At 45.7% G+C, this 131596-nt stretch overlaps 1 protein-coding gene and 1 non-coding gene across 4 annotated transcripts; both read right to left on the minus strand.

Annotated features, from left to right (window-relative positions):
• Nucleotides 1-28810: 28810 nt before the first annotated feature.
• Nucleotides 28811-89651, minus strand: TSC22D3 (TSC22 domain family member 3). 3 transcript variants are annotated; one of them, XM_045537919.1, is made up of 4 exons: nt 89559-89651; nt 88540-88965; nt 31471-31522; nt 28811-30320 (listed from the first exon to the last, which is right to left on the minus strand). In XM_045537919.1, exons 2-4 carry the CDS (start codon nt 88857-88859, stop codon nt 30090-30092), a joined length of 603 nt encoding a protein of 200 aa, XP_045393875.1. In that variant the 5' UTR covers nt 88860-88965; nt 89559-89651; the 3' UTR covers nt 28811-30089. The 3 variants fall into 3 exon arrangements, with proteins under 3 accessions (XP_045393875.1, XP_045393874.1, XP_045393876.1); XM_045537918.1 differs by lacking the exon at nt 89559-89651 and adding an exon at nt 89225-89418; XM_045537920.1 differs by lacking the exons at nt 88540-88965; nt 89559-89651 and adding an exon at nt 32249-32635.
• Nucleotides 89652-102774: 13123 nt separating this feature from the next.
• LOC123629001 lies at nt 102775-102875 on the minus strand. Its single transcript, XR_006731874.1, has one exon. It is a non-coding gene; the product is annotated as a small nucleolar RNA U13 (small nucleolar RNA).
• Nucleotides 102876-131596: the final 28721 nt, after the last annotated feature.

The raw sequence follows: 131596 nt of genomic DNA on the forward strand, positions 1-131596 counted from the left end.
CTGCGGGCCACGGGCGGGGGGGGGCACAGGCCAATGATGCGGCGCAGCATGGGCTTGGTCGCCGCCTAAGAACCAACCACGGTGACTTCTCAGAGTGGGACGAGGAGGACGGGGAGGGGAAGAAAGGGGGCGGCGGCGGGGGCGGAAAGCTCGGCCCGGGGCCTCCTGGGTAATTTAGCATTGCGTGAGAGCGCCTTAGAGCCGCAGCCCTGCTCAAGGTCCAGCCATGGCAAGTCATTCCAAGGGAAAAGAGGTTATAACCACAGAAAGACAGAACATTTCGTTCTGAGTGGGAGGGAGACAGCTGGGCAAGGCCAATGGAAAGGCACCCCCCCCAGCCAGCGGTGCTTTTAAAGGACTGATACCATTTCCCAGATGTTTTAAGCACAACATCTCTATTCCCCTCCCCCCCAACTACCTATTTTCTCTGTGACGTCGGCTTGAGTGCAGCTGTTTGTGTCCTCTTTTTCTCAAGGGCTTGCTTTCCCTTTTGCCTAGAGATTGGAAAAGAGTTAACGAGACTCTACCTAGAAGGTGCAGTAAAAGCTGGGAAATGAAGGTGGTGTTAAATCAAGGGCTTGATTGCTAAGGCGATCCTAATTGATTTAGCACCAGGGACATTTTCACAGTTGCTCTTGATAATTCCTCTGAGGTGCAGGGGCAAGTAAGTGGCTTTGGAGACCTGGTGTGCAGTTTGGAGAGCAAACAAATGCCTGGTGGCAGGTCACCCTCACCTTTTCAAGACTAGCTTTGTCCCTTGAGTTTTCAGTGCGTGGTGGGAGTCAGGACACACGGGCGCCTGCCAGAGAGCGATCGAGGTTGGCAGGGACAGGCTGAACTGAGGGGGCGCCTGCCAGAGAGCGATCGAGGTTGGCAGGGACAGGCTGAACTGAGGAGGCGCCTGCCAGAGAGTGATCGAGGTTGGCAGGGACAGGCTGAACTGAGGCGGCTGTGGAGAGGGCTACGTGGGAAGGGATCTTCTGAGCCCTTTGAACTTCTTGTTCCTTCCTTCCACCCAAGAGATCAGAAAGCCTGCTGAGGAGGGGGCTGTGGCCCAGGGGCAGCCCAGCTTTGCACAAGATCGGGGTTGGACATTCACAGAAAGCCCAGTCCCGTGGTGGCTGCCTTCCCACATGGAAAAAGTGCTGACAGGACAGACTCTCAGCATCTCCTCTGCCCTGCCTGGCCTAGTGGCCTTGCTCTCTGGCCCTGCCCTTTGCCCTATGTCTCTGGCTCCTTCTCCAACAATGACACTAGAGAGAAAAGGAAAAGGCTGAGGCATAGAGGGCAAGTGGCTCTGAATCAGGATGAGAGGCCCTGGGAGAACCGCCATCTGTGGAGCAAGGACTGAGATCCCCCGAGAAGGATCCATGGACAGGGCTCTGTGCCCAGGCAACGGTGGCCTGAAGGGATGGTCCTGAGCTGTGTGACCTTGGGAAAAAGAATCTGATGAGGGATGAGGAAAACCAAGAATGAGGGGCATGAAATCAAAGGGGGATAATTGTAGCAGCTAACATTTATTGAATGCTCACTAAGCGCCAGCCACAGGGCTAAATGCTTATTACCTTTCAAGTACATTTATTATCACCATTTTACACTTTGGTAGTAGAAATTCTGGCTCAGAGAGGCTGAGTAACTTGTCCAAGGTCTACAGCTAGTGAGAGGAGAGTGAGGCCTAGAACTCAGATCCATCTGAGTATAGAGCCACTGTCCTTAACCACTGTACTAGGCACCTGCCCCACTGACTGCTTAATGGCCTCAGAGGTTACCAAGGAAGGTTCTGGCAACTCCATCACAGGCCCTGAGGGACCACTGTGTCCCACAGATCCTAGACAAAGACAGCAGGGATCATGGGAACAATCTAACCCCGCCTTTGCAGCCTATGGGGAAGAGTCCTTCCCTGCTATCAGCCTCCTGTCCCTGCCCAGGCCATGTGAAGACCCACGTGCAAGCACAAGGATCACAGACCAGGGCGGGACTGGAGCTTAGCCCCAGCATCTGGGCTACGGTGGAGCAAATCATGCAGAAGCAGGTTCTGCCTTCTTGGCTCTTGCATTCCCAAGGAGTCCTAGGCTTGAGCTAGGAGAATGTTCTAGATACTCCTGGCCAGCAGGGCTGAGATGGGACATCTCTTTTACCCCAGAAAAGGCCAGCATTGTTTTGGCACCTGTTGTTTCTCCCATGTGAACCTTTTTGTAAGAGTGTGCACAGGAGGCCCGTTGGCACATTCTTTGGGGTTGCCTGGTTTCTGCCCTGGCAGGCAGGTCGTTCTGGCCAGGGACAGTGATTCACCCAGCCCAGAATGCTTGCATCTGCTTGGGAGAACACTGTGTGCTCTGGACCTGTGCCGGGACCCCAGGGAAAGGGAAGTGTACAGGACTGACTGGCGGGGCAGAAGCCTGGGAGGGGTTTCGGCCATGGCAGATGCTCAGGCTCAGGGCCTTCCCTTGCACAGCAGGAGGTAGTGAGGGAAATCACAGCTCGCTGGCCCAGCCCCTACCTGGAGGCTGCTCCTCCTGCAGGCAACATCCCCATGCCTTACTCCCCCAACCCACACTTGTCACTAAGGTAGCATCCTCTGATTTGAGCTGAGTTGCTTCTGCATCCACCCTTTTCTCTATGCCCACCTCCTCTGCCATGGCTTCTGCCCTGATCCTCTGTCCCCTGAGTCACTGTCACAACCAGCAGACTTATTCCTTACAGCAACCCATTCTCCTTGCCGCTACCCGAGCCATCTTTCTTTTTCTTTCTTTCCTTTCTTTCTTCCTTCCTCCCTCCCTCCCTCCCTCCCTTCCTTCTTTCCTTTTTTGAGACAGGATCTCACTCTGTCACCCAAGCTGAAGTGCAGTGGCCCCATCACAGCTCACTGCAGCCTCAAACTCCTGGGCTCAAGTGATCCTCACATGTCAGCCTCCTGAGTAGCTGGGACTACAGGTGGGCGCCACCATGTCTGGCTAATATTTTGTAGAGATGGGGTCTCACTGTGTTGCCCAGGCTTGAGCCATCTTTCTAAAAGACATTTCTGATCCTGTCAGTCCTCGAGTTAAAGCCCTTCACTGGCTTCTCATTAACCCCAGGGCACAGGGTTGGCACTGTACTGTGGCATTCAAGACTTTCCCGGTTTGGCCCAACCTTGCTCTCCACCAGTGTAGGGATGTCAGATAAAACGCAGGGATGCCCAGTTAAATTTGAATTTTAGAAACACAACAAATAGTTTTTTCGTTTAAGTATATCCCTTGTGTCCTTTGCATTGTGTCCTGTATTTTTATTTGCTACATCTGGAAATCCTACTCCAGCTGCATAACCTTTCATACTGATAGAGCTTTAATTCAGGTCTGATCACTCTTTTGGATGAAGTCACTACCCTCTGCCAAACTGATTTCTTGGCCCCCCAGCTCTCTATCTTCCAAACTATTCTTCCTATGTCCCAAGATGTTGCTCAGGCCACTGTCTCACTGCCGTCTAGGAACGCTCTGTATATTTCACACTCCTGTCCAAATCCTCTGGCCCTCCCACCCTCAGGTTCCTTCTCCATGATGCTTTCTCCAAGGGTCCCAACAGTGGTAACTTTCCCCTTTTCCTGAACTCTTGCTACACCCCACTATTCCACCTAACATTTGACTATGTAATGTGTGCTGTTGCAGCCTGTTCATCTGTGGCGAGTGTATCTTCTCCACTCGATTGTAAGCTCCAAGAGGGCAGGCATCATGCCTTGTCTTTTTCACTCTGTCCTTTCTCCCACCATCGCACAGTGGGGCCTCCGTAAATGTAGCTTGGCTGATGCATGGATTATTTTCTCCCTCATGAAACTGTGAGCTCCTCGAGGGCAGTTTCTGGACTGAGTCTTATGAAGTTCTGTTTGGTTTAACAAACATGTATGGCGCCAGGATCTGTTGCCAATGTGGGGTCACAGAGATGAAAAGCATGGAGTCTCTGCCCTCAAGGAGCTCACGGTCTAGCTAGGAAACCTGTGCGTGTGGCTACTTAGAAGCAATGTGAGATGATGATGAACAAAGCATATACAAGGTGCAAAGTGCTTGCAGCTATGGAAGTGGCGAGCAGAATTTGGGGAATGGGATGTTGAAGACATAGCAGAGGTAATGCCTGCTTAAGGGCGGCATAAGGACATGCTAGTCAGGGGAGCCACAGGCCCAAGGGCATGGAGGCCAGAATGAGTGCGTGGTGTGTGTTAGGGAACCATAAAGGTTCAAGAGCAGGGTCGGGCATTGGACCTTCATGAAGGACCTTGAACAGCAATGTGATGTGTTTGAAGGGGAATGATGGGAAATCATTCAAGAATTTTAACCGAGCAGACTTCTGTATTGAGAGGCAATCAAAGCCAAACACAAAAGACCCCATATCGTATGATTCCATTTATATGAAATGCCCAGAAAAGGCAACTCCAGGGAGACAGAGGCACATTAGTAGTTGTCTGAGATTAGCGGTGGGAATGGAGAGTGACTTCTAATGGGCATGAGGGATCTTTTTGGGGTGATGGAAATGTTCTAAAATTGAATTGTGGCGATGGTTACACAACTCTGTGAATATACTCAAAAATCATTGCATTGTACACTTAAAATGTATGAATTGTATGGTATGTAAACTGTACCTCAATAAAGCTGTTTAAAAATAAGAGACCATCAAATCAGTCTGGCTGCAGTGTGGGAAATGGATTGGAGGGAGGTTAGCCTGGGTGTGGAGAGAGCAGTGAAGAAACTTCTGCAATGGTCCAGGCAAAAGTTAGTGAGCTCTGACGCTAAGGCAGTGGCAGAGGGGTTGGGTGGGAGAGTCAGAAGACATTTAGGAGATTGAATCAATGAGAGTTGATAACTGGATTGATGAGAGAGGATAAGTAAGACAGATGGAAGAGTCTAGGATGCCACTCTGGCTTCTGGCTTTGACAGGTGGGCAGATGGTGGTACAGTGTCTGGCCCTTAGCACAAGTTTGTGAAATGAACACACCATTGAATGAACGAATGAACTGCATTCACATCTCCTCCTCCCTCCCTACTGCTCCCTTTCACCCATAGGCTAGACCTTTGAACCTACCTGTTTCCAGCACTGCTTGTTTGGAGGCAATGGAGCGGCCTGGAGATTCTGTTGTTCCTGGACTAACCCCCTGGACACCCTCATCTTGTTTCTTCTTCCCTTGTGGTCCAGAAACCACCTGGGCACCCAAGAGATCCTTGGCCTGGCAGGGTGGGACTTGGTTACAGAGGCCACCAAGGCCCTGAGGACTCGTCATGGGTTCAGGACTCCTCTCTTATACCATATAAGGTATACCTCTCTTATACCTCTTATACCTCTCTTAACCCCACCCTCACCCAGACTGTGCCACTTACCCACAAACCCCCTCCTCCTACCCAGCCACGCCTCCCACCAATCAGTGATGCTACTGAAGTTCTGAGGACCCACTGTGGGCCTAGGCTTCCACTGGGGTTCCCACTCATGTCAGCTACTGGCCAATCCACTGCAATGGTGGTCCTCCCGGTGTTCCCTTTCGACCACCTGCCTCAGAACCAGGTGGAGGGAGATTTATTAAATGTGCAGATGGTCACAGCCACGCCTGTCCCACTAAATCAGAGTCTATAGGGCTGAGTAGGAGGAAGGCCTGGGTTCTGCACATTTCACAGGTTCCCTGGATGGTCCCAACACCCAATATTGCAAGAGCTGCTGTGGTGGAGAGTGTGAGTGTCGATTAGGGATGCTTGTGCTCCTGCCACCCCCACATGCAGCCCCTGGTGGCCACTGGATGGACAGACAGCCCTTCCCAAAACGCTCACCCGCCTCGTGCTTCCCTGATGTTCATCTTTCCATCAGGAAACGCACTCCTGCTCTGCCACTAATCGGATTACCCTCTTGCACAATCTTCTGCCCCTCCTCCTTCCCCCACCAAATTTCCACAGGACAATCAGTACTCAATTGCTCTTTCTCCTGTCCTCCCAGGCACTTGTCAGGGTCTGACTCGTATGAGAACTGCTTGTTTACATACGAGCTCTTGAATAGCCCAGGCCACCTGGGAAGACTAATGCCTTTAGACTGGCAGGATCTAGGGCAGGGCCAGGCATACAGTAGGTGCCCAATAGATACTTAAGGAATTGAATCACTCATGACAAGACCAAGAGGCCCAAATAACATAAACCAAAGTCTTTTGCATTTGGCTTTAGGAGTGACCACATTCTGAGTCTTTTCCAAGGATGTATTTGTCCTCCCGGCTTGCCTGACAGTGAGGTTAATAGGTCAACACCGATACTTTATAGCCCCAGAGAGGCACGGACACAGTGACCTGTCCTGGCTGTAGCAGGCTAAGGAGCTGTGATGCTGGCACTGTGGGCTGGCTGCCCAAGGTGTTAGGGAGCTTCATTCATTCAACTACTTTTTTTTAGTAAGCTCCTCCTATATGACAGGCATGACACAGGTACAAAAGATAAACTGGTGAACAAGACAGACAAGGTTCCTGCCCTCACAGAGCGTACAGTTTAGCAGGGGAGTTGGACGTTAAGTAATTGCACAGAGAATTGTGGTTGGGATAAGTACTATAAAGGAAAAGAACAATGTCCAGTGAAAATGCATGTAACAGGAGGACTTGACTTAACCTGGCGGGAGGGGAGTAGGGCTGTTCATGGAGGGTTTTCCCAAGGAAGTGACCTTGAACTGAGATCACAAGCATGACCAAGCGTTAAATAGGCAAAAACCTGGGGAGAGAGTATTCCATGCAGAGGGTACAGCTATGTGAGGACTCAAGGCAGTCACAAGCATGGTACTGTGTGTGGAACATGCAAGAAGGCTGGTGTGGCTGGAACAGAAGGAGTGAGGGGGTGAGAGGTAGGAGGTGAGACTAGGCAGCTAGCTAGGGGCCAGTTCACGTAGGGCCTTGCAGGCCATAGTAAAGAGCGTGCATTTTCTTGTTTGTTTTTGTTTTTTGGTTCTGTTTTGTTTTCTGTTTTTTGAGATAGGGTCTTGCTCTATTGCCCAGGCTGGAATGCAGTGGCATGATCATAGCTCACTGCAACCTCAAATTCCTGAGCTTAGGTGATCCTCCTGCCTCAGCCTCCCAAGTAGCTGGGACTACAGGAGTGCACCACCACACCCTGCTAATTTTTCATTTTTTTTTCTGTAGAGACAGGGTCTTGCTATGTTGCCCAGGCTGGTCTTGAACTCCTGGCTTCAAGCAATCCTCCCACCTCGACCTCCCAAAGTGCTGAGATTACAGGCGTGAGCCACTGCACCCAGCTGAAGAGCTTGCATTTCACTTAAAGTGGAATGGAGGGTTTTAAGCTGGGGAGTGGTGAAATTTAATTTGTGTTTGAAATAGTGTCCCCTGGCTGCTGTGTAGGTCGTGGATTGAGTGGGGACAAGAGTGGAAGCAGAGAGAAAAGTCAGGAGGTTATGATATGACTTGGCCTAGGTAGGCTAGTGGCTGTGGAGACCTCCTGTAGGAGTTCACACATTTTACAGATAGGGAAACTGAGGCCCAGAGAAGGGGAGTGACTTGTCCAAAGTCATCCTGCTTCCTGGTCTTATGCTCCCATAAGAGGGAACTTAACAGACAACCAAACAGAGAAGGCTAAGTGGATTCTGGTAGGATAAATTTATTGGTACATCGTGGCAAATTTGGGGTTCTGAAAGCTGATGCAGATGCTCAGAGTTGGGAAGGAAATGAAGCAACTCCGGTATTCATTATTTTGTTTTGTTTTATGTTGTTGTTTGTTGAGACAGGGTCACCCTTTGTCACCCAGGCTAGAGTGCCATGGCTTCAGCCTAGCTCACAGCAACCTCCAACTCCTGGACTCAAGCCATCCTTCTGCCTCAGCCTTCTGAGTAGCTGGGACTACAGGCACATGCCACCTTGCCTGGTTAATTTTTCTGCTTTTTGTAGAGACAGGGTCTCTCTGTGTTGCTCAGGCTCGTCTCAAACTGCTGACCTCAAGCGATCCTCCTGCTTCAGCTTCTCAAAGTTTTAGGATTACAGGCATGAGCCACTGCGCCAAGCCTGGTTTCCATTATTTGGGGTGCTCTGTTGTTCCAGTGCCTGGGGGTGCAGCGAAGCCAGCATCAGTCCTTAGTTACATATCCCCACCCTGTTTAGTCTGGCTGTTGCTCAGACAGGAGCTAAGTACTTACGGGCCAGTTCCTTCCTGCCTCCATAGCATAAGGAAGTGCTGAGCTGGGCAGGACTCCCAGTGCTCCCTGGTCTCAGAGCAGAAACCTCATGCAGGGCCACGTGAGGTCAGGAGGGCGGGCTTGAATGCCTGAGCTTGGATGAGATTGGCTGCTGTTTGACACACCACTTCTGTGGATGGCCAATCACTAGAGCCACAGCATCCTTGCTCCCTCCTCCACCCCCTTCACTTGTCCTTGCAAAAGCCACAGAACTTCCCTCCACAAAGCAAACGGGGAGAGAAGTTCCTTCCCTCCTCCACCCCACGGCTGGTCCAAAAGGCCTTGGGGAGTGGCGTCTTGCTCACAGCCAAAGGAGGAGGAATGCTCTGCTTCCCAAAGCTTGGTGCAAAGTACTTGCTCTTTGTGGGGACTAGGTTGAGCACCAAATTAGGGAGAAATGACACCAAATGGATTTTCAACCCAGACTTTGCTGAAATGCCTAGGGTGTAGATAAGCATGAACATAATCCTAGACAGAAAAATTCCTCATCTCACAAGTCCTCACTTTCTCATCAGCACTCGTGCCCACTTACACTGCACCAGCCAAACCGGCACTTGCCGTCTCCCCAGCCTGGCCTCCGGCAGGTCAGGACTCCATTCACTTCCTACCCATCTGCTTTGGACAAGAGAAACACCATGGTGGCTTGAAAAGGGTCAGGAAACCTTTTTGAATCCTGGTTCTTTTGTTAATGCGTTGAATAGCCCCCCTCTAGGCCCATTCCCCCATCTAGAAACTGAGGGCATCCAAACAAATGCTCTCCATGGTCACTTCTAGTTGTGAGTTGCTAAGAGTCAAATAGCTGCTATGCACTGGATGCCAGGCTAAGCATTTTACATTTCTCATTTCACTTAATCCCCACAACAGCTCCTGTGAGGTAGACACTAGGATGTCCTCACCTCACACATACACTTTACAGATGAGGAAATTGTGGCTCAGAGGCTAAGTGACTTACCCCAAAACACAGAGCTAGCAAAGGGCAGAGCCGGGATCGGGATTCAGGTCTGCCGGAACCCGATCCCACACCCCACACTCACGATTGCTTCCCTAAGCAGCAACTGGACAGGCTCAATGCCATCCGAATTGCCCCTGAAGCCCTGACAAGCGGGAGCTGCTAAAGAGAGAAAATGGCCCTGCCTCTCTGCTTTCGACTTTCAGGCTCTGCTGAAATACTGGAAGAAGCAGGGGGACACTTTGATGCCTTGAGCTGAATTAACAAGAGAAGGCCTCTTTCAGTGATCCCCTGGCAATGATCCGCTGCCATGCTGGGGGGTCCTGGGCACCCCGGGAGAAGCAGGAGGGCACTGCCAGCTGGGGACGTTGGCAGGAAGAATGCCTCATAATCCCTCCCTGATGTTCTGGGATGTCGGACAAATCCTGGCTCGGTCCTCAATACTATACTCTAATATTAATGAGGGCAGGGGAGCCTAGTGAAAATTTAATAGACAAGTATAAAAAGTTTCACAGACTCTGTCTGCAGAAATTCTTTTGAAGGTCCACACAAAGCCACAGAGCTGCTTGGAACTCTCCGTCCGAGGAAATTATTAAACCTTCCTTATTTCTGGAGGACGATGCCATCTGTTTATTAAATGCCTAAATTAAAGGGCAAGGATACACTGCAGTTGGGGGTTTTCCACCATCATTCATCTGAGGCTCTCGGTCAGGGAAATTTGAGCCTGGGGCCCACTCAGCTTCCTGACCACTTCCTGCTCCCAAGGCTTCCTCCAGCCCTGTGCCTCTAATAAGTTCAGGTTGTTTAGAGTTCAGCTCTAGTTAACCCTTTGAAGTATGGGTGGATAAATCACAGTTCAAGCCCATGAACCACTTAATATACACCAAAGATTGGCCAATGAAGCAATTGTTCCAGCGTGGATGCTTCTATTGTTAGGATCAAATGAGATAATGTATGTGTGTGAAAGCACTGTGTGATCTTTGAAGCACAGTAAATTACTTTTATTATTATTTTTCTCAATACGATGGCTTATTTATTTATGAGATGGATGTCTGTTCTCATTAGGGGCCTTCAAGCAAACCAAATTGGTACTTGTTGAGTCTGGAAAAGTACTACACTTTCCTTGTACTTCCTCCTGTGTTCCTCAAGCTAGTTGACCCTCGTTTAAGTTACTTTTGATTAGCCTTGCGCACTTGGAGCCAGTGTAAACAATTTGTTTATTGTTTCTTTTCGATAAAGAGTGTGAAAGGCAGAAGATACAGGAGCATATTCAGCAACAGAGGGTTTTGTCCATTGTCCCCCGTCTCCTGCTACATATGTGAGTGCTCATGGGGCACGGTTGTGTGCTGAGTGCCCGAGGGGCCTTCATGTGCACTCGGATGAGTCAGTCACAGACAAAGACAGGTCAGTTAGGAAATGGAGCTAGTTAATGTTCTGAGAAAACCCTCTTCCAAAAATGCCTTAGGTCACCCTCATACACTGCTGGTGGAAAAGAAAATTGATACAACCCTTTGGAGGTGAATTTGATAATCTCTCACAAAATTATATATGCATTTATCTTTTGACTCGCCAATCCCATTTCTAGGAATTTACCTGGAAGATGCACCTCCAACAATATGGAAATGCATATGCCTTAGGTTAATTCATTGCAGTGTTGTTTGTGATTGCAAAATATTAGAAACTGCCTATATGTCCGTTTATAAGAGAGTGGTTGAATAGACTATGGCATGGCCACAGAGCGAAGTATTATGCAGCTGTTAAAAAGAATGAGGATGCTTCCCATGCACTGATAGAGAGTGACTTTCAGGATATATTTTTAAGTAAAAAAAAAAAAGCCAAGTGCAAAAAAAACATGTCTATATTGTGCTTACTTTTGTGTAAGAAAGAAGGGGAGGTAAAAAATACATATATATATACATATAAGTGCATCTGCTCATTTTGTATAAAAAGAAACACAAGAAACTAATAGAATTGGTTACCTACAGGAGTGGGTAGAAACAGTACATAACAGGTACTTAATAGGCATTTCCTGGTGATGAATAATAGGACACAGCAGAGGCAATGATCGATTCAGCCTGGGAGTATCAGGAAAGGTTTCTATTGCTGTCTTGAAAGATGAGTCTGTGGTCACCAGGTTGCCTGACCATAATGGGGAGATTATTTCAGGCAGAGGGAACAGTTATGAGCAAAGGGCCAGATGGGGGAAATAGCTTGGTATGGAAAGTGGCTGGAACATGGAGTGGGAGGGGGACTACTGTGAGAGAAGGATAAAGCAGGTGGGAACTAGAATGTGGACTTCCTTGTATGCAGTGATAAGGAGTTTCACTTTTCTTCTAAGTGAGACAAGAAGCCATTGGGATATTTTGAGCATAAGAGTGACATGGGCCACTTGATGCTGCATCTATTCCTCTGGCTGTCAAATGGGGTGTGGTTTGAAGAGGTGACAGTGGAAGCAGTGAGGCCAGTTAGGAGAGAGGATGGTGGCTTGGAGCAGAAAGGTAGTACAGGTTGAGCATCCCAAATCTGAAAATCTGAAATCCAAAATGCTCCCCAATCTGAAACTTTTTGAGTGTCAATATGACTCTCAAGGGAAATACTCACTGGAGCATTTTGGATTTCAGATTTTTGGGTTTGAGATGCTCAACTGGTTAAGTATAATGCATATATTCCACCCCCCCACCTCCAAAAAATCCAAAATCTGAAACACTTCTGTTCTCAAGCATTTCAGATAAGGGATACTCAATGTATAGAAGAGGTGGAAAGAAATGGTCATGTTCTGGATATATTCTGAAGGTAGAGCCAGCAGGTCAAATTGATGGACTGGATGTGGGAAAAGATGGAGGAGAAAAGAGAGTCTGGGCTGATGATTCCTAGATTTCTGGCTTAAGCGATGGGGTGTCTGATGGAGTCATTCAGTGAGAAGGGCAACAGGGAACAAGGAGCAAAATTTGTGGGGAAAGATGAGGAGTTCAGTGTTGGATACGGTAAGTGTGAGATGTCAGTGGGACACCCAGCAGTTGGACGTATGGGGCTGGGGCTCAGGGGAGAGGTCCGAGCTGGGGCCAGAGATGTGGGAACATAGATGGAGGTGAAGGGATGAGACTGGATGGGGCCGAAATGGGAGAGTGTATGTACTGGAGTGAGAAGAGGTCGAGGACAGAGTCCTGGGGACCACTGACACATAAAAGGGACAAAAGAGGATGACTTCATAAAGGTAGCTACAAAGGAATGGTAATAGATGCAGGAGGAAGGCTAGGGAAAGAGAGGCTCCCCAAGGCTGAGGGGAAGGCGGTTTGCAGGGGAGTGTGTTCAGCAGTGCCAGGGCTGAGCACTGCCAAGATAGGAGCTAAAAAGTGGCCATCGAGTCTGGCGTTTACTTTGGGTCTTTGAGCAGATACAGGGGAGTGGCGGGGGCAGAAGCCAGACAGCAGGACTCAGGAGTGAGTGGGAAGTGAGGGAGGCTCTTCTTCAAGGACTCTGTGCTGTGAAGGGAGGGAGTGAGGTAGGGAGAAGAGGGGAGGATGAAAAGTCAGAGGAGAGTCCTTATTATAAGGATAAGACACAAGTAAGCCCATTTTAGCTGCAGAGATAGAGTACCCAGAAGACAAATGAATTAAGCAGTGGAGCCAGATAGGGGGACAGGAGGTGGGGACTTAGATGGCTTGGAGAGCCCAGGGAGAGGGGTTAGTGTTGAGCAGGAGAAGGGAGACCTCTCTTTGAAGGGTTAGTTCTCATGAAATCATTTTCAATGCGAAGGAAGCAGCAAAGATCGAATGATCAATGCATGAATTGGGGCTCTTTGCAAACTTGGATAATGTGGCATAATCATGGGTTAATTCAAATAGAACCCAGGCCTTGGTCCTAGGCATCTAGAGAGGACGATACTGACAGAGTCACTGGTTCCTCCCTGGGAAGCGAAAACAATGCACACTTCAAATGCACTTACTACAGATTCAAACACATTGTAATGTAATGCATGTATGCATGGGAGCCTACATATTAATCAAGGTAAAAAGTCTCCCTTAAAACCAATTATGAGCCTTTACAGTGAATAAATAGGACCTAATGAATGGGTTTGCCGGATTGTTCCATCCTGCCTTGGACTTTGGCCAGGAGTAGGCAGGCTGAAAACAGAACAGGAGAAAGGCCTTAGGCTCCTTTCCTGCTTCTGCCTCTGAGGCCACCCCTGGCTCTGAAGGTTCAGCAGAACTTGGGGCAGAAGTAAGGCTGGGGTTTGGTGACAGTGCTGATCTTTTATGAAGCAAAGAGGCCCACTGATCATAAAGTTTGCCCTCCAAAGGGAGAAGGGCTTAGGGCTAAGTCATTCAGTCCCTCTGCAGACAATGGAGCCTACAAGCTACTTCAGAAGAGCTCATGCAAGTCATTGTCTAACTGATAAACAATGGGCCGACCCTTGCTACATGGCAGGGTGACATATATTGAACAGAGGAGCAAGACATCTGGTTTTGACCTCGGTTCTGCTACAAGCTTGCTGTGTCACTTTTGGCAAGTATCTTCCGCTTGCTGGGCCTAAGCTGCTCCATCTGCCAAGTAAGTGGAGTGGACAGATGATGTCTTGGGTACCTGTGACCCCAACTTTCTATGTTTTTTTCTAATTAATAAACTTTATTCTTTTAGAGCAGTTTTAGGTTGACAGCAAAGTTGAGCAGAAATTACAGAGTCCCCATATACCCCGGTCCCCACATACACATGGCCTCCCCCACTATCCACATCCCCCACCAGAGTGGCACATACATTTGTTACAACTGATGACCCTGCACTGACACATCATTGTCACCCAAAGTCCATAGTTTATATTGAGATGTACGAAACTCTTGGTTTTGTACAGTCTATGGGTTTTTGGATTTTGACAAATGTATAATGACATGTTTCCACCATTACAATATCATACAGAATAGCTTCACTACCCTAAAAATCCCCCATGCTCCACCTACTTGTCCTTCCCCCCCCACTAACCCCTGGCAAGCCAGGGTCTTTTTTTTTTGAATAGAGACAGAGTCTCCTTTTGCTCTGTTGCCCAGGCTGAAACTCTTAGGCTCACGTGATCCTCCTGCCTCAGCCTCCCGAGTAGTTGGGACTACAGGTATGAGCCACCATGCCCAGCCAAGCCCAGATCTTTTTATTTTCTCCACAGTTTTGCTTTTTCTAGATTTCATATAGTTAGAATCATAAAGTATGTAGTGTTTTCAGATTCATTTTCTTTCAGTTAGTAATATGCATTTGAAGTTCCTTCATGTCTTTTCGTGGCTTGATAGCGCATTTCTTTTTAGCACTGCATAATATTCCATTGTCTGGGTGTACCACAGTTTATTTATCTATTCATCTGCTGAAGCACATCTTGGTTGCTTCCAGGTTTGGGCAACTATGAATAAAGCTGCTAGAAACATCCCTGTGCATGTTTTTGTGTAGACATAAGTTTTCAAGTCACTTGGGTAAATACCAAGGAGTGTGAATGCTGGATTGTAAGGGGGGAGGACGTCCAGTTTTGTAAGAAACTACCAAATGGTCTTCCAAAGTGGCTGTACCATTTTGCATTCTCAACAGCAATGAGTGAGTGTTCTTGTTGCTCCACATCCTCACCAGCATTTGGTGTTGCCAGTGTTCTGAATTTTGGCCATTCTAATAGGTGTCTTGTTGTTTTAATTTGCAATTCCCTAATGGCATGATGTTGAGCATTTTTTCATATGCTTATTTTCCATTTGTATATTTTCTCTGTTGGGGTTTCTATTTAGGTCTTTTGTCTATTTTAAAATCGGGTTGTTTTCTTATTGTGAAGTTCTAACAGTTTTTTTTTTCGTATATTTTGGTTAGCAAATCTTTATCAGATGTGTCTTTTGGAAATATTTTCTTCCAGTCTATGACTTGTCTTCTCATTCTCCTAACAGTGTCTTTTGCAGAGCAGAAGTTTTTAATTTTATTCAAGTCTAATTTATCAATTATTTCTTTCATGGATTTGGTGTTGAATCTAAAAAGTCATCATCATACCCAAGGTCATCTAGGTTTTCTCCTATGTTATCTTCTAGGAGTTTTATAGTGTTGCATTCTATGTTTATGTTTGTAATCCATTTTGAGTTAATTTTTGTGAAGGGTGCAAGATCTGTGTCTAGATTCTTTTTTAATGAGCATTTTCATGACAAAAACTCTCCTGAATAGTTTGAATTCGTTAGTTGAATGAATAGGCCTATTCTATTTCTTGTGTGAGTTTTGGCAGATTGTGTCTTTCAAGGAATTAGTCCATTTCATCTGGGTTATCAAATTTGTGTTCATAATATTCCTTTATTATCCTTTTACTAACCATGGGATCTGTAGTAATAGCTCCACTTTCATTTCTGATGTTAGTAATTTGTGTATTCTCTCTTTTCTTTTTAGTTAGCATGGCTAAAGGAGTATTGATTTTATTGACGTTTTCAAAGAACCAGCTTTTGGTTTTGTTGATTTTCTCTATTCATTTCCTATTTTCAATTTCATTGGTTTCTGCTCTAATTTGCATTATTTCTTTTCTTCTGCCTCCATTGGGTTTAATTTGTTCTTCTTTTTCCACTTTCCTAAGATGGAAGCTTAGATTATTGATTGATTTTTAGGTCTTTTCCTTTTCTAATATACGCATTCAGTACTATAAGCTTCCTTCTAAGCACACGGCTTTTGCTGCATCCCACAAATTTTGATAAGTTGCATTTTCATTTTCACTTAGCTGAAAATATTTAAAAGTTTCTCTTGAGATTTCTTCTTTGATCTATGTGTTATTTAGAAATGTATTGTTTACTCTCCAAGTATTTGGGGTTTTTTCAGCTATTTTCTGTTACGGATTTCTAGTTAATTCCATTGTGGTCTGAGAGCAGACATTGTATGATTTCTATTCTTTTAAATTTGTTAAGATGTGTTTTATGTTCCAGAATGTGGTCTATCTTGGTGAATGTTCCTTGTGAGCTTGAGAAAAATGTGTATTCTGCTGTTGTTTGATGAAATAGTCTATGGATGTCAATTATATCCAGTTGATTGATGGTGCTGTTGAGTTCAACTCTGTCCTTACTGATTTTCTGCCTCCTGGATCTGTCTATTTCTGATAGAGTGATAGAGAAGCTTCCAACTATAATAGTGGATTCATCTATTTCTCCTTGCAGTTCTATTGGGTTTTGCCTCACATATTTTGACTCTGTTTTGTTAGATATATACACATTAAGGATTGTTATGTCTTCTTGGAAAACTGAGCCTTTTATCATTATGTAATGTCTCTCTTTATCCCTGATAACTTTCCTTGCTCTAAAGTCTGCTCTGTCTGAAATTAATATAGTTATTCCCACTTTCTTTTAATTAGTGTTAACATGGTATATCTTTCTCTACCCTTTTCTTTTAATCTATATATGCCTTTATATTTAAATTCGGTTTCTTATAGACAACATATAGTTGGGTCTCGGTTTTTTATCTCCTCTGACAATCTCTGTCTTTAATTGGTATATTTAGACTACTGATGTTTAAAGCGATTATTGATATAGTTGGATTAATATTTACCATATTTATTACTGTTTTCTGTTTGTTGCCCTTTTTCTTTGTTCCTGTTTTTGTCTTCCACACTTTTTCTGCCTTTTGTAGTTTCAGTTAAGCATTTTTATGATTCCATTTTCTCTTTCTTGGCATATCAATTATACTTTTTTAAAACTGTTTTTAGTGGTTGCCCTAGAGTTTGCAATGTATGCTTGCAACTAATCCAAGTCCACTTTCAAATAAACTATACCACTTCACAATAGTGCAAGTAGCTTATAACAAAATCATACTCATTCTTCCCTCCTGTACCTTGATTATTGCTATCGTTCATTTAACTTATATATGTTATATATGTGTGTGTCTCTATATAAAATCAAATACATTCTTACTATGAAATACATTCTCAGTATTATTATTTTTAAAAAACTGTTAGATCAATTAAGAATAAGAATAACTTTCACTTATTCTGTAATGTTATTCCTTTATATAGATCTGAGTTTATGAGCTACATCATTTTTCTTTTCTCTGAAGAAATTATTTTAACATTTCTTATAAGGCAGATCTACTGACAACAAATTTTCTTAATTTTTGTTTGTTTGTGAAAGTCTGTATTTCTATCTTACTTTTGAAAAATTATTTCACAGGGTATAGAATTCTAGGTTGTTTTTCTCTTTCTCTCTCTGAACACTTTAAATATTTCACTCCACTTTCTTCTTGCTTGCTTGGTTTCTGAGAAGAAGCCAGATGTAATTCTTATCTTTGCTCCTATATAGGTAAGATGTTTTTTTTCCCCTCTGGCTTCTATCAAGATTTTTTCTTTATCTTTGATTTTATAAGGTTTGAATATGACACTCAGTTTTTAGGGGAAGGCATTTATCCTGCTTGGTGTTCTCTGAGCTTCCTGGATCTGTGGTTTGGTATTTGACATTAATTTGGGGAAATTCTCAGTCATTATTCTTTAAATATTTCTTCTATTCCTTTCTCTCTTTCTTCCCCTGGAATTTCCATTATATGTATGTTACACCTTTTGTAGTTGTTCCCCAATTCTTGCATGCTTGCTGTGTTTTTTATCCAAGTATTTTTCTCTTTCCTTTTCAGTTTTGGAAGTTTCTAATGACATATCCTCAAGTTCAGAGATTCTTTCCTCAGCCATGTCCAGTCTACTAATGAGCCCACCAAAGGCCTTCTTTATTTCTGTTACAGTGTTTTTGACTTCTAGCATTTATTTTTTATTCTTTCTTAGAATTTCCATCTTTCTGCTTACATTATCTATCTATTCTTGCATGTTGTTTCTTTTTCCCATTAAATCTCTTAGCATATTGATCATAGTTTTAAAAAGTTTCTGGTCTGATAGTTCCAACATCCTGCCATATTTGACTCTGATTCTGATGCGTGTTCAGTCTCTTCAAACTGTATATTTTGCCTTTAAGTATGCCTTGCAATTTTTGGTTGAAAGGTGGAAATGATGTATGGGGTAAATAGGCCTTTAGTGATGTGATGGTAAGGTGTGAGGGGAGGGGAAGTACTCTGTAGCTCAATGATTAGATCTCAGTATTTAAGTGAGCCTGTGCCCCAGGGAAGTGAACTTCACCAATGTTTCTCAGTCCCTATCCCCTTGTAAGACAAGATGGCTAGAGTGGGCTGGAGTTGGATATTTCCCTGCCCCCAAATGGAAGGCTAGAGAAAGCTGGGATTGGATATTTCCTTCCCCGAGGGTGAATAGGTTCTGATAAAACCATAGCAATTTAGGCTCTGATAAAATAGTTTTTCCAGAGGGTATGCCTTTTTAAGAAGAACAGAATGCTCTGGTGTATTTCAACATGGTTCTTTTTCCCCTCCCCTCACAGGAAGCACAGGGGATTTTTCTCTGATATTCACCATGAGAACATGATAGAGCTCCTGGAGGTAAAACTCACAAAAGTGTGGGGCCCACATGACTGAGTCCCCCTGGAGTTTTTAACCCTCAGGGTTGTCCACACCGAGCCTCCAGCAATTTGTCGATTACAGCTCAGATTTTCCCACCCGTGCTGGTTCCTGCAGAGGCTTCTGGTCTGGAAAATTGTGACTCTCTGTATCTGCCTGTCTTTCTCTCCAATTTTAGAGGTAGCACTTTGCTCTGTGATCCCACTCCTCTGAGAGATCTAAGAAGGGTTGTTAATTTTTCAGTTCATTCAGCTTTGTACCTGTTATAAGGACAGAGTGGCAACTGTTAACCTCCTTACGTGCCAGACCAGAAACCAGAATTCTCTATGGTTTTTTCCGTGTTTATTCACAGTTTATATTCCAGACTACACTATAAGCTCTGCAAGGACAGGAACCTTGTCTGTCTTATTCATATTATATCCTCATTGTCTAGTGCTATGCCTGGAACGTGGTAGGTGCTCCATATGTGATCAGGGTGATACTGAGAGTCAGAAGACCTAGACTGTGTAATGTCGGGCAAGTCCCTTCCTCTCTTCCAGCCCCAGCTTCCTCACTGTCTGATATTCTTATTTGTTTCTTTTCAGGAAATAGGTTTTCTCCTTTTTTGAGACAGGGTCTTGCTATATTGCCCAGGCTGGACTCAAACTCCTGGGCTCAAGCGATCCTCCCACCTCAGCCTCCTGTGTAGCTGGGACTACAGGCGTGCACCACTGTGCCCGACTTCTTATTTGTTTCTCTATTTTCTGTCTGTCTCCCTCCACTAGAATGTAAGCTCCACAAGATTAGGAACCTCATCTATCAGAAAGCCTGGCAAATAATAGGTCCTCTATAAATATTTGTTGAACTAACAAGTGAATGACTGAATCTACAAAAGGAGGGAGTTGACCTTGATAATTTGATGGCTGGGATTTCTGGTAACTTTCCCCTTCCTTAACCTAATGGGTGCTTGTCTGGGCCAGTTTTAAGTACTCCTCACAGAGCATAATGCCCTTCTAGGAGAGGAACTCAAATAGGTCACATGAGTTAAAAATGACCTGAAGTGTATGGAAAAACAATTTGCCAAACTTTGAACCTCAGCAGCTTCTCTTTGTGTCGTCCAGGAGAACACTGGCTGTGCTCCAACATGTGTGTGATAACAATTTGAAGCTTGATGTTCAGCCCTTTGAAACCACATAGACTTATGTAATGTGACCCAATTCCTTAGTTTTGCAAAGAAGGGGGTGTGCGACTGAGAGAAGAGAATGCAGTTATTTACTACTTTCTTCCTAAGGGCAAAAAACAGAATGTTCAGCATTTGTGGGAGGGGCAGGAGTTGTGTTCTGCCTGAGTAATTCTTGCCCACTGGATGGGCAGGGTCAGGTGACAAACTTCCATAGCTCTGCTTGGCACCAGCGTGGGCCCTGCCAAGAGGCAGGAAAAATGTTTTCTTTAAGTCCTAGCTTTCTCTGCGGTTTGTAACAATGCCCTGGTGTCCCATTTCACAGGCTCAATGTGAGAGATTGAAGGTAATCAAGCTGTAGGACTTTCAAAAGAAACTAGAGGTAGAAGAGTTTAGTTGGAAGCCCCCAAGACCAAAGTTCTAAAGAGCCCCTTGCCTTTTGCTAAAGGCAGAAGAAACACATGCCTCGACCTTCTGCAAGGCAGAAGCTGCCAAGATGATATTGATGCCTTTGGAGGGAGAAGAAGTGACTTGCAGGCAATGAGCTGGCCCTTGGTGACACTCAGCTGTCTGTGTCATTCTCCATAAGGTTAGCAACTGCTCTTCAGCTAGGTTAAAGACTGTTGAAACAGATCCTGTAATCCTAGGTTTGGGGAAATGAGTGTTACTGGGTCATTTTTACCCCCCAAAAATCTTTTAGCTCCTCAGATAGCTATATTCCCATAAAAAATAATCCCCTCAAATTAACATCTTCTCCACATAGCCTGTCTGTCCAGAGTGTGAGGTTGCAGGGTGGAAGACAGTGTGATTGGTGCGAGACTCTCAAGGCCTTTTCCAGCCCTAAGGTTTGAAGATTCTCTGCTGACATGCCTTCTACAGCCACCGAAAAGCAGGAGGATTTTTCTGGAATTTCGACTTTAGATATCAGGGCACCAGATTTTGACCTGGGACTGCCTATTTTAGAGATTACTATCTCCTTTGCCTGCAAAAAGACATTTAACGGCATAGCCTGGGCTCCCAGTTTCTGGAATTTCTCTGATGAGAGGCCTCTTGGGTCACCTCCTGAGCCCCCTTTACCTGGGTCATTCTTGGGAAAGAATTCCGCGGCAGCAGACACCCCTCCACCCCACAGGGATCTGGTTCCCAAAGCATATGGCCACGCCTGCCAGCCAGCTCTGCCCATTGGAGTAGGCATGTCCCCCTATGTGGAAGTCAGTGGTCACAGACTCTTTTATGAAGCTCTTTCCTGTGCTCTCTTCCTCTTTTCTTCTTCTCCCTCCTTCTCATAATATAGCCAAACACCTGAAGAAGGAACTACTGGTTGCCTACTCCAAACTTCGTTCTTCTCTTCCTTAATAATAGAAACTTGAATTTGGGGATAGCAATGTACTCAGGTAAAAAAGGCCTCTCTTTTAGTTAGGAGTGGGCTGCCCTCATTCTGGCTAATGAGATATAAGCAGCATCCCCATCTGAAAATTTCTTCCCCAACCCACCATTACCTGCTGTAACATGTGAAACCCCCGGAAATTTATTTCTTGATCGGCTGTGTCAGGCACTGTGTTCAGCTCCGAGGATATAGCGGTGAGCACAACAGGTATGGGCCCTGCCCTTAGGGAGCTTCCAGAGCCGGGAGGCTGAAGCAAACAAACACAAATATGTGAACAAATTATTACAATCTGGGATAAATGCAACAAAGGAAGGTAATGGGGGAAACTTCTTCAGACAGAGTGGTGGGCAAAGATATCTCAGAGGAGAGGGGAGCCCAAGGACAGGAACAAGCAGCCACACCGACAGTGGGGTGTGGGTGCTGGTGGGAGGTTCTGGGCTGAGGGAACCACACGCACTGAGGTTCTGGGGGGTGTCTGGGAAGTGGAAGAGGTTCAGTGGGGCTGGAGCTTGGGCAATGACACGCGAAAAGGCTGGAGAGGTCGGGGGAGGCCAGATCACGCAGGCATTTGCAGGCCGTGGGATGGAGTTTGGACTTTATTCTCAGTACAATGATAAGCCATTGATAAGCTTAAAGTAAGGGAATGCCGTGATCTGATTTTCCATTAAAAAGGAGGTCACTCTGGCTACTGTGTGGAACTGGACAAGGTCCAGTGTGGAAGCAGGGAGAACAGCGTGTGAGGCTTTTGCCTTCATGAGAGAGATGAGAGGCTTAGATCAGACAGTGGCAATGGGGCTGGAGAGAAGTGGAGGCATTCAAGGTGTGTTTCAGAGGTTGAAGGGACCAGACCGGGCGATGGATGGGATATGGGGGCTGAGGGGGGGAGAGGAATCCAGGTTTCTGGTGTGAGCAGTTGTGTAGACGGTGGCGCTACACACCCAGGTGGCGGACACAGGGGAAGGTGGGAGGCAAGACTTTGATTTTGGTCATGTAGATATTGACATGCTTGTGACACATACAAATGGAGCTGTTGAGGAGACAGTTGAATGTTGGAGTCTGGAGCTCAGGGGAATGCTTAGACTGGAGATATAAATTTGGGAGTCAAGAACATGGCAGTGTACTTAAAACCTGGGGGGTAGATGGAACCAGCCAGGGAGAGTACAGAGAGGGAATTACTGGGCCCAGAGACACTCCAAGTAGAGGACGAGAAGTCAGCAAAGGTGACTGAGCAGGGACCATAGGATTATTTATATATTGCCCATCATCCCCCATAGACTGTTTTGCAGTTTGAGGAGGCTGATAAATAACACCTCTTTTCTTCTGCCTGAAATCAGAATCGATCAAGAGAGACACGTGCATGAGTCAGACAGGAGATAAGAATATCACCTTTATGAATCATAAAGCTGTTTGGAGAAAAAGGATTAGAGTTGCAGTCAAACAGTCCTGCTAATCACACACCTCTCCTGTCCCAGTGGGAGGGACTTAGCCATCCTGTCCCTGCCATAGGTGGACACGCACTGGCCTGCCCTGCAGGGTCTGGGCCCGCCCTGCTAACTGTACTGCAGGGCTGGGAGAGCAGACAGCACGCGCTCTCTGCAGGCCCAAGAGCCCAGAAGGTGGGGGGAGAAAAGGGAGCAACTTCGAGTGTGCCCTGTTCCGCCTTCCAAGCGCCCCGTCTTGTCTCACCTGCTCTCTCCACAGGGAGACGTGAAATGAGCTCCAGGAGCACAGAGGCCATATCTGACCTGGTCACCGCTGCATCCCCGTGCCTCACACAGCAACTGGCACTCAACAGGTGCCACTGTTTGTTGAATGAATGAACGAACAGCTCTGGGGGTCAAAACTGGAACAGTCCTCCCAGATTATCCAGGAATCACCTCTGCCCAGGCCCCAATCCCAGACTCATTTTGTCAACATTTCTGGGGACAACGTTCAGCATTCAGGATTTCTTTAAACTCTCCCCAGGTGATTTCACTGTGCAGCCGCAGTGAGGAACTGTTACTGCTCTGGTCCCACTCCTCACTTTACAGCGAGGTCATCCGAAGAGGGTGTAACACAAGAAGGCTTGTCCTAGCCCTGCTGCCAACTGCAACTGCGAGTGGCTGGGACTAGCCTGTTTCTCTCTTAGCCTCAGTGCCCTCATGTGGGAAGTGAGGGGGTTGGGATAGACTATCGCCAATGGTTTATTACTCTATTTTCTGATCCCAGGTGTGAATTAAGTCACTGTGATATCACTTGTGCCTCAAGATGCCTTCACGCAGTGGTCAGGTGACCCTGACCACTTTTGCACCAGAAATGACTGGATTCTGGATTTCAACGGACAGCCAAGAAGAGTTGTTTGGGGGAGTTCAGGACTTACAGAGTCAGGCTTCGGGGGTGAATTAGTCCTGTTTTTCTCTTAGGTGGTGGCAGCAAGTTTGCCAGTGGAACAGCAGAGAAATAGCAGAGCAGCCCAGCCAAGGAAGCTCCAGTGGGCCGGGGCTGCCCTCTTTGCACACTGGCCTCTTTTAGTTCCTGCCACCCCCTCCCAGTCACCTTTCTCTTTCCTTCCTGAACCCTCCATGGACCTGCAGCAAACACAAGTCTTTCAAAGACAAGCCCATTTCAAAGTTCTGCCTACCCATAGAACCTGCCCACCTCCCTTCCCTTCTAGTTTGGTGCCCCAGAGCTTGGAAGTGTGTTGTCACAACGTTGGTGACCGGAGGTGGCTCCTGAAATGAAAAAGGGGGGAAACAAGGCTGTAGGTGATTCCTTCCTCTACAAAGTTACATGGAGTCTTGTGGGTGCTGGGCTGTGTATGGGTCTCTAAAAGTGGCTATGTCCTCGATGTTCTTTAAACAAGATGACTTGATAGGAACGAATGAGATATGAGGATGAATAGAATGTGAGGGGCTGGGAGGGAAATTGAGGCTTAGAGCAAAGAGGTACCTTATACAAGTCACAGCCAGAGGGCTCTTCCTGGCCCGGTAGCTATTTACTAAGCACCTGGCTTAGAAACAATCCTACTTAACCACTTTCTTTTGCAGATTAGAAAATTGAGGTTTTCTAAGAGATGTCAATGACTTGCCCAAGATCATATAGTTTGCTAGCTCAGGACCCCTGACTGCCTCTTCCTAGAATACTTCCACTGCCTCAGCCTTCCTCAAAGTGACCTTTAGGGACTAGTTTAATTTTGTACAATGAGGGGACTGGTGGTAAGAACTGAAGAGGAAATGTCAAAAGAAATAGACCAAAAGATAAAACGACAGGAGATCACCAAACCTCAGTGTGCCCTCGGGCTTTCCCTGTCCCTTTCTCTGTCGTCTTCCCAGTTGGCTGCCTGTCCTCTTCCTCCCTGGCACGCATGGCCTCCCTGGGGACGGCCTCTGGGCCTTCTGCTCCCTTCCTCTGCAGCCACTTCTCTGGGGCATCTTCAGCTCCTGCCACACACAGACATGCCTGCGTCTGTCTCGCCCTGCAGCCCTTTTACTTCACAGTTCTCTTTCCACAGCTGGTGATGGGCTATTTCCATATGTAAATATGCTTCACTCAGCTGGAAACCAAAATTGGAATTCATCGTCCCTCTGCAAAGCCAAGCCTTTTCCTACCCCTCCCTTTCTTTCAGTGCCTCCACAGTCTCCCAATCAAAACTTGCTCATCACCAGAGGCTGGGGGGAGAAGGAGAAGGGGGGTGGTGCTTAATGGGTACAGAGTGTCAGTTTGGGATGATGACAAAGTTCTGGAGATGGATGGTGGTGATGGTTGCACAGCAATGTGAGTGTGCTTCATGCCATTGAATTGTACACTTAAAGTTGGTAAATTCTATGTTATGTATACTGCAGGACAATAAAAAATCCCAAATCCAAAACTTTCATGTCATCCTCGACTTGTGGCTACTTTGCTGTCTCCTCCCCAACTCACTTTGCCAGCAGGTCGTGCTGATTTTTCACCTAGTGGAGGTTCCTCAAACTATCCCATTCCTGGGATCTACATTTTAAACTTCCCAACAAACCCGGTGCAGGTGGACCACACACTGCACTGGAGAAAGACAACCTTTCAGTGTCTTTTGGCTTTATCCCTTCCTTTCCCTTCCACGACCCCTATCCCTGCCCCGGCTGGCCCTCATCACCTCACACCTGGATTACAGCAACAGCTGGCCTGCCACCAGCCTTTGCCTGTTCCAGCCTCTCCAGCTGCCAGGACCCATCTTCTCCAAATATCTTTTGTATCACATCACTTTCCAGCTCACAAGCCTGCCATGGCTCCCCGAGACCTGTAAGATCCTATCTAAAGTCATGTGGCTGGGAGCCAGCCAAGCCAGCCTCCCGTTCCCCCTTTTCCTCCTTCTCTGTTCACTCCCATCCCTCCCAGGCTCACTAGTCATTTTTTTCTTATGTTAGTCCCTCGTCTAGCTTGGGGTGGTCTCTTTTCTACCCTCCCTTCGCCACCCTCCCTGAACACTTCTGGTGACATAGGAGGAATTATGAAAAGTGTTCAGATTTGCCATCCTGCTTCTCAATGCATCCATCTTGCCTTCCTCCAGTGCGGGCTCTGCCATTCACCAGCTGTGTGACTCTGGGCAAGTTGCTTAACCTCTCTGTGCCTTACTGTTTTCATTTTCTCATCCGTAAAATGGGGATCTCAACAGAGCATACCTCATACATTTGTGGAGAGGATTAAAAGACTCCATAGATGTAAAAAGGTGTAGAACAGTGTCTGGCATGAAGTAAGTGCTATGTAGGTGTTGACTCTTATTATTAATTATTGTGATCATCACCCCTTGCAGGCCTCTCCTCCCTGGAAACCATTTGTGTTTGGAATGGCTGGCTGGTGGCATTCTCTGTCACACCTTGCCTGATCTAGTGGAGGTGGTTAAGTGTTAAGTATTTGGGTTCCAGCGAGCTCCTCTGCATGAGATAACCTGAGGAACTGGGCTGTCTACAAAGCTGTAATTACGTCCATTAATTTCTGACCAACTAGGAGGAGAGGAGGTGAGAGTTGAAAGCAAGATTTTCCAGAATAATTAGGACGATGTTAAGACAACTTCAAAATACTTTAAAGAACAGTGAGTTATGCACCCTCTTTCCTATGGTCTTTCTAGAACCTTCTCCCTACATCCCAGGTCCCAGTGGCCCTGCCTCCTCATCTGCACACTCCCGGCTTCTTTCTCAGAGCCCTCCCAGGGCTGACAGCCTCACACCTTGTGCCCCAAGCAGTCCTTGTCTGTAAATAATCTGTCACCCGCATTTCTGTTCTAGTTTTCTTTTTTTTAAATTGACAGATAAAATTGTATATATTTGTCATGTACATGACGTTTTGAAATATATCTACCTTGTGGAATGGCTAAATCTACCTAATTAAAATATGCATTACCAGTGTTGCTTTCAAGTCCACACCTATGATTTTGTGGCACATACAATCCGTTCCTTTAAAAGCCCACTGAATTCATCATCAGTGTCTGTCATTATGTTCTCTTTCTCAGTGAAGACTAAAAGTGCAACTATTATTGAGTTGGGGGCGGTGTAAGAACATTTTTGACATTTAAAAGCGGTCCTCATTGTCACTAAGGTTGGGAACCGCTGCCCCATGGGATATGCGGGAGCTGAGGGAGTAGCACCAAGCTCTCTGGCTCTCAGTACTCTTGGCTGCCAAGTGGAGGGAAATCATAGCTACGTCTTTTCCTGAGGGCAGGAGACAGAATGTTCACACCCAGGAGGTGGGGCACACAGTGGTGCTCTTGTGATCCTCTTTGCTGGGCTGGGAGGGCTGACATGAGGGTGAGATGAGACAGTAGACAGGACGGCACATGGAGAAGTGGCATAGCCAGGCAGGGAGCGATTCCTGCTGTGGGCCTCACTGTTCTTTTCCTTGTTTTGGGTCCAGCTGGATCAGCTGAGCCCAGAACCCCAAAGCCCATAAAAGTCTTTCCAGGAGCAATATGTTCTTTTGCCTTTCTCCACCCTTAGTTGGTTTTCTGTGGAACAACAACAACAAACAGTTGGGCCTGTATGTGACTAACCAACATCTACAAAGTTCCTCTTATCTAGTCTAGTAACCGCTGTGGCCTCAGGAGTTGCAGTGTTTGTCTCTGTTTAGTCAGGGTTGCCTAGGAAACAGAGTTGCTCTCTCTTCACCACTATGTGACTGTGGGGCCAGTTTTTTCCCCTTTCTTGTAGAGAAAGGCTTGATGACCAGAAAGTTTTGGGGTGTTGCCGGGCTATTCTCTGGGTTCCCTTTTTCATCTGCTTGTTCTTGTTCAGCCCAAAATGGGGCGTGGGAAGTCTGTGGAAGATGACCTGCATAGTCACACAGTCTCTCAGCTTGTCCTGAAAGGGGGAGGGTTTGGGAGTAGGTGGGGATTGGGAGCGCCCCTCTGGGTGGGTGATGGCTGCCTGGGGGCTTTGAATACGCTAGTCCAAAGTTTGTGGCTAGACCAGCAGCTGCAAAATCTGCATGCCATGACCACATCGGCAGGTGTAGACAATGAACTTGGCATCCAGAGAAGCGAGGCTAGCAGCAGGCAGAGAAATTGAGATTTGAGAGGCCAGCAAGCAGGGGTTTGCAATGTTCTGAAGAAGGGTTTTGGTGATTTGAAAAGAACAGACCAACATGTACGACCTTTACAGAGGACACAACATGTCTTTTTGATTACATTTGGGCAGTGATTGGTGCAAGGGAGGGGGCCAAGACATCTTGGTCACATTAAGGTTTGTGGCTCAGGAAAATAAAGGAGTTCTGTTCAATTTCAAGTGGCAGAAGGATAGCCATATATGCTACATGAAGCTGAGAATGAATGGAGCCACTTAAGGAGGGGTGACGGTCTCTCTTGGCAACACAATAGGCTTGTAACACGGCTCAAGGTCCAGAGCGGGTGCAGGTTAGGGTGTGGTAGAAGAGACATAGAATACTCACCAACAACCAATAAGAGAAATGGCAGGACTCCAGATGCTGGGGACATGGGGCTGAGAAAGGGTGATGGGTGACAATGAACCCCAAAGAGGTAGAGGCGGGAAGCTGAAGTCAGGAACCTTAGACTTGGCCCTGCCCATGCAGCTAGCAGGTTTTGTGAGAGAACTTTCAGCGGTGACACTGGAGCAACAGGGATTGAGGGCGTCTTTCTTTGGGCAGGGGTGGGGGAGAGAGCAGAGAAGGAAGTGGTTTTGCCATCTCATACATTCTCCCTCTTTTTCTCACTAAAGCCATCTTAGCTCCTTTGCCAAGGTCAAGGGTACCATGTGGATCGGTATTAAGGAGGATGTGTTAAGTGACCCTGATGATGTTTTCAAAAGAGAGAAGCCCGCTCGTGTTTATTTGGTTCCTCTCTTCTTTCTCTCTCACAGGTATGCTCTGCCCTTGGCTTTTGGGCTTTCTCAGGGGTTATCCTCCCTCTCGAATCATGCCCTCAAGCTAAGGTTGTGTGATAGTAGTCACCTCCCACTCACTCTGAAGCCCTCATGCAAAAGGGGGCACGATGCAGGCATGACTCCCATTTGCATAATAGCCCTTGACTCTGGGCGAGTCACTTAAATTTACTGAGTCTCAGCCTCCTTACAGTGAGACTAAAAAGCATGTCCTTCATGGGAGCATTGTGCGGATCACACAAGATCATGCATGTAGCACAGGCCCGGCACTTAGGGGGTGCTCAGTGAATGTGAGCAGAAAAACAGCAACCCCCCCCCACCTGGTGAAGGACCTCACCCACCCAGTCTGTTTATACTCAATCAGACACCAAATTTATTTTTAGAAAAAAAAAAGAGCAAAGTTTATTGAAATTTCAAGCTACATCTGAAAAATCCAAATCCAAATCCTGGAGACACACAACAGGATAAGGTGTCAGAAAGTGGAAACTGTTCACTATCACAGAACCTCCCCCAGAGACAAGCTCCCTGGGCGCACGTCCCAGGCTCCATCGGATCAAAGCCATTCCCTTGTTCATCCCTCGTCCACGGTAGGACACCATCGTTCTGTTTACTTGAAAGTTTTCAACAAGAATGTAAAAAAAAGTTCTCAAACGACACTGTGAAGTCCAAGCTAATCTTCTCTCAACCCCATTCTATGTAGTCAGCACCAGTGAATGGTGGGTTTGGCATTCAAAAGAGGACTTCATGTGTCTTCAGGGGACAGTGGGGGAAAGGGTTGCAGCAGCAAGGCATCTGTGGCCGCTTCCAGAGGCTGGCCCCCCTCTCTGCCTTTACTCTTGAGTCTTACTTAACCTAAAGGACAAACTGGATCAATCTGGTAAATGAACACAAAGAATTAGCCTTAAGAGATAAGGGGCCAGTCAATACTCCCAAAGCTGGTTAGGCCCTTCAACATGTAGGTGTATGTGTATATGTATACATCACTACACTAAGATACAGATCTAGCCCTATGGGTATATATACGCATTTATGGCTATATAGAAAAACTATGCCAATACTAACCAAACAGAACTTTGAAAGCGGTCATCCCAAAGCTGTAATCCCACACTGGGCTGTGCACAAAGCCATGCATTATACCATATTAACCAACAGAAGGCTGACGTGGCTCAATCCCTCCCATCTGTGCCCCCTGCCTTAGCGAGGTAGGGGAGAAGAGTGAGGTTGCCTCTGCTTAAAACACAAGTGGCTTCTTCATAGGAACAGTCGTTGTCAGGTGAAGCTGTTGAAGATGTCCATGGAAATGAGAAACAGACCCCTTATACTTTCTGGAGCAAGCTGGCTTCACATCTCAAACTACCTTTCTCCTTTGCCAGCTACAGCTAAGTTGCTTAGGCCCTGGGGGCCCCCAGGATGCAGTAGCATTAGAGGCTCACTGGCTTGGGGTCATTAGGCCCCATGCAACTCAGCCTCCAGGGACCTGCTCTTTGTCAGGGGTCTGTCACTGGAGTGGACCCAGGTGGCCATGTCCTTGGGACATCTCTTGGCACCAGCTATGCTAGGTGTAAAGTTCTCCACGTGAGATGACGCTTGGGGAGCCAAAAACAAACTGGAAAGAACTAGGTAGAACAAGTTTAGTGGCTCTGCCCACCCTGAGGACAGAGCCACTTACACCGCAGAACCACCAGGGGCCTCAGGTGCTTGTGGGGCTTCGGGAGCTGGCTCTTCAGGGCTCAGACGGGACTGGAACTTCTCCAGCTGCTCTGGGCTCGCCAGGGTCTTCAGGAGGGTGTTCTCACGCTCCAGCTGGGAGTTCTTCTCCACCAGCTCCCGGATCTGCTCCTTCAGGATCTCCACCTCCTCCCTCACGGCATACATCAGGTGGTTCTTCACCAGATCCTGCCACCAACGAGCCACAACAAAGCCACTCGTTAGCCGTCGAGGCCCCTGGGCAGCATCTTCATCTTGCCATTGGTGTGCCTGTGCTGTCCCTCATGCCACCACCCTCCAGCCTTCCCTCAGCAGGCTGGCCCTGCAGCCTCATCCTCGTGCACTTTCTCTGAAGCACTTAAACCCCCACTCGGGAGAGCTACAGGATTTGGGCCATGCTGGGGTTGGGAGCCCAGCTTGGAACTAGATAGGTTCCCCGCTGAAAATTTGGAATGACTTTCCAAGCTGGCTGCTAGGGGCCTTGGGGGTGAGACTTCTGCTGGTTGCCAGTGGTTTGCTATGTTCCCCTTGCCTCCTAAGACCCTGCTGCTGCTGACTCGGATGTGGGGGTAGGGAAGAACCCGCAATGCACCCACATACCGTTTGTTGGCTTTACAAATCTTCACCAAGAGAACAAAACTGGCTATTTGGGAGTCTCCTCCCCTCCATGTGACCTACTACATTGAGTCACAGCTATCCTGCAGCCTGGCCAGGCAGGACACAGGACACGGGCCCTGGGGAAAGGTACTGGGATTGCTGCATCTTCTCTGAATTTGATGACTGCACTGGGGACAGGGAACATGTCCTTAGGCTCCAGGGCACAGTTAAGCGGCTCTTAACTGCTGGAAGCCCCAAGTCTCTGCAGTCCGTTTGGCTGCTTGTGGGAGTATGACCTCTACCTGGTAAGGAGAGGGAGAAGGGGTGGGGTGCTGTGCTTCCTGTTTCCTCCCAACTCCTGACCCCAGCCCAGGCTCTGCAGAGGCACTGCAGTGCAGTTGCATCCAATGAGCTCTGCCTCCTGCCAGCTGCGGGATGCAGGCAAATTCCAGAGTCTGAGCTCCCAGCCCTGCAGTGGGCCAAGGAGGGAGCCAGAGGCTGCTGCAAAGCCCTGAGATGGAGGAGGAAGGAGGAGAGGAGGGAAGCCAGCAAGGGCAGAGTGGAAACGTCCTAAAGGGTGCTTCTCTAATCGGACTCTACCTAAGGCTTCCAGGGAGGATAGGGAGCAGGCTGTCTACTCCCTCAGGCTTTTAAACACGCACACCCCTCCACCGGTCCTGCCAGGAGTTACATAAGCAGCAGCTAAGTCTAGGGATGGGAATGACGCAGTGATGTCACTTACCATGGCCTGCTCGATCTTGTTGTCTATGGCCACCACGCTGGCTCCGGAGGCACTGCCAAGACAAAAAGCAAAGAGATCCGTTACCCACTTGGTTCCACTCTGAGTACCTGGCAGCTGTGGCCAAAGTCCTCCATCTGGCCCAGGTCTTCCTCTCTCCTGCCTCCCTAGCCCGGAGTTCTGGGCAGTCTGTCCCCAGGTCCCTCCTTGGCCCCTCCAGGAAGCTGCACCTCATGAAGGCTGGCTTCGCACCCCTGCCGCAGCCGCCGCCCAGAGCTCCGAGTAACGGCCGTGGCGCGCGGGTCCCGGGTGCACGCGCCAGGGCCAGCATGGCCTGCTGGAGCGATATGCAAACAATGGGGACGAGCGGCCCAGGGAGTCCCCCGCCGCCAGCCCAGAAGGTCCAGGGCAAACCTACCCAGCTCTGAAGCTAGCTAGGAATTCTTTCGCGGCTGGGAAGCTTCCGGCTTTGTCCTAAGCGGCGCACAGCGCGGCCAACCCCCTGCCCAGCCCTGCCCGCCGCCTCTCTGCCTCCCGCTGCTTCTGCCGCTGCAGCAGCTGGTTCTCACGGCGCAGCGGCCGCAGGGACGCTCCGACGACGGATCCCAGAACCGCGGTGACCCCCCCCTTCCTGCGTCCCCTACCCCCGCCCCTTCCCAGGATGCTGCACCGCGGGGAACGGGGACCGGCGGCGCACGGTTCACTCGGAGATCCGGCTCCGAGCCCAGCCCCCGCCCGCACCCCGGCTGGGCTCGGCGCGGGAGCTGGGGCCAGTGGTTACCTGTTATCCAGCTTAACGGAAACCACATCCCCTCCAAGCAGGGAAGAGAAGAAGGAGATGGAGAAATTGTGCAGCTGATAGACTGCCACCTCCATGGGGGTCTGGTACATTTCGGTGTTCATGGCTCGGGCTGCGCGGGCTGGGCGGCTGCCGGCTGCTGGCGGCTGCACGGGGCTGGGCTCTGCGCTAGGAGAGGGGCGAAGGCTGCCGAACGGACCCGAAGCCAGGCAAGCGCTCCAGCTGGAGTTGAAGGGAAGTGACTCGAGGGGTGTCACCTAGTGTGTCACAAACTCCACAGCCGCCGGTCCAACCCAGACTCGGAGATATTTCGGCTCCTGCTTCTTTATATAGGAGGAGCCGGCTGCGTCACATGGCGTCAGGGGCCATGCAAATGAGTCCTGTACCGGGCTTTGTGGCCCAGTTAAACCACATCCCCTCCCTGAACCTTAGGCTGGGACTGTAAACAGTTCAGCACTTTCTCGTGCCAACTGGCGTCTCCAAAGAGGGCTCTGGAGATTGCTAAAAACCAAACTGGAGCTGATTTCTAGAGAAATAAGAAATACAAATGCCCGAACAGGAGGCAGAAAGCATTTAGTAGAGGATGGCGCTGGTTTTAAAAGCTCTTCTTTAGGTGTCAGACAGCATGCCCCGATGGCTTTGCAATGCTCTAATGCTCTAGTATGTCACACTCTCTGGACACCCTCCCTCACCATCAGGAGCCTCATCTTCTTCCCGGTGACTGCCCTCTGAGACGCTCCCCTACACGCATACTTTGTCACCTGCATATTCACTGTCTCACCAACACAGTTGCTCCCTCACCCAGCCAGCTGTCCCACCGGCCTGCCCCCAAACCTGGCATCCATGCACTCACCTCTTCCTTTTAATGTACAGGTGGGGGAGTACCCGTCTGTGTACTGACACATGCACAGATCTGTGACATGCATGTAACACATGCACAGGTCTGCACTCATCAGTGCATGCACGTCTACGGAGGAGAGGGTGTCCAGGAACTCAGGCGAGTGGGTGAACACGTATGAGGGAGCAGCAAGGTGGGTGACAGAGGAGGTGAGGAGACAGGGTATGGGAGTGAGCACTGGAGTGACCACAACATGCCGGCCCTTTTCTCTTCAATCTCCACATCCTACACTTCAAAGAATACCCATTCAAAATTATCCATGATCTCATGTTCCTATTTCTTAAAAAACAAAAATTTTTCACATTCCTATAAAACAGTGAATGACAACAAAACTCCAGACCAAGGCTATATATAAACCATCTTAGGAAAACACCTGTCCCTGTGATGGGTCCAGCCACACATAGCATTAGAGGATACTTCAGGAAAAAACAGACTCGAAACCACAAAGACGATGAGGTGATTGTTGCCCAACAAGAGTTACACATGTTTCCATCAAAATCTATTTTCATTCTTTTCAGCCTCAAGCTTAAAAAAAGCGAAAAAAAAAAAAAGCGAAAAAAAAAAAGCGAAAAAAAAAAAAAGCCACCAGAGGCTTGAGGTCTTTTTCTTCTGCTCCTTCCTAGGCGACGCCACCTGGTGGACAGAAGCAGAATTGCCGCCAGAAGGAGCAAGAGGAGCAGGGACAGGTGATGCAACCGGGAACATTATTTATACCAACCTAGGACCATGAGAACACCGGGTTCCACCACATGCACAATAGTTTGGATGGAGTTAAGGGCAGTACCCATGAATCAGTGCTCTGCAGGCTGTGGTCCAAAGAAATATCCTAATGCAATCATGCAATTGGAAAAGTACTGGGGCTTCTTATCAGCAAAGAAGGTAATTATTATTTGCTTCAGGATATTTCTCTTAACCAGGTGCCTGGCACCGACACACTGGCCAAGGCCCCAGCCAAGCCCAGTCTGGTCTGAGGCCTTGGTTTCCTCCAGGCTTCCAGTGCAGTTATGCCACCAAACTACCAACATTTTGGGCTATCACATGGGGCTTTACTGGTGCATCTCAGTGGTGGTGGTATGTTCGTAACAGCCATTATATCTGCAAAGGGCTGACCAGTAGAACTATCCAAGCAAACCTACAGCACTAACCCAGGATGGTGTTTTTCTTCACCCCACTTTAGGTGGGAGACCATCCCACTCTCAGGACATTCTGTTAACTTTAGGACACAAACTCTCCGAACACAGTGTTTGCTCTAAGCTGTGTGTAGGAGACAGAACAAAGTGCATATTTATGGGTCATCAAGGACATTAGCTGAGAAAAAGAATTCTTAAACCAGGAGCTTAGTTGACATTGGAATTCCCTGATATATTAATCTGCCTTCTGTGCCACATAGAGCTTTCTTAGTCCAGAAAGTCTCTGAGTTGACCTTTCATTGGACTGTTAATTTTTCCTAAATGATTGCTTCCCACCCCAAGATTCCAAAGGACATGATGAGAAGAAAAGGGGAGAGAGAAAGCTGGGTTGGCAGGGGGAAAACACCGCCAGGAAAACAGGAAACAGGAAAGAAGTATGACAACTCCTTCGAAGGGGACTCCTTTGCATGGAGACAGTCAGAGAAATCCAGGTGGTTTCAGGAGGGAAGGGAAAAGGGGTTAAGTTTGCTAGCAAAGCTGCATTTGAATTGTTCATTAATTATACTTCAGCCAAAAACACCAAGCTGAGTTTGAGACCTACTGACAATAATAGCTACTATTAAAGGAGCATCAGCTATGGGCAGACACCGTGCTGCCTGCACCACCAACTCCAAGGTGTAGGCACTGTCATCATTTTACAGAAGAAACCAAGGGTCTGAGAGGCTGCCTTGCCCAAGGTGGCCGAGCTAATAAATTGCCAAGCAGGGACTCCAGCCCAGGTCTTCCTAACCTAGAGACCAAGTTTGTGCCGACTACACTGACTAGTGGGGCAGGGAGGAGGTTTGTTGAATGTGTGGAGGCTTGAATGAGTGAGTCGAGATAGCTGGAGGATGGGTTGGAGATGCCAGAGAGTAGTAAGGAGGAAGAAGGGTGAGGGCCACAGCATCACCATTGGAGAAGTCCAGAGGCTGCCTCCGAGCTCTGCAAGTGCTGGCTTTGCTGACACTGAAGGCAGGGGAGCACAGCAATGGGCAATCAGAAGAAAATCCAAACTGTCCAAATGAGCTTTATGAGAGAGCCGTGTTCACCCACATCATTCCAAAAGGCAGCCAACCAGTCCTCAAAGAAAGCTATCTCTGTCTAGGAAACAGGAAATATTAATCCAGCCAGGTGGCTTCCAGAATGGAATATGTAGGCTTGGGGTATACAATATTTGGGGGAAAAAAGTATGAAATCTCGAATAATAATCACAGTGCAGTCAAAGCTGAGTTCCTGAGGCCCCACTCACTGGCACCCTTAATTAACTTCTTTTCCCCCTATTCCTGCTGTGCTCAGCTTTTAGGAGAATGAGGTCAACAACAAGAAAACAAGCTCATGTCAGGGATTTAGTTTACAAAAACAACTTCGAAAGGATGTCCCAGGTTCAGCTCACAATCTCTCATTCTCTCTACACCTCTAGTTCTGTCATGGGAGAAGCGATTGCCCTGAGACCTTATGATCCTCCCTTGACAAGGAATGAAATGATCTCAGGGCCCACTGCCTCCCTAAGGGAAGAATATGGACTTAAATGTCTCTGTAGAAAGATTTCCCAACAACAAGGGTGGAAGAGATAAGGATGGGTAGAAGGGGTGGGGGAAGAAGGAGGAGGAACCCAAAGGGTTTTCTACTTAACCCTCAGCACACCAGAAAATTCCTCTGCCCACAATAGCTGCACCAGACCTTGCAGTGAGTGGAAGTTGGTGCTGTACATGTTATCTGATCTAATGTTTCTGAGTAATGTGCTGATCCTTGAGACTCTCAGCGTCCTTGTGTCCTATGGAGGTGGGCCCCAAACAGGAAACAGTGGCCTAGGGAGTCAACAGCACAGCAACCCCAACATTCGTAAATGTTTGCAAACTCCCTTTCTGACACCCTGCAACTTACAACATAGGCTGGACTCAGAGCCAGCATGGCAATAGCGTCCAGCTGAAGCACCGGGGTGCTGAGCTCTTAGTTTTAGTCTTCATGGGACTCTGCAATGAAACAGACATAGCTGACCCTACCTCCCTCAGGGGCGACCTTCTAGATGGAGGGTGGCATAATGAGGACAAGGCCAACTCCCCCCATTTCAGGAGGTCCTGGAAGCCAACGTGCTCCATTTGAGCTGGAAGAAGTGTCTCAGCATTCCCACCTGCCTGTTCCACTTCAAAAGCCAGACGCTCCAGGACAACAGTCCTTCCTACTTCAGGTTCCCACGGGACAGTGGAACGGAGATTGGGCAAAGTCTGGCGTCAGAAGCCTGGGGCAGGATCTCAGCAGGCTGACCAGGGGTGGGAGCAGATTCAGGGTGGCTGCTGTAGGTTGGGGGTGGCGGTGAGGGCGAACATCTCACTTCCCTTTTTGTTACACTTGAAGCACTGTGTACCACGCAGCCAGAAGGAAACTATTTATAGGCAAGTCTTCCTTATTTTCTACAGGGAATGTTCCACCCAAAGATTCAGCGACGTTGCCAGCAAAACACAGGGTCCTGTGTCAGGAGAAGCGGAAAAAGACACGATGCGAGAGGTGCGGGACAAGCCACAAAGCAAACACTGGGTTAGGAGCTGGCAAAGGAAATACAAAAAGGATATTGAGTGCTAGAGCGTTAGCACAGTGTTAATGGGACGGTTGAAAAACATCCCTCCCCACTTACTCCTCCACCGCGGGGCCCCCTTCCATCTGAAGCTCTGTCTAGTTCTAATTACTTACTTGTCCCTTTTTCTGAAGAGGCTGGGGGAATAAGGAGGCTGAAATGCCATGGTTTAATCTGTCCTTGCTTCTCGCTTATCTTCACTCTTCCCCTCTGGTTCCACTCCAATGTGGAAGACTATAGACAGGAAAGCCACTGCCACTTATATAGTTACTTTGGCTTCATGGAAAATCCCCAAAGTCCAGAAGGAGGGAAGCAAGAAGGAAAGACGGAGACAGAGAAAGTGCCTTGTTCTCTGTGGATCATGTGAACTGCCCTGCATGGCCAGGACCCAGGGCCCTGACTTTGGGGGGCAGGAAGATGGGGAGGAGGATGCAGATGCAGATGCAGAACGTGATGGTGGGTGGAAGGGAGCCCAAGGAGAATCCCGGCGGAGAGATGGATACTCTCTTGGAAAAGCAGCTCTAGGGATTGATTTGGGGCAAACTCTGGCATGGAATGATGACAGGAGCAATGAATTGTGCCTTTCAGCTCCCTCTGGGCCAGGGTCACAAACAGTCTCTGTGTGACACTAGGGCCGACAGGCAGAACCAAACCCTGTTTTAACAAGGCATTCTACCCCACTTGCCTCATTCAGAGAAGTCAAAAACTGCTCTTGTCAAATCACCCCAAATCATCACCCCAACTTTGGTGGCTAAATATGGTGGGGGAGAGGTTTGTCCTGGCATCTCTGCAGGACTGGAAGTATTGGCGACTTATCCAGGAATGCAGTTTAGCTCAGTGGATCTTAAATTACATGAACCTTGTGTCAATATTTATGCCTGTCTCCCTTCCCCTTATGCCTTACAGCTGGGAAAATTTACCTCCATAATTTTTCCAAGCCCTCTTCTCATTTTCCACCCTCCCCATTATCCGTCTACAAGCATGAAATACATACTCCTGAAAAAGAGGCTTGCAAAATTAACCTTGGTAAATGGGGAATCACCATCCTCCTTCGCCCTCCCCACACTAGTTGCCATTATCGTTTAATTCAATTCAAATCAGTTCAATTCAAAGTTGGTTGAATGCTTATTCAAAGCTCAAGGCACATTGCAGGGAAATTTTTAAAAAGCAAACTGGTAGTACAAGTCAAAAACCGGGCTTCCTTCCAGATATCCTAGGTCTGTGTGGCAAATTCAGAAATCTCCTTACCAGTTAGACCTTAGTGAAATGTTTGCTTGAGGAAAAGCCTCAGGCTTGGGGGTGCTCAGGAGGGTAGCATCAGGTAGGAGAGGACCACTCTGCTACCATCCTGGGCATCACTCATTCCACAGAATGGGGGAGCTTTCCTTCTTCCCACCCTGCCCTTTGGCTGGTGCCCACCTAGATGGGGATAATGCAGCAGTCCTGAAGCTGCGGCTCCTCTGACACTGTGGCCAACCTCTCTGCCAGCATCTTCAGGTAAGCAAACAGGCCCCCTCATGGCAGCCCACTCTCTGGAAATCCTGACGCCCTGCAGCCTTCCCAGGGACTGGGAAAGAAAGCAGCAAGAACTTAGCCACTCTCCACGTTTGTTTGTTGCATCAGCCAGCCCTCCACCAGCCTATCCAGGCCAGAGAGACACTGGCAGGACCTCTCCTCGTCCCTTCTGCCCTGTGGAGCAGTCCCCAGAGCCAAAATTCCAAGCCATTTTCTCTGGCAGTTGCCAGGGTTACCTTGAGTGGCATGTGAAGGACTCAGGGCTATTGGCAATGCTTGGAAGACAAGAACTAGGACGTTCTTGCCGAGGAGGTGAAGCCAGCAGACAAGGGGGCTATGAAGAGGGCAGGGGCTCCGAGGTGGAGCACCTGGTTCCATTGTGGGCCCTGCTATGGAATGGGTGACCTTTGCAGTGGCACAGGTTCCCTAGGGAACAAAAGGACGGTTAATAATGCTGGCCTCTTTAGGCGCTCCGGCTCCTTGGCCATGATGGGTAAGCATTATGGGCCTCCCAGGGCTCTCACATTGTGCTCCCCTAGGCCCTCACTTACCCTACAGCGGAGCTATTCACCATGGGCTCACTTGAGGTGGCTCCTCAATCCTCTGTTGTGGGACTCTGACTTGTGAAGAGGGGCTGTGCTGATTGCAAAGGGCCTCCGGCCTCCCAGCCACCACTCCCATCCCAGCCTTCTGGATGGAAAGAAGGCCGCCCAGCTGGGGTGGAGGGCAGTGGCAGGAGGCAGGGGGCACACTACTCCCAGGACAGAAAGAAAGGAGAGAAACAGGGCGAGCTTCTCCCTGGGCAGGGCCCCCCAACCATGGGAACAGCACCAGGGAACTCAAAGGAGTGCTGAGAGGGGTTAAGAAAGGTCTCCCGCCAGGTTTGAGAATTGCTGACAAGGAATACACACACCTCAGGAAGAAAGAGAAGCACAGAAGCACACACACATTTGTGCAAACACCTTCTCCAGCTTTCCACACAGTCTAATTCATAGAGACAGGCAGAGAGGGGCAACCCCACTTCTCTGCTGTTGCCAGCTTCCTCATAACCCCAAAGGGGTAGTAAGGCCACAGAACATAGCAAGATAGCAAGGCAGGACACTGTTTGTAGGCCAGGCCAGAGCATCAAAAGCCATGGGCCTCTGCTCTCTCTGACATCAGAGCTGGCTATGTGCTGTGCAAGGGTCACAGGTGACACGGTCTTAGGGGAAGCTCTGAGTGGCATTCAGGTAGGCACAAGGTGAACCAGCTTGAAGCCTCACACTGCACACCAGAAGCAGGAAGTCCCTGGCACCGCTAGGACCACAGCTTTCAAAATGTCAATCATACATTATAATGGACTCTTTTAAATGAAGATGAAATAAAAACAAGTGCCATTTGTGCACAATCAATCATATGGATGCTTAAGAAATGATTCCCACAAGTTCCTCATGAGGACAGTTCTAACTAGAGCCAGTCCTGGCATAGATACCCTCTGTGACCTGAGGAGTGTGATCTAAAAGGCACTGAGAAAAAAAAAATCTCTCTTAGTCAGAGCTGTTCTCCAGACATGCTACCGTGGTCCCTACAAATGTCACCATCAGAACCATGCCTTTGGGTTCTAATGATCTCTCTTGGAGTTCTTTACACTCTGGCCAGTCAAAAAAGTTTCTTTTCTGGCCAGGCGCGGTGGCTCACGCCTGTAATCCTAGCACTCTGGGAGGCCGAGGCGGGTGGATCGCTCGAGGTCAGGAGTTCGAGATCAGCCTGAGCAAGATCGCGACCCCGTCTCTATTAAAAATAGAAAGAAGTTATATGGACATCTAAAAATATATATAGAAAAAAATTAGCCGGGCATGGTGGCACATGCCTGTAGTCCCAGCTACTTGGGAGGCTGAGGCAGGAGGATCACTTGAGCCCAGGAGTTTGAGGTTGCTGTGAGCTAGGCTGACGCCACGGCACTCTGGCCAGGGTGACACAGCAAGACTCTGTCTAAAAAAAAAAAAAAAGAAAGAAAGAAAAGTTTCTTTTCTGATACAAAAAGCCCTGGAAAGGTGCCACAGTCAGCCACTATCAGCTCAAATACTTAAGTATGAATTAAATTATTGGACCACTTTCAACAGAGCAGTCAATGGCCAGTCAGCATTAAGACGACTGGACACACAGTAGGTAAACCTTGACAGTGGGCTGTGGAGGGGAGAAAAGGGATCTAGATGAGATTCTTAACATCAGGATCACCTGAGGGAGCCTGTGGCGAACACAGGCGTTCTGGACTCCAGCCCTAACAAATCTAGTGGACTAGGTCTGGGACTGGGGAAGGGTAATTTTCAGGTGATTTGGATGCAGCTCTTCTGGCACCAGTCCATGGAGCTGCTTTTAGGAACCACTGGCCTAAAGGTGAGAGCCAAGAAACAGTTTACTCGAAGACCCCTCATGGTGCCAGGGGCACTGAGACCCACTTTGTATGACACATTCTGACTAAGTTCGGCTTATTCTGGGTCTGCTGGCCGTTCTGCCATCTGTTTCTCTCTCCTTGCTGAAAGCTTGGCCAGAACGTGAGAGCTACTGTTAGAGGGATAACCCTGAACCTGCTCTGATTTCTATCTAAATCTTTGGCAAATTTTGCCTCTCTGTTTTAAGGAACAGATTCCTTCTAAGATATTTCACAGCTGTCAGTGGGAACTCTCAGCCTGGCAGGTTGGGGACATGGAGGATGCGCCTCACAGTGAGAAAGAGAGAACCCAGAAGAGAGAACGGGAAGGGGCTGATTTTTCTTTAACAGCACAGTTTGGTCAATGAACCAGCCCTACCTCCCTTCTACAGGAGCCAGCTCTCCTCCAGTCCCGTGGCTGTCACCACCAGGTCAAACATGGGTTGATTCCCAGGTTAGCTGGAGGGGTGTGACTCATTCTCCCCTCAAGAACCTGCTGGGACTGACTACAAAGACTTGCCAGGATCTCTGCAAACATGCCCATCCCCACCCTGATCCAAGCCTGGAGCTCACCCGCCACTACCGTCTTCACCCCATCCCATCACTTGTGAGCTCTGCCCCAGCAACAAGGCTGTCTCCACTGCTGACTGCCCTCTCCTAAGATGGAGCAGGAGGGGAATTTGCTATTTTCTGTGGTACATATCCAGCCTGTGTTTTGGCATTTTCTTTTCTTTTATTTTAATCTTTAATTTACACTGCCTGCTAGGTTTGGGGCTTAAACAAACACTATGCTTCCCCCCAAGGCCTGGACTTCCTGGTTGCCTGCCAGCAACACAGTGACCCTTTTAACCTCTTTGCTTGCTCCTTGAGAGTCAGTGTAAAGGGCGGGGTTGAAAGAGAAAAATATCTTGGGTCAAAAGCCTGGAAATTCTTAGTGCCAGCCTAAAATACCATCCCCAACCCTTGCTGACAACACAAATGTTAAGCACTGAAGCCATCTTACCAAGTACAGACTTCTTTTAAAGGCCACAGCAAGATCGTAAGGATAAAGTGCAAAAATGGGAAATTCAAAGTATTGGCATTGATTTTTTTGAAAAACTGACTTACAGACGTCTTTGTGCCACCAAGTGAAGACAGAAGTGCCCAGGTCTTGGTGGGCGGGAAACTTTGCAAGCACGAGGGGCCTTGAAGACCTATAGACAGCAGAGCACAGCGGGCCTAACCAGGAAAGGCTTCTTGCCAAAGCTCATACACCTTAAAAAATAAGAGAAACACTAGCCCCTATGTCCTGGGATAGAGCTCTAACAGCAAACTAACGAATCCTGGTCAACAGTTCTGACATCCTGTTATTTACTAAAACTAATAATACCATGGAGTTTGTTGACAGAGTTGCAGAAGAGCTAAAGTAAATATGGAAACTGAGGAATAGCCAAGTATAGACAGTTACTAGCTCAGCAGTTGAGAAGAAGAGAGTTTCACAGATACTCCTTGGACATCTTGGGGAACCAGGGCCTGGAGCATGGTTGGGAGATAACCCTGAAGGCATCTGTCACCGTCACCAACAATAGGCTGCTGCAATGATGGGCTTGGCCCATAAAACTGGTACTAAGCTCTCAGATGACAGTAATGAGAAAAATTGAGGGGGACTCCCCTGATGCATATGCAAAGGGAGGTATGTCCTGAGAAATGTCACTCTAGCACCCATTCTAAATGAACTTGGTCAAGTGGGAAGAATATATGTCAGAAGGCCAAAGTTCTTCTTCTACCTTGGCCACTAGCCAGCTGGGGGGACTGCATAGAAGACCTCTAAACACCCTATGCTGCGAGATCCTCATCCCTGAAATGGGAATACCCCCACTGCCCTGCAAAGTGTATATGTTTATGGATACCCTGAAGTTTGAAAACATAGATAATATTTTAATTTTTTTACAGACTGAAGATGTCCTCGATGATATTATAAATATTTGCCTATGTTTCCAGACTTGATAGACACTCTGTAGGCACCAAGCCATTGCTGAGTTCTTTGGAGAGTAATAAAAGGGCCACGTGAATGTGATATACTCTATAAGGGCCCTGTTCCCCAAACAAGGCTGGCAAAGTGGCTGCCCAAATGAGTAGCCCTTTCAATGCTGTTTCAAAGTCTAGTGTTTTTAACCTTCTGTCCAGTTCCAATTTTTGTTCCCATGGTTTCACATGTTATCTATACTGTTTATGCGGAGGCGGGTAGTTGGAGGAGTTCATGTTAAAATGGAATCCATATTTAAATTATTCTCCTGAAGGTCTTTCTTAGCAATCTTTCCCTGTACGTAGCACTCCTAACTTGCACAACATTTTGACCTTGACAGCCTCTCCGATGGTACAAACAATTAGTAATCAGCAGGACCTCTATTCTTTCTGGCAGTACTGAAGGCACAGCCAGATAGGACCATGACTGCAAGTGGGCAGTGCAAGGTCGCAAGTGAGCATCGATTAGCCTCCTAGACTAGAATATAAGCCTTGTGAGAGAAGGGGCTTGTCTTATTCACCACTGTACGCCCGGGACTTGGACCAGTGCCTGGCACACAGTATGAATGTGGTAAATACATACTTAATAAAGAAAGAAAGGAAAGGCTGGCTAAGTGTTAGGACTTTGCTAATGGCCTCAGTGGTGAAGAACTACGGGGCAAATTCATGAATTAGCCTCTGTTAACATTTTAATTTTGGGACTTATCGTTGTCTGAGAGAAGCTCTGCAGTTAGAAACACAAAAGGCCTGTGAAAATCAAACATACTTGGGAAACCCAAACACAGTGTAATTGAGTAAGTGGCCGCTAATGACCTGGAAACAAGGCCCAACCTCTTAAATAAAAGGGATAACTCATCCGTGTGTGTGCTCCTGGTTCTGCACTAATGCTGGGACTTTGGTCAGTTTCCATCTTTAGCTAAAGGGGCTAGGTCAGTTGGGAATCAGTCACCCACAGGGAGCAGTAGAGGGTGGTGAAGCCCAGGAGCAGGGCAGCCAAGTCTCAGCTGGCACCAATATCAAAGAGGGATTTAGGGCTAGCAGGCCTGATTCTCTGTGTAAGTGACAGCCATATAACTGGAACGATGGGGGTGTGGTGGGAGACAAAAAACCACCCCCCACCTCAACTAAAAATACCCCAACACTCGCCAAGTTAAAGGAAATTCTCACCGTTCATATCACCCTTGGGTTTGAAGTCTTGAGGTATGCTGTTCAAATGAAAAGTCTTTCTCTGTTGGGAACTGTTTAGTTTTCTCAGGCGAGGAATACGGTCTGAATAGTGGGGCTTCTTGGAGAAGTAATTCAGGCTAAGTGGTGGGGTGCTGCTAAGGGTGGGGCATCACAATCGGTCCTGGTTACCTGGTGGCCTTGGGCTTTCAGGGCACAGGCAAATGTGCCCAAATATTCAACATTCGCTGGCAAGAAACCAAATTGCCTCTGCGTGGGCAGCTGTAAGAGCAGTAGAGTTTATGGCAAAGGACATTGTTTTCTCTTTTTCTTCTTGGTAAATAAAAGCAAGCTGTTATGAAGATGCCGTGAGGAGCAAGCTGCCTTGGGCATATTGGGAACGTTTATCTACAGTGCTCCCCGTCTAGGAGATCCCCTTTGCTTGTTCATCAAAACATGCCCCCTGGATGCATCCTCCTCCAGCTCTGCTGCCTCATTTATAAGGTGGCACAGCAGAGAAATCGACCCCCCAGGCAGAGTCGATGGCTGATAGGGGTTGATGGACTCCCCTTCCCTGCAGTAATTTCTTTTTACCAAGAGCCTTCTGTTAACCCAAAGGAGTGTCTAGTGGGAGAGATTCTGGGCATTCTTTGGCCATTTTCTGCCACTCTCTGCTGGCACTGGCCTTTTCTGCCTGAGCACCAGGCGGCTCTGGCAGCAGACATAATACTCACACTAGAACTGGCCAGTGTGGCCCTTGCCCCTCATCACCCCTCCTTCTTGCTCTTGTAAAACTCTAGAAAAACCTCAGCCCTGGGGCTCCCTCTAGCTTGACTATGTGATGGCCAACTGCCTCACAGCAGGCAGAGCTGGGCTGATAGAGGGAGGCAGGGGAGTAGGGCTGGGCACTCCCCTCATCCCTACGCCCCTGCTGTGAGGTGTTGACAGCTGGGAGAGGACCTGAAACCAGTTAGCCTGGGGCTCCCAGCCAGCAGTGTATTTTCATCTTGTTTTGACTGGGACTGTCCTCCCCTGTGTAAACACATCCATGTCAGGGGGAAAAAAATGTAGAACAGCTTAAAATAGGTGGGTAGAATGCATCCCACCCATGAATCACCAGTGCAGGGAATGCCCTGCAGGTGGGCTTTGCTTTAAGCAAACCTGACATGTGAAAATCTCAATTTAACAAGAGGGCAGGGACGGACAGCTGTTAGGTCTTGACCTACCACTGGGAGATCTCAAAACCTCATCTGGTCCAAATAATAACATCAGCAGCTCCCATGCACTGATTACTTAGTGGGCACTGTGCTAAGAACATTAGATACATTAGCCTTTTGAATCTTGTCAACAGTCTCAGGAGTTGGGTATTATATTATGACTAGGCCTGCTTTGCGGATGAGGAAACTGAGGCTCAGAGAGGTTAAGTAACTTGCCTGGGGTTGCACAGCTAGTAAGTGGCACAGGTCAAACAAGAATCCCTGGTCTGTGATTCTAAAGTGCTGGGCTGTCTCTAGCTGGGGATTGCACTTTGTTTTGAGGAGGGTTCCAGGCACAGCTGCATTCTAGGCAGCAACTGGAACTTGCACCAATGTCCCTTTCCCACTAAACTCCCTTTATCACAGCTGCAGGGGAATCCAAAAAGGGTCCTTATCAGGGTCAGGGTGGGGAAGCTCTTGGGCAGGGGCTGGTTCTTTCTATTGACTAAAGGACTCCCAAGGCAATTAATTCCCTGGAACAGTGAGCCACAGCTAGGATGCCAGGATGGGATGGATCTGCATTTCAATTCAGAGACTGGGAGACTGTTTAAGGGCAGCTGCTTGACCATTCCCAAGGAAGGCCACTCAATAATCGCAAACAAGTATAAACTACCCAGACACCAGGCTGGGGATGGGACAAAAGACTCAGTATAATCCAGTATGAGGAAAAACCAAATGTAAACATGTATTTTGAAACAAAATGTCACCGATCATGGTGTCTGTGCAGGGCTGGCCCCCAGGGCCAAACTGTGAAGTAGGAGTCTGTCTTTAGAGCCTTCCTGCTTCCTTTTCAGGGACCTTCCTCCTGCCTGTCCCCTCAGGCCACCTGTGCCCTCCTGCTGCCTGGAGTTTCATGGGGCCCATGGCTACAGGGGATGGAAGGGGGACTGCCCTCCCTAGCAATGCCCTCATTAAGGGAGACTCCCATTCTCCTTCCAGAAAGTCAAACATACCTGGCCTTTGGGCCAGTCCTAAAGGACAAATTGAAGAAATTTGTTTGTGTAAATGGCAGATAATGGCTTAACAGGTTTTCCTCAGTAAGATCACAGGGGCTTTAATTTTTAATCGATGCTATAATATTTTTTTTTTTTTTAGAGACAGAGTCTCACTCTGTCACCCAGGCTAGAGTGTAGTGTTGTCGTCATAGCTCACAGCAACCTCAAACTCCTGGGCTCAAGCGATCCTCCTGCCTCAGCCTCCCAAGAAGCTGGGACTACAGGTGCGTACCACCATGCCCAGCTAATTTTTCTATTTTGTTGTAGAGATGGGGTCTCACTCTTGCTCAGGCTGGTCTTGAACTCCTGGGCTCGAACTCCTAGCCTCAAGGAGTCCTCCCGCCTCAGCCTCCCAAAGTACAATGCTATAATTTTTGTTATAGACCAGGGTGGTGGTGGTGGGGAGAGAGCAAGCTGGGGTGGGGGCAGAAGTGGGGGGACATTGCTTATCAATGATCTTCAAATCTTGCCAACTAGGCCACATTCTACGCTGACTCTAGGTAAGGCTGGCTTTATGTACAGGGATAAATACTATGCTCTCACACTTGTGCTGTATTCTTTCCAGAACATGGTGGAAAGAATACTGGAATAGTAGTCAGGAAACCTCAGTTCTGGCCTCGTTTTGACCCTGACTACAGAAACAACCTTGAAAAGGCTCATTCTGGGCCCCAGTTTCCCCTAAATGTAAAATGAGAGGGTTGGGGCTGTAAATTTATATTTATTTGGGTGCTTACTTGATGAATGATACCCCTACTTAGACTGGGAGCTCCATGAGGCCAGGAGCTATATCCCAAGTGCCTACAACAGTGTCTGGCACATAGTGTGTGCTCAACAAGTGGAGTAACTGAATGAATGAGTTAATGGCAAAAGTGACTTCTAAGATTGCTGCCAGTTCTAATAGGCTCAGCCTTGATCTCCTCAGATGCAACTATTTACAGGTATACTTCTGAGTCAAGAGGTCTAGGCCGAGGGCCAGGTGAGACCTTCAGGCCCTTGATTTCAGAACCAAGAAGTGTCTGCACCATCAGGGGTGGCCTATGCTGAGAAGAGCAGATCTGGGACCAAAGGCAGCGAGCAAGAGCTTCCATGAGGCACAAGAGGCTTGCAGGTTGCTGGATTGGGGTGGGGGGAGGGAGAGAGCTGTAGGAAGGGCAGGGTCAGTCAGGAGGAAGAGCCAGGGGAATAACTTTTACACTGTTTTCTGCGGGAAACCGAGATAACAGAGACCTGCTGGGTGTCTGGGCTGAGGTAGGAAAAGTGCCGAGTTGTATGGTGACTCAAGGTCAGGAGCTGGAATGGGGCCCAGAGCTCTCAAGCCTCCGCTCACCCCCTTGGGACTGGCCCCTGGCTCCAGGCTAGCTCCCTGAATAGCTCCCCCCACCCCACCCTAGCCCTCCACAATTCCAGCTTCTTAGGCCAACCTGCTTCCTTGTCCAGCCACCTCTCCACTGCCTTCCCCTCTCCCCCTCCCCCTCTGCCAAAGCTACATGGAAGTCCAAGTCCTCCCCCAACCTCTGTCCAAGGCTCAGTGCAGTCACCCATTAGAGCTCCCAGAGGCCAGGCCGGCTTCTGGGCAGACTTGCCCCCCTTCCCAGTGCTGCCACATTCACACTCTGACACAGCTCCTCCCCTCCTTACGCAAAAGGGGGAGGTTTGCCAGGGCTGCCATCCTCCCTGCCGAACACACCCCCTGCCCTACTCCACCCAACTCCATTGCCCATGCCCTCTCCTAGGGACACTCCCAGACGTTATTCTGATGTGCTGAGGTGTTGTCTTTTGCCCTCCCTACTCTTTCCTTCCCCCACATCCTTTCACATCACAACAGGGGCCACAGTTCCGATCTGAAAGAATGAATTTTCAAGAGTGAAATTTCAGGTATTAGTGAGTGGGGAGAGAGAGAGATTTATGGGGTAGGAGGTCCCCCCAGAATTCCTGAAGTAACACTGTGGAGGTGGTTGCCTACTCTGCACTCGTTAGGCAAATTCTGGCATTCGCTGTCCTGCAAGTTGGGAGACCAAAGTTCTGGTGCCATCTCTGCAGTCTGTGTAACGCTGGGCATATCACTTCATTTCTCTGCGTCTCAGTTTCTTCACAGGTCAAATGGGAATGATTACCCCCACCCTACCCACCTTGGCAGAACTTTTATGAAAATTAGAGGCACACGTGTAACAGAGAGAAAGTGAAAAGAAGAGCAGAAAGCGAGAGCGAGAGTGCGTGACCGCGCTTTCTACAGGGCAAGGCCCTGGAGAAATATCAGGGATTATTATGCCCCCTGAACCCCCCAGGCTTGAAGGACTCATACAGCTTACTTGGTAGAGCTGTCTTCTCAAAAAAATGTCAGAGCACCTTAGGCCTGCCCCTTTCTTCTCTTCCAACTTCTGTCTCTCCCCCAGGGCTTGGCCCTTAGCCACATTTGGTCTCCTATGCACCTCCACCCTGCTTTAAGAACATCTTCTGCTCCACCCTCGTCCCCCTCACCACCCATCCTGTCACCCTCAGGCCTTCCTTCACCAGCCAAGGGCCTCTTGCCTGCTCTGTCCCTCTCCGTGCTGTGCAGAATGACCCTGCTTTCCCAGCCCTGACCTCAGGCCCTCCTCATCAAAGCTTTAAAGAGGAAGGGACTCTGGGGGGTAATGACTGAACTTGACAATTTGCTACAGAGGCTGAGCACAATGCGGAACACCCAGCATGTGCTCAAGAAACACACCATTGTTTGGTTACATGTGCTGGGGAAGACGTTTGGGGTGGAGTCTGCTTTGGGGCCCCTGAAATCTTGCCAGATAGACAATTGCCTGCCCCACCTCTAGGTTTGGCAGGCCCTGCCCAGCTGTTCTTCCCACCCATTTTCCCCTTCACCTCTCAACCCAGAGAATGGGCTGGGCTGTTTCATCTCTAGGACCTGCACGCTAGCATGTGATTTCAGTCCTTCCTGGCCTAGTGCCACCGAGGTTCTCTGGTGTCCACACCTTTGCCCCAGGGATGAGAGGCTCAGGAGCAGTTTGGGGCACCCTCTCAATTTTCCCAGTGCAAGCAATCAGCTCTCTCTGCAGGGTCACACCCAAGAGTCTTCTCACCTGAAGAAACCTGGGCTTCCCTCCCCAGAACTGAGGGCTGCTAAGGGCTGGAGAATGAGGCCCACCACAGCACAGCATGGCTCTAATAGCTCTGCTCATGTACAAGATGATGATATTGCCCTTGGCTGGAATGTCTCTTGGTCTGAAAACTACCGGAGAGAGTGTCTCTTCCAAATTGTGGGGGCAAAGCCCTTGCTTTCATCCAAATGCTCCCTCTGGGCTGTGTTTCAACCCTCCTCTCCCCAAAGAAGGAAATTGGAAGCAAAAGGTGACCTTGCCAGACCTTGCCAGGGAACTGGTGACAGGGTGGCAATGCATGGCCTCATTTCGCTGGCCCCTGCCACCTGTCTCTATCTCCCTCCCTCCACCCGCTCCTGGGGCCCCATGTTGGCAGGCACGTTAGGAGGGGATGGGACTCTTTGGACAGGCCATCTGGGAAAGCTAGTCCCGTCATGGAGGTGAACAAGATGGTCTCAGAGGCCCAAAACTCAGCAGATGAACATGTGGCAGGACCCTGAAGCAAGTGAGTGAAGAGGAAAGTGGGAGATTGGTAAGAAAGATTGCAAATTGTCTTATTTATTATCAGTAACGATAAGAGTAATAACAATAATAATAATAATACTTATTGAGAGCTTATTATGTACCAGGCACTGTGCCAAGCACTTTTCATGCATTATTTCATCTATTGTTCATACAACCCTATGTAATTTTTTTTTTTTTTTTTTTTGCAGATGACAGATGAAGAAGCAGAAACTTAGGGAGGTTGTGACCAGCCCAAGGTCACATTGCTGGAGCTGAGATTTGAAGATTCAGTTGACTCTAGAACCCACATTCTTCACCCTTACCCAGCCCTCACTTCCCCTGCCCAAGCATGGGCCCTGTCACTGAAGGACCCACCAGGCACCATCCAGCACGGTTCAGCCTCCCAAGGCCCTTAGAGCCTCAATTATCTGGAAATGGTTTTTCTTCACTCCATTTTTTTCCCCCCAAAAGAGGTCACCATTCCAATTACGGATTTGTTCAAGAGCATCTAACATATGGGGCAGGAGTCACATATGAGTACTGGGCTCCGAATTAGGAGAAAGCCCAACTTGGCTCCTGGCCCTGCCATGAAATTAACATGTGACCCTAGGCAGCTTGAATCCCCTCTCAGGGCCTCAGTTTACACACCTGTTCAGACTCTATCTCTTCACCTGGGCAGGGATCAGTGATGTATAAAATCCAAGAGTATCAAAGATTAGTGGTGGGCCTTTGACCTCACTCTTCCCCCATGGAAGGAGGCCCGCCAATTTGAAAGTGTTCCAGCTCCCCACCTTCTACTTGGGGTTCATCCTTCGGTAAGTCTACTGCAAGCACTCACTATCACCTTCAACATCTGACTCTGAGACCCAAGTAAGACCTCCACGCCGGATGGTGGCTTCTCCCCAGCATACTCGGAGGCAACCAAGCCCTCTTTCACTGAAAATGCAGGAATGTCCTTTCCAATCACTCCTTTGACATGACCTTGCCTTGCCTTTTCCTTCCCCTTGTCCTTCCTCTCCTCGGCACCACCCACCCCCACTGCGGCCCACTATTGCTCTGAGAATGTCATTTTCTTCACTCCTGGCATAAGTGCCTGACCCACACCAGCTGGCTTCTTCCTTGAATGCACAATTCTCCCCTTTGGCTTACTTGGCATCTCTGGCTTCTTTTTGTTGTGTTTTGTTTTCTCATATATTCGGAGAGATGAAAGGAGCTTTGAAGATCAACTAGTTCAATTCCTTCCTTTTATGGGTGAGGAAATTGAAATTTGGGTAGAGCAAATGACTTATCCAGCATCACACAGCCAGGTAGGAATAGAGCCAATACTCCATCCAGGTCTGTCTAACCCTGGAGCCTCTGCTCTTTACTCTGCTCCCTTGCCCTTTAGGTAAGGCCTTAGCCCACCAGCCACCATCACCCTTCCCTTATCCAAATGCACCTGTTGTCCATGTCACACCACTGAGCACTGAGTCTATTCCCTGATTGTTTGGCATGCAGATCTAGTGTATATCTACTTTTCCCAACAACAAAGCAGCCTGGGTGGCAGGGGGCTAACTCATTCCTCCCTCTGGAATGAGGTACAAAGAGGGGGAGTGACCTGCCGAAGGTCAGACAGCTGTAGTGATGGGAACGGTCTGCACTTGGGGCTACTCCCACTACACCTCAATGCAGCACACCTCTCCTTCTCTCCCAGTTTTCCCCTTCTGTACTGTCCTGGAATTTTTAATTCTTATCCCTTTCTCTTTTCTTGATATTCTCCTCCTTCCTAACTTCTGTATCTTTCACAAGCCTGCTGGACTTTAGAGCTGGAAGGGACCTCTATCTATCACTTAACAGATGAGAAAAGTGAGACCAGGAGACAGGAAATAGATTGCTTGAAATCAGATGGCTAATTAGTGGCACAGAGGGGATGCAAGCCCGCATCACCAATCTTAGTTCAGTGTTCTTTCAACCACTCTCTTCCTGTCTGATCTTTATTTCTGTGGTCCTTCTTGCTTGAAAAGCCCTCTTCTGCTGATATCCAAGTCCAACAAGTTCTGAGAGTGCTTGGACCCACAGTCATACAACGTCCCTGGCAAGAGGTAGAAGGAGCTGAAAGGCTTGGAACCACCCACATACTCCCACATCCCATCCCAGAGACCCAGCTTGGCCTTGCAGAGAGTGGTGACTATCAAGTATGTGTTGAGATAAAGCCATTGCCTCTCGGATTCTCGGTTCATGGCCTAGACAGTGGCGTCAAAGCCCAGAGCCAGCTGCAAAATGAGGTCAGCTCACTGTCCTCCCAATGGAAAAATCTTGTAAAATCAATAGCATTTATAATGTCAACAGACCCGAAGACCTTTCCTCTGTTTGTTTTTTCCTCCTGGGCTGCTCTTTTTCACCACCCTGCTGTGAAGGCACAGACAACACAGGAATCTGGCAAGGGAAGCTGTAAAGGCCAGACCACAGCTCCCAGAGCCCCTGAACCAATGGGTCACAGGGGGCATGCTGAGGTATGAGTGACTTGTGAAGACCCTGGCCAAGGCCCTCCTGGTTCCCTCAGGCAATGCTATTGAGATCCAGTGCCCTCTCTGGCAAGTGGCACGTGGTTGGAAATAAGCAAGAGCTGCCCAAAGCTCCAGAAGAGATTCTAGAAACTCATCCCTGCCCCAACTTTGCCACACTGAGCCTTCAGTAAGTAAGAGAACAACCAGAAAGCCAATTAGACACCATCATGGGGCCTTCCTGCACTGGAAAGTGTCTGAAGCTCTCAGACTGGAGTGGATGTTGGCCCATTTCCCAGACATCCTCCCCCCTAACACCATGGATATATCCTACCTTCCCTCCACGCACATGGAGGGTGGCTGCCCCCATGCTGTTTTTTGCATGGTCTCAAACAGGCTTCTTCTTCCTGCCCCTAAATGGGTCCTACTGTGGAGCCTGAAATTTCTATCATTAAATGCAGCCCTTTATATGAGAGTATCGTGAGTTGATTCTAGCCTGAATTCATTTGACCAATATTTATTGAGAATCTATTCTGTATCAGACAGTAGTAGCTTCTCTCGACTGTGTTTTGTGCTATTTACTGAAGACTATCGCACCCCATGAGTTCCCACTGAGCATATAGAGTCAGATAAATAGCAGATTTGTTGCTACCAAGCAGAGGAAGCTCAGGGATGAGATGTGAAGGAGAGTCCTGAGAGTAAGACCGTGGTGTGGGTCCCTGGACAATGGCGTACTGAGGCATGGGCACCTGGGGTGGTGAACTGGGAGATGCCCTTTCCATACAAACTCCTAAGACCAGGGACAAACATCACATCCCAGAGAAGCTGGCCCGGGTGTCCACAAAAGGCAGAAGTGAAGACAATCCCAGGGCCTTCCATAGCTAAGGAACAACTGTGCCCTCTGCCCTCAGTCCTGGCAGCAGGGATCACTGCCTGTTGGCCTCCCAACCAAGTCAAAGGGCAAACATTTTATAAGTGGCCCCCTCTTCTCTGATTGGTCCCCTGGGCACCTGAGTTTTTCCCTTGCTGGTCAAGATGCATCCAATGCATTAAAAGGCAATTAGGTAGCTCTTCAACGGAAAGTTTCCTGGTTAAACACCCCACCTCCACCTCCTGAATGCATGAACAAGATTTCGCAGCTCATCTTCTCCTAGGCAAGGTCTTGGCCCTGTGCCTGCTCCCCTAACCCTGCCCTCCGGGTGATCTTGCTCAAGGACGCCAAGGGAGTTGGTGGCAGGGGCTGGGAGCAGAGCCCAGGTTTCCTGGATCCTGGCCTGGCACTCCTGCCACCAGACCCTGCTGCTGCTCCCTCTCCTCTCTTGCCCTTTGTATTTAGTCTGCACCCCCTCAAGGCGCATGCCCCACACCCCACTAGCTTTCACTGGGCGAGATGTTTCTATTCACCACCAGTCAGCGGTTCAGCCATATGGGGCATAGGTAGTCTGGCAGTCTGCTGCCTGTGGGGCCAGGCCTGGGTTGGGGGAGGGGGCAGGGCAGGCCATCTTGCTGGTCTGAAACTGCAAAGCTGGGTCCCTAGGGCAGTAATTTTTGCCAGGGTGCTTAAGTGTGGCCCCTGGGCTTGGCTTCCCAGAGCGGGGCCAGGTCACTGTGCCCCACCCCCACCCCCAGCCTTGTTGCTATGACACATGGCTCTACAAGTGCTGAGTGGCATTGTCGGGGCCGGATGCAAACGGCACGCAGCAGGGGCTAGCTGTGAGCCAGTTGGCCAGCTGACATTTCAGGGTCCAAAGAGCTTGTGTGTACTGGACAAGCTGTTTATTGTGGTCTTGGCACTGCCCGGCCCTTCAGACAGCAACAAATGCTCCCAAACTGGGAAAGGAGAGGAAATAAGGAATCAGTCATAGCCAAAGAAGACCTGGAATCTCTTTCCTCACACCATTTGCTCCCTGCAGCTGACATGCTGCTGGTGCCAACCATCGGAAGTGCCCCTGCAAGGGAACTGGAGGGGGCAAGCTCTACAAACCTCCATTCGCGAAGACCTCAATCACAAACCGTGGAAATGCCCACGTCAGCATCCCCCTGACTGCTTAGCAGCAGAGGCTGCTGCTGAGGGAAGGTCGAGCAATCATTATGTGGATTAGGAATGAGAAATCTTGATGTCACAAGGTTTAACATACAGAGGGATTGGCACATCAAGGCTGCAGGCTCTACACACACACACACACACACACACACACACACACCCTCAGGGAGATGGTCATAAACAGGCCATGATGTCCTGGCCTTGTCCTTTTGGATACACTCAATCAAGGTTGACCACACTCTTGGGAAAATGTGGCAAGCGCATGTGTGCTGGAGCACAGGGCAGGGTAGAGAGGTGAGACAAAGAGGACCTCACATGAGGGAAGCCAGGAAGCCAGAGTCCAGCGAAGTTGAGGGGAAGGTGGAGCTTCCAAGAAGACATTTGGCCCCATGCCCTGGAGCCAGTCTGGTCTGTCTTATAGCCTGAGGGGAAGCCCTACCTGGGAGGAACAGACTCAGGGATAAGGGGTTGAGCTGTGCCTCAGGCTCTAAACTTCTGCACCTTGTTCCACACAGGATTGTGGCTGCCAGGGCTGGACAAATAGAATTGCTGAAGTGTCTTCTAAGTGTCCTGGTCAGGGTCTATGGCAGTCTGTCTATGGTTTATTACATAGTCAGTCGTATCAGCCCAGCTGTGTGTGATAAACACTCTCAATCATCACGCATACCACATACACAGGGCGACAGTAATGAACACCAGCATCTAACAGTCAGTCGTTCAGCACTTGGTTTGTGCCAAACATGGTTCAAAGCACTTCATATACGGTATATATGCTATCTCAATTAACCCTCCCCAAACCCACGGGGTTGGTATAACCCACGGGGTCGGTATTATTTGTATCATTCCCAATATGCAGAAGGGGAATCTGAGGCTAACAGGAGCAAAATAACTTACCCCAAGCACATCAGGAATAGAAAATGGGTGACTAGGGACTCAAACTAAGGTCTTTCTGGCTTCAAAGCCTGTGCTCATTACACTTCAGGGCCACTTGTGACTAAGCATATGAATGTGTCCATGTATAAAAGAAGCCTCAGGGAAGGGAAGAACAGGGTAAGGGAGAAGATCCAAAAGCTTGGCTGGGAGAAAACCTGTGATGCTGAGAGAGGGGTGCACAAGAGAGGGAGGATGGGCAGCAGAATGCCTGCCAGATGCCAGAAGCGAATATTATCTACGTATGGGGCCCGGCCCTCTTGGTAACCCCCATAGCAACTGCATGGTGCTGCCATCTCACCGGTACTCACTTAGTCAAAGAATGATTAAGTTCAACATGGCAACCTTAGGGAATACACACAGACCAAGTTACTGTCTTCCGCTTGGTAAGACCTGAGCTTTAAAGTAAGTTTCCTACCAATCTCAAGTGTGTGTGGAAAAAGATAAAAAAGAAAAAGAAAAATTTAAAGTGAGTTTTCCCCAGAGTCCAGCTCACCAGACACTACATGGCAGGCACTGGGGTACAGAGATGAATATATCAGGGACCCTGCCCTTGAGACACAGCCAGGCTGGCAGGGCTGGTGTTAGGTTTGCCTTGAGCCATCCCCATGGCACAACCGAGGCAAGGGGTGCGGGCTGTGGTTAGGGAAGAGAATGAAGCCCGTGGGCTTCCTGTCCCCCGGGATGGGGCTGGTGCCTTCAGCTCCTGGAACCCAGCACCCAACCACTCACAGAACCAGGCAGCCCCCACTGGTGCCATTCTCTACTGGGGTGCTTCTACAAATGCAGCTCAGAGCAGCCTTTTGGGGCTATGCTGGCTACTTTAGCTGGCAAACCAGGAGCCTGAGGTAGATGAGGGCCCAGAGAAGGGGTGAAGCCACAGGAGGTCCCCCTTGCCCTTTCTCTCTGAGTGTCTAGCAGTAGAAGCCAGGAAGGGAAGAACACCTTTCCTCAGAGCTTTTCCCCGACCCCCATGTTGTCTCCTCCCCCTCTGGGAAGCCCAAGGCTTAAGGAAATTAATCCAAGTAATTAACTAATTAATGAATATGGATGGCAAAGCTGCTGAGGTTGCTGGAAAACACCTTGTTGCCGCCAACACAGACAGCCCAGCCAGGCACTCGCCTCCCACCGTGGGTGAAAAGGAGACTAAGGAGGAACTACTGGACTGTATCTCCCTAAGGCTCCAGCTGCAGCAGAAGCGCCTGCATCCCAGCAGCCCTGTGCTCAATGGAGATCTGCTTCTGGGCAACACGGCCCCTCACAAGAACTGTCTCCCCCAATCCAGCTGGGGCTGCAATCTGCTCAGTTACTCAGCATCAAGAATACTCTCCATGGCCCAAGGAAGTTCGTCCGTGGGCTCTCCCAATGCAAAGTGCAAGGCTGCAGAAGATGGATGGATGGAGATAGAAGAAGGGGAGAGAAAAGGAGAAGGAGAGACTGAGAGGCACACACAGCTGGCAAGAGCCCATCTCCAGCTGTTGGGCGGGCTGTTTCCTTTGATAAAGCACTTGGCAGTACTCCCAGTTCTGTAGTTTCTGGCCTGCAAAAGCACACCCGGAGCACGAGCCTGCCTGTGGGAGGACTTCAGCCTTACTTTGTTTTCTTTCTTTTTTTTTTAAGCTTTAGAAAATGCCCCTCCCCTTCCAAGGAACCTTGTTCCTCCCCTACACCTGGGCAAAGTGAAGTTGCACCAGCAGGTGATGTGGGCTGGGCCAATGGGTGTCTTCACAGAAAATCAATGCCACAGAGCCACGATCTTGGGCGTGGGATGGCTGTGCAGTGAGGTCTCCGAATATACTTTCGGGCACATATAAGTTTGTTTGTGAGCAAGAGAGCGCATGAGTGAGTGACACTCTGTGTGCATGCGCGCGCACGTGTGTGTGTGTGTGTGTGTGTGTGTGTGTGTGTGTGTGTGTGTGTGTGTCTGACAGACAGGCTCTGCTTGTTTGTTGTGGCTGATGCTGCCTTCTGTGTGGCACATCCCCACTGTTCTCCCCGCCTAGGCTCCTTCCAGGCTCAATGCTTCCCTGGAAAGGACTGGGAAATAGGGGGAGTCCCAGTGTCACGTGATCACACCAAACAAGCCCTCCCTCCACCCCCTGGTCTTGTGGCTTTGTGGAAGCTTCCCCCGCTCCATAAAAGGAGGAGCAAGACTTGAAGGCCTCCAAGGTCCCTTGGAGGAAGCAGAGTGTGTAATGTCGCAGGGTCCCCTGCCCCTGTCCTTCATTTACAGCCTAATGACCAAATTCCCCCAGGCCCACCATTGACCAGCGGCCACAGGGCCTCCCTAGAGTTTCCCAGATTCCTGAGGGGAACCTGATCTCGCTCTGGGATCAGCAGGGGCTCTTCACATCATCCCCCAGAAATCCCCATTCCTTGGGAGCCCTGAGCGCAGCACTGGTTCCCACACGCAGCCAGCCCTGCAGCCCTGCCTGCCCTCCGCCTGCCTGCCGCTGGAGGTGGCCTCCCAGGGTATGTGGCAGTGCTGCCCAGGGAGGGGGCCAGTCAGCCGAGTCCTCCCCAGCCCGCCCGGCGGGAAGCACGAGCAGAAGCGACAGACCTTCCCCTTCCAGGCCCAGGCTCCCAGGGTGGCCCTGAACCACTGACCTGCCGCCCCACCACACCTGCCTGTGGCCCAAACCAGAGTGCCCTTGGCCCTTAGCGATGGGAGAAGCCAGTTGGAAAGAAGCAAACTGACACAAAAACAAACCTGGGAACTTTGCACCAGCTTCCAAACTGGAAGTCCTCGAACGTCCCTCGTTCCATGCCCCCACGCCCCACAAAGCGTTCACCTCATGAAAAAAGGGAGGGCACTTCAACTCCCAGGAGGGACACTGGAGCCAGAAGGGCACCTTAGGGATCATTCAGTCCAACCCTTTCATCTTACTTGTGGGGAAACTGGGGCCCACAAAGGGGAAGAGACATTTGCTGGTTAGCAGAACTGGTACTAGAAGTCAGGGTACTTCCCCAAACACTTCTGGGTCCTGGCTATGGTTGAAAGAAGATATACCAACCTGAGGCCCAGGCAGAAATTACAGGCCCCAGAAACAGTAGACCCAGCTCCAGAGTTAAAGTGGGCAATGCAGTGCAGCCTGGTGAGCTGAGGGTGGCCAGGATGCTTGTGTGGGGTAAGGAGCACTCTAGACTCCTTCACTTGTCAACAGACATGCTTATTGATGATGCTGGGCCAGGTGGGCATCACATTCAGGGCTCAATGTCAAGTCTGAGCTGGGTTGAAGACCCCTGCTCTTCCCTGCCTTCACCCTTTCTAGAGTATTCTTCCTACTGAGGACTCAAGCTCTGGAAGTGGGTAGAAACCCAGCCCCAGTTTGTCCACTGGTTGGGAGGGGGAATTGCAGGCAAACCTAAGTATGTAGCCTTTAGCACATTTTTGGGATTCAGAGCTCACCTTGCTCCTTCCCAGCCCAAATGTAATATTCCAGTTGAGGCCTAAGTGTGTAGCCTGAAATGAGCATGGAAGAGGAAGTGGGTGGGAGTGCATACCAGCTTCAAGAAGGTGATAAGCTATGGAAAGCTTTCTCAACTTTGTGCAAGTTCAGGGGCCAGATTGTGGGCAGATGGCAAGGTCCACAAGGCTGACCCCAGTATTCCCAGGCCAAAATTACATCGTCTGGGTCTGCACTCAAGCCATGGGCTGGGGCTCAAGCTGAGGCCAAAGGTACTGTTGCCCTGCCCTCTCTGACATGGCCAACCCTCCACTACTGCAAGCTGTCAATCCTTTGCTATAGCCAACGTGGAAATAGCACACATTGTGTTCTGAGATAGAGTGGCCTGGATATCTGGGGGAAGATCCATAAAATGAAGAGCTCAGCATGGAAGACACTCATGCCTACTACTTTCAATACTTACACACATGCTGCAGAACCTATCCTAACCACCTCTATTCTCCTTGTTCTTGCTGAAGACTGGTATATAAACAACAGTTAGCACAAGGTCTTTCTGACCTTTCACTCTGCAGCAAGATTCCGGACAGTTACAACTGCCACCTAATTCCATCAAATGCCAGAGCCCATCATTTTATAGGACATTTTGGCTTGTGTTATTTTGCTTCTATGGATACATACCTTTATAATTGTTCTCAAGTGATTTCTGTGCATGTATCCCATCTCTCTAACTTGACCTGAAGGGTGGGAAGCGGGACTTTGGTGTTAATTTCTCCCCTCCTCCATCCTCCTGTGGCACCCAGTACAGTTGTGTGGGCAAGAGGATAGTCTCAATAGTGCTTGTTCAACACAGTAACAACAATTGGGGAGGCCAATATAATTTCTGAATTCATCTGCAAGCATATCCAGTGATGACGGAAATCTGCAGCTGGATGTATCCGATGCAGCAAAGAAAGAGCTATTCTTGAAGGAAGGGTCACCCAAAGCCAGCATGTCAGTTGACTTAACCACCCCCTCCTTGTGCCATCTTGATGAAATAACAAATAAGCAGATGGGATGAGGGTGGGGTACCTCACACCAAGCAGCCATGAAGCCCAGGAGCTAGACATTCCATTTCCCAGCACCCTCTACTCTGTTTCATCCATCTCTTTGGCAACAGGGTTTTAGGCTGCTTTCTGGTTTCCTTTCCGAAAGTGCCCTTCTCCCTAAATCTAGCCATATGACTATATTGGATGCAGAGTGCATTATTGCTAGGAAATCATATGAAACTAGATATCATAGACATCATGTTTGTTCATTAATGTGTGTTAACATATATAATGCCTTGTTTATGGGTTTACCAGTGAGAAGATATAAGGGGACTATTTTGATGGTGGAGACACATTCATGGATGGGAACCCTTGGTATTTAGGAATACTTTTCCTAAAATACTCTTCAAATCAGAACTGTCTCTGGGTTGTACTCTCTTGCTTCACAAGTGGCTTCACAGACAGAGTAGCTAGAAATCTTTAATTTCTAACAGAAAGAATTGAAAGGTAGCCTGGAGACATATGTTATAGCTAAAGACTGAGAATTGAGCTAAATCCCTAAAGAGTGAACTACTTACTATTAACCAAGTCATTAATTAGGGTCATGTTTGCACTTCAATTGTCAGCTCCAAACATCTGTTTGTTTAAACCGAGGTCACTTTAGTTTATTACAGTTATAGCCACTGGTGAGATAATCTGCTTAGATTTCACAAGTACGTGTGAATTGCCTACCTCAGCCCTTATTTTCACAGAATAAGAGTTCTCTTGAAGGCACTGGGTCAGACTAAAGATAATAAATGATTTTCCTTCTCAATAGAACTAAAAACAAGGCTTTAATTAATTCACCAAAATTCTAGGATTGAATATCTATATTACATTTCTTGATGATGTTAATCTGTCCAAGGGTGACCCACAGGATTCCTATCGATCCAAGAACAATCTTTAGGCAGACATTTCATTGGCTTGGAGATTGTTTCCCAATCACTGAGCACTGCCCTTCTCACCAGTGGAGTCACTCCCCCCCACTTTGTTGGAAGAAACTGCAGGCGGCCTGGGAGAGGGGGCGCCTCTCTCTGTTTCTCATGAAACAGAGAAAGAGAGGACACATGGTAGAAAATGTCTCCCTAAGAAGGAGGAAACAGAGGCAGAGAATTTAAAGAGGTCTGGGAATGCAGAAAAGGGAAGAGGGGCCAAGATGGCTCCCCCAGGCAGGTCTAAGACTTGAGGATAGTCCAGACATATACACACACCCTCACCAGACAGACAGATACACATATACACACGCACATATATGCACGTACACACACAGGCAGGCACAGACACATCCCTCCTTCACATATACCTTTCGTTACCCTGACTCTCAGGTCCAATAAACAGGAATAGACCCAGATATAGTTACATACATATGTCACACACACAAGAACACCAGCCCTCCCAGATGCTATCCTTCCAGCTGTCCCTTCACAAACACAGGTATTCCCCCCCAACTTAAATATATTTACCATACATTTTTCCATGTCTTTATTGCATACAATGTAAACAGATGTTTTTTACATACATCCACGTACATTTACATACATACACATCCACATTACTCCCCAAGCCCCTTATACACACTCAAGTCCTTACATATGCACAGAGTTACACATACACTCAATAACACGTTCTTCTGCCTAACAAAGGCAAAAGGAGTCTGTGCTCAATAAAGTCTTTGTGCTTTCTTCCTTGGCGGATTGGGTTTGGAGGAGTGACTGAATAGCTAGGTGAATTGGAGAAAGCTTTTCTAATGGTTCTTAGCATGATGGAAAAGTCCATCAAGGACATTTGAAATCCCTCACAGAGTTCACTCCCTTGGCCTATAGACAAGACACCAGCGGTAACCTTTAGTGACTGCCAAAAGCTTCTAAGATTCTCTTAGTCCTGCTATGCTAGCTGACCTTTACAAGGAATCCTGGGTATTTTGAACTAAGAACATTCAGTATAAGAAACAAAACAAAACAAAAACAAAAATCTTTCCCTGACGTTTAAGAACAATGAGAAAGTGCCTGTCCAAATTAACCTGGCAGGCCTGGCCTGTGGCAAGACGGTGAAGAAGGAAAAATTGATTTGAAAGCCCACTCACCCTGTATGTGCTCCTGGAGCTTGCTTACTTCCCCCTCATCACACATGTCCTAGGACCTCATTTTGTCCCCTGCCAGGCTTACTCTGTTCTGGCCAAAAATGCCTAGAACTGGGAAAAAGGCTTTTGGATTCGACTAGAAGGAAGTCATGGGCAAGCTGAGAGGGAGCAGTGGATCTATCTGATCTAAGCAAATGCGGTGTGATGTCTAAGCAGAGGACACTATGATCTGCACAGTGCAGTCTGCACAGAAAACCTAGCATCCAGTGTGTTTTTACCCAAGTCCCGCCAGCCTGCCCATTAAAAAAGTTCGAATGTGGCTCAGCTGAAAAGCAATCAGATCTGTTATTGACACTGTTTCATTCTGAATAGCACAGAGGACTAAAGGCTTTCTTTACTTAGTTCATTAGTTAGCTAACAAGCATTTTTCAAGCACCTACTGTGCATGGAGCACGGTCCCAGACACTCCGCTGTTGCTGTTGCTGCTCTTGCTATTGAATTTCTAAATACAGGCTGTTGCCAGACATCCAATTTTCTGAGTGCTTGCTCTGACAGGGAACAATGACTAATGAACCAAACATCAGGGAGGGCCCTCTGATCTCCAGCACAGAACATGCCCATAAAGGCAGAGTCTAATTTGTTCAGCAAGCAGCTGCCAATTCTTCTGGGATCTTAATTACCTGGAGCAGTTTATATGGGTGAATCCCCTTGGGAGAGAAACCCTGAACCCTGTCTTTCTCACACCCTATCATACCTCAGGCCCTATAAATGGCTTTAACCTCCAGCCATTGTGTATGGGTACAAGGTCCAGGCCACAGCAGTTCACCAGATAGACATTCCAGGCACTGCCCACAGGCCTTCTTCACACCCCTACACACACACCCTTACACACACACACACACACACACACACAAAGACAGCAGCATGTTAATAGCAGGAAACTTTCTGGACTGCAGGTCGGGAGACAGGGGTTTCAATCCAGCTCTGCCTCTACTTCTCTGTATGACCTTGGGCAAGACTTTTCTGTCTCTGAGTTTCTGTTCTGGAAAATGAGGGTCTGGACTAGATGATCTCTGTGGGACTTTCCAATTCTAGGACTTGAAATTCTGCTCCATGAGCCTCAAGAGAGCTGTGTGACAAGATCAGGTTTGTGGAGTGGGGAAGAGACAAAGTGGAGGCAGTGGCTGGCTCAGGAGCCCCAGCAGCCACTGTCCTGGAGAAGGGGAAATCTCTGCCTCCTTGGGTTAGCCCTTCTCAAAATTCCATACTGCTTCTGAAATGGTCCACAAACCGGGCTGGTGTATCTGAGTTGCTGGGCTCTTCCTCCCTTCTGCTTCATCTGCCTCCCCTGTCATTCCTTTTATAACCCTTGTTCCAACTCTTGTTCCTTTTAACCAACTCTTCAGCTCACACCAACTAGTTCCCTTTAGCAAGCTCTTCAGAGAGGCCAATGATTAAATGGTCTCGGGAGTCTCCCAAGTCTGTAAAATGTAAATAACAGACCCTGCCCTGGCAGCCTTCACAGGCTTTCTAGAGGATCAAATAAGATAAAGTCTGTTAAAGTGCTTTGGAAACTGTCAGGTGCTATGCAAATTCAAGGGATTATTATTAATGATGGGTGGGGAGGCAGCCACGTGATGGGAGAAGCAGAGTGCCAACCTGCCTGCTCTCCTCACCAACTTAACTGGGTGAAGGCATTGGCAATGCCAGCCAGGCAGCCTATAGCCAGCCTGGAGGAGGGATGGTTATTTGATTAGCATTATCCCTCACTGTGCATTAGCAGAGTTCAGAGCCAGAGGGAAGAGGACAGGAGGAGGTTAATTCTGATAAGGAGAGAGAAAGGCCTAGAGTAGTTATTTTTTAAAAAAAATAGTGGACATTTTCTTTCAAACAGAATCTCACATGGAAAAACCAATATGTAAGACACATGAAAACAGAACTACTGGAATTAAAGTTGGGGTGATGGGCATGGGGTCCCACTGGCTGGACTCTTCACTTGCCCCTGGAGCACACTGGAATTGAGAGTGCAGAGCAGGAGCTCTGGCACCTGGTGCTCCACGGGGGCAGCCACAGCCTGGGCACCGGAGGAGCTGGAGTGCAGGGCTCACAGAAGAGGGGAGGGTGAGAGAACGCTATAGAAAGGCAGACAGAGTTGGGTGCAACACTTTTTATCTACTCAGTAGCTTCATCTGGAGTCCCAGGCTTGCATTCTCAGGTTACCCTAGAATGGGGTTGCAGCTTTGGCAACTGCTGCTGGAAGGCCTGTTAAAAATGTGGACCCAAGCTGGGTGTGGTGGCACCCGCCTGTAGTCCCAGCTATTCAGGAGGCTAAGGCAAGGGGATCAATTGAGCCCAGGAGTTTGATGCTATAGTGAGCTATGACTGCACCACTCACTGCACTCCAGCCTGGGCAACAGAGTTAAGACTTTGCCACTAAGAAAATAAAATTAAATAAAAACAAAATTAAGACGTGGAAGCAGAAATGGGTAAAGCAAAGCTATGGACCAAGTGAATAGTGAATGTGAGCAATACTCCTGCTTTCTCACTTAGCTTTGAGGGGGAAGCACTTGCTCCCTAGGGTAAGTCTGCTGAAGCAGCACCTTCTATCGTATGGCCCCACCATGAATGAGCATCCCTGGCATAGTAAGAAGGAAAAGGCCAGAAGGAATTGGCCAGACATCCTTAGCGGGGGCTTAGTGGCCAGGCAGGTAGAAACCTGCCACCAGCCCAGGGGCTGAGCAGAGGAGGAGTGGTAGAAGTGGCAGGTGAGGTGGCAGAGTGAGTACGGTGAGCAAAACTGCAGACCCAGCATCACAGGCAAGGGGCATTGGGCCTGACCAGGATTGGTGCCCAGAAACGGGAGACACAGAACCAGGAGAGACAGCTGGGGACTGTGGGGAGGGGGGGCACATAAGAAACTGAGAACAGCTCTCTCCTGGAGCACTTGCCCCATTTTCCCATCCTCCCCACCCAAACAGGCTCAGCAACAGGGCACATCTGACTGACTAGGCAGAAACTGATCAGATACTGCAGGTACCAGTTGGAGGCTCCAAACTGGATAGGGGTATATGTGCCCAAGACTCTCACGTGGCCAGGAGATGGGTGGTAGCTGACTCCCTGAGGCAGATGGAACAGTGTCAGGGATTTTGTTAAAGTTGCTAAAACTGGGAGGATATAATAATAATTTAAAAATCACCTTAGAGTAAATTATGCTGGCATCCTAGAAACATCCAGTGCTGGTATTTCTATATTATTAAAGCCGTTTACAAAGGCCCAGCATCTTTCTCTAGGAGATTCTTATTCCACATGTGTCTTCCCCTGATTCCTTTTCCACATGTGGTGGCCTAGAGCTGCTTCTCAAATTACCCTGAGGTAGCTGCTACAGAGACATATTTGCTGTGCCAGGGTTGAGCAGGAAATGGGTAACCCAGAGCAGAAGATCAGCAGCAAAAGCCATTTGTGGTAGAAGGAAACGAGAGCATTTGGAATTCCGGTGTGCTTGGGCGGAGGGGAAGAGGTCGTTATGTCGGCCCAGACAGTCTTTGTCCCTGCTCTTCTGGAATGGAGCAGTGGGACCATCTCGGAAAATGTGTTGGATGAGAGAATCACTTGGCTAGAGGTTACTTCCCCTGCGTAAGCTGCATGAGCGCAGACACCGGGAAGGAGGTGGGGAGAGAGGCTCCTGAGAGGCCTAGAGGGGAACAGAACTCAAGGAGGAAAGAAGAGCAAATGAGCCAAAAATAGCTTTGCAACAGACCCCTCCGAAGAACTGTAACCCTTGCTCTGTAAGTGGTTAGAGCTCCTCCCTTCAAGTGAGAATGGTTTTGCTATTCCAAGTAATTGCCTCACTCTTGCCTTCTCAGATATTTAAAAAGTCAACTGAGTCAGGTATGCACTAGGGAGGATTTCCAGTTTCTTTCCCGCATCTTCCATAAGTGCCTGCCTGGATGGTCAGGGGAGAAAGGCCTAGGCAGAATTCAGCTACCTGCTCTGCAGGCTAACCTGGGGACTTCACCTAGCCAGGATGCTCTCAGTTCCCTCTACTAAATAAAGCCAACCACATCTCCAGGGATGGCCTTACACACAGATGGAGAGGTGGCTGCCTGCAGGGTATGACTGGAGAGGATAAAGGACAGAGGGACCAGCCTCAAAAGCTCAGCTCCACTCCCCTTCTTGGAGTGACACTTTGCTGACTCCTTTTGAAAGCCCAAGTTTAAATACAATGGCTATTTGGGAGGGGGAGCATATTCAGCTACCACCAGCGGTTTACACCTTAGCTGGATTCATTGCATCACATTAGCATTTGTAGGAAGCAAGGCCTGAAGGCTAATAGTTAAGAGGCAGGGGATCAGGAAAGTTCTGGAACATGAGCTATCATCCTATAGTTGAGAGCCCTGAGCAGCAGGAGGTAGTGTGAAGGAGCTTGTGCTAGACGGAGAACTAGGGGGAAAAGAGTGTCAAAACCATATCTTACCCGGTTCACTATTTTCTGAGAGATGGGCCTGCTTCCTCTACCCCAGCTGAAAGTGGTTCTGATTTGGCAACTACGTTTACAACAAGGGAGATATAATCCCCTCTCCAGACTGACGCATTTCCCCAGTTTTCATACTCATCTCTTCCCATGTAATACAGAGACCATGTGCTGGTAAGAAGGGACTAAGTCTAGATCCTAGGTGGCATTTACTTTTCCTACTGGGCTTCAAGGCCTGGTGTGGCCCACCCCTTGCTTCCAGAGGAGAGGAGCAGTGAAAACAGTCATTAGTTCTTTGTCACGGGCAGGGAGTGGAAAGGCATTTGCCTCCTTAGATAAGTCCCTGACCTGGAGACAGAATAGGGAAGGGAAGCACAAAGAGCCACACCTAGAGGCTTAGGCTTTCTCCTAGCCTTTCTCCCCCAGGCCGCCAGGCCAGCGAGTGCGTGCTCCCAAACAGAGCTGGATTTGACTTTTCAGCTGGAATACTTTTGCATTGGAGGGGTTAAAAGTCATCTGGATGGAAGAGAGCCCTAAAGATGGAGCACTGCTGCCCAGCTTAAATTCCCCAGAGACACCACTGGAGCCTAATGAGGTTGCCAAGGGAGTTGGTCTGGCAGCCTTGCAGAGGAGAAAGGACATGAAGAAAAGACTCAGTCCCAGGCTCAGCAGAGGTCCCATAGCCAAGATACACATGGCAGGCAAAAATGCAAAAATCAATTCACAAAGACAGCAAGAATTAAGTCTAGATAGAGCCCAACTGAGTGAGCTTGCTGGCCTCTGTGGGCTGCAGGAACTGGAGGAGCTTCATCCCCCTAGGTTGTCACTAGCTCCAGCCATGGTGACACGGTATCAGCTGGAAGCCTGCTATGACTGGCTCAAGGGTCTGAGACCTGTCCCCTTGGCCTCTAACTGCCAGGCAAAGAGCAGCACAAGCCCCTGTTATCCTTCCTTCACCTACTGCTTGGCTGCTGGCAGAGTGCACCTGGCCAGCTCTCCTCTGTTTTCTTAAGCATGTGCTGAGCCAGAGAGGCAAGAACGGGGGAGGATGGACTCGAGGAAGGGAGGAAGGGCCAGGATGCTGGCCTCCTGAGGTAGCATAGATTCTCCATGAATACACTACTGACTGTGATAGGTAGCAGTGCTGCCTCTTCCAATTCTAGCACTTCTGGGAGTCATTTCTCAGTTCACACTTCCCTCCTGTGACAGATGCATAAATCCTTGGCTGAAGAGGCTGCCGTGCCCCTTCCTGTCTCAGATGTGATTTTCCCCAGATGAATTGCACCACCTCCTTCAGACTCACACAGGTCAGATGATCAGACCAGGCGATACAACCACTGGGCTAAGGTGAGATGGGAGAAGGGAACTACTGATTTCCTGGGAACTCCCTGGCTCTGTCTCCCCAAGTCAAACTAGGTACCAGTGTGCAGGCACCTTACACCTTCCTGGACAAATCCACTTAGTATACAAACACATGACAGAATCCAAAGACACACAGAAACGACTTCTGTATGCTTGGAAATCAGCTGCCAAATGTTTCCAGGTGGCTTTTCCACTTTGTGAAATATTAGTGGCAATGCTTGGTCTCAGCTTCTCCCTACATCCAGTTTCTCCAAGTTTCTGTATACTCCAGCGACATAAGGTCATTTTCATATCAGCCCAAATAATTAGGAAGGCAGAACTGTGAAAAAAAATTAGATCCATCCTGCAATTTCAAAGCTAGCTATCTATGATTTTTCCCCAGTACTATCTTTTATTTTGGATTATATATGCCACAAATCCTATATTACCCTAGCCATATGAAATTCAACCATGCTCAGATTTAGAATCCATATGTGAGTGGGTAATTTATTTTTGCAAGAACCTTCTTTATTTATGCTCTACTTGGACTGGTGTCAAAGTGACCGTGCACCCCTGAGTTCCCAGAAACTAGCTAGAAGGTGGGGGAAGGGAAACCTGGGATTTTGTGATTGCTACGGATAATCCACAATGTGGATAATGAACATAGGGATAATCAAAATGTGACTACCCAGATACAAGAATGGGATTATGTGGGTAGGAAGCTAAAGGCAAAGGCTGCAATGAATTGCTAGCACACAATTTAGTATCATTAAGGAATGAGCATGATCTTGGATACTCTAAATAGGGAAGAAGCATGTAGGAACTATGAGGTCATCTTCCTCCTCTATTCCATGGTCATCAGCCACTAAGGAAACCCTACACAGCTCCAGTTTCCTGTAAGACAGCTAGCTCAGGCGGTTAGGGCAGGCAGTTGGGTCCTCCGCAGTCCAGTTAATTTTGTTCCTTTCCTAACCTGCAATCTTACAAATGTGTGTCACTGAGTAGAGGTGGGATTGGGGTGACTGACTAAAGGCAAAGGTGTTTGTACTACAATCTCAGCTATTGCAGAGGACAGAATGAAATCTCTAGTGGAGAACTTGTACACTATCTAAAAGACGGAGAAATATAAGCTGGTTCAAAGTTTTTTTTTTTTTTTAAATGGATTTAGCTAATTTGGAAAAGAAGGCTGACAAGGGACATCATAACTATCATTTAAGCATATTAAATATACTAAGTATAAGTATAGGGAAGCTGGAGGACAGAATTAGGAGGAGCAATCTCAGAGAGGAGAGGTTGTTAAACACTGGAATGTATGACCAAAGGACATTGTCGTATTTTCTTTCTTAGAGGTATTTGAAGATTAGCTGTCTCTGCTTGAGGCTTCTGCTAAAGACAATTCAATGGACTGAACAACATAGGAAAGACACACAAGGCTCCTGAGGTGTAACCCAGCCAGAAGGCAAGAGACCAGACTCATAACCTTCATCTCCTTTCTGCTTCCCTCCAGGGCTCACCCTCATGAAACCTGCAAGGTGAGCCCTGGGAAGAAGCAAAACTAATGATCATGTTCTGTATCACAGGGCAATGGAAGGAGGAAGAGGATCAAACTTATTTACACAGAGCCCATCATAAAATCCTGGCAGAAGTGGGAACCCTTCTGTACAGTTTGATTTTGTACACATTTCCCACTAAATCTTGTCCGAATCTGTCCAGAAATCCATGCGACATTGCCACAGTGACATATTTCCTGTCCTTCTACTGTGGCTTTGTGCATTCAGAGAAAGATTGTAACCTCTTGACTTGCTTCCCGGAAATACCTCCTTAAATTTGAGTTGAACATGCCCGTGAACAATGCTGAAAGGAAATCAATGGAGGCTGGTTAGGACAGCCCCATCAACTCTCCAGCATCTATTTCCCCATGTCTGCTGGAGCATGGTAGAGACAGTGCCCTCAACCAAGGGAAAGGCCTGCTGCTAATCTGGAGTGTTGAGTGTCATGGGGCAGAGCAGGACACCAGGGATATAAAAATAGCAGGTTGTTCTTACACTTGGAATAAGGCTGTCAGAGGGGGACTTCAAGTTAGGTACACATGGAAAAGATGATCTCAAACCGTACTGTACGGCTCCTGATACTTGCCTCTGCTCCTCTTGCCCCACCTCTGCTAACACACAGTGTAGGTAGCATGTCCTCAGCTCTAGTTATTTGTCTACCACTGTCAAGATTTTTGCCATATCTGAGTATTGTTATTCACTTAATATTTTCTCTATATTAACTTTAAGCAGATTCACTGTTTAAAAAATGGCTCATCCAACACTTTACCAGACCTCAAGCTATACTACAAGGCTATAGTAACCAAAACAGCATGGTACTGGCACAAGAACAGAGACATAGACCAATAGATTAGAACAGAGAACCCAGGTATAAAACCATGCTCATATAGCCATCTGATCTTTGACAAAGCAAACAAAAACATACACTGGGGAAAAGAATCCCTATTCAATAAATGGTGCTGGGAAAATTGGATAGCCACATGTAGAAGACTGAAACAGGATCTGCACCTCTCACCTCTCACAAAAATTAATTCACAATGGATAACACACTTAAACCTAAGGCATGAAACTATAAGAATTCTAGAAGAGTTTGGAAAAACTCTTATAGATATTGGCCTATGCAAAGAATTTATGAAAAAGAACCCAAAGGCAATCACAGCAACAACAAAAATAAATAAATGGGACCTGATTAAATTAAAAAGCTTCTGCACAGCCAAGGACAACCTACAGAATGGGAGAAAATATATGCATCCTATATATCTGATAAAGGGCTAATAACCAGAATCTACAAAGAACTCAAACAAATCAGCAAGAAAACCTCAAACAACGCCATTAAAAAGTGGGCAAAAAACATGAACAGAAGCTTTTCAAAAGAAGATAGACTATAGCCAATAAACATGAAAAAATGCTCAACATCTCTAATCAGGGAAATGCAAATCAAAACCACAATGAGATATTATCAAACTCCAGTGAGAATGGCTTTTATCAGAAAGTCCCCAAACAACAGATGCTGGTGTGGGGAGGGAAAGGAACACTTACATACTGTTGGTAGGACTGCAAACTAGTTCAACCTCTATGGAAAGTAGTATGGAGTTACCTTAAAGAACTAAATATAGACCTACCATTCAATCCAGCAATCCCACTACTAGGTATTTACCCAAAGGAAAAAAGACATTTTATAAAAAAGACATCTGCACTCGAATGTTTATAGCATCACAAATTCACAATCACAAAGATGTGGAAACACCCCATGTGCCCATCAATACATGAGTGGATTAATAAAATGTGGTATATGTATACCACTGGAGTGGTATACATATGGAGTGGTATACCAATGGAGTATTACTCAGCCATAAAAAAGGTGAACTAATACCTTTTGTAACAACCTGGATGGAACTGGAGACTGTCCTCCTAAGTGAAGTATCGCAAGAATGGAAAAAAAAGCACCACATGTACTCACTATTACATTGGAACTGAATGATCAACACTCACGTGTACATATGGTAGTACAATTCAGTGGAAATCTAACAGGTCGGGGGGCGAGGAGGCGATGGGTAAATTCACACCTAATGGGTACAATGCACACTATCTGAGTGATGGACACACTTATAACTTTGACTCACACTGTACAAAAGTAATTCATGTAACCAAAATGTTTATACCCCCATAATCTGAAATTTTTAAAAAGTCAGAAAAATGGAAAAAAAAATTAAAATGCCTCATCCTTAGAAATAATATTTTTGAAATCATAGGGTATATGTTAGCCACATTTCCCCCCCAATACATGTTAAATAAATAAATAGCTATAAAAATAGAAAAACGAAGTCCACGTACCACCTAAAATCCTCTTGCACACCACCAGCATATGTTTACCACACTTGGGGAAACAGTGCTCTCTGTATAGTGCATGCAGATGGTCCCCGCAGTCAACAAGCACGGCTTTATTTCCTTTTCCAATGTAAAGCCGGCAGGGCTTCAGACTGCCCCAAATGGCCAGGATATCATCCTGAGCCTGGTTTCCTCCCTCCTTCCTCTCAGGGCCCTGGCCCTTATTATTTTTCTCCTTTCAGGTGACAGCCCCAGCCAAGGCTGGAGTTTGCAACAGAACACAGGGCCTTTATTCCTGGTCAAGTGTTCCTTCCCTCGAGCTATTTCCCGGCTGGGAACTCCACACTAGACTTCACTTAACCGGGCCAGTGCCCTCTGTAGAGTGGACTTCCTCTGCCTTGGCCCCAGGGGCTGAATCAGCTGGAGTGCCCCAAGCCCACATCAGTAGCCTGCCTGTCCAGCCCAAGTTCACACAGGCCCCACAGAGCACATGGTGCCCCTAGTTAGGAACATGGTCTTCCCCTCTAGGGGAAGCCAGTGACCACCCCCTCCCTGAGCTTGCTCCTCAAGGTCAGGAGACAAAAGAGACCTGCAGTGGGAACAGGACAGGAGGGGACAAAGCATTCCGCAGGTAAGAAAGATATGGAGCGTACTGATTCTGACTAAACAGATGGACTCTGTAACAATCAGGGCTGACCCAAGGAACCAGCTTCTATGTAGGTATCTTCAAGCCTAGGCGATGTGTCCACCCACTGGGGGTGCTTTAGAAGAGACTCTTGTTTCAGCTGGGGAGTTAAAGTCCTTCAGTGGCTTACAACTTTTTTGTTGTTGTTAAACAGAAAAGCACCCCTGATTGCTAGCCCTACCCCCCCCAGTCTAATCTGGAAACTGTCAGGATCACTGGATACAAAGTCTTTAGAGAAGCAGCAGAAAAGCTCTAGGGGAGGTGCAGCTGAGGACAGGAGCTCTGCCCACCAAGCTCCTGGGGTTCCTAGTGCCTGCCCCCAACATCCACCCCCCACGTAGGAACACCTTTTATTTCAGTGGAAAACAAACTAACCAGTTTGAAAACCCTCTGTTGAGGAAAAATCAAACCAGGTGAGGAGCAAAGCTCTGCAAACTTTAAAAGACACACGTAGATTCTTATTTGTGACCTTGTTGTGTCTTCCAGGTGAGGGTTTGTGTCTATTTGGTGAGGGCGGTGGCACAGTCTACCTCTCCTCTTTCTTTTTTTGTATTTTTGTCCTCCTCCAAACACTCTTCTCCTATCCTTCCCTCCATCATATTCGTCCTTGCCTCTCCTCCCCTCCCTCAAGCTCTCCTCCCTTTCTCCCTTCCCCCTCCCTTTCCTGCAGCTGCCAAGGAAGACCCTAAAGGTTCCTTGAAAACCACTGTCCTGAGGGAATTCTAGGATCCCTTCCAATCTTAGGAATCTATAATTGATTAAGGTTAACTGAGTGGCCAGAAATCACCCATGAAATTATTGTTGAAAGAATGAACTGAACGAGGCCTAGCAGGGAGGGAGCTGTGTGGTTGTGAGGACACCAAGGCTGTGGGCAGGTGTCTGGACAGGTGGAGGGAGGTTCCTCTTCTACTCACTGTCACCACTGCAGTTTGCCCAGCAGTGGAGATGCTGATGGGTATGTGGTTGGCAGAAGACACTGTAGATGATATGCCATATAGGGAGCCTGGCCTGGCAAGGTGCTCTCTGGTTAGTGAAATGTCACCTGCTATGGCTTAGAGACTCTCACCATATAACCCAGGGAGGGATGATCAACTTTGAAGGAATCTGAATGCAGTGAAATGTACCAAACACCAACGACCACCAAGCAGATTGGTTTTAGGTAGCTCATCTGTGCATTATTGGAGGGAGAGTAGCCATATATAGTGGCAGTCAGATTCTCAAAGGGACCTCCATTGAATCATGCAGCAGTGGTTCTGGTGAGAGTGGGAGTTTACCAAGAAAGTAGGTTTTTAAGACAGAGGAGATGGAGGGCCAGTCTAGTCTCTCATCTTACACTTGCTTTTCGATATGGATGTCAACATCTGAAAATGCCCCCAATTCAATTGAGAATTCCTGCAGATTCACACGTGAAGAACTCAAGAAATGCATTCTAGATTCAGTATTTGCATTTTGGGGATAATGGGGTCACTGGGAGACATTTGGTTGAAGGGCTCATTAGCAACTGCACATTAATGACACCCCAAACACCCTAGTTCTCTTTACTAACCCATTCCAAGCCCATCACCCTTGAGTTTTGAAAATCTACCCTAATACCCTAGTGTTCTGTTCAGCCTGGACCTCCTCTTGGGGTCATGACTCTTACACATTTATCACCTTCTAGTTCTTTTTCTTTTGTCTTGTTTATGTGAACTCCCTCTCCCACTGCAACACCATTCTGACATTCTGGGGTCCAATGACTTGGGGTTCAAGTTTCCATGCATCCCATCCCCATACATCAAGATTTTAGAAGCACAGTCTCCCAGAATATCTGAGTCGCAAGAGACCCTAGAGACAATCTTGTCTCTCCCCTCCCCCATTCATTAAGTAGAGAAAGCTGCCCACAGAAGGGCAGGGAGTTACTTACTCAAGCTCAAGCATCAGATTGGTGGCAAAGTCTGGACTCGAACCCAAATCTTCTGGATCTAAATCTGACCCACTTTCTACCACTTCAAGCTGTAGCTCCTCCAGGAACTGTGCCTCCTCCCCGAGCTCTGGGTTCTCCCCGAGTTGGGGCTCCTCCACAAGCTGGGGCTCCTCCAGCCTTTCCACCTTCATGTCACCGCTGTCCAGGGAAGCCTGGATTGCCTGGCTGGGGTTGGTTCCTTCCTCTGTCTTACTTGAGCCCGCTCTCCCTCTCTCCTGCTTTCTCTGTAGCTGCTGGGCTAGGGCGGGAGCAACTGGAAACTCCAGGCTCAGAAGAAAAAGTGCTCAGGGAGCCTCAGGGCCAGCCTGGGCTGGCTCAGCTGTGGAGGCGGGAGGAAATTGACAGCCCTGAGTGCCTTGGGGGGCTCCCAGGCTCTGAGGGAAGGCTGGAGCTCCTGGGGGTGAGCGCTGCTCTCGGGATCTTCTGCTGCCGGGGGCGGGCCGGCTTCCTAAACTAACTCCCAGACTGAAGGGGAGGGCCGGATCCTCCGGGGGAGCCCAGACGGCAGGCTCTGCCAGCCAGCCCCTGTGGTTGGAACTTTCAAAAAGACCAATGTTTCAGCAACTGATTTCTTTTCCAACCCGAACAGCAGGCCTTTCTGTCCCCCTTGCATGACTGTGGCTGTGGCATGCAGCCCCAGCCTGAGCAGAAGCAGAATTCCAGGGCCGGGGCTCCGTAACACCCAAACCACTGGTCAATTCCATTAAATGAAATCAAATAAAAAAACACCATTTTTGGCATCAGGTGTACCCAAAGCTGGTCTCCTGGCATGGAGAGGTTGTGTACCTACTGGGATGGGATGTGCACAACCGTCTAGAGATGAGAAGTTGGAAGATCATTGGATCAGAAAATCAGGAGACATGGTTTCTCTTTCCAGCTGGTCACTAATTGGCTGTTTGGTTGGGGGCAGATACCCACCCCACACTGGGCCTCAGTTTCCTCATCTGTAACCAGGGGTGGTCAGACCGGATGGCTGCAAAAACTCCTACCAGTTCTGACACTCTGTGTCTCTGTCTAAGGTGCATGTGGAGGCAGAAGGTGCCAGCCACCAACCCTGGGAAGGGAGAGGCTGTCCCCAGCCCCATTGCCCTCTGAAATCCTTTCGCATTTGGGAACAATGCCAGTAGGGCATCCTGGTGCTTCTGTTAGGTTTTGATCTCTGGGTAAACATTTCAAAGCTCTCTACAACCCAGCAGGGGGGAAACTAAAAGTGTTCTCAGTCATTTATACCTGAATGTGAATGAAGAACATAGAGAGAGCAAGCCTTGACAGGGAGAAAGCTCACCAGACTGTTTCAGGTGTCACCTGGCTCTGGGCAGGAAACGGTATGTGATTGACAGGGCAAGGGGAGGGGTCAGTGAGAGAAGGATTTAGTGAGAAAGGGAGGCAAGGCAAGCCAGAAAAGGTTTTGTTCTACTACCATGTAAGACTTGCCTAATGACAATGAAGGGATACTCAGCGCTTTCTAGGAGTGTCCTCTCTCTTAACTTTCCCAACCACATTACCACCAATTTCTAGAGAAGGAAACTGAGGTCCAGAGTGGTTGCACTTGCCACGCTCACAGAGTCTATCAGTAGTTGTTCTGCTCAACAGTCCTGGGCACACCTTGCAGCTAATACTATTAATAGAATATACTAGCAAAGCCTCTCACATTTAAAGACGAGACTGAGGGCACAGCATTTGGGAGACATGGTCATTTCGGGGGGTCAGTTTCAAGTGTAATTTTCAGCACATTAGTTCTTTATTCTCTTCACTGACCTCCCTCCTGTTCATCTGGCAGGTGATGAGCTCTTCAAAGTCTTCCTGATCCTGACTTTCAGCTGATAGGCCATTACACTGCTTAAGAGAATCACTCTGCCTAAATCAAGGCTGCCTGATCTTGGCAGTGAGAAAATTTCCTTGGGGGTTTCCTCCTATCTGACGGGGCTTCGGTGAGCCAAAGCATTTTCAAAATCCACATCTTAGGGCATTAGCAGTGACTGGGATTATTTCGCCTTCCCTTACTACTGATTTTTGGGCAAGAATCACTCACAGCGGGACACATTCGGTGCCCCAGGTCTTTATGAGGTGAATTTTCTTTTGCAGATTTTCTAATTCTGGGTGAAGTCCCTGTGGCCTGTGTTCCCCTGGCTTTCTGCACTTTTCCTTCATTACAATCAATTGTGATGATATTGTTATTTGTGTGATTACTATTTGATGTCTGTCTCCACCATTAAATTGAAAGTTTCCTGTGGCGGGGATCCTGCATGGTTTGTTGTTCCCTGCTGTATCCCCAGTGTCTAATCTGTATTCCCTGTGTCTAATCTTCATTACATGCATGAAGGAAAAATCCTCCTCCTCCACAACAAGTACCTGGGGTGGGCAGTCTTACTCCAATGCCCCAACATGGGGGTGCTCCCCAAAACTGTTAGAGTGTGGGATATGGGCTGGCCATTGAAACTAATTTAGCCAGGAGAAAAGAGGGCTGAAGAATGCTGGAAGGGGTTCTAACAGCTTCTTAGTCCACTCCCTGACTCTATTCTAGTCACAGGAGAGCGTATGATAGTTTTACTGGCTTACCTCCAATAGAAATTTCATTGACATTTTTATTATGAAAATATTTTCATGAAAACACTTTCATCTTTTACATATGCACTTTCCTTTTCCGTATAAGCACCTGCTCCTAACCCTTTTGCTTTTTCCTACCTGTCTGTCCCCTTCTGTCCATGGTCCTTATAAAACCAGCCCTCTCTCACTTTTATCCAGTTCCTGTTGCTACTGTCACCACCTTCCCCATATTTATAAATTATGCATAACATCCCTTGGTAATTTTGTCTAGCTTCTCTGAATGCTTATAGTCAGGAAGTCCTTTCTGCTATCTAATCTCAATTCTTCATGCTACAGTATAGGCCTGTTTCCTCTTGTTCTGCTCCTAGTGTGGTTGGGAAACAGCTAGTCACTATCTCTGAGTTGTGGCTTTTCTTATATTTGAAGATCAACCTCTCTTTTCTCTCTCTACCGTCTTCCACCCCACCCTTAAACATCCCTTAGATCAATAATCTTAGTTCCTTTAGCTTTGCCCCACAGGTCCCTGAAGTCCCAGGTTTACCTTCTGTTGGCTAAACAAGTCCTGTTGGCCTTATCCTGACCCTTCACAATCAGATTTCCTTGTTCACGCTGAGCTCTCAGCTATCATCTGCCCTGCCATTGTGGTGGGACCACCTCTCTCAAATGAAAGCTCTTTGGGGCCCCTTGATCAATTTCTTTGCCCTTCCTGGAGGTGTAGTCTCCGTTCCCTTCTACATGCAGGCTGTTTTTCAGACATTTGCAGCCCTGTAAATTTACACCTTGGGCCCCAGAAAGGAGCACAGCCTGAAGCTCTGTGCCCCACTGCCTCTGTACAATGAGAAGCATTCATAACTCAGAAGGAAGCCCGAAAAGGGAAAGAAAACCCAGACGACTCTCCCTTTCTTTTTTCTTTACAGTGAATAATTTACAAAAACAAATTTTCCTCCCCACAGGCTATACTCACTTTATCACTGGTCCCCAGGGCCAGCCTTTACACATTTCCATACTGTCATGCACTATTTTTAGCAAAGGATGACATTAAATACCAGTTACCCCATGGGCTTCAAACTCATCTCTTCCTCTTGTCAGAATGTTGTCAATCCTCCCCCTTGGGACCTGCTGGCTACTCATGGCCTGGGGATTTTTCCAGGGGTGTGAAAACTACCTACATGGTATGACTTCAGGGGTCCTTCAGAAAGTCTGTGTCTGAAAATGTCTCCTTTGGGCTGAGTCTGATGATTAGAATTTCAGCATTAGAGATTCATGTCTTTAGCTCAAATATCACTTCCTCAGGAAGCCTTGTCTGATACTTTGTACACTTTTCCATTAGTGCGACTGTTTGGTTAATGTCTGTCTCTCCCACTCCATTGACTATTCAATGATGGCCAAGACCATGCCTTTTGTGTGTTTCCCATTATAGCCCCAGTACCTAACACCAAGCCTTGAGGTGTGCAATGAATATTTGCTATTGACTGAACCTGTTCATGAACTTAAATGTAAATTCTCCAGAGCACTGGTGGGAAAAAATATGGGCACGGGTGACCAGGACACTAACCTGGGGAGAGGGCCTCAGAAAGCAAGGAGGGAGTATTGACCATAAACAGCACCCTCCTTCCCCAGTTTACCTTGAGGCTGGTTTCTTTTGCTACTACAGCTCCCTCTCCCTTCCTGTCAGCTTGAGGCTTCCTGTCTTTCTCACCCCTACCCCAATTTATAGGGCATCTGGGGAAGAAGGGTTTGACCTGAAGTGCAAACAAGACTAAAATGACACCCTGCAGAGCCACCAGCAACTTTTTTCCAGAAAGACTTGGGCGAATGGCATATATATTCTCATGGCAGCACCTTGACTCCCGCCTGCTTCTGTTACACACTTCAGAGGGGCCTCATGGAGACCGAGGCCAGAGATGCACAGATATGAAGACACAGCTCCCAGGCTCCTCTGGTGCCCACCCTCAACTGCACCCCCAGGCTCAACCCTCCTGGTTCCAATGGGCTTTTTCTCCAGGTATAAGGGGGAGGTACCTTCCTGTTCCCAGGCCCTGAAGGCCTCCACCTAGCCAGGGCTAACCCAGGGTCCTGAGGAGAGGGCACTAGGGTCCAGCTTGCCCTGAGTCAGAGAGGGACAATGGTTGGGGAGCGGGGAACAGAGTGAACTTTTCTGTCTTGTTCCTGAAGCTTGGCGACTCTGGGTTCTAGCCCAGGAAGAATCAAAAGTGTTCCCACCCCAGACCAGCCCCTTCCTACCCAAGAACACTGCTGGACCAGTAAGGTCCTCCTCCCCTCTCCCAACCAGAAAGCCCCACCACCCACTTCCCACCGTGCCAAAGCCAACCCATTCTTTGAGGCCCTGCTGGAAGCTGCCGCCATAAAGAAACTCTCCCTTCCTAGTTTGCTTTGGCACCGCCCAAGCTCCAGACCTGTGGACCCTGGGAGCAGTAAGCTTGAGGCCTTTCCAGGAGCAGGAGAGGCCTGCGGTCAGTTGCGCCAGTGCTTTGTTCCCCGCTGGCCTTGGATGCAGCTGCTGCACTCCCCCCAGCTACACCCTCAGCTCTTCTCGGCCCTGGTCCTAGCCTCTGACGTGTCCCGTGTCCTCTACAGTGCTTAGCAGGGTAGGCATTCAATAAATCCACAGTCAGAGCTCAATAAATAGCAGGCCCTTGGTCAATAAATGATGGATTGATTAATTGGAGTGCTTGGTTGCTTACTACAAGGCTGAATGAGGTGTTGCCATCATTCATTTCTCTGTGCACTTGGGCAGGCAGATTATGTTGCCTTGAAATTAAGCAGTTCTTATTCTTTCTTTTTCTTTCTTTCTTTCCTTCCTTTTTTTTTTTTTTTACTGCAACTATGAACCGAAAGGGTATCTATGAACCGAGAGGGAATAGGGGAGAAGCAGAGAAGCAAGAGGCTGGAAGCCTGAGAAGAATCCCAAAAAGGGAAATTCTGTACCTCTATCTACCTCAGGACTCCCAATTTTCACTGGATTCTGGCTATGATCTAGGGGCCTAGGGGTGCCCAGCTCTTCTGACCCCTGAGATGGTGGGCTTGTCTTGGGCCTGTTCAAGGACTTATGGGTCAGCTTTGGACACAAACCATGCCTCCTGATAATTCCTACACCACCTTTTTGACTTTGTTTCCCTGTTTCTTCCTCTCTTTCTTGGACTGGAGAGCAGTGTCTCCACCTCCTCTCAGCCTGTGAGCCATTTACCCACTGGCAACACAGTGGGACAGGCTGCGGCAAAGACAATGGAACAGAAGAGGAGCTATTGGTTTAGTCACAACCCTTGAGCCAACAGAATATTAGATTGATGGCGATATTCTGTGTTGTAGATAGATTCGCTTGTTAGCGAACTATGTCAGAGAATCTAGCAATCCTGACTTCACCGGGGGCTCAGTTGCACCAAGCCAGTAATGTGATTTTCTGAACAGGCCAGGAAGAGAGCTAAGAATCACTGTGAATTCAGGCCAGCCTGGGGACTTTTAGACTTCATGGAAAATGGACTAGGAATTGGCTCTCGAAAGGCCTTCCTTTAAACAGCTCCTCCAGCTTCTGGTAAACCCTTCCACCTGGTGTCGGTCAGCCTGGGGTTCCCTCCCACACCCCTGCCAAACAATCCTTGAACCAACAAGCAGATACAAAAGGAAGAGGGACTTCTAAGAACTGATCTGGGGCCCGTTCATACATGAGGCGGTTTCTTTAGCAGTGCACTAATCAGATTATAGCAGGTTCCTCCTCCTCCTGCCGCCCCAAATTTCTCAAATCCAACTAAATCCACTCCAGCTCACCTGTCTGCTTACATTTACTGCTGAGTGTGGAGACTGAGGGGGGTCACCTTTGCAGCCTAGCACTTGCTTCTGAGCAGATCGCCTGCCTGACACTGGGGAGAATAGGCTTTTCCTTGGGAAGTATGATGAGCTTGACTTCAACCCCTAGCAGGCTTCCAGATGCCTGGCCCCAGGGAAGCCTGCCACTGAGCAAGCAGAAGCTTGATGCCTCAGTAACCTGGCTCTGTTACATAAGGCACTACACTAGTTATGAGTCAGGGCCCTCGGGCTGGCCTAGGCCCAGCCTAGTCTTGGAGTGAAGCTAAACAGCAGCATTGAAAGAGGGGTGTCTCGGAGTGGGGTAAGCCAGGAAGGAGCTGCTGGAGCCATTTCCCTTCCTCTCACTTCTCACCCACTTCTTCCTTAGGGATTGCTGTAGCCAATCACCGGCCTAGATAACATGGAGCGGGAATCCTGGCCAGACCCCTAAGCTGGGAGCAGCTGCTCTCCATCTTCCCTGAAGAGATGAGAGGAAGTGGGCTGAGTATTCAAGGCTATTTTGTGAGTAAAGTCTTCCTTCGAGGAAGGATGGGGAAGGTCCCTGTGGTGCTTTGTCTATAGGCAGGGGCCTGATCTCAGGCTGGACCTATTTGAGGAAAGCGGCTCCCAGGAGAGGAAGGCTGATAGTGAGCCTGGGTCATCACTGACCAAGACTGCTTCCAGCTCTTGTTTTCCTTTGGGCTAGTGTCTGCACAATGGGAAGCTTCCCATTCAGTCTCCTGTGCTGGCTGGGATCTTACACCGTTTCCAGAAGGGCCATGGCTACTTTGGAGCAGAGATTTCGAGCTAGAAAGTACAAGTGAACTTGCCTTGTCCACTAATAAAATTCCCTCCTGCCTGGAGTAGCATTTGGAAAAGCTTGCTTTCTGCTCTCACAGACCCTATCTTAGCCCCACTCCAACTCTAGTTAAACTGGATTTCAGCAAGGTAGGCAGTGGCCTACAGAAGCCATTTTGCCTGACCTGACTCCTCCTCAAACCCAGGTTGCTCTGAGGCTGGGATCTAGCCTTCTGGCCTTCACGATGTTCCTGTTAGCCCATGGGGTTCTATGGAGGGCCTTGTCTGCCAAAGCTGTGGTGCTGCAGTGAAGCCCTAACCTTTGTTCTATTATTGCAGGCCTTGGGACAGCACAGTATGTCCTGGGCCATTATTGCTCTCTTCATCTAAAAGGAAATTTCATCTTTTTGACCCCTGTGGGCATGGAATGCTTTCCCTTGAGTGCAGTGAGCACACAAAGTGCCCCACCAAATGAGCCCAAGCTTTAGTCCCAACTCAGCACATTGGTTTCTCCAGGGCTCAAGAGGCTATTGCAAGACACCAACTAATTTGTTATGTAAACCCAGCCAGCCATGGCAGATTATGGTTTCACAGTTATCTTGAGGGATGCCTTACCTAAGAGCAGAAAGTTCAGGTAGGAGCAGAATTGAGATGAACAAACATAGTGCAACAGCCACCACCAGGTACAGACAGGGCCGACCTCGTCCCCCTCAACCAACACACAAGGTAGGGGCAAGTACTCTGCTGACCTCCATTGACCAGGGGGTCCCAAGATCCTGGCAGCCTTGGCCAGATACATCCATCTCCATTTAGCCAAACTCTCTGGCCTTCAGAGCCTGGTATGGAAAGAAGCCAACACTCTACCTGGAATTGAGAGCTTGTTAGTTTATCTGAAAGTGCAAATATAAGCAGGAATGTTAACCTTCGGCAGGGAGGGAAAATAAGGTCACCCCGGAAAGGGTTATTTTCTGAGGAGTGGGCTCATATGGGTCCACTCCCGGCAAAACTGAGGAGTAGATGAAATTCAGGCTCTGTTCTTTCCATCTTTCTTTGAGAACATGAACCTTCCTTCCAACCAGATCTCTTGAGCTCTCAGGCTGCCCAGAGCCCCACGCTGCAGCAGCCCATCCAAGCTAGGCCTCTCATGGACTCTGGCCCCATCTCTCTACTTTTCTTCTCCAAAGTTGGCTTTCCCATGTCCCTTCTCCATGAGAAGGGACCCTACTCTCAGTGAGCTGTCACCCTGACCAAAGGTCTGATAAACAAATCCATACAAAGAAGTCAATGACAAGTAATGGTGTCACATGTTACTCTTTTAAAATGTATGCTAGACCTTGGCCATTCGTGAGAGATACACACTAAATCTTTTGCCAGTCTCCAACTCACGAATGCAATCTTGAAAGCACATCACTTCTATTTCCAACTAGCACCATCACTATGTTAAACTTCTTAGCTTTCTTTACATTGTAATCACTTGCACCAGCAGCTGACTCCGGGAGGGAGCATTCTCCTCAAAGACACAAGACATTTGCTCATTTCACGAAAATTACTATGTGTGGACTGACTGTAAGCAGAGGACCACAGAATTGTGTTGAAAAGAGGGTTCTGAGCAATGCCACTCCTAGGACTATACCAAAAAAACTAAAAGCAAGGACTCAAACAGATACTCGCACACCGATGTTCATAGCAGCATTCTTCACAATAGCCAAAAGGTGGAAACAACCCAAGTTTCCACTGACAGGTGAATGGATAAACAAACTATGGTATATTCATACAATTGAATATTATTCAACCATAGAAAAGAATGAAGTACTGATACATGCTACAACATGGATGAACCTTGAAAACATTATGCTGAGTGAAAGAAGCCAAACACCTATCGTATGATTCCACTTATATAAAATATCTAGAGTAAACAAACTCATAGAGACAGAAAGTAGAATAGAGATTACTGGGGGCTAGGGGGATGGAAGAATAAGGAGTTATTGTTTAATGGGCAAAGAGTTTCTGTTGGGGATGATGACAAAAGTCTGGAAATGGTGATGGCTCCACAACATTGTGAATGTACTTAATGCCACTGAATTGTACACTTAAAAATGGTTAAAGCAGCAAACTTTATATTATATATATTTTACCACTATATAAATGTATTATATACAGCATATACATATATAATACATCTCTCCCCCAACCTTACACACACACACATACTCATATATAATAGTAGGTGCTAGATAGGGCACCAGGCTCACTCATTGGTGAAAGTACTGACCCCCACATACTAGCCTCCTAGCATATGTGATTCACATCTGTGCCTCAGCAAAAAGATAATTTCTTACATGTCTGGGTTCTCATGAGGTACCCAAACCATGAATGTTAAGTTTGAAAATGCATTTGTCCCTTAATCCAAGAGTGTCTATTCTTTGTCAGACCACTAGGCACTCAGGAAATAGTTATTTTAAATTACCTGGGGCTAAGCAAGGGCTTTCGAAGCTTGATACCAAAAGCAAAAATCACAAAGGCAAAGAATGACAGGCTTAACCACATAGAAACCCAAAACCTCTCTACAGCAAAGAACTCCATCCTCAAAATCAAATGGTAAATTAGTTAACAAAGGATTGCAATCTGTAATTCAGGGTTTCTCACGGTGTGGTCCGCATACCACTGGTGCTATGGGAGAGGAGTTTTAGATGGTACATGGACAGAAAACTAAATCTTAAATAGTATGAATTTAGGCACTACAGCAGGTAGCCCCTTAAATCATACCATGTAAGTGGCTACCTACTCAGAAGCCAGCTCCAGGAATAAACATTATGAAATTATTGGTTCTAAGACTTACTTAGAGAAGCACAAATAATTTTTTGTGCAACTTATTCTTGAAATCCTGATCTCTGAATCTGTATATCAGCTCAATAGGGGATAGTAAATGGATTAGCGTACATAAGGCAATTAGAAATGTTTGCTATTATTATTATTTTCCGAAAATCTATGTGTGGGAACCAGTTGGTGCTGGGCCAGAAGCTTAAAGGTAGAATCCTAGGGCTTTTAGAGACGGACGGGAACTCAGATCCAGAGTCTTTCAGACCACACCGGGTAGGTATGCTCTGGGGTCAAAAGCAGAATAGAGCTGATTAAGGGGTTTTGGGTAAAATCTTAGAAATAAATTTGAGGTTACAACAACAATCACAACAACAGAATATTGCCAAGTTCATGTTCCAGCTTGCTACATCTTACAGGTCAGAGAATTAAGGCCCTTCAAATTTCAGCTTAGGAAGTTTTTTCATATACTACCTTTAAGTAAGAAACTTCACCTGTTTGCACAGCATATACCTATCTCCCTCCTAAGTTTTCCAGTATTGGAAGCATATTCAAATGACAAAGTTGAGTCACCCTAATAATCAGGTGACCAACCATCCTTGTTTCCCTGGGATTGTCCCCCAGAAAGTCCTGTGTCCCAGGACTGGGATGATTGGTCCCCTTATCTATTAAGGACATTTTGACTATTTGGAAAGGTTTTGGGCCCACATTTACCTCTGCTTCATAGACAATTCTTAAGTGTTCTAACAATTTCGTTAGCGTTAGTTTAGTTATTTAGTGTTCTTAACAATTCTTTCTTTATAGGCAATTCATAGACTCCACCTGAGATCATTGTGAGGCTCTGTTCTTCATTGTGAGGTATTGAGCAAGTTGGTTAATTTTTCCAAGCCTTGATTTCCTTCTTTATAAAATGAAAATGAGTGGTAATAGTACCCATTTCATAAGGTTGGTGTAAATATTAAATGAGATTATGCAGATATAATGCTTAGTACACATTGTAAATGTTCAATAAATGTTAGCTATTAATCCATTATAGTTATTACTTATAGAACACAAGATTGAAGAGATGGTGTTTAACGCCCCCTCCAATAGTAGAGGCACCATTTGCATACCAACAAGCTACATGCTCATTACCACTGATTCATATGTATATACACAGCACTGACCACCATGAGGGCTTCTGCCAGGCTATTAGAGTTACTGCATGAGGGGGCAAAACCACACTTAAACCTTAATAAAGATTTTCCAAAACACGATTAAAGTCGTAAAATCTTTACATGGGACCACATCAACATTTAAGTAGTTGTCCAACCAAAAAAAAATTTATTGAGTGCTGGCTACATACCTAGAAGCCAAGGGAAAACCAAGTGAGTAAAACACAACCCTACCGTCAAATTGCTTACACTCTTGTGTTACAAGGAAATCAAGAGCTAAGCTGAAAGCCAGGGACAGTCAAAGCAGACAAACCAGATATAAATGAAGACTGTGCCCTGCCCTTCTTCCCAAGAATATAGGAGCCCTGGAAGAAGAGGAATGGGCTGAAGGAGGAGGGGTGGGGAGAGTAGTTTCTCCAGCAGGAGAGGCAGCCTTGAAAGTAGACAAAGGAAAAAGACACCCAACAGGAACCTGAAATGTCAAATCATTAAATGGAACAGGAGTAAAAAATGATGGCTGAGGTATGAAGACAGAGACCCAGGGAATTCAATGAAGTAAGAAAAGAAATGTTCACTGAAAAGAAGGCTGTCCACCTCCAGACATCGGAGAATCCCTGTGACCAGCAATAATGGTCTCCTAGTTTGCTAATGAGCATGTCATTCTGGGCAAAACCTAAACTGAATTCAGAATCTCCAATCTGTAAGGTCCCAGTTGTCAAATAAAGTGAGTGAATGCTTTGTCCTGCTAGAATGATCTGGCTGTTACGACAGGACCTTGTCCCTCCCCAGCCTCAGCGAAGCCTGACAGCTTGCTGGTTTGCTCCTCAGTGGTTTTGGACGCTGAGTTGCTCTGGTCCCAGGAGGCAAGGTGCTGCACAGGCACACCTTCCTAACAGTTTGTCCTCCTCCGTCACCCTGTGCCTTCAATGGCCCCCATCCCTACTCTGTAGCATTTCCAGGCTTTGCCAAGAACCAAGCGTCAATAAACTGGTGTCAACGGAGTAGATGACAAAGGAGGTCTTCCCATCCAAGAAACCCAAATAACCAGGACGCTCCCGAGGTGTGGCACAAGCGAACACTTTGATCTCAGGCTCTAAGCCTCACATCTCACTCACCCAGGTCCGAGCTCCTAGGCCCAGACCCAGAGGAAGCGCCGCTGGCTCACACTTCACCAAAGGCCGGAGAGACCCTTTCTCTCCCAGTTGAAAGAATGCAAATGCTACAAGCGCCCTTTCCAGGTTTCTCGGCTACTCCTCCCCCACTGTCACTCTCCAACAGAGAAGGGCGGATCGTTAGGAACCTGTTAGGGATTTCGCTCCGCAGGGTTTCAGCGGTTGTGGGCTGAATGCACTTGGAGTAATCTTTCACCAGAAATGAAGATTTCCTCGAAACCTGTTCCCTCTGCAGCCTGGTTTATTTTAGACAATGAGATAATTTGATGCCCAAAGTGAAATAATAGATGGGAAAGGGCTTCAATAGCATTGAAAATGCCTGAGGAATACAACTTGTTATAATAACACTAACGAAATCAGCAGCCCTGTTTGTCCTGCCCGGAACCACTGGGGCTGGAGTGAGTGGGAGGTGATGGTGGATTTGTCTTAGGGCAAGGAAGGCAAACCTGGTCTTGGTATCAAGTGACAGCAGCTCCTGCCTTTCTTTTCTTTTCTTTTTTCTTTTTTCTTTTTTTTTGAGACAGAGTCCCACTCTGTTGCTTGGGCTAGAGTGCCCTGGCATCAGTGTAGCTCAGAGCAACCTCAAACTCCTGCGCTCACACTATCCTACTGCCTCAGTCTCCTGAGTAGCTGAGACTACAGGCATGCGCCACCATGCCCGGCTAATTTTTTCTATATGTTTTTAGTTGTCCAGCTAATTTCTTTCTATTTTTTTTTAGTAGAGACGGGGTCTCGCTCTTGCTCAGGCTGGTCTCGAACTCCTGAGCTGAAAAGATCCTCCCGCCTTGCCCTCCCAGAGTGCTAGGATTACAGGCGTGAGCCACCGTGCCCGCCCTCCTGCCTTTCTTGATTGCTTTTTATTTTGTGAGTGCTCAGAATTTCTTATTACTTTGTCTGGGCACACCACCTGCCCATGACCTAGAATCACAGAGCTAGAAGGAATCTTAGAGAGACCAGAGAGGTCAGGCAACTTGCTCAGGCTCATACAGACAAGTAGAGCCATAACTTGTACTACAACCCAGGTCTCCCACAGTGGCAGTGTCTTTCTCTTACATAAGCTTCATCGTTGAGCAAAAATAAATCCACCCTCATACACACACACACACACACACACACACACACACACACACACACACTAGTGCCCTGTCCCGATGGTGCTAAGAACACCAAACCCAAGACTGGGTTTTCTGAAGTGCCTCTAAATTGTCTCGGTTGTTCTCTGAGAACGGCTCTTACCACAGCGTCTCAGACAAGGACAGCAGCCACCTTGGGTCTTCCCATTGTGTCTCTCCCCTCTCCTCTCATTTCCTTGCCTCCCCCGCAGGATTTTTAGAAAGTCTGACCCGCACTCCAACACACGCCAGAGATGACATGGATTCATCCACCCTCCTGCCACACACAATTCTTGAGGCACTCAAGGAGATGTCCTAGGATGCTCTCTGGGGTTGCTTTTCACCTACATTTGAAATCGAAGGCTGTGATCCATGGAGGGGGTGGGTATCCCCATCCAGAATCTTAATAAATTCTCATGGGTCTTTGATTTTTCTTATTCCCACCCACCACCATAAGGTGCTTAATTTGCCTTGACATTTTGCTTGCCCTCACTGTCAGTCAGGGCCACTCAGTAATTTTAAAACCCTTGCGGTTTCAATCTGAGTTTGCACATTTAGAAATGGGCTTTTGAAAAGGGTGTAACTTGGATCTTGAGGGGACCCCAGAGCAGAATCTCCAAAGGGGCTGTGGAAATGCACGCATTAGAGGAGTGGGTACTGCCAGCTACCTCCAAACTATATGGGGTCTGCCCACCTTCTGGGCCTCAGCGTTCCCCTTGGAAAACCTTTGCAGGCACCCTTAAAAATAGAGCTTGCACCTGCCAGGTCTCCCTTCAGCGCCGCAGTACTCCAGGCTGCCTCAAAGTCCAGTCATGGCACCCTGTGAGCCAAACCTCCCCAGTGCCCCTCCAGAACTTCCTGGTCGCCCCTTTTGTCAGAGGTGAGGGTGCAGCAGAGGCTGGTGCGCGCCGGGACGCATACCCACCGTGTGCCCAGCCACCCACCTGTGGAAGAAGAGCAGGATAGAGAGCATGGTCTGGTCGATGTTGCGGTTGCAAATGCCCTCGTTGATCAGGTAGCAGGGGTCCCGCAGCACTGGCTCCAGCGAATCCTGCCGCATTATGCTGTTGAGCTTGTCAGTATTGAGGTTCTCAAAGACCAGCTTCTCCTGCAGCTGCCGAAAGTTGCTCACGGTCGGGCTGCCCGGGTTGTTGTTCTCCCCGCCGCTGTCTCGCTGGAGCCCGCTCCGGTGGGCCAGGTCCAGGCAGCAGTTGCAGCAGTCGAGGCCGACAGGTGAGCGGCACTCGGTCTTGGACTGGGCCATCTTCTCAGGCTCGGGGGCCGCCTGGCCTGAGAGGTCAGGGGCGGCTGGCAGGTGCGCGCCCGCCGGACTGGCCTTAGGGGACTCCAGGGTGCCTGGAAAAGATAAGCTGTAAAGAAAAGAGTTGGAAATTAGCGCCTAAAGCCGGTCACCCTGGGCTCAGACCCTTTCTGGCTGTAGTGCTGGGGGTGCGAATAGAAACAGCTGGACAAACAGCTCTAAGCGGATCCTTCGGGCTCACTTCCTCCTCTTCCTCCTACTCCTCCCCCTCCCCCTTCTCTTGAGGCCGGGGCCGCCCCCCTGAGGTGCCACCCGCTGCCCCAGAGCAGTCCCAAGTTTCCCAAGTGTGAGCGGGGCTCAGGGCGGACCTGTGGCTGCAGGAAGGGCGGGCGGCAGGGCAGACGGAGAGCCGGGCGCGCCCTCGCTCCCTCCCTTCTTTTGCTCCCTCCCTCCGCGGCTCGCGGGCTCTCCGGCTCTCGGGCTCCCCTGGGCTGTGCCGGCTGCGCGGCGGCAGGAGCCGAGAGCGACTGAGCGAGCTGCACGCCCAGGAGTCAGCACCGGCTGTGACAGCACGTAAATTACCCTAGAGGGGCCGGCGGGGGACGCTCCTCTGTCCCTTCCCGGGCGGGGGACACTGGGTCCCGCCCCCACCCCCCGCAGCCTCGCGCCCTCGCGCCTTCCCGCCCACGCCGCCGCTCGCACCCTCGTGGGTTCCCCCGGTAGCAGGCCCGGCTCTCCGTCTCCAAGCGCGCGGCGCCGCGCTTCAGGCTCTCTCGAGCCGCATCCTCCGCCCCAAATCCGCCTGCCGCCCCGCTGGGGCCGCCGCGCCTCCCTAAGTCACCCGGCCTCGTGGGTCTCCAGCTCAGCGGGAGGGCAAAAATGTCTGTAGTCTCACCGCGAACGGGTCCCCCTACAGGAGAGACGCCGCCCTCAAGAGCTTGGCGCGTTGTAGCCTTAACCGCCACCGTCCATAAGCACGTTTTTTGGGGGGAGGGTGGGGTGGGGGTTCAAAGAAAGCGCTTGCCCGTGCGGAGAGTCCGAGTGCCAGGCGCACATCGGGAGTACCGGATAAATGCCTTAAGCCAAACTCGCATAAGCACACCCAAACTCCTTAGTTTGTATCCCTTTCTTCTCACTTCCCCCATCGCGCCCTCTTCCCCGCCCCCCACTTGCTCGCTCCTCTCCTCCCCGAACCCCATCTAAGGCGGTCCCCGTCCTGGCTTCCTGGAGTCCCAGCTCTCCGGGAGGCTTCCCTCCGCTCTGCACCTTCCCTGTCACTTCTCAGTCCTCCCCTTCCTTCTCTCTGATCTTCTGCTCCCCCTCATTCCGCTGTTTCCCTTATTTTTTCCTCTTCTCCTTTTTTGCCCTCACTTTACCCATTCCCTCTACTTTCTGCCCCATTCCCTCTTTTCCCCTTCTGTATTTCTTTTCTCCCCCGCTTTCTCTAATTTCCTCGTTCCGCATTTCCTCTTTTTCTCTCCTCGTTTTCTTCCTTCCCCCTCCATTTCCCTCATTTTAGTTTCCCCTTACTTCCCTCGCTTCACTTATCTTCTCCTATTTCCCCAAATTTGTTCTCCCCCCTCTTTGCAGAACCCCACCTGCCACCTTAGGTTATCTTCGTCTGTCCTTACCCTTTCAAGAGATAGGCCTGAGAGGTCCTGGAGACTGCAGTTGGGCGTCCCGAAAGTGCAGGACGTTGTGGGGGATTGTGGGCTCTGATGAGATGGTAACTCTGAAGCTGAGATACAGTTAAAGGGCAGATCCGTGGAGAGGCAGGCTGGTGCCCTGGGTCATACCCCACCTTGGCGAGATGTGGGGATGTACCGGGTGGGCGAGCTGTAGTCTTCCAGGGTATCTTGGGACTCAGAGATTTGGAATACTTTAAATGTATAGGATTCAATAACTGTTGGTTCCTGAAAAATATTTAAAATATTCACTATGTTCAGTTTTCATATAAAATTCAAATAGATTGCAATTTCACCTAGCACTCCCCACCCCCTCTTCAGCTGCTTCATTCAGAAGTCCACGGCTTTTCAAATAGAGCAGTATACACTGCCATCTTGTGTCCAACGGAGAGCGTTCTCTGCCTGAGTCACAAAGTCAGCTCTAGGAAACGAGAGGTGCCTCCTACTGCAATCCACGTACACTGGTTCTAAAAGTTGCGCCTATACTAGGAGAGCCCCAAGGCCTAGGTATAGGCCGAGACACCAACCAATCAGGGCCAGAGTCACCGTTTTTCTAGCGGAGCTCTGCTTGCCTGAGTCCCTGCTGATAGGACTTCCACAGATTTGAAATTTCGTCTAAGTGCCACAAGCATAATCAGCCCTGTGATTAGGCACAAAGGGGGGCCAACTAACTCCTGTTCCCAAGGCCGTGTGGCTCTTATATGGGCCCCCAAATTTGGCGGAAATAGAGGGGGTGCAGCACTCTCTCTGCTGTAATCACCAGAAAGCCAGAAACAAGCGATATCCCTGGCTTCTGATAGGATCCCAAGGTCAGGGATGAAAGAGGCTTTGGGGGTCAGAGTAGGGTCCTTGTGTTCTCACAGGACTCTATTTCTCCTCTCAAAAGCCAATACTTTAGATGTGTTAATTTCCCTATTTCTTCTGTTTCTTCTTCTTCATTGTCTTTTTTTTTTTTTTAATGTTCTTGGGTAAAAGCCAGAGGAGGTAGTAGAATATGAAATTTCATCTGCATTGTGTAGACTTATAGCCTACTAAATTGTTTTTTAATTACAGTGTTTATGATTTTTCCTCTTGTTTATAATTATTTTATGTTAAATGTTATAACAAAATATATTAGATCCATAAATGTTTATTTAAGTTGTGTTTTGAGAACTGCTGGGCCTTTTGCTTCTATATTTGCCGGAGTCCTCTTATCTTTGTGAATAACCTTGGGATGAGGCCCCAGTAGAAGTATTTCCTTCTTGGTATTTGGCACCATTAAACTCAAGATTTTGTCCCCTTGACATTTCCCTTGTTGTAGTCCTTGCTCTCAAGCAGTATTGTTAATAATTCAGTACAACTTTGCATACTATATCCAGGCTGATCAAGAGCAAATATAATTGAGATATAAAAAAAAAAACCTAGGCAGTTCAGAGATAGAGTTCAGAGAGCTGCCTTGTATTTGTATACAAGTCCAGCTTATATTAACAAATTGCGTATCTCCACTGAGGAAGGCTGACTGGGCAGGGCCACCTTGGCTCCCCTCTGTGAAGCTTTGCTTTGCTGACATATATTGTGTTGGATGGAGAGACTCCAAGCAGCAAAATGTTCTTGCATAAACTCAGAGAGCAGAGGGGAGCTCCATTTCCAGACAGAGCTGGTGGCTTTCTGGGTGGAGCAGAAAGAAAATAGAAGGGGCACCTCCACATCAGATGGAGTCACTCAACAGTCACTTACTCTGCCCTTGCCCTGTGCCAGGTACAGTGTTAGTGGAGGATTCAGAGGTAAATAAGACATGGCCCAAGTCCCCAAAGACTTCATGGTTTAGCAGGAGAAACATGTAGACAGACAAAAGCAGTACAAGTGGTAAGTGATGCTAGAGGCCTGGTGTAGGGGGGCATGTACTTGTGAGAGCGTGGAGGAAGGGTTAGCTCGGGAAGGAGGGAAGGGCCATTTAGGTAGAGAGGCTAGCGGACAGAGCCCTGCAGGTGAGAACAGTTGTATGCTGGGGGCCAGGTGTGGGTTACAAAGCAGTTCAGTGTTACTGGAGAATAAAATGTGAAAGATGGAAGCTGATATAGTTATATAAGTGTTTGTTATTAATGTAATAAATAACAAGATCTTGACACAGCTCTGATAACCATGATAACTTCAAAGTAATGATAAGTTGAGCATTTTTTCATATGTAAAGAAAAAAGAAAAACAAAGTAATGATAAGTGCAAAAATATTTAAAGATACCTGTAATAACAATAATGTGACATAAAAGTATTTATGATTTCTATTGGTGACAAAGTCATAGGCACAGCCAATACTACTGTGATCTGTTCTCTGCATTTGTAATTGAAGAAAATCTAAATTTCAGTTAGTAGTTGGTGAAAATAAAAATGTAATATTTTTCCACCTAAGCTCATTTATCCCTTCAATTTTTAAGAGTCTCTGTTCTAGACCAACTCCTTTATAATATGAATAACAATAGCTAACATGAATGAGCCACCTTTACTATTTGCCAAGCACTGTGCTAAACCCTTGACAACCATTTTCCATTTATTCCTCATTGCAAGCCTGTGAGGCAGCCTTGTTTTATAGCTCTCAGAGACATGGCATTATTTTCCAAGGTGACATGGCTGGCAAGTGGAAGAGATGGGACTTGACCCTAAGTCAGTGTGACTCTAAGCCCCACTCATGCTCTTAACCTAACTTCAGGCCTTGGGTTGACCACCAGGAGGGCTACATTAGAATCACCTGAGAAGCTTATTTTTAAAACTCATGTATTTTGGACTCTGTATTAGTTTGCCAGGGCTGCAATAACAAAGTACCAAAGACTGAGTGGCTTAAACAGAGGACATTTCTTTTCTCACAGTTCTGGAGGCTGGAAGTCTGAGATCAAGGTATCAGCAGGGTTGGTTCCTTCTGAGGCCTCTCTCCTTGGCTTGTAGATGTTTGTCGTCTTGTGTGTCTTCACACGGACTTCTCTCTGTATGTGTTTGTGTCCAAATTTCCTCTTGTTCTAAGGACACCAGTCATATTCATTAGGGCCCATCCTAATCATCTCATTTTAACTGAATTATCTCTTTAAAGGCCATCGCTAAATACAGTCACATTCTGAGGTAGGTACTAGGGGTTAGGACTTCAACATATAAATTTTGGGGGTGAACATAACTCACAATTCAACTCACAATTCAACAGACCCCAACCACAAAGATTCAGAGTCCATAGGTTTGGGTGGGGACCAGGAATCTACATTTTTAAACAGTCCCTGGGTTATTCTAATAGATAGCCAGGTTTGAGAGCTATAATATTCCCAACCACAGCTTTTTGGTTTTGTTTTAATTTTTTATTGAAATTGTATGCATTTAAGGTATACAACATGCCATTTTGATATACATAAACATAGATTACAGTCAAACTAATTAACATCCATCTCTTTACATAATTATCTTTTTGTGTGTGGGGGAGAGAACATTTAAGATCTACCCTCTTAGCAAATTTCAAGTATACAATATGGTATTGTTAACTGTAGTTCCCATGCTGTGCACTAGATCTCTAGAACTTATTCATCCTACATAACTGAAGCTTTGTACCCCTTGACTAACATCTCCCCATGCCCCCCACTACACTGCCTCTGGTAACCACCATTCTACTCTCTGCTTCTATAAATTCAATTTTTTTAGGTGCCACGTATAAGTGGGATGTGGTATTTTTCTTTCTGTGTCTGACTTATTTCACTTAGCAAAATGTCCTTCAGGTTCATCCATGTTGTAAAATGTGACAGGATTTCCTTCTTCTTTAAGGTTGAATAATATTTCATTGTGTGTGTGTGTGTGTGTGTGTATGTCACAATCTCTTTATCCATTCATCCATCAGTGGACACTTAGGTTGTTTCCACAAGCTTTTTTAGCACAGTGCTTGGCCGTGGTAGATACTCAATAAATATTTGTTGATTGATCAAGGAGAAATAAAATGTGGAGATGGGCAACTGGGGGAAATTTTAAAGTTGTCCTTGGGGGCCATCAAATAGAAGATAGACAATTAGAGGTCTCAAATAATATAGACACCTCTGCAGATAGGGAGCTGGACCAGATGATTTCAACATTCAAACCTTCTTACTTTCAGTTTTTTATATACCAAAACAATAGAGTGCAAACATATGCAAGTGTTAAGAGAACATTAACTAGAAACTGATTTCAATGGGGTAGAGTTAATGAGAGAACAACAGTAAGATGTAGGATATTTGAATCTTTATGATTGTGAATATATTTCTATATGGGGCTTTGCCTATGTGTGGATATTTTGTATGTGGTGGGGGGAGGTGTTTGAGTATGTTTGTGTATGAGTGACAGGGATTTGTATAGAAGAGTGTGTGAATGTGCACTTGTATCAGGTTTCTTCATGTCAGTTGAGGGCCACTTTCTCTACTCTTTCCTCATGGAGCTCAATAAATGGTTACCATTATAATATTATTTAAAAAATAGAAGTAGTAATGGTAGTAATAATATAAGGTTCCTGTCCTCAAGAATCTCTAGTTTTTCTATAATTTTTTCCCTCCTCCTCCTTCTCCTTCTGTTCTCAGGGAAAAGCAGACTCCTAAGAAATCACAACCTCTCAGAGAGGTCAGCCCCAATAAAGCCAGCAAACCTTGATCTTCTTTAAACACTGATTTATTTTACTATAGTTGGGTTTTTCATTCTTCTATTACAACTGAGATTTGTGCTATTTAGAATTCACATATTTTTCTGTCACTTAAATCAAAATAGAGCCCTTATGCAAGGATTTCAACTAAGTTGTTGATAGTGGTTACCCCTAAGGGAGGGGGTGAGATTAGGTGTTGGAAAGGAGTGATGGAAAGAGAATCTCTCATTTTATCATTTGCCAAAAATTAGTTTGTTTTGCTTATATAAATTAAATATTTTTATCATAAAAGCAATACAACATTATTTCAGAAAATTGATGGTGCAGGATGGTATGAAGAAGTCTCAAAACTTGCCCGTAATTTTGTCACCCAAGAACAACTTTTATCTCAGCTTCCCCCTTTTTCTGATGTGCATGTTCATGGTACAAACTTAAGAGAACAGAGAGCTTTGAATACCACCCCAGTTAACTTGTTGACATCCTGGTGCTTCTACTTTCAGCCCACTTCTCCTTCTCTATAGATAGTGCAGCAGTGACCCCTTTGGTGACAAAGCACCTTTGCTGAGGCCCCACCAGTAGGTCAGTAGACTTAGGTCACCTTGATCCTCAACCCCAATGCCTGTGGCTCGTCCAAGAGACCACATAACATCTGCTTTTTATTAAGCACAGGATGGGTGCCTGGGACTGTGCGCTCTCCTTTCCTGATAGAGACTGCAGGAGTGCAGATGGGGGATGTCAGAGTCAGCTGCTTGAGGAAGCAGCCCACACACCTAGAGACTTGGGACATCTGGGTTCCTATGGGCTCAGAGCCCACATCCTCACAGAATATTCCTAGGGCAAGGATCAGCAAATGTTTGTTTGTTTGTTTGTTTGTTTGTTTCTTTCTTTCTTTCTTTTTCTTTTCTCTTTTTTTAGTTCTCCTTTTATTTATTTCCCCCCAGCTTAATTTCAGTATAATTGACAAATAAGAATTGTATATATTTATGGTGTACAACGTGCTGTTTTGACATACATATACATTGTGAAATAATTACCACAATCAAGCTAATTAACACATCCATCAGCTTCTCTCCTTATAGAACTATTTCATGAAGGTCATGTGTGTGTGTGTGTGTATTCTTTTAGAGATGGGATCTTGCTTGTTGCCCAGGCTGGAGTACAGTGGCGTGGTCATAACTCACTGCAGCCTGGAACTCTTGGGCTCAAGCAATCCTTCTGCTTCAGCTTCCTGAGTAGCTGGGACTACAGGTGTGCAGCACCACTCCCAGATAATTTTTTAGATTTTTTTTAATTTTTTTTTTTTTTGAGACAGAGTCTCACTTTGTTGCCTGGGCTACAGTGAGTGCCGTGGCATCAGCCTAGCTCACAGCAACCTCAAACCTCTGGGCTCGAGCAATCCTTCTGCCTCAGCCTCCTGAGTAGCTGGGACTGTAGGCGCGAGCCACCATGCCTGGCTAATTTTTTGTTTCTATTTTTAGTTGACTGGCTATGTTTCTTTTCTATTTTTAGTAGAGATGGGGTCTCTCTCTTGTGCAGGCTGGTCTTGAACTCCTGAATCAAGCGATCCTCCCGCCGCGGCCTCTCAGAATGCTAGGATTACAGGCATGAGCCACTGTGCCTGGCCTTAACTTTAAATTTTTTATAGAGATGGGATCTCACTATGTTGCCCAGGCTGGTCTCGAACTCTTGGCCTCAAGTGATCCTCCTGCTTTGGCTTCCCGAAGTGCTGGGATTACGGGCGTGAGCCACCGTGCCCATCCTATATTATTGCATTCTAATATCTATTAATACAATATTTTCTTCTGGAGCTCACAGTCTGGTGTGTGTGTGTGTGTGTGTGTGTGTGTGTGTATGTGTGTGTTGGGGGTGGGAGCACAGATAAGCAAAGAGACAATCACAATATATATGATAAGGGTTATGACAGAAGGAAGCACAGGGTGATAATGGAAGGAACACAGAGTAGATATACTGAACTCAGATTGGAAGGGTCAAGGAAGCTTCCTGAAAGAGATGATGCCTTGAACTGAGCCTTGATGGATGAATTGGGAAGGCAAAAGTGTTTATCCAAGCCCATTTCCTAGTGCCTAGCAGACATTCACCTAATGAGATGGTGGATGTATAACATTTGATGCCTAGCACATAGTAAAAGCTCAATAAATGATAAATGTCAATGTTGTTACCTGACCTTTTCAACAGAACTTGAATGACAATTTGTGTTTGCTATGAGGAATAAATGAGATAATGCATGGCATATAAAGTACTTAATATAGTGCCTGGCATATAATTGCACAGAAAATTGTGGCAGTTGATAGTGTTGTTGTTGTTGTTGTCTCTGCCATCATTATTTTTAGCCCTTACTGGACTGAGATGAAGTCTTCTGTCCCTGATCTTTTGGGTTTTCCAACTCTGCCATTTGTCGTGTTACATATATCAGATATGATGTCCCCAAGCATGCTTATGTTTGGAACTTTTCCTGATAACAATGTCTGGCCCCAACCACCATTACCACCATCACCAGCCCCATAGTGTCCTGAAGCTGTAGTCTCCGAAAGCATATAGAAAATAGAGGAACTGATGATGGAAGAAATAGAGCAGAACCCTGGTTGCCTCTGAAAATATTTTCTGTATAGTAAAGGGATAACATTCTGGTTTTCGGATCAGTGCAGTTTCTGTATTGCTAAGCTGAAGACAGTTGGCAGAAGTGAGTCAAAAACTTTCCCCATCCTTCTTGGGCACTTTTCTTGTTCTGGATTAGAGGGTGGAATATATATAGGCCATAAGTATGCTCCTCAATCCAACCCCATCTCCCCATGAAAGCTAGCAGAAATTCCTTCCCTGCTAGCAGGTTGGTCACTTTTCCCCTAGTTTCCTTAGCTACTGCAAGTTTTAGTGTTTTTGCAGAGCTTCATGGATATTTTAATGGGAATTTGTAAATGATGGGTATCAGTGCTAGCTTGCTGCCATGTTAACCCAGAGTTCTCCTGGATATAGTTGATCTTCTGGCTAACGACTTCAGTGGGAAGGCACAAAAGTCTTTTGCTTTTTTCATGGTCTTTTGTTACTAGCTTTCCATCCCTCTCCCTCCTGGGGACTCTGTTTTCACCAGTCATCTCATTTTACCCAATACAGGAGTTCTCTTCCTTTATGTAAGGAAAAACTGTGTTGTATTTTTCTGATGCTTTGATCTCTTTGGGAAGAGGGATGTTAAGAATAGAGGGGGCCGGGCGCGGTGGCTCACGCCTGTAATCTTAGCACTCTGGGAGGCCGAGGCGGGTGGATCGCTCGAGGTCAGGAGTTCGAGACCAGCCTGAGCAAGAGCGAGACTCTGTCTCTACTAAAAATAGAAAGAAATTATCTGGCCAACTAAAAATATATATAGAAAAAATTAGCCGGGCATGGTGGCTCATACGTGTAGTCCCAGCTACTCGGGAGGCTGAGGCAGGAGGATCGCTTAAGCCCAGGAGTTTGAGGTTGCTATGAGCTAGGCTGACGCCACGGCACTCATTCTAGCCCGGGCAACAGAGTGAGACTCTGTCTCAAAAAAAAAAAAGAATAGAGAGAGGTTGCCTGAACCTGGGAACTGGCTGTTAGGGTATGGGAGTGAATGGGTATTGGCATGGGGGCAGGACACTGCTTACTATCTTTCTCTTTGAGTTGAGAATCCAGGCAAACTACAGAGAGCAGGGCAGGAGGAGGGTGACCATCCTGGAGAGTTAGCTTGTAAGGCCTCGATATTGTTTGTAGATCCCAAGCTACTGATTAGGGCCCCCTGACCTCATATAATAGAAAAATGGTTTGTGTTGTCATTGTTGCTATTTTTTAATATCCTTCCAGAGGTGTATCTCCCTTCCTGTATTAGCTTTCTAAATCTTGATACTGTGCACTCAGATTGATCTATCTGCCCTACTTTCTACTCCTTGTAGCATCCTAATTTGCCTTTCAGACACCTTTGGAATTCTGAACTTGCTGTATCTAGCCTTTTGTGACCACTCTATATGTTGACATACAGGCAGCCTCTGACTTACAGACAAGCTGAGTTCTCAAAGTTCATGCTGAAGTCAAGTGTTTGGAAGGTGACATGCATTTTTCCATAGCAGAAAAAAAAATGTTCTAAATGGAATTATATTTCTAAGCCAGCCCACAAAAGAAATTTTTTTAGCTTTAATGTACTAGAAGTACAGGCCATTTGCAATGAAAAAGTAGGAAATCTTGGTAATTCAGCAAACACAAGAAGACAATCCAGTGGAAGAAGAAATACTTTAGGTTGGCTTCTGGCACTGGAGTCAAGCGTGCTGAATTGGATGAGATAGACGGGGCTTTCTGGAAGCTCTCCAGGAAGACTTACATAAACATTGAAAGGCTACAGTCATAACTTAGTTCTTTAGTATTTCTAATTTCAGTTCAAAACTGACAGCATTACATAATAACAACTACCATGTACTGAGCACCTACTGTGTGTCAGGCACTGTGTTAGGAAGTCTACATACCTTCCCCTCATTTCATCCTCACAATAGCACTATGATGTAAATACTATAATGACTCTTATTTTGCATATAAAGAGACTGAGGCTCCGAAAGATCAATGAGCTGGACAAAAGTTACACAGACAGCACAAGTGGAGACCAAGTCAATGGCTTTCCACTACCCAAACCTGTGTTTTACAATATGTACCTGACCTCCCTTTTCTTTTCTTTACCTGGGTATATCAGGAGCACTACTGCTAGGGCTGTAAGCCATAATCAGAGTTGTTTGCAAGCTCACAAGGAAACCAAGAGAGGTGGAAGGAGGGAGAGAAGGCAGGAGGAAGGGAAAGGGAGTTTTGCTAGGCAAAAGCTCAACTAAGAAACCACATACATCAGTGCTTCTCAAACTGTATTGTGCATGCAAATACCCCAAAACTTGTTAAAATGCAGGATTTTTTTTTTTTTTTTTTTTTGAGACAGAGTCTCACTCTGTTGCCTGGGCTATAGTGCCCTGGTGTCAGCTTAGCTCACAGCAACCTCAAACTCCTAGGTTCAAGGGATCCTCCTGTCTCGGCCTCCCAAGTAGCTGGGACTACAGGCATGAGCCACCACACCTGGCTAATTTTCTTCTATTTTTAGTCGCCCAGCTAATTTTTTCTAATTTTTTTTTTTTTTTTTTTTTTTTTTTTTTAGTAGAGACGGAGTCTCGCTCTTGCTCAGGCTGGTCTCAAACTTCTAAGCTCAAGCAATGTTCCTGCTTCAGCTTCCCAGAGTGCTAGGATTACAGGCATAAGCCCCCGCACCCGGCCTAAAATGCAGATTATTTAGCAGGTCTGGGGAGGGGCCTGAGATCCTGCATTTCTAACCAGCTCCCAGGTGTGCTGCCTCTGTTGATCCATGGACAACATTTTGAATAGCAAGGTCATATAATGCAAATGATAAAAAAAGTTCAAGTATCCATTAATACCTGGTTAATTTTATTGAAATCAGCTTCTACACTAAAAAGTCACGTATTATCCTCTTTTCTCCTGCAGCCTGTCTCAGGCCATTGCCTCTGCTTTGGTTCTGCCAGTCTGTTTCAACTTAAGTGTAACTGCTCATTTAAATGTAGGTGTTAAATACATATGAGCACCTTCTACCACTCTAAGCTCCAGACTGTCTCAATAAGGCATGAGATTCTTCTCTTGGCACAAGCTAGATCTTTGACCACAGGGTTCCAGGCCTCAACAGCTGCTCTCAGTCCTCTCTCTCCTACTAGCAACAACCTTATAAAGGTAAGGCATGTAGTAACACTATAGTCTTAACTCTTTCTAATTTCCTTTCTCAGAGCTACTGCCTTCATTTGGGGCAGAAAGCAGCCTGGTTTTTTAAAGGATCCAGATCCTTAATCCTTCCACATAGTTGAAACTATACCAAGCATTAGTTTAAGGCGGCCACTGAAAAGATTCTTTTGCAGAGTCCTCCTGCCAATTCCAGAAGCCCAGTGAACTTTGTTTCCTGGAAGGTTATTTGCTTTATCTTGCCACCTTCTCTCCTCCCTTCCCTTAGGATTTTGGCTGATCATTTTGAGCCATTCTTCAAGTTTTTCTTCTATTTTTAGATTCTCTGACTAATTTTTCCCCAATAGCAAGAGTCAGGGAGAGCCTTCCCCTCCAGCCAAGCTCTACTTTTTAGGTAGGAAATAGTCTCTCACAGTGTCTACAAATCAACTTGATGATCTGTGGCCTCCAACAACTGGATTGCTTTTCCATCATCCCTTAAACCTTTGGGGAAGTTAACTTTGGGGTTGGCCTTTCTAATACCTTTAGCAGGTAGGTGTTCATCTAGTCTCCACATGAATAAACTAGGTAAGTTCAATTTCATCACTAGATGAATTAAAAACTGTGCTAAAAAAGAATTGCAATCTTCTCCTTGTAACTTCTATTCATTAATCTCATTTTTACCATGTGGAGCAGAAATAGCCCTTCAAATGTTTCATGACATCCATCATATCCTATTTTAGCCAACTCTTTGCTAGATGAAACATACCCAATTCCTAATCAGTCTTCAGTAATTTCTTGATCCTTTTCTAGATGTAATATGGTTTGTAAATGTTCACTTTAAAATAAGGCACCTGGAAATGAACACACTGCTCCCTGTGTAGTTTGATCAGAGCTGAGTACATTGGGACTGCCACTCCTGTGATCTTCTGATGCAATTTTATGATCATGTAGCTTAAGAAAGAGTAAGTCACTTCTTCACATTTATTGAGTGCCTACTTTGGGTCAAGTATCTAACATCTACTAAGCAACCTCCCCAAAGTTTCAATGGTAGAGGTTTTCTGTTCTTTCTTACCCCATGGGGCCAGGAGATTGTGTAACTACCCTCTTTTAATCCTTTCTACTATCATCTACTGTATGCCAGTTTTCTCACTTATTGAGGACTTCAGCACCTCACTATGGTCTTCCCTCCACCCCAACTCTCTGGCCACAATCCCGAGTGAATTTAATGTCCTTGTAAATGAAATATTTATAAACTTCATCTTTTCAATAATTTTTACCTCCACTCCACTTCACCAACCAACTCCAATGATCCATTTTATTCTCAGTAGATGACCTCACCTCTTATTCCATTATGAAAATCTAGGCCATCAGATGCTAATGCTCATTTTCCTGCCCTCTTCCCACGCTGCCACATAGTTGCATACCTATACACCTATAAGTCCTAACATTTTTTTTTTTTGGTCTTGCAGGAATAAACTTAGCTTCTCCAGTTTAAGGCTAATTCATCTACCTGTGCTTTGGAGCCCATTCTCCCTCACCCCCCTTGGGGACATTTCTTCATCAGTTATCTATCCCCTCTCTCATGTATATCTTCAACCACTCCTCTTTTTATTGGATAATTCCCATCAGCATTTAGATATGCTCAACTTTCACTCCTTAAAAAAAGAAACAAACACAACTTTCCTTCAACTCTATCCCCAACTGGCACTTGCCCTACTTCTCTTCTTCTGTTGTCATGGAAGCTTTTCTAAAGTGTAGACACTCACTCCCTTTCCTCACCTCCTGTTCAAAATTCAGCCCCTACTCTGGCTTTTCTGTCCCCAGAACACTACTGGTACTGCTCTTGTTAAGAAAACCAATGACATTCTAATTGCCAAATCCAATGAACAATTTGTTTTCATGTCAGACGGGTAATGTGCCAACATCGTAACAAGGATTGAGGGAGGCACATCTCATTCGTGCACGTGAAAACCCAATCATGCTTATGAACTACAAAAGGATCAATCATGAACAATTTTAAGTTTCTTATTTTACTAGACTTCTCTCTGCTGCATTTAACATGATCAATTGGCTGGGTGTGGTGGCTCACACGTGTAATCCTAGCACTTTGGGAGTCTGAGGCAGGAGGATAAACTTGAGACCAGGAGTTCCAGACCAGCCTGAGCAACATAGTGAAACCCTATCTCTACAAAAATAACATAATTGATTGCTCTCACCCTACTTCTATCCTCATGCTTCTCTTGAAAGTATCTACTCCTTGGCTTTGGTGATGTTGCTTCTCTCCTGATTCTCCTTATTCCTCACTGATTACTCCTTCTCATGCTCCTTTTTGAACTCTTCCTCTGCCACCCCTTAAATACTAGTCTTTCCCAGGATTTTTCTCATTGTAAACCTTTACCCTAGATCATCTCATCCATCCCCAAGGTTTTATTTACCATGCTATTGACCCCCAAATCTATATCTGTAGTCCCAGACTTCTCTTGTGAGCTCCAGACCTCTATACTTAGTTGATACTAGACACGTAGAACATGGCACATCCCATGTTCTCAGTATGCCCCAAATTCATCTTCCTTACTCAAATCCACCCCTTCTCTATACACCACCCCTACCACCAGTTTGGTGACTCAGATCTCTAGCCACACAGTTGTCCAGGCCTGAAACATGGAAGTTATCCTAAATTTTTCATTCAACTAGTTACCAAGGTGTGTTAAGTCTGCCTTCTAAGTATCCATCTGATACATCCATCCTTCCTTTATGTTACCACAGCATCTTATCATATTATTAGTCCAGGCTCTCTATCATCTTTTTTTTCCTACTATTCAAGCAGCTTCTTAACTGGTCTCCTTGCCTCTTGGTCAACTCCCCTTTAATTCATCCTTCACACTGGTGCTAGGATAAGTTTTCTCTAATGTAAATCATATACCATTCCTCTGCTTAAAGCCTTATCATGCCTCCCCTACTGCTTACTGGCACAGTCTAAGCTGCCCCACATGCCTTACAAGGCCCTTCACAACCTGGCCCTGCCTACCATTCCAGTCTTATCTCCTATCATCCTTTCCTTATCCTCTTTGCCCAAATAATGTCAGGCTGAACACCCCACCATGCCTCCATGCCTTTGTACACATTGTCCTCTCCGCTTAGAATGACCCTGTGTCTTCTAGCCAAACTTTCATTTGGCTTCCAAAATTGGACTCAAAGTATGTCTAGATAGATATACAAGAAACTAATGACCATGATTTACCTTTGTGGAGTCTTGGGTGGCTGGAGCACAGGAGTGAGAGGAAAACTTACTTTGCCCATGTGTTTGTACATTTTGTACTTTGTACCATAAATGTGAATTAGTTATTCAAAAATAAATAAAATATGATAATTCTTTTTTAAAAAAGCCTCAGGGATCAGGTCCTTTAGAAAGTTTCCTTCTCTTCCTTCTCCTCCTCTTCTTCCTTTTCCTCTTTCTCCTCCTTCTCCATAGTTTTGTATTCCCTTCTCTGTGCTGCCTCTGGGCCTAGTATATGCTCCTGTGATTAGAATAATTACATTGTGTTGTATTGTAATTTATCTTTAAGTTGTCTGTCTCTTCAAATTGTGAGCTACTTGAGGAAAGAGCCCGCATCTTATGTCTTACTGTTTCCTCAGAATCTAGCACAGTGCTCCATAAATGTTTATTGAATGAATACATGAGTGAAGAAATGAATGAGGTGTGGGAGGCCCCAACAAGTGAGGAAATAAATGAAGTGTGGAATGCCCCAATTATAAAACAGAGCTCCCAAGTCTGTGTTCTTTCCAGATCTCCTTCACTGTGTCCTTTTGCCATGTGTTCAACCTAAAAGTAATACTTTACATTTATTCTTGTAAATACTATCCATCAATCACCTTGTCAGTTTGGGGTCAGCATTATCCAAGACTGCCCAGATCATTTCAAAGTCCTTCCTATGTTCGTGTCATCAGTAGATTTGATATGTATTTGTATGTCCTATTCTGAATCACTGGATCAGAATACTGGTATAATAACTACTGTTTATTGAACACCTACAGTGTGTCAAGCACTGTGCTAGATGGTTTCACATATGACATTGTCACAGCATTTGCTGCAAGGTGGGTATTTTGATCCCCAGTTTATAAAGGGGGAAATTGAAATCAGTATGATTAAGTGCCTTGCCCAGGGTCACATTGCTAGTAAGTGAAGCTGAGATTTGAACCAAGGTATTTTGACTTCAAAGTTCATGTTTGACTCATAACACAACACTGATTTAAAAGGGGCCTCTCCACTGCTTGACTATTGGGTAGAGAGTTCTTCAAGGTTAGCTTGAATCCCTCAGTGCCTAGTGTTCATTGCTCCCCGAGGCAGTCCCTTCTGTCTCTGGATTGCTCTGACAATTTTTAAAGCTCTTGTTTGTAGTGAGCCAAAATTATAAATTAGCCAAACAAGACATGGCCCAAAATAGGGCCTTTTGGCTCTCTACTAGAACTTCCCTTCCATTCTGACACCAAACCATTCATTCACTTCTTTGGCTATGGTTGTTCAACTAGTTACAGGTTCATCTCAAAAAAAAAAAAAAAAGCTCAAACATTCAGCTTATATTTTGCCATCTTCATATACAAGGAAATTATGGGAAACTTTGTCCAATGCCTGGATAAAATGAAATCTACTATAGCTATCACATTCTCTGATCTGCCAATCTAGTAACCAGATCAACAAAAGGAAATGAAGTCCAGGAGTGATATTTGTTTTTTAACGGGGCAATTTGTCAATGACTCAAAGTAATGAGTTTCCAGTGGCATACTTTCAGACATCATTGACAGGCTGTCAGAAAGACGATTTTTGGGCAGTAGGCTTCCTACTGCTCTTCAAATGACGTCTAAATAGGCAACCTCCCATTTCCATTGCTTTGAATTGTACAGCACTGTTATTTGCGCCTGATTTTATTTAGGCTTCCATTTCAGTTTTCTACGCTTTTATTTTTCTTTGACTGTGTTCTGCCCTTGCCCACGTTTCCTCTGCCTAGTTCATTCCCTAAACTCCTACAGCCCCCTGCCCACCAACACACATACACACATACCCTCCTTGTCCTTTGAGAATCAGTGTATTGCAGCCTCTTCTCCAGAAGCCTTCTCTGTTGTCCCCAGGTTGAGTTAACTGCTTCTCCTCCTGTGTGACAGAGTAGAAAGTGCACATGGTGCCTGTCACAAAGTAGGTCCCCAATAAATATTAGATTCCTTCTCCCCTTCGTCCACAAACACCTCTAAAATAGTATTGATCACACCATATTGTATTTTCTTGTTTCCTTGTCTGGCTTCATTACCCAATTATGAGCTCATCTGTTCATCAATTCACTCATAGATATCTATTGCATGTCTACTATATGTGCAAGCCATTCTTCATGTAGGTGCTGAGGATACAATGATTTCTGAAAATTGTACTTTCGTTGTGTCTTTTCATTGTCGTATTTATAGTACCTAGCATAGTGTCTGACAAATAGAGTTGCTCATTAAATGTTTGTTAAGGGAATGCACTTTCTCAGCAGAGTTTCCCAAAGTGTGGTCTTTGGACCATTTGCATCTGGATCACTGAGGGGGGGAGGTTAAAATGTCAATTCCTGGGTCCCTCTCCAAATCTACTGAATCAGAATTTCTTAAGGGTAGTCTGCAAGAATCTGCATTTTAATCTAATTCTGCAGGTATTTCTTTTACACTACAACCTAGGAACCACTGCAAGATAGGATAGAAAAAAGGGGGGAATTAATGCTTATTTTTCAAAAGTGTAGCTAAAACCAATTGAATAATTTTTTTGTTTTTAGAGATGGGGTCGATGGGGTCTTACTCTGTTGCCCAGGCTGGAATGCAGTGGCACATTCATAGCTCATTGCAGCCTCAAACTCCTGGGCACAAGCTATCCTCCCACCTCAGCCTCTCGAGTAACTGGGACTCCAGGCATGACCATCATGCCTGGCTCCAGTTGAATCATTTTTAATGCCTCTGAATGCTGTACGAAATTTTAGTAAAGGAGAAAAAGGGTATTAGTTAAAATTCTATAGAAAGGTAATTACTATTTAACTTTTGGACAAGTGGAATTATTACTAATAAAATCTAATGGTAATTTAGGTCAAATTTATGATACCAGAGAGTTTTCATTTTTATAGAGCTACTTGTGTACTTGATAGTACATAGGGGCCCTTTGTGTAACCAAACAATACAATATATTGATTCCATATTACAGACTTAAATTGCAAATTATCAAAGAGTGTGTCCCAATTGTATTTGTGCTTTGACACTGATTATGTATGTGATTTATCTGATGCCTAGTCCTTTTTCTCGTTTTTGAGACAGGATTTTCCTCTGTCACCCAGGCTGGAGTGCAGTGGCATGATCATAGCTCATTGCAGCCTCGAACTCCTGGGCTCAAGCAATTTTCCTGCTTTAATCTCCCAAGTAGCTGGGACTACAGGTGTATGCCACCACACCTGGCTAATTTTTCTTATTTTTTTATAGAGATGGGGTCTGACTATGTTGCCCAGGCTGGTCTTGAACCCCTGGCCTCAAGTGATCCTCCTGCTTCGGCCTCCCAAAGTGCTGGGGTTATAGGCATGAGCCACCATGCCCAGCCCTTATGCCTAGAAATGGTAATGCTCATTCTCTGTGAAAATTTGATCCATTTAACTGTTTTATGCCATATTTTCCAAGAGCATACTGTTATTAAAAGTGTTCTTTGGTAATAGAGTAGGTATGTAAGAATGAAGTCAACCGAAACCAGCACAACTTCCCTTCCAGGAAGACATGAAAAGTTGGATTTTATGACCACATTCTTAGGTCTGAAACTGTCCATTTTTTGTTCGCCATGAAATGATCCTCACAGAAAGAGCTGAGGAAGGCTGGGTGCAGTGGCTGACCCTTGTAACCCCAGCACTTTGGGAGGCCGAGGTGGGAGGATCACTTGAGGCCAGGAGTTCAAGACCAGCCTGGGCAACATAGTGAGACCTCATCTCTATAAAAAAAATTTAAAAATTATCTGGGCATGGTGGCGCATGCCTGTAGTCCCAGCTACTCAGGAGGCTGAGGCACGAGGATCACTTGAGCCCAGCAGTTCTAGCCTGCAGTAAGGTATGGTTGCACCACTGCACTCCAGTGTAGGCAACAGAGTGAGACCCTGTCACCAAAATAATAATAATAATAATAATAATAAATTATTTATTTATTTTTTAAAAAGCTGAGGTGTCTTTGCATCTGGACATAAATCTCTTAAATATCCACAAGTTTGTACTTCTGTTTCCCTCCTTGTCACTTCTTCCTTTTAAAAAAAACTCAGTTTAGGATTTCAGTGGTGGTGTCACTGCTGCCAAGCTGGACTGTAAACTGTTGTCTGCATGTGGCCCATTCAGCACCATGCCCAACTACCTGAGAATTCTGTGTAGTGACTCCTCTCTGGAGCTGAGCGAGCACTGGGACCAGCAGCTCAATGGTGATAATAATGAGCGTGGAAAACTACTGAGGGGAAGCTCCACATTGTATGTGGGGAATTTTTCCTTTTATACAACTGAAGAGCAAATAAATGAGCTTTTTAGTAGATGTGGTGATGTCAGGAATATATTTATGGGCCTAGATAAGATAAAGAAAACAGCATGCAGTTTCTGTTTTATAGAATACTGTAACAGAGTTGATGCTGAAAATGCCATGTGGTTTTTTTCAGCATAGATGAAAAAACCTGCCTAGATGACCATATCATCTGCACGGATTGGGATCTAGGTTTTAGAGAAGGTCAACAGTTCGGCCAGGGCTGATCTGGGGGCCAGGTAAGAGATGAGTTTCACAAAGACTTTGTTGCCGATGGAGGAGGCTTTGGAAAATAGGCTCAGGTCCGTTATAGGAGAAGAATCCACTAGAGAAAAACTCGAAGCTCTACCGCTCAAAATGCCTATTAAAGAACAACACCAGGTCTGCAAATAGCCCATTCTATAACAAGTTTAAGTTACCTTACTTGCTGAGCAGAAACCCTTTTGATGTACTTTTGCCTCTGAAAATTTGTTAAATGATACAAACAAAATCCTTTTGTTCTTGTCTGAATTTTGAAGCTGTTTGTCAGATTACCAGTTTGACCATTAGGTAGTCAAAAGTGTTCTTTAGGAATGAATTAGTTATGTAAGGTCTGAGTCAACCAAAGCACAACTTCCCTTTCAGGAAGACTTCAGTTGGGATTCTATCACCATATTCCTGGAGCCCAAAATGTTCATTTTTTTAGAGCTTGCATAAAATAAAGTCAAATAATGGAAATTTTAAAAATGATCAAAAAACCACAAGCATATTATTTTAAACCATAGGAAAGTCTGGAAGAGTTTATAATAAAAGCAAAAATCCTCCTGCCTCACCTTTTCCTACCCTAGGCCTGTTCCCTGGGCAATAACTCTTAAATTTTTTTTAGTAATGTTTTGTTTGTTTCTTGGTAGCTTCCTCCATATCTCTAAATAACATGACTGCTTATTTTCATTTTAAACATTGTCTATTGCCTTCCTGCTTTCATAGATGAGGATTTAGCTCATTTGCACTTCTCTACTCTCCATCTTCTCAATATAGTTTACAACACTTTACAGAAAATTCCTGAGTTAGGATGGTTCGGCTTACAATTTTTCACCTTTACAGTGGTGTGAAAGTGATGTGCATTTAGTAGAAACTGTACTTCCAGTAGCCATACAACCATTCTGTTTTTCACTTTCAGTACAGTATTCAGTAAATTACAGGAGATGTTCAACACTTAACTATAAAATAGGCTTCTGGGTTAGATGATTTTGCCCAACTGTAGACTAATGTATGTGTTCTGGGCACGTTTAAGGTGCTAGACTATGCTATGCTGTTTGGTAGGTTAGGAGTATTAAATGCATTTTGGACTTATGATATTTTCAATTTATGATGAGTTTATCGGAACACAACCCCACTGTAAGTCGAAGAGCATCTGTACTGACTTTTTCTGTTGTTACATAGCATAGGTTAGGTTATGCTGCAGTAATAAACAACCAAAAAACCTTAGTGGCTTAAAATCACTAAGATCTATTCCTCCCACCAACATTTCCAGTGCTGATTACCTGGGGGCACTGCTCCATGTCATGATCATCCTCCTTCTGGGGCACAGGCTGATGTTATAACCACTCTCCGGAATGATGGTGATGGAGGGAAAAACAGAGTGGCAAAACGTGTGCTGGCTCTTCAAGCTTCCACTCAGAAATGACATACATCACTTTTGCTCACATTTCAGTTCTCAAAACATGTTGCCAAGACCGACTCTGAGGAAGTGAAGAAGTATTTGTAGGGAGAGGCCCTGGATATTAATGATGAGTTATACAGTTTACTACATATATACTCTTGTAACTTTAATATAAGTATACCTCCATTTTTTTGTTCCACCACATAGTATTCCCCACTTTGTAAGATGAAAATGTTAATGCCCCTTTACCTTTCATTCATCCCTCCTCCTCCCTTTCTACTGCCCAGCTTCTTTCATCTGTACTTTTAATTTTACATTGTCAAAGTTGATAATTAAGTTGTCCATTCTCTGTCTTTAGGTTAATTCCAAAAGTTTAAAATTAATAAAGAGTACTTTATTGCTGTGACTGTGTAAGTATTGTTCCCTGAAAAGCCAGGGAGAATCTAACAATTGTATCTTTTGTTTCCTGGAATTTTTATTTACCATTATCCATTTCTTATAGTATTTGCCTTTCTTGCACCCCTTAATTTCCTTCAAACTCTCTGTGAAAATTAGGTGTTCTATGGAAATTCCTCTACTTTCTTCCTATGGTCTGTCTGTGCTCTTGCTCCAATCTGGATTGGTTACTCTCTAGACCAGGGTTTCTCAACCTTGGCCCTATTGACATTTTGGGCCAAATAATCCTTTGTTGTGGGGGCTGTCCTGTGCATTACAGGATGTTTAGCAGCATCTGGGCCTCATACACCCATTAGATACAGTAGCATGTGTGCACACACACACACGCATTACATACAGTAGCATGTGTGCATGCACTCACACACACAAGCGTGCACACGTGCACACACACACACACACACACTCTGACTTGTGGCAACCAAAAATGTCCCCAGATACCACCAGTTGTTCCTGGCAGACCAATGGGGAGACAAAATGGCCATTGGTTGAGAACCAAGGCTCTAGATAACAGTTGCCTTCTAGGGACTTTTCTTTACTATAGTCCTGGATCAGATTCACTGTTTCATGGATCCCGTGTTTCTCTCTCTTTTGTGGTTTAGTCCCTTGTTTTGCTGGAACACATCATCAAGAAACTTTTAAAGACAAGATATGTGGTAAATAGATTTTCCTCTGTCAGAATTTTTAGTCTTTTCTTTATTATTGACATCCTAAAATTTCACAACAATGTTTCTATAGTTGTGGGGGCTTTTTTGTTCCGTGTTCATTTACTAGGATGGGATTTCAAGGGACACTTTCAATCTGTGTCCTTTCTTGGGAAATCAGCTTATATCACTTATTTGTAATTTCTTCCCTTCCCTTTCCTCTGCTGTCTCTATAACCCCTATTAGCTGAATATTGGACATCTTGGATTGATTCCCTAATTTTCATGGGCCTGATTAGTGTGCATCAGCTATGATAATCCCTTCCCTCTTGCTAGTGATTGGTTTAGGAACCTAGGCTTAAGCCAATCGGAGATTGACAATCCTGTGATGGCAGTTATTAATAAATTCAGAGGTGGTCAATGACCAGTGAGGACCCTAGTGAGACTGAAATGAAGGATATTTAGTTTATGCTTGAAGGAGAGGCTTTGTCTCTCCTTCCCACCAGATGTGAATAAGTATGCATATACAGATTACTATAAATGGTTTCCTTACAACCACAGGAGAAACCAGCCCTAGGATGAATGGGATGCTTTAGATGGCAGAAAGAGGGATAAAAGAACCTGTGTACTTCATGAGATTATCCAGCTGCTGAATCAACTAATTTTGTGGCACTCATAATGTCTGGATGTCCTATTATAGGAGATAATACATTATATTTCATTGTTCAAGCCAACCTGTGGCAGGGTTTTCTGTTAACATGCAGTTGAAAACACTCTGATACCAAAGCTCATACATTTTCCATTTAGTTTCATCCTTGTGTAGGGGAATTAAATTGACCCTTCATGAATCCAAGTGTCTATCTCCAGAGTTCATGACCTTCCATCTGGAGAGTTGAATAAAATCACTGTCTTACTCCTGATTCCTTTACCCTATGACATGAAGTTATCCTCTGGTCAGTAACATTCTTTTCTGAATCAGGGAGGAAAGGGAATATCCATTTTTATGGAGTAACTATTATGTGCTAGGCATTTTGTCAGAGGTTTTAAAACATAATCTCATTTATTCTTAGCAACTCTATGCCCATTATATAGGTGAGGATCTAAGAGGTAGAGTAATTCGCTCAAGGTCATTAACTAGGAAATGGCACAGAATTGGTATTCAAACCAAGGGAGTCTATGTCAAAGCTGGTGCCCTTAATCAGGGTACTATATTGTCTCTTTCTCTTTTCTTTATTCAGGCCACTTGGTAAAACCCTCTGAGTTTCCTTTTTCTCGGGGAATTATCCCACTGACTACATCACATCTGAGCTCTCTCTCGCTCGAGCAGTCTTCTCAAGTGTGCTCTCCTTTCTGCCTTGATTTCTAGAATCACTCAGACCCCATAGTCTAATGCCACCCAGCCATAGTTATCTTTATCTTCTGGGAGAAGTAAGAATATCCGACACATGTTTCTGGCCAATTTAGCTTACCCTGAATATGGCAATGGAGTTTGCTCATTTTTGAGCATCTCCCCTCTGCAACTTTCCTAAAATAGAAAAAGGGATTTTCTTTTGTTTGCTTTGTTTTTGTTTTATTTCAGAATATTATGGGGATACATTTTGGTTACATGAATTGCTTTTGTACAGTTTGAGTCAAAGTTATAAGTGTTCCTGTAACCGAGATAGTGTGCATTGTACCCATTAGGTGTGAATTTGCCCATCCCCTCCTCCCCCCTCCCAACTACTTGATTTCCATTGGAAAAATACATTTTCAAAGTCATGAAACTAAAATTTGTTTTTATCAGAGGGTGTTTCTGGAGGGGTACCTTGAATATCTCTCAACCACTCCTCCTAGTGGCTGCCTACCTGGATTGCTCCCAAAGACATCTTTTCCTAGGCTCAGAAAAAGCTTTTAACAATGTTTTGTGAAGCATACTTTTGGTTAAGTAAAGGGACTTTCCTACTATGTGGATAGATGACTCCTCTAGTGGTTCTTACAATATGTATTTCAAAATCATGCAGAGTACATCAATAGAATAAAGGATAAAAACCATACAGTCATCTCAACAGACCCAGAAAAAGCATTTGAAAAAATTCAATACCCTTTTCATGATATAAAGACTTAACAAACTAGGAATAGAACAGAACTTCCTCACCCTGATAAAGGGCATCTATGAAAACCCCACAGCTAACATCATCAATGGTGAAAGACCAAAAGCTTTCTCCTAAGATCAGGAACAAGACACGTCTATTCAGCAATGTACTGGAGGTTCTAGTTAAGGCAATTAGGCAAGAAAATGAAATAAAAGGCATTCAGTTTGGAAAAGAACAATTAAAATTATTTTTATTTACAGGTGGCATAATCATGTATATAGAAAATCCCTAAGAAGTCCACAAAAAAGAACTAATAGAGCTAATAGTTCAGCAAAGTTGTAGCATATAAGATCAATACAACAAAAATCAATTGTATTTCTATACACTGGCAAAAAAAAATCCAAAATGAAATTAAGAAAGTAATTCCATTTACAATAGCATCAAAAAAAAGTAAAACACTTAGAAATAGGTTTAACAAAAGTAAGTGCCAAACTCTGAAAACTACAAAACATTGTCTAAAGAAATTAAAAAGATCTAAACAAATAGAAAGATATCCCATGTTCGCGGATTGGAAAACGTAATATTGTTAAGAGGTCAATAACTTCCAAATTAATCTATAGATTCAATGCAATTCCTATCAAAAATTTCAGCTGGCTTTTTTTGTAGATATCAACAAGCTGATCCTAAAATTCATACAGAAATGCAATAGTAAGCATAGCCAAAACAATTTAGAAAGAGAAGAACAAAGTTGCAGGACTCAGACTTCTCCTGATTTCAAAATTTACTGTAAAGCTACAATACATAAGACAACATGGTACTAGCATAAGGATAGATATGTAGATCAATGGGATAGAATTAACAGTTCAGAGGTAACATTCACATTTATAGTCAATTGATTTTTTTTGTTTCAGAATATAAGGAGGAAAGAATAGCCTTTTAAACAAATGGTGCACAACTAGATGTACACGTGGTTGACGAGTGGTTATACACATGTGAAAGAATGAAGTTGGACCCATACCTCACACCATATACAAAAATTAACTCAAAATGGATCAAAGACCTAAATGTAAGAGCTAACATTATAGAATTCTTGGAAGAAAACAGAGGTATATGTTGATTTATAATCACCAAGACCTTGGATTAGGCAATGATTCCTTAGATATGACACCAAATGCACAACCAACCAAAAAATAGATAACTTGGATATCATCAAATTAAAAATGTTTGGGCTGGGTGCAGTGGCTCACACCTGTAGTCTCAGCACTTTGGGAAGCTGAGTCAGGAGGATCATTTGGGGCCAGGAGTTCAAGACCAGCCTGGGCAACATAGTGAAACCCTCAAATGTTAACATTTTACCACATTTTTACCACATTTGCTTCATCCTTTCTCTCTCTCTCTCTCTCTCTCTCTCTCTCTCACACACACACACACACACACACACACACACACACACACACGCTCACACACACACCTCTTTTGTTCTGAACCATCTGAGAGTGTTATAGACATGATGGCACTTATTCTTAAGTACTTCAGAGTGCAGTTCTTAAAAATAAGGACACCTTCTTATATAACCCAAGTACACTGATCAAAATTAGATCATTAACATTGATACAATATTAACAAATCTACAGGCCTAATTCAGAAGTCACTGAATTTGTCCCAATAATGTCCTTTATAGCAGAAGAAAATCTTAGTTCATGAGTTGCACTGAGTTTTCATGTCTTCTTTAATCTGGAATAGTACTATAGTCCTTGTGTTTCACGACATTAACAATTTTGAAGAGTACAGGCCAGTCAGCTATTTTATAGACTGTCCCTCAATTTGGCTGTATCAAGTTTTCCTCATGATCAGATTCAATGTATGCAGTTTTGGAAGGAATATCATAGAAGTGATGTGTCCTCAGTAGGCACATGATATTTATTGGTCCCGTTACTGGCCCTATTGGCTTTGATCACTTGGTTAAAATCCTGTTTGCTAAGTTTCTCCACTGTAAAGTTACTATTTTTCCCTCTTATACTAATTAATGTCTAGTAGGGAGATACTTTGAGACTATATAAATATCTGTTACTCCTCAAACTTTCATCCAGTAGTCTTAGGCCACTAATGATTCTTGCCTGATTCAATTATTATTACAATTATGGCCAAATGGTAATTTTCTAATTCTGTCATTTCTCCTACATTTATTATTGCTGTAAAAATGAGCTCTCCCTTCACTACCATTTATTTACTTCTATCAGTGTGGACTCATAGATTCCTGCATTATTCAAAGGGTTATCATCTTTTATTATGATTGTTTATTTTAATGCTCCAGTTTTCTAGATTTGGCCAGTGGAAGTCTCTTCATGCTAGCTCTTGTGTCTGTTTGACATACCCCCATCATTCTTTGAGTACTTTGTTACTTTCTTGCATAAATGAGATATTCCAGTACTTTCCTTGCTCCAGCCCTGGAATCAGCCATTTCTTCAAGGAGTCCTGTTCCTTTTTGTAGAGAATGGCATTTAGGACCCAGGATCTGGAGGCTTATTGTGCTTGCTGCCTGGAGAACCTCTCAGTAGACAGAGCTATGAAATAGATGTGTGTACATGTATGTATATGTATGTATATGTATACACACACCTACAACATATTTATATGTATATGCATAAATATATACCCAAATATCTATATTTCTCTCTATATATTAATATGTATATAACAATGAGTTCACACTGATTCTCAAATTCCAATTCAAACCACAGAGTTCATTCTGTCCATCTCCTTTTCTATATTTTGAATCTCTTCACCAACAGTGAGAAATCTGCCCCACGTTAACTACAATGCATCATATTCACTTCTTAACTTACTATACTCTGGCTTCAGTGCTACCAATTCTCCAAAATTATTCTTGCCAGGGCCACAGTTTTTTTTTTATTTTTATTTTTTATTTTTTATTTTTTTGAGGCAGAGTGTCGCTTTGTTGCCCTGGCTAGAGTGAGTGCCATGGCGTCAGCCTAGCTCACAGCAACCTCAAACTCCTGGGCTTAAGCGATCCTACTGCCTCAGCCTCCCGAGTAGCTGGGACTACAGGCATGCGCCACCATGCCCGGCTAATTTTTTCTATATATATTTTAGTTGGCCAGATTATTTCTTTCTATTTTTAGTAGAGACAGGGTCTCGCTCTTGCTCAGGCTGGTCTCGAACTCCTGACTTCGAGCGATCCACCCGCCTCGGCCTCCTAGAGTGCTAGGATTACAGGCGTGAGCCACCTCGCCCGGCCAATTTTTTTGTAATTGTTGAATACAAAAGCCACTCTTTGGTCCTGATCTTCCTTGACCTGTCTTCTATATTGGACTCTTTTGAAACTCTTCCTCGAAATTCTCTACTTCCTTAGTGTGGTAGGCAGAATAATGGTCCCCCAAATATGTCCACATTCTAATCCCTGGAACTTGTGAATATGTTGCTTTCTATAGATGAAAGGACTTTCCAGATATGATGGAGTTAAGGATCTTGAGATGGGGAAGTTGTCCTGGATTGTTTGGGTGGACCCAATGTAATCACAAGGGTCTTTATAAGAGAGAGGCAGGACAGCAGAGAAGGAGATATAACAAAGGAAGCAGAGACAGTGAAGGAGATGTGACAACACTATGCTGCTGGCTTTGAAGATGGAGGAAGAGACCATGAGTCAAGGAATATAGGTGGTTTCTAGAAGCTGGCAAAGGCAAGGCAATGATTTATTCCCTAGAGCCTCCAGAAGAAATCAGCCCTGTTGACACCTTGATTTTAGCCCAGTGAGACTGATTTTAGATTCCTGATCTTCAGAGGTATAAGAAAATAAATGTGTTGTTTTAAGCCACTAAATTTGTGGCGACTTGGTATAGAGGCAATAGGAAACAAATACACTTAGCTCCATGATTCTACACTGTTCTGCTTTTCCTGCTTCCTTGGCTGCTGCTTCTTTACCTCCTATATAAATATCTCGTTACTCCTCAAACTTTCATCCACTAGTCTTAGCATCCACTAATGATTCTTGCCTGATTCAATTATTATTACAATTATAGCCAAATGATAATTTTCTAATTCTGTCATTTCTCCTACATTTATTATTGCTATAAAAGTGAGCTCTTCTTCCTCTGCCATTCCTCAAATGTTGGTGTTCCCCAGGGCTCTGTCCTCAGCCCTTCTCTTACTTCACTCTGCAACCTCTTCCTGGGTGAATGTATCTGCTCTCACAATCACAATGCACATTGTCATGATATCCACACCTATGTCTTTAGTCCTTATCTCTCTTCTGAGCAATCATCCACATATCCATTTGTCTACTCAACCATTCCACCTATTGTTCCATAGGCTCCTCAAACTCAACATGGCCAAAACTGATCTCATTATCCTCCCCCACATTTCCCCATCCCCATTTCCCCTGAAAGTTTGCTCTTGCTTCTGCATTCCTTATCTCAGTTAGTGGCAACACTATCCCCTTGCAGTCAACCAGAAACCTGACTCTTCGTGTCTCCCTATTTATTTTGTCACAAAGTTCCATTCAACTTTTCAAATCTTTCAAATATATGCTCTCCCTGTTATCTCTTGCTTAATTTATTGCAATTATTTCCCAACAGCTCTTCTGTTTCAGTTTCATGCCTTTTGAATCCATCCTTTCCAAAGCTATCTGAGTAATTTTTCCAAAATACAAATTTCATCATGCCATTTCTCTATTTAAAACCATTCAAAAACTCTGGATAATGTCCATCCTCCTTGGAATGTTATGTAGAATGTTTGGGATCTATCCTCTGACTACTTTATCAGCATTTTTCTCTTCATTCCACTCCACACTCAACCTATATGCCTACAATATTATCAGTTCATTGAAGTTATTACATTCCCTTTGGCCTCTGTGCTGTTCCACATGCCGTGCTATCTTTCTGAAATGTCCTTCTTCCCCTGAACAACTTCCACTCTGCTTTCAAGACTCATCTTTCCCTGACTACCCTCCTGCTACTTCCACGGCCTATTAGGACCCCGTCTTACGTGCTCTGTAGCAGCTTGTATTTATCACATCTTAGTACTTGATCACACTGTATTGTAATTGTCTTTCTCTTACTAGAATGTGGGCTCCTTAAAGATAGGGACCCAGCATATATTGAAAAATTAAACTCTAAGATAATGAGCTTCATATATAAGGCATCCATGAAAACTAATCAAGTTGCTTTGTAGTCGCAGGCTTATATCTTATTTTACTACATTAAAATATAAAATTTACTACATTTTTAATATACATTAAAAATTCTTTGGAATAAAATATAAGATTAATACTTTAGTTGTCATGTATTTTCATATACTGTATTTTCTACTGTCATTCTGTCCATCTGCACTCCATTTTCACTCCTTGAAGCTTATATTTCTTGGAAGGAAACTTAAAATCCCTTCTAAATGATCATCTTCAGTGAACAGGTAAGTAATTTTCCATAGTTGCACATAACTGAGTTCTTCATCCTCTCCTGCAAATTTTTCAGGAATTAGAGACTCTAAGGGTTGAAAAAGACCTTTATAGGTCTCATTTTTTAGTGGTTCCCAACTCTAATAGCTCATCAGAGACAGCCTGTTAATATATAGATTCTCAGGCCCAACCCCAGAGGTACAATACAGTACAATCTGAGATCAGTATTTCTAAAATTTTCTTCAATAAGTTAGGATGAACAACAACTGATTTTTAGGACACTTGATCCAGTCTAACCATCCTGCCAGGGCTTAAACATGCTGGATAGCTGTACAATTGGTCCTTCATATCCATGAATTCCATATTAGTGGATTTAATCAATCACAGATCAAAAATATTTGAAAAAAATTTGTGTCTATACTGAACATGTATAGATTTTTTTCCTTGTCATTATTCCCTAAACAATACAGTATAGCAACTATTACATAGCATTTGCATTGTATTAGGTATTATAAATAATCTAGAGATGGTTTAAAGTATATGGGAGTAGCTGGGCATAGTGGCTCATGCCTGTAATCCCAGCACTTTGGGAGGATTGCTTGAGGCTAGGAGTTCAAGACTAGTCTGGGCAATACAGTGAGACTGCCATCTCTACAAAAAGGTTTTTAAAAAAGTATATGGGAGGATGTGCATGGGTTTTATATGCAAATACTACACCATTTTATATCAGGGACTTAAGAATCCAGGGGTTTTGGTAACTGTGGGAGGTCCTGGAACCAATCTCCCACGAATACCCAAGGGAGAATTGTGTAGCATATGCTATCCTATTCAAACTTTAATGAGTAATTTCATTCAGTAGGTCTAGGTAGAGACTGAGATTCTGGATTTCTGGGAAACTCTCTTGTAATATGATGCTGCTGGTCCTTGGGACACACTTTGAATAGCAAGGGCATTAAAAGCACACAACAGTGGAGTCAGGGAAACTTGGGTTCAAATTTTACTTCTATCAGTTAGTGGATGTGCAACCTTTACTATACTTGTCTCATCCTCAGTTTCCCCATGTCTAAAAGTGATATGATAGTGCCTCATTGGGCTGTTATGGAATTTTTTTAAGTATACAAATGGATACACAGATATATGTGTATATTTTGAAAATTCTAGCAATCCAAACAAATTGAACACTCTCTTCATCTTGATTCTGCAGACTAATTGGAAGGAATTATCTTTACAATACTGTGTCTTTCTACACAGGAATATATCTCTTTTTATGTAGGTCTTTTGTATGTGCTATGATTTAAGGGCACTTAGCATGTTTCCTGGTACATTATAGGTGCTCAGTACATGGTAGCAGGTAGCTTTTTTATAAAAACATTCGATTATGAAAACTTTCAAACATATACAAAGTAGAGAGGATAGCATAAATGAACCCCCATGTAGCACTCACCCAGTTTCAACAATAATCAACATATGACTAATCTTGTTTTATCTGTATACCCAACCCATTTCTCCCTCCTTTGAATTATTTTAAAGGAAATCCTAGACACCCATAAAATTTCCTTCATGAACACTTCAGTGTGTATCTCTAAAAGATAAGGCCCCTCTCTCTTGCTCTCTCTCTCCCTCCCCCTTCTCATTATAACCATTATACCATAATTTTCAACTAAGAAATTAACATGAGATTCTTAATATAATCAAATATCCAATCAGCATTCAAAAATCCCCTATTGTGTCATAAACATCTTTTTGAAGTTAGCTTGTTCAAACCAGGAAAAGGGTAGTAGTTGTATTAATATTATTAATATTAATATCATCTTTACAATCTCTGCCAAACAAACCTCCAGCCACTGGACCTCCAGTAACAAGGAGCTTGCTAGCTCCCATGGCAGCTCATTTTAATCTTGGGATAGCAAGACTATGAGGTTTCCATTCAATCTAAAGAAATATTTTTGTCTCTCTATATCTCCCATCCATTGGGTCTTAGAACAAATCTGCTCCCTCTGCTCCATGACAGCCTATATTGCTTTCCTGTGGCTGCCATGACAAAGTACCACAAACCTGGTGGCTTAAAACAACAGAAATTCATTGTCTCACAGTTCTGGAGGCTAGAAGTCTGAAATCAAGGTGTTGGCAGGAATACCTTCCCTCTGAAGGCTGTAGGGGAGAATCTTTCATTGTTTCTTCCAGTCTGGGGGGCTCCTGTTTCTTGGTTTGTGGCAGTGTAATTCCAATCTCTGCCTCCATCTTTACATAGCTGTTTTCCCTCTATGTCTGTGTTCAAATTTCCCTCTTCTAATAAGGACACCAATTAGTATAAAGGCCCACCCTACTCTAATATGACCTCATTTTAACTAACTACATCTGCAAAGACCCCATTATCAAATAAGGTCACATTCTGAGGTGCTGGGGGTTAGGACATCAACATATCTTTTTTTTTTTTTTTGAAAATTTTTTTGTTATTATTTCAGCATATTGTGGGGGTACAAAAGTTTAGGTTACATATATTGCCCTTGCCCCCCACCCCCCTGAGTCAGAGCTTCAAACGTGTCCATCCCCTAGACAGTGCGCATTGCACTCATTATGTATGTATACACCCATCTCTCCTCCCCCTCCCCACATCTGCCCGATGCCCGATCAATGTTATTCCTAAATGTGCTCTTAGATGATGATCAGTGAAACCAATTTGATAGTGAGTACATGTGGTGTTTATTTTTCCATTCTTGTGATACCTCACTTAGTAGAATGGGTTCCAACTCTATCCAGGAGAACATAAGAGATTCTATATCCCCATTATTTCTTATAGTTGAGTAATACTCCGTGGTATACATATACCACATTTTATTAATCCACTCATGTATTGACGGACACTTGGGTTGTTTCCACATCTTTGCAATTGTGAATTGTGCTGCTATAAACATTCTAGTGAAGATGTCTTTTTTATAGAATGTTTTTTGTTCTTTTGAGTAGATGCCCAATAATGGGGTTGCTGGATCAAAGGGTAGGTCTCCTTGTATCTGTTTAAGGTATCTCCATATTGCTTTCCACAGAGGTTGCACTAGTTTGCAGTCCCACCAGCAGTGTATGAGTGTTCCTGTCTCTCCGCATCCATGCCCACATTTGTTGTTATGGGACTTTTTGATAAAGGCCATTCTCACTGGAATTAAGTGATATCTCATTGTGCTTTTGATTTGCATTTCCCTGATGATTAGAGATGTTGAACATTTTTTCATATGTTTGTTGGCCATTCTTCTGTCTTCTTTTGAAAAGTTTCTATTCAAGGACATCAACATATCTTTTGTGGGGGACATAGTTCAACCCATAACACAGCCCTTCAAATAATTGAAGAAAACCATCAAATCCCTCACAGTCTTCCCTGATCCTGGGTAAACCTTCCCTGTTTCTTCAATTGCTTCTGAGGTTTGGTTTTATTTTTTCCAAACCACTGGCATTTATTGAATAATCCAGCTTACCCCACCAATTGAAATGTTGTTCAAGTGTAGTTTGGCCTTGCAGAATAGATCCACACTATTTCCTCCCTGGATTCACATACTCAATTTCTATTATTGCAGCCTAAGTTTGAATTAGTACATTTTCTGTATCTCCCCTTCCATTCCCCTCACTTCAGGCCAAGTTAGGTGTCCCTCTTCTGTTCTTTTGTTTTACCTCTATCATTGCTTTTACCACACTTATGTAATAATTATTTGTGTGCAAAAGAATTAAGGATGTTATCAGTCAACTCAATGAGCCAACAGTGTGTGGTGGCTGTACAATAGCTAATTCATCAAGCATTAATTGAATTTTTACTATGTTCCAGGCACTCTATGTGGTGCTATGTGTACAACTTTGAATAAGGCATGGTTCTGCCCTCAGGGAGCTCATAGTCTAATGAGGGATATAGGCATGTGAACAGACAGGAAAAATAGAATGGGACAAGTGCTGTGACAAAGGCAAGTTCAGAATGCCTTGAAAGCACAGAAGAGGAACATCTAACCCAGCCCAGGGTGGGGCATGTTCTTTGAGGAGATGAGGGTAAGTCTGAGAGGATGACAAGACATCAGCCAGGCACAAGGGGAGTAAGTGGTTAGTGGTGTTGGTATCAAAGCAGAGGCAACAGCGTGTACAAAAGCACAGAAGTGTTTGCATGGAGAATTGCAATGTTGCATGCAGTTTAGAATTGCTGAAACATTAGCTGTGAGTGAGACAGTAGCTGGTGAGTTTGAGGAGATTTGTATGATCCTGATGTAGCGTGGACTCCATCTTATAGGCAATGAAGTGTTACGTGATCATATTTTCGCTTTGAAAAGCTAAGTCTGGTGGCTGTGTGGAGAACTGGATAGAGTAAAAACTGGAGGCAGAAATACCAGCTAAGAGCTGATGACAGCTAGTAGGTGTGTGATGGGTTGAGAAATATTTGAGAAGTATAGTCATTAAGGTTGGGTTAGAATTTAGATATGGGGAGAGTGGGGAGGAGGCAAAAATGACTTTCAGGTTTCTAGTGTGGGGGTGACTGGGTGATGTCATTAACCGAGACTGAGAATAGAAGAAAAGGAATAGGTTTGGGGAGGAGATAATGGGTTTGGTTTCAGACATGTTAAATGTGAGGTGCCTGTGGGATTTTTCAGGCTTGGAATAAAGTTCTGGCCTGGAGATATAGATTGAGGTGTCATCAGGATGAAGGTAACAGTATAAAACAATGAGAATGGATGAGACCACCTAAGAGAATTTGGAAAGTGGAAAGAGCCAAGGACTGAGGATGGAATCCTAGTCAACACCCACATTTTAGAGGCTGATGAAGGAGGAGGACCACATGAAGGACAAAGTAACAATAGTAAGGTATGCAGGGAACTAGGAAAGTGTGTATCATGGCAATCAAAAAAAAAAAAAAGAAAGAAAGAAAAAGAAAAAGCAACAGCATCCAATGATACCAAAAGGTCTAGTAAAATAAGAGTTTCAGGAAAAATCTTTAATTCCTTGCTAAAATCCAAAGAAATGCAAAGTTCTATTTCCATTTCCTTGTTCTCCCTATCTATTAGCCCTATCAAAGAAGGAAATCAGGTTAATCTGACTTATTCTTTGTGAATAATCTCTCCCTTTAATAATCTCTGAGTGTCTTAGAATTTTTATTAAATTAACTAATATTTATTGACCACTTATTATTAATATATGCCAGGCATTGTACTCTAAGCTCTGTTCTAGGGTCATTAGCAAACAAGACAGACAAGATCGTTGCTCTTGTGGAAGCTTATAATTGAGATGTAGTATGGCACAATGCTTATGAGTCTGGGTCTAACTCCTAGAGTCACCACTGGCTAAACTATGTGACCTTGGATCAATTACTTAATCTCTCAGCCTATGTTTCTTCATTTACAAAATGGGGAGTTAAAGGATTATTGTCAGAAGGTTATTACTAAGATTGAAAGAGTTCATACATTTAAAGTGCTTAGAACAGTGTCAGACACAAGCTAAGAGCTCAATAAAAGTTATTATTTGGTTGTGTGTGGGGGCAGGGTGAGAATAAGTCTATGAATAAGAAAATACCACTTAGTGATAGGTGTAGTGGAGATAATTAAAATAGGAAGATTTGAAAGCAAGTAAATGTGTAATTACTTTATATTGGGTGGTATAATCCAAGACAATGATGTTTGAGCTGAATTCTGAACAGAAAAGATTAGTCATGTAAGAATCCTGGCAAAGTACACTCCAGATGGAACAACAATGGCCCTTGGGCCAAATCTGGTCCACAGCCTGTTTTTGAAAATAAAGTTTTATTGTTTATGTATTGTCTATGGCTGCTTTTGTACTCAACAGCAGAGCTGAATAGTTGGGACAGAGATCATATGGCCCACAAAGCCTACAATATTTACCACTGGTTTATTACAAAAAATGTTTGCCAATCCCTGCTCTAGGCAGTGGGAACAGAAAATGCAAAGGCCTTAAGCAAGGATGAATGTGTAGAGTTCAAGAAACAGAAAGAAGTACTAAAATGGGTGAGAGGAAGAATGGTATGAATCTTGTCTCAAATCAACATTAAACCCACTGATCTTTAGTTTATAGAATTTACCTTTCCTTTTTTAAAAGCTTCTCATTTCTAGTTTTTGAGGATCTGATAATGATTTTTCTCCCATTTGTACATTTTCCAAAGGATCGCTGACAGGGGTTTGTAGATCTTACTTGCACGTTCTCAATAGCCTAGGGGTAATTCATTCAGGTCAGAATATACGACGAACTAATTTAGAGCAGCAGTTTTTTTTTTTTTTTTTTTTTTTGAGAGAGAGAGTTTCCCTCTGTCACCCTGGCTAGAGTGCAGTGGTGTCATCGTAGTTCACTGCAACCTCAAACTCCTGGGCTCAAGTGATCCTCCCCCTTCTGCCTCCCAGAGTGCTAGGATTACAGGCATAAGCCACTGTGACTGGCCTAGAGCAGCACTCTTAACCCACTGTAAGCCAGTATCCTCCTAACAGGTCAAAATTAACAGAATACACTGTCTCCAATCATTGCCTATTTTTAATTTGAATCCCCCTCCACCTCATCTCACAGATATCTTTGAGTTGGAATTTATTGCCATGACTCTTAAGTAACTCTGATTAATATCTATGATATTAGACACACACATACACATGCATGTACACACACATATCTCTATATCTACATATCTATGATAGTGTTTCCAAAACTATATTTTGACAGACACTAGTGCCCTGAGATATTAATAAGTGAGTAGAATATAAATGTTCCATGGTCAAGTATGTTTGGGAAATGCTAGACAAAGCTGAAATAGGTTTTATTTCTTACAAGAGTTCTTAGAGCCTTAATATGCTAATGTGTGCTATGAGTCTCCAAGAGGGAGATTCAGTCTGCAGCATTTCCTAAACACATCTGATCAAATCCTTTTTTCTCAGAACACCAGTTAATATCTTGAGGAACAGTAGTGTTTCTTAAATCAGTTTGAGAATTGCTAGAAGAGAGGCCACTGAGACCCCAAGTAATGTATCTGGCCTCCCAGCATGAAGCTGCTATAAATGCACTAGTACTGCCACAGGGTGCTCTCTGAGTGTGATATTCTTATTGCAGATGGAAGATTGGGGTAAATCTATATCAGGTTGGAAAGGTCATCTCTGAACCATACTCTTTCCTCTGTTTATTGCCATTCATCCAGCAAATATTAACACCTACTATGAGCCAGGGACTGTTCTAGGTTTTGGAGATACACCAGTGATAGAGACAGACAAGGTTCTTGTTGTCACCAATGGTATATTCTAGCGTGTGTGTGTGTGTGTGTGTGTGTGTATGTGTGTGTGTGTGCACATGTATGCATGTATGCACATAATAAACACATGATACTTTTAGGTAATGATATGAGTTCTGAAGGAAACAAATGGGGTGCTATATTAGAGAATAATGTGGAAGGTCTACTTTTTTATTTATTATTTATTTTGAGACAGGGTCTCACTCTGTTGCTCAGGCTAGAATGCAGTAGCGTCATCATAGCTCACCGCAACCTCAGACTCCTGGGCTCAAGTGATCCTCCTGCCTCAGCCTCCCAAGTAGCTGGGACTACAGGCATGTGTCACTACGCCTGGGTTATTTTTCCATTTTTTTAATAGATGAGGGTCTCTCTATGTTTCTCAGGCTGGTCTTGATATCCTGACCTCAAATGATCCTCCTGCCTTGGCCTCCCAATGTACTAGGATTATAGGCATGAGCCACTGCCCCTAGCAGGAAGGGTTACTTTAGATAAAGTGGTCAGGGAAGGCTTCTCCTGGGAGGTGATGCATAACATGAGAGAGGGCACTAGACAGCCATGTGAAGGGTGGAAGGAAGAGCACTCCAGCAGAAGGAAAAGAGCATATAAAGTTCTGGGGTAGCCAAGAGCATGGTGTGGTTCAAGGGGTATCAGAAGCACAGTGTATTTGGATTGTAGTGAGCAATGGTGAAGAGTAGAACAGGATGAGGTTGGAGAGGTAGGCAGGGGCCAACTAATGCCAGAGCTTATAGACCATGTTAAATAATTTGAATTTTACTCTAATGGCAGTGAGAGGAGATTGTAGGGTTTTAAGCAGGGTATGGGGGTAAAATGATCATATTTCCATTTTGAAAAGATCACTCTGGCTGCAGTACTGATTGAAAGTGCAAGTGGAAAGACCAAAATAAGCCATGGACTTTGGGGAGAGGAAAGTGTCAAAGACGTCTTTCCAGTATCTGGCTTAAGCGGTTGGATGGTGCTATTTACTGAGATGGGGAGGAGTAGAGACTAAGAGTTCTTTTTTCGTCACATTATGTTAGCACTGTCTGTGAGACAGCCAGGTGGAGATGCAAAATAGTCAACTGTATATGTAAGTCCGGACTCAAGGGGAGAGGTCTGAGCTAGAAGGATAAAATTGGGATCCACTGGCATGTGGATTGTACTTAAAACCATGGAACTAGAGAAGGTCACCTAGGCAGTGAGTGCAGCTAGACAAGAAAGTCAAGGACTGAACCTTGGGGCACGGCAACCTTCAGGGGTACAATAGAAGAGCAAGAGTGGGAACTAAAATAAAATTTTAAGGCTCATCCCACCACCAGCTGACTGAATGGACCCCGTTGTGGCCAAAGGAATACCCTAAAACTAAATTGCCTGCCAAGAGGAGGGAGGTTAGACAAGCCTCAACATGCCCCTCTCCCTTCTTGGGGACATTCTTTGTAACCCATTAACAAGCCTAAGCATATGCAACACAAACCTACAGGCCCTCAATTTACACAACAAATCTATGTCCAGTGGCTTTTCTCTGATAAACAGGAACTATGTTAAAACATTCCCAGCCTTTAGACAAAGCTTCATGTCTTTAACCAATTACAAGCCAAAGAATCTTTAAACCCACCTGTAACCTGTAAGCCCCCGCTTTGAGATGGCCCACCTTTTTGGGCCAAACCAATGTATGATTCCCACGTATTGATTTATGACTTTACCTGTAACCCCTGTCTCCCTGCAATGTATCAAACCAAACTGTAACCCAGCCACAGCGAGTCCACTTGCTCAAGGCCTCTTGGGCGTGGCTCTGGGTCATGGTCTTCAAATTTGGCTCAGAATAAATCTCTCTAAAATTATTTTACAGAGTTTGGTTTCTTTTCCATTGACAAGAGGAAGAGGAAGCAACAGAACTCCAGGAACAGGCAGTGAGACAGGAGGAAAACCAGGAGGTCAGGTCACAGAAGCCAGACTCTAAGTGACCTGGTGCTGCTGGTTAGGAAGGCATAGGCACCAGTAAGGTTTAGGCTTGAGTCTGAAGACACATTAAAACTCCAGGAAAATATTTACCAACGTAGTATAGCTATCCAACATACATATTTATGCTACCAGACACAACAATTCAGATAAGTCACAAAATTGATAAAAACAATAGCAAAATATAGATCAAAGGAGAATTAAAAAGTACCAGGGGCATGCCACTTCTCCATACTGGGAACATATTTATTTTGAAACTTTCTCCCTTAAGCAGACTACAGGGCCCATTCATAACTAGTTTCAAGAACAATGTCCTATTGATGAGTCCATATCAAAAGTGCTTTTCTTCTCACCATCCTGTTAAAAGCCCCCTGGTTAGAAAAGCATTCAGTCAACCTCTGCATTTCAGACAACTAGCTGCTTCTTCTGAGAGCAGCATGAAGGTCCCCTTCTGCAGAAGCAATGATTCTCTTGCACAACAAAATCACCCTTCTGTGGTTTTTGCTTCTGGAACAGACTGGGCTCTGTGCTTCTCTCAGTAGAAAGTATCTGGAGCAGTTCCCCCCACCCCCCACATTCCTAGCAGGCAAAAGCAGCCCAGGAGCTGTCCTTTGCCTACTATAGGCCTGTGGTGTGGTGAGTCTGCCTCAGATTAATTCAATTAAACACCTCAAGCTGAATCTGTCAAACATCTTTTTTCAGTGGGCCAGATTTATTTTGTTAATTGGATCAGCATATGTTATATACAAAGGTAACCATTAAATAATTACAAACAAATAATTTCATCACATATTCCCAGCCAATTTTGCATCTCCTGCCAGATACAAAACCTTTACTTTAATAAATTTACAGTGAGTAATTTGCATAAAACCACTGAAAGTGGGGATATTTTCAAAGCAGCTGCTTATGTGATGTGATTAGAAACATCTCCTCACCCCCTCCCCACCCACACACGCTATTAGTCATTCTTTTGAATTAGCACATTGAAGGCCTCTGTTAAAATTAAAATATTATCTCCTAATAGACAAATGAAGCTATTAACATTAAGCTCAAATTAGTTGATTGAATTCCTTAATCACTTAGTAAGGTCCTTTGTGAAAGGCACCCAGAAGCAGTTAAGTTTTGAGGAGGGAAAAGAGAGGTTCAGAATATAGTTTGCTGCCTGGGGAGGGAATATGGGGTTGGGAGTTTTGCATAGAGCTCTGGTAAACCAGGGACCAATTTGAAAGCATTGGAATACCAAGTGAAAGGGAGATTTGTTAAAAAGGGAAGAATAGGATGTTTTTTAAAAGACAATAAAGGCCATTAAAAGCAAATCTCCTTTACTACCAGTTTTGCCAAGAGCTAGCTACCTTTGTTCAGATATGTCTATGATGAGAGCAGTCACTTCTTCACATTTTAGAAAATTCTCCAGCTCTCTGTGCGGATCATCAAGTGAAATTGAAGAATTCTTAGAGATCAATTGACCTGTGACTCAACGTTGGGTTCAACTTGTTCTTTGAAGACATGCCTTCAAATTTGTTTTAAACTACAGAAGAAATTCTCCTTGTGGAATATTCAAACAGTTATAAAATAAATAGAATCAAAACTGAAAGATTCCCTCAAACACCTACCCCAACTCCAGGCTCACACTGTTTACAGGGTGCTTTCAGGTTCTTTTCCATGCATTTACCGGCATATGCATATACCTGTTTGCCCTGTACTTGTTCTGTATACCTCCTCCTTTTTATTTTTTTATTTGTTTTATAGTGGTAAAATACACATAACATAAATTTACCATTTTAACCACTTTCGAGTGTACAATTCAGTGGCATTAAGTAGATTCGCAATGTTGTGTAACACACTATTTCCAGAATTTTTTCATCACCCCAAACAGAAACTCTGTATGCATTAAACAACAACTCCTCATTTCCCCCCTCCCCTCAGCCCCTGGTAATCTCAATTTTACTTTCTGTCTCTATGCTCCTTTCTCTTTTAAAACTGTTTTTGAAATGGTAATACGTGACCATCGTACAAAAATTCGAACAATTCAAAAAAGCATATGCAGTGTTAAATACTCCTTCCTGTGCTTGTCCCTCAGGCAACCAGTGTAGTCAGTTTCTCAGGTATCTTTACAGAAGAGTCTACGCACACACAAGTGATGGGGCAAGGGGAAACTGAAAGTTTGCTGAAAGATCAACTCGCAATTAAGGCAGATTAATAAGCAAACGGGGAGAATCACAGAGTGATTAGCCCATATCACGATGCGGTCCAGAAATTTATAAACTCTTCTTTTAGAGCGGAGGAGGGATGAGGAATATAGATGATTCTGTTTACGGGCAATGAATAGTTGCCAGGGAGGATGAATGGATGCTTGGGAGAATGAATGGGTGGGCAGGAAACCGATTGACTTGTATATTAGCCTGAGAGACAGGTATTATGTTTGAAATGACTTGGGCCAGGTCTCTTTGCATTCTTCTTGATATTCTTTCCTGAGAAATATTGAGATAATTGGGAGGGAAAAGGAAGTCTATTGTCTTTTTGATGGGTCATCTTGTTTACGCAGACAAAGAGAAAGCCCCTTCCAAAGTCTGTGGATTTCTTTTTTCTTTTTTCTTTTTGCATATTATGGGGGTACAAATGTTCAGGTTACATATATTGCCTTTGCCCCACCTGAGTCAAAGCTTCAAGCGTATCCATCTCCCAGATAGTGCGCACTGCACCCATTAGCTGTGAATGTACCCATCCCCTCCTCCCCTTCTCACCTGCCTGACACCGGATAAAAGTTACTACTAAATGTGCACATAAGTGTTGATCAGTTAATACCAACTTGATGGTGAGTACATGTGGTGCTTGTTTTTCCATTCTTGTGATCCTTCACTTAGTAGAATGGACTCCAGCTCTATCCAGGATAGTACAAGAGGTGCCAGACCACCATTGTTTTTTGTAGCTGAGTAGAACTCCATGGTATACATATGCCACATTTTATTAATCCATTCATGTATGGATGGGCACTTGGGTTGTTTCCACATCTTTGCAATTGTGAATTGTGCTGCTATAAACATTCTAGTGCAGATGTCTTTTTTATAGAATGTCTTTTTTTCCTTTGGGTAGATGCCCAGTAATGGAGATTGCTGGATCAAATGGTAGTTCTACTTTTAGCTCTTTGAGGTATCTCCATATAACTTTCCACAGAGGTTGTACTGGCTTGCAGTCCCACCAGCAGTGTATGAGTGTTCCTATCTCTCTGCATCCACACCAACATTTATTGTTTTGGGACTTTTATTTATTTCTTTTTTTAATTTCAGCTTATTATGGGGGTACAAAAGTTCAGGTTATATATATATATATATACACATATATATGTGTGTGTATATATACCTACATGTTTTGGGACTTTTTGATAAAAGCCATTCTCACTGAAGTTCAGTGATATCTCATTGTGGTTTTGATTTGCATTTCCCCGATGATTCTCTCTCTCTCTCTCTCTCTTTTTTTTTTTTTGAGACAGGGTCTTCCTCTTGTCCAGGCCCGGGCCAGAGTGCAGTGGCATCATCATAGGTCACTGAGACCTTGAACTCCTGGGCTCAAGCAATCCTTCTGCCTCAGCTTCCCAAGTAGCTGGGACTAGAGGCCCTTGCTACCACATCAGGCTAATTTTTCTATTTTTTGTTGAGATGGGGTCTTGCTCTTGCTCAGGCTGGTCTCAAACTCCTGACCTCAAGCAATGCTCTCTCCTTGGCTTCCTGGAATGCTAGGATTACAGGGGTGAG

Source organism: Lemur catta, chromosome X (genome assembly GCF_020740605.2).
Source record: "Lemur catta isolate mLemCat1 chromosome X, mLemCat1.pri, whole genome shotgun sequence".
NCBI classification, from domain to species: Eukaryota; Metazoa; Chordata; class Mammalia; order Primates; family Lemuridae; genus Lemur; species Lemur catta.

Bases quoted from the DNA above. Each gene is read 5' to 3' on its own strand.
- TSC22D3 (XM_045537919.1), bottom strand. From the start codon at position 88,859: ATGGCCCAGTCCAAGACCGAGTGCCGCTCACCTGTCGGCCTCGACTGC. The intron at 31,523-88,539 runs GTGGGTGGCTGG...TTGTCTTGGCAG, and splicing joins ATCCTGCTCTTCTTCCACAG to TGCCTCCGGAGCCAGCGTGG. The intron at 30,321-31,470 runs GTAAGTGACATC...CGTTGGTGGCAG, and splicing joins ACAAGATCGAGCAGGCCATG to GATCTGGTGAAGAACCACCT.